We start from the raw sequence: 144179 nt of genomic DNA, 5'->3' as shown, positions 1-144179 counted from the left end.
TTCTTATATACATATATAAATCCGCATGTTCGTGTATCACAGAACTATCAAAATCCTCTACAGTGATCCCCAATTATCTTTAATTACTTATCTAACTTGTCGTAAATTACAGTGGCTGATGTGGCTTCTCAATAACTATATAACAGAAAAATCATCGCGTTTCAGATTTTTACTTCAAGTGGCAAATGTGAACACCATGAGCTTTAATTGACGATCGACACTAGTATTACGCAAAAAGGGGGTGTAACAGATGAGACTTCTGCAGTTTTGAGTGAAGCTTTATGCGCTGTTATGCGGCATCGCGTGCGTTCATTACCTTGTCGGTGTTCGTCAGGGGGCGGCGGGCAGCACAGCTCCGCTCACCTCGCTGTCTCGGAAGCAACTCTCCCCCAACTTCTCCTTACTACAATTTACCGAAGTTGGTTTAAAAAAAACTATCTGGCTGTTTTCATCTGACCAATCAGGGTCTCAATGTTAACCTTAAGCTCCGCCTACAAAAATTCTGTCTATCCAATGAGAAACGTTATACTTTTCGTGGCGGGGCAATGTTTTTAAAGTTTGCAACGTAACAGAATGGCTCTGAGCACTATGCGACTTAACTTCTGAGGTCATCAGTCGCCTAGAACTTAGAACTAATTAAACCTAAGGACATCACACACATCCATGCCCGAGGCAGGATTCGAACCTGCGACCGTAGCGGTCACGCGGTTCCAGACTGAAGCTCCGTTAACCGCACGGCCAAACCGGCCGGCTTTGCAACGTAACACAGATGCGAAAAAGTCTCACGCTAAAACTTTCAGCTGGTGCCGTCCTTTTAGCATTATCGTAAGATCTATACTGTTCATCTGGAGGGCTCTAGCTTTTAACATGGGCTGGGGGGGGGGGTGGTCCTGACGTAACAGAGACGCGAAAAAGTCTCACGCTAAAACTTGCAACTGGGGTGGCACTTTTTGTGTTATCGTAAGATCTATACTGTTCTTCTGGAGGGCTCTAGCTTTTAACATGGGCTGGGGGGTGGTCCTGTCATAACAGAGACGCGAAAAAGTCTCACACTAAAACTTGCGGGTGGTGTGGTCCTAGCGGTTAGCTGGCGACCTGGGTGTCCGTCCGTCCCTTATCATAGGGCCTTCCAGCTTAACACGGTTCTGCTCTCGGCTTCTGTTCTCGTTTCTCCCCTCGGAACTGCGTCTGCCGCACGGTGGGAAGGTATGACATGCATTTAGGCATTCTTGTGTTAGTCTGTGGTATTCCATTTGCTCACTCATTACTCGTATTACTTTGGTTAATTTCATGTCATGATTTATTCGGAGCTATGTGACATACTACTGGATTTGCTTATCATGTCAGGGTTTTCATGGAAGGTGTTGGACTTGCCTCACACCTCACATATCACCACCCTTCGAACTTAATTTTTGCACTGAATTTAGGCAATGACTGAATCGTTGTCTAAGTCAGTCAAAAATTATCCCTTTATCTAAATTTTGTTGCCTACTGTTCAGCCACGTTATTCTGGTTCTATGCTAGTTTGTATTACTAATTTATATTTTTATATTCTTCCACATTATTCTCAAAAATGACAAGAGAAGAATATTTTTATGCTATTATTAATTTTTAATTATTTTCTTTCTTTGTTTAAGTGTGAAGTTTGTTATCGAAAGTGAGGAGTCTTTCACATCGATTTTCTTAGAAATATTGTTTTTATAAATGTAGTAATTAAGTAAAATCTATTCCTAACACATTTTCTAAATGTCATGTACAAGTAAAATGTTTTTGTTTCTAGACACTCATTTCAACATTGTTACACTAACAAATAAGAATTATTTCCAAGAATTGCTTTGACAAAGAAATATACATACACAAGTATTGAGATATTATCCTAACAAATGGTACAAATGTTAAAAAAAGGGAAAACATTCAACAAGATAATTTTTTATTCTTTGTTTTTATAAGGAGAAAATAAGTAAAATATAGTTATTCTTTTATTTTTATGAGGAGAAAATAAGTGGCATATACTTTTAGTGTTTGTTATGCCTTACTTTTGTTCTTTATATACTGTCCATTTCAGAACTAATGACTTATTTTTATCGATAGTCTGTATTTTACTTAAGTCCATAGTCAATGACTGTTATTTTGTAGTTTATTAGCTGTCTGGTGTGCTTAACTTATTTGGTTTTTCACACGTTTCTTTTGCACAATTCCTACAACACATAATTTGATTTCACACATTCACACAATCCTATGAATGTTTAAGCATAAGGTTGGCGAATGTTTTTTGCACGAAGGTGATGGACTTGAACGAGATGGATGTGGGCAAGTATTTGATGTACAGCTTCGTTCGTTGGTCCTTGTTGGCTGTGAGTGCAGAATGTCGTGTTTACTGGCTTTGTATGCGTGAAAGTCATCGTTATGTGTCGCTGAAAGCGGTCGTTTTTCATTGTAATACTTCGCAGACGACTAGTTTACAATAGGATAGGGATTTGGGAAGGTATGTCGTCTATTCTTCACCCATCTTCTTTCTTGGTCTCAATCTTGTGAATCTTCAACTTCTGTTCTTCCTGCTTTTTCTCTGCTTCTTACTTGCTTCTTGGTTCTTCTCTGGGCAGGATATGGAAATATTTGTTGATAACTAGTCGCTTTGAAGTTTTCCTCTCAGTAACAGTTTGATAAATTGTGCGGTCTTCTCGTCGGGCCGTTTTTTGCTCGCTCCGCTGAGTGAGGGCGTTCCGAGACCCTTCTGGCGTTCGGTGTCCTGTCGTATCTCTGCAGTGTTCCGCTACCCTCTGTCGTTCCGTGCTCTGTCCCAGCAGGGTTCCACTTAGCGGGCAGATTTACGGCCCACTTCCGATACAAGGGCCTCCTGTTGGTCTCGCTGTCCTTTCTCTTCTCTCGACTCAGAGCTTCTGCCATGTAGGAATCGTGTCTTGCTAATTACGTCCTTTCCTTTCTTGATAGTTCTCGCGTTGCAACTAGTGGGTAGTTGCATCTTGTCCTTCTGGAGTTTTTACAATGGTTCTTACAAAAAGTTTTACTTATATTCATCTAACATATGTCTAGTACCTACACTGTTTTACGCCTTTTTAAAAAGCTTTACAAAATTCGGCGCCCTTCCATGTTACAATTCTAAGATATTTTGAGTCTTAACTTATACAAGAAACCTCAAATTCGTTTTTTACTTTTGTGTAGTGTCGTAGTGTATAGCATTTTAGTATTTCATGCTGTTAGACTATCTACGTTTTATCCCTTCACCTTAATCTATGGTACTATTGGTGTTATTTCTGTTTTTGTTTTTATTGAAACTACTTTCTTTTTCCCACCTTCCTCTCTCTTCATTCTTCTTTCTTCTGACGATCTTATCTGCAACATAATCTTGAAATATTGAGCTGATTATTTACCAGTAATAAAATCAAACTTGTACTGAAAGCGTTTAATACTGCCAGTCTTAGGTAAAAATATCTCTGCTTTATCTCGTAAAATACCCTGTAATTCTCTTTTACTGTGTTCCGAAATACCTTGAACTTCTTGCAATTTTTCGTCGATTTCTTTATGGACTTCTAACATGAGTTGAGGCGAGTCCCCCTTTTGTGCATACCATTCTAATTCTTCATCCTCTTTATCTCGCGTCATTCTTAATTGTTTGTTTATAAGTGGTATTTCTTCTAATTTTAGCTTTTGCTCAAAGAGAAGTGTGACATTCCCGAATGTTACGCTACCTTTCCCCATATCTATTATCGCTCGTCTCATTTAAAAAATCTGCACCCATAATCAAATCTACAGTTAGCTTAGGTATAATCGCGAAGTTGGCTTCGATCTTTTGACCTTGACACGAAAGAGTTAACCTTGTTTGTCTCGTAACTTCCGCAGCATTGTTTCTAATAGGACCTCTTACTTTAATCTTAAGTGTTTTCAGAACTGGCAATTCCTCATTGGCATTACACTGCATGAATAAATTTTCTGAGATCGCAGTCAGTTCACTTCCGCTATCAATTACAATATTGACTGGGATATGCTTTACCACGGCCTTCACAATTGGTTGAATTTGAAAGGGTTGGTTCTGTTTTTCTTCTTCTTGCATCAACGAATCCTCCACTGAATCATACATGAGTCTTTTCAGGAATTTCCCTTGTGAATTCGAACTTTCTGTAGGATAAGCTTCGACTGCTACTTCTCTCTCTTTTATTTCCTCTTCTCTATTTCTTCCTTCATTTACGCTTTCTTCAACATCCTCTACTTTTTTCTCATCCTCGTCTATCTTCTCATTCTTCGTCGCTACTTCCACATAATCGCATCCAAATGCTCTAATTATCACTGCATAACTTCCTTCATTATATACGTTGGGTTGTGTGCCCACTCGTAACTTATTTTCAACTTCTGTCGACTGCGCATTATCCTCATTGAATTCGCTTTCCCTGGTTTCCATCTCAAATAGCTCTGCAATACTGATTACTTCGTCCTTGCCTCCTACATTAGTTGTGCATGCCTCTGGTAATTCATCTTCCTCGTCAGTATTCTCCCAATTAATTTCGTCCCAACACGATATTGTTATTTTCTTGTCTTCGTTTTCATCTGGATTTGTTCCTTCCTTCTTCTCTTCTCGTGATAAAATGTTTACTTCTCTGTTCAAGGTGCTGCAGTTGTCCTGGGTCGGTGCGTCATTCTCTTTGGCATGGGCGCTTAGCTGTCAATTCGAACGTTTATCGGGGTTTGGTGGTCTTACCTCCACCTCTTCTATCTGTATTTTCTTTTCTTGTTCAGCTTGTTGATAGTGGTTTCTTTGTTGATACTTCCTGAAATTCGGAATTATAGATTTTCTTGTGCCATAAATTATAAGATCTATGCTAAACTGAGAAACTGTACTAAAAACTGTAAAATAAGAAAGAAACTAAATGTTTCAGAGTGCTGAGTTACTATGTCACGTTGTAAGACAGCTCATGACCAAAGCCATTATTGCGTGATGTCCACTGCAGTGGACACATACTTTTTGCTTCATAGTAATCGTAAAACTATGTTTAGGCGATCTATGATTATTTAGAAATGGTGCAGTATCTATCTAGATTCATTACAAATTTTCTTACCCTGCATCTTGAACGCCTTTCGCTGAAATACTACACGCTGGTCCACAGCCACGCTTCCTAGACGCCATCTTGATCATATAAGGCAGGCCATTCCGGCAATGTCCGCGAGCAATTTACCCACAGTTCGCGCTGTGACGTCACTGGGGAGAGAGCATTGAGTACGGCAGCAGTGTGTTTAGTATTGGCGCGTGTTGCGAGCAGGCCGAATTATGAATAGAAATACGAGTAATTGTGCCGTTGCAAACTGTAAAAATTATGGAACTAAGACTAGTGGAATAGTGTATCATCGTTTTCCTAAGAATTCCCTACAAAGGGAATGGATACCTCGGTGCCAGCGAGCTGACGAAATTAATGTTATTAATGCCCGTATCTGCTGCATTCATTTTCCTTCTGAGGATTACGAGCGGGATTTAAAGAACAAACTCCTGTGGTTGCCGCAGTTCCATCTCAACATTTACCCAACTGCACGGAGATTTACGTACAGCTAAAAACAGCACTGAACCTGACAATGAGGTAAGCAAGCTGTTGTGTTATACTGATCAATTAGATTAAGGTACTAATTCGTTAAGATTTATCTTCTAAAATGAGTTATTTTTTGGTGAAAAAGTATCATTTTAGTACTAAATTTTAATCATAAACGAAACAGTTAGCAGGCTTTTTTGTTCCTGTTGAATGTTCGTGAGCGAGCTCTACGTTATCAGAAGAGAGATGTGCGCAAGAGAGCAATCGATGCCTTGCAGTCTGCGTCCCCAAGGAAAAGGAAACTGGACCAGTACACAAATACAGTGCCTATTTGTGAACTCCCTGATTTGAAAGTGAAGGACGAAGAAACAAAAAGACTGAAATCATAAATAGAAGTTCCTTATAAGAGAAATGCCGTGCTTGAAAGTAGCCTTAAAAAGTGTGAAGCAGCCCTGAAGAATGCCAATGCTGTTAGACGCGTCTCATTAAAGAAGACAAAATTAAGTGCTACAGTGAAAGAAAGTTTCGTAAAGAGAAAAGTACAAAATATCTTATCTAAGTGTTTCTCTCCAGGATAGACTCGCTGTTTGTTGCCAGGCAGCAGACGTGTTAAATGCAGTGCTCAGGATATTGCCAATGCCAATGCTCTTTCTCAAAAAGCTTATACATATTTGAGGAAGCGAAATATTCCTTTGCCATGTTGAGCACCACTTCAAACATGGACTACGAATTTTAAGTGTAATCCAGGTATTTCAGAAGAAGTTTTGGCAATTTTGAAAGCAAAGAGTCGTACATTTACTCCCCTACAGAAGAGAACTGTGTTGTGTTTCGATGAAATGAACATTGATGGTAGAATCTGCAATTATGCTTCGGAAGACAGATTTTAGGACCCCACACAAATGTTCTAGTTGCAATGATTCGTGGCTTGTGTTCATCTTGGAAGCAGCCTATTTATTACAGTTTTGATGTGACAATGAACTGTGGCCCGCTACTAGATATAATATTAAAAACTGAAAATTCCGAACTACATGTTGTAGTTGTAATGTGTGATATGGGTGCAAAAAACTCTAAACTGTGGAATGAACTTTGTGTCAATATCTCAAAAAACTGTTTTTTTTTAATCCAGCGCACAATGAAAGGAAAATCTGGGTTTTTTACGATGTGCCACATTTATTGAAGCTCCTTAGGAACCACTTTTTAGAGGAAGGGTTATCTCTTCCTGATGGAACTTTGAAAACCAAGAATGTAATTGAGAGTTTGTTAGATAGCCAGAAAGGCGATCTTAATGTATTACATCATATTCCAAAAGCGCTCATCAGTGTTACAGGACGTGCTCAACAAAATGTTAGGATGGCAGCCCGCTTATTTTCACGTCGCACGGCTAAAGCTCTCCTACTGGCCATTAAAATTGCTACACCACGAAGATGACGTGCTACAGACGCGAAATTTAACCGACAGGAAGAAGATGTTGTGAGATGCAAATGATTAGCTTTTCAGAGCATTCACACAAGGCTGGCGGCGGTGGCGACACCTACAACGTGCTGACATGAGGAAAGTTTCCAACCGATCTCTCATACACAAATAGCAGTTGACCGGCGTTGCCTGGTGAAACGCTGTTGTGCTGCCTCGTGTAAGGAGGAGAAATGCGTACCATCACGTTTCCGACTTTGATAAAGGTCGGATTGTAGCCTATCACGATTGCGGTTTATCGTATCGCGACATTGCTGCTCGCGTTGGTCGAGATCCAATGACTGTTTGCAGAATATGCAATCGGTGGGTTCTGGAGGGTAATACGGAACGCCGTGCTGGATCTCAACGGCCTCGTATCACTAGCAGTCGAGATGACAGGCATCTTATCCGCATGGCTGTAACGGATCGTGCAGGTATGCCTCGATCCCTGAATCAACAGATGGGGACGTTTCCAAGGCAACAACCATCTGCACGAACAGTTCGACGACGTTTGCAATCGCATGGACTAACAGCTCGGAAACCATGGCTGCGGTTACCCTTGACGCTGCATCACAGACACGAGCGCCTGCGATGGTGTACTCAACGACGAACCTGGGTGCACGAATGATAAAACGTCATTTTTTCGGATGAATCCAAGTTCTGTTTACAGCATCATGATGGTCGCATCCGTGTTTGGCGACATCGCGGTGAACGTATATTGGAAGCGTGTATTCGTCATCGCCATACTGGCGTATCACCCTGCGTGATGGTATTTGGGGTGCCATTGGTTACACGTCTCGGTCACCTCTTGTTCGCATTGACGGCACTATGAACAGTGGACGTTACATTTCAGATGTGTTACGACCCGTGGCTCTACCCTTCATTCGATCCCTGCGAAACCCTATATTTCAGCAGGATAATGCACGACCGCATGTTGCAGGTCCTGTACGGGCCTTTCTGGATACAGAAAATGTTCGACTGCTGCCCTGGCCAGCACATTCTCCAGATCTCTCACCAACTAAAAACGTTTGGTCAATGGTGGCCGAGCAACTGGCTCGTTACAATACGCCAGTCACTACTCTCGATGAACTGTGGTATCGTGTTGAAGCTGCATGGGAAGCTGTACCTGTACACGCCATCCAAGCTCTGTTTGACTCAATGCCCAGGCGTATCAAGGCCGTTATTACGGCCAGAGGTGGTTGTTCTGGGTACTGATTTCTCAGGATCTATGCACCCAAATTGCGTGAAAATGTAATCACATGTCAGTTCGAGTATAATATATTTGTCCAATGAATACCCTCTGTATTTCCTCTTAGAGTAGCAATTTTAATGGTCAGTAGTGTATGTTTTGGGAAAAGAACGGGAAAGCATGTTCTATGATTTAGTAAACGATGTTTTCGACGTTTCAATTCTAGAACTGCCATTGATGATGTCATGCCTTTACATTGCGGATTTGGTCTGAATTTTAAAAGTCAAGACAGCACTTTAAAAAGGTTTCACGATGTTTGCCACGACATGCGCTGTGGAAACGGGAAGGGTTTGTTGCCATTTCAGAAGGGGTTTATAGTCTCAATCACATCCCTTCTAGGGTTACTCGAAGAGGTAAAGAAAGATAACGTGATGTTTATCTTAACATCACGCCTAAATCAGGACTGCTTGGAAAATGATTTTTCTAGAATTCGAGGACTTGGTGCTTTCTACAATAATCCCACACCTGTAGAGATCAAACACAAAATTCGGCTTCTTCTTTTAACTGGAAATGCACACAACATACCTTTATCAGGCAGTGCAGCAGTTGCTGAAGAAAGAGTCACTGCCGGTTCTGGAAGTACTGGTACTGAAACACACGATGACGACATCTTGAAGTTCATCACAAGTGAACTCTGTATTGAGATAACAGACGAACGACAAGTGAAACGTGCAGATAATTGTGACGTCTCAAGTATTGTCGAAGAGGAAGAAGAATTCCTGGAAACTGTCCACGAAATAGATCAAAATAGTGCTGATATAGAAGATGCTACTCCTGACTCTGTTGAATACTTGGCTGGCTATCTCACATTTAAAACTCATTCTATCGATAAAAACTTGGGATCACGCACTGAAATGTGCTCGATTCCTGGAACAAGTTCTCAGTCATGGGTAAATACTGTTTCTCATGGGGGTCTTCTAGCACCAACAACAGACTGGATGAATACCGTGAAACAGTTCGAAGTTATATTTTCAGGTTTCCATGGACAAACAATTTCGAAATGTAACAACGTGATTAAAAGTTTAACTTATATTATCAAAACAAGGTATCCTCATGTACACGAAAACATAAATAGTTTTTATGTTAGAACATGAACTTTTGTACGTATCAGGCGTTTAAATAAAGAAAGACTAGTAGAAGCAAGAAATAAGAGTGACACAAGGAAGAATCTCACGTGGACGGCATCTAAACCATGTAAGAAATGAAGAGCAGCTTGTCGTCAGTAACTGCAGCCGATCGATGTACTTGAAAATTACCGAATGGTGGTAAGGTTGTTTTACGCATTCTTTATTACCTCCTATGTCGAACTATGTTAGTTACGTATTTTCTAGGTTTAGTTTTGAGTGTATGTAAATGTGTCTTTAACGTGCCTGAAAAGTTGGTAATTGATTTACAAAACGACAGCATTGCTTTTGTAGTACGCGCTGTATGAGGCAGGCACGGCTTTTCCGTCGGGTGACGTCATGCGAGCGCAGCCAATAGCAATACGATTGTCGAAATAGCCCTCGCTGACTGGAGTGGACTGCATGCATTGAAGACTTAAAAACACTGTCACAGTGTAAGTAAAAGTGGCCAATAACAGACGTCCATCACAGTGCACACCATGCACCACAGGGTTAAATCTCCTCCGGCCGTGTTTACATGCGCGTGGGCGACGTAGCTGCCGGTCGGCGTGGCCGAGCGGTTCTAGGCGCTTCAGTCTGAAACCGCGCGACCGCTACGGTCGCAGGTTCGAATCCTGCCTTGGCCATAGCTGTGTGTCATGTCCTAAGGTTAGTTAGGTTTAAGTAGTTCTAAGTTCTAGGGGACTGATGACCTCAGATGTTAAGTCCCATAGTGCTCAGAGCCATTTGAACCTTTTTTTTTTTTTTTTTTTGTCAATCTCACTTAACCTGCTACTTTATATATCGAAATACAAGTAAAAATCTCTTATAGCTGAACAAGTTTCCTTAACACTAGAATTCAAAAGGAAACCGAATTAAATTACTATTGTGTACACTATGTACAACCATTTTCTCTCTCTCTCTCTCTCTCTCTCTCTCTCTCTCTCTCTCTCATCTGGAACAGATATGCCCCCAGACTCTGCGAGGAGGTGTCCGCGCACAGAGAGAAGTCCTTCTACACATCGGTGTTGACGAAGCATAGTTTCATTAACTAATGCCTCGTTTTTAGTCCGAGAAATGGGATATGATGAGACACAAAAAGTCTCTTGTGGATGAACATCCATTTTGTACTGACAATCCTTGATAACTTCAGGTTGTTTTCCAAATACATGTGCATACTTAAATAATAGATCTGTAAGTTTGTGTTGCTCCTGTTCACTTAAGGTGATGGACTCACTTACCTTTTGCTCTACCATTTCATACTTTTCGTCTGATTCTGGCACTTCTTCATTATAGTGAGTGTTTGCAAATAATACAGTAAGAAATACAATTCAATTGTCACATCAGATTCCTCCTGCTTGATCTTCTTGTCTGACGTTTTTATTAAATCTACAGAAAATACCTGTTCGTTTACACTGAAGTAGCGTCTACTACTTCCTATGTCAATTTGCGTCTTGTAAATCCTAAACGTGTCCATCTCAATCAGACAATTTGCTATTAATTTGTCAGTGAAGAGGACATTACATTTGAGAGTAAAGTGTTCTATTTTCAATTGTATAAGTGCTTGTAATTTCACTACTTTTGATTTGTTTCCAGTGGCCGTCTGTATGCTACAATTCTGCACTGGGAACGTGGGAATTTTACCTTTTTTTTTAACTCTTGGAAAAATACAGTTGACATTAAGGTAGTCGTTGCACCTGTGTCTAAAACTAAGTGTACTTCCATGTCAAATATCGTTATCTTTGTAACTGCCTGTACCTGCTCTTCGTACAAGTTTTCTTGAACTTTTTCCTCATGTCGCTACAATTCATATTTCACGTCACCTTCTCCATCGTGTCTCACGAAACATGTGTTTATAAGTTTATTGCCCCCACTCCCTAACTGGTCAGCAGTGTGGGACCTCACTGCGATCGTTTGCAATTCCCCCCCCCCCCCCCCCCCCCCCGGTGCAGGAGCATTGGCCTCGGTGAACGGAGTAATTTCAGCGAGATGTACAGTGTGTATTGTTTCACGCCAGTTCGTGTTATTGGCTGCGTGTGACCCATTTACGCCCGAGTTCAGTATTGGTACACTACTGGCCATAAAAATTGATACACCACGAAGATGACGTGCTACAGACGCGAAATTTAACCGACAGGAAGAATATGCTGTGATATGCAAATTATTAGCTTTTCAGAGCATTCACACAAGGCTAGCGCCGGTGGCGACACCTACAACGTGCTGACATGAGGAAAGTTTCCAACCGATTTCTCATACGCAAACAGCAGCTGACTGGCGTTGCCTGGTGAAACGTTGTTGTGATGCCTCGTGTAAGGAGGAAAAATGCGTACCATCACGTTTCCGACTTTGATAAAGGTCGGATTGTAGCCTATTGCGATTGCGGTTTATCGTATCGCGACATTGCTGCTCGCGTTGGTCGAGATCCAATGACTGTTAGCAGAATGTGCAATCGGTGGGTTCTGGAGGGTAATACGGAACGCCATGCTGAATCCCAAAGGCCTCGTATCACTAGCAGTCGAGATGACAGGCATCTTATCCGCATGGCTGTAACGGATCGTGCAGCCACGTCTCGATCCCTGAGTCGACAGATGGGGACGTTTCCAAGACAACAACCATCTGCACGAACAGTTCGACGACGTTTGCAGCAGCATGGACTATCAGCTCGGAGACCGTTTCTGCGGTTACCCTTGACGCTGCATCACAGACAGGAGCGTCTGCGATGGCGTACTCGACGACGAACCTGGGTGCACGAATGATAAAACGTCATTTTTTCGGATGAATCGAGGTTCTGTTTACAGTGTCATGATGGTCGCATCCGTGTTTGGCGACATCGCGGTGAACGTACATTGGAAGCATGTATTCGTCATCGCCATACTGGCGTATCACCCAGTGTGATGGTATGGGGTGCCATTGGTTACACGTCTCGGTCACCTCTTGTTCGCATTGATGGCACTTTGAACAGTTGACGTTACATTTCAGATGTGTTACGACCCGTGGCTCTACCCTTCATTCGATCCCTGCGAAACCCTATATTTCAGCAAGATAATGCACGACCGCATGTTGCAGGTCCTGTACGGGCCTTTCTGGATACAGAAAATGTTCAACTGTTGCCCTGACCAACTCATTCTCCAGATCTCTCACCAACTGAAAACGTCTGGTCAATGGTGGCCGAGCAACTGGCTCGTCACAATACGCCAGTCATTACTCTTGATGAACTGTGGTATCGTGTTGAAGCTGCATGGGCAGCTGTACCTGTACACGCCATCGAAGCTCTGTTTGACTCGATTCCCAGGCGTATCAAGGCCGTTATTACGGCCAGAGGTGGTTGTTCTGGGTACTGATTCTCAGGATCTATGGACCCAAATTGCGTGAAAATGTAATCACATGTCAGTTCTAGTATATTATATTTGTCAAATGAATACCTGTATATTATCTGCATTTCTTCTTGGTGTAGCAATTTTAATGGCCAGTAGTGTAGTTGCGGAATTATAGCTCGCGCTATTATGTTGTCCGAAGGTTGGCTGCGGCACAGCGCGCGGTATTTGATTGTTGCCGACCGCTTGCCACTGCAATGGCTGGCTGTACTTACGGGCAGCGGACAGCCTTGTACTGGCGCACCGTAAGTCGCTTGTCCGTTGTAATTGTTCCTGTTGTTCTGATAACTTGTTTAAATCTTTTTTTTTTTTTTTTTTGACCCACTACCATTACCACACCCATTCCCTTTTTTATATGCTATGTCGGATATGGTTGCTATGCTTGTTGTGCACTAACATTATTTACAGGTTGGTTTCAAAAGACGGGTTGAAGTGTTTGCTTATCTGCTGCTTCATGTTGCCATGGTGCCTCTTCATAATTCTAGGCAATGGAATCCAAAACTGACAAAATGTACTCAGTGTCGTGTTCTGCTCTAGTTATTAGTCCATATGTGTGATGGAAGTCGGCTCTATAATATCTTCAATACATCTACCTGTGATATGGGATTGGTCCAGTATCTAGTATTATTTTAATACTTTTCGAAATAACCCCTGAAGCTTCCATGTTTGCTGTTAAATGGAACCGGGTTAAAGACTTAACGTCTTAATCTTACTTGAACGGCTCCGGTGCAGTACTTGTCTAAGAAAGCACGTTCAAATTGCTCGTAACTGTGACAACGTTCTGCCATATCAGTGACCCACAAAAGAACGTCGCCTTCGGTGTAACCAACAACAAATCTTATCTTTTGAGCCTCTGTCCATTTCCGCGGAAATACGTTGCGGACCGCACTGATAAAAACTACCGGTTCATCCGCTTTCCATGTGTCGAATACGTGGGAAACCGCCTATGTCTAAGCAACCCTTCATCAGCGAAGATGGAGGTTAAACATGCGGCATTATCTGGCATCGGTGTGATGTTACAAGTGTGTGGAGCACTGTGTGGCATTTGCGCATAGATTGTAGGTACTGCTGAAGGTGAATCACGAATTATACTGTCTTCGCTTTCGGTCGCTATCGGGCTTGTGACAAGATGTGCAAACTAATACACGCATCTGTCTTGGGTACAGGTAGTTGAATATTAGCAGCCTGACCTACTTCGTTTGATGATTCGGTTTCCCTTTTCTTCATGGCATCTTCTACCGTGTCCACATGTTCTTTGCATTCAGATATTACTTTCTGCGCTAATATACTACTTTGATCTAAGATACCTGCCTCTGCTCTTTTGGTTATATCGTCTAAATTTTTCCTTACCTGTGCTCTTTCTCTTTTTGCACATTCAGATTCTAGTTCCATGCTTTCTAATCTTATTGTTAGCCCCTCTACTGCCAATGCTAAAGCTTCATCATTATTGTGTAGCTTGTTGACAGCAGTGGTCACTTTCTTTATAGTATTACACATTTGGTTTTGATTTGCTCTTGTATTATTATTCGTGCCCGTGATTTTCTTTTGATTCATTTTCTACATGTTCTTGAGTGTCAATAAGTGAACTAACCTTTTCGTTCAAAACATCAATACTTTCTGTAACGTCAGAAAACACCTCCTTTTTTAAATTGTTTTTTTCATTTCTTTTAAATTTCCTAATAGCTCTGTGGGTCGATCTTCTGACAGATCATTGAATTTTTGTGCGACACTGTTTTGAAAACCTTCCAAACCTGCTTTTGTTCTGTTTTGAAATATGAAAAACCTTGTAACAAATCGTTACATTTTGTGTTCAAGTTACTAAACTGTTGTGTAACTGTATTGAATTTCGTGTTCATATCATGGAATTTCGCGTTCACAGCTGTCAGTAATTGCCGTAACACCGCACTGGCCGTTGGTTACTACTATCGTCGTTATAACCTGTACTTTTAATGTTAATATTCGGATTACCGATAATCGGTGTCCGTCCTATGTTAGCGAAATACTCTGCTGTATCACGTTCCTCTATTTCGTTTAGCTGCGATATATCGCTTCGGGAGATGTGTGGAACAGTCTCATCGATAGTCATCATGGTATCGTCATCTGTGTATCTGTGCTGTCGTTTGTTACATCTGTGATACCTATCTCTGATGTATGTCGGCTTTCAGCTAGCTGCGCGGTTGACGCCTCGTTTTCATTTATTTGTTCGTGCAAATCACCGCCATCTTGGCCGATTGCACCTTCTGTATTACGATCAATAATGGGCAACTTTTGGTCAGCCGTTTGATCGTGCAAGCAATTACCAAAAAATTTAATAAAAATCAGTAGAAATTTTTTTTATGCAAATAAATCTTACACCTGAAACCTGCAAATTCCTATGAAATCGTGTTTCTATAAATTCCTGTCAATTTGTCGAAAAGTATTACAACACAAATGATTGAAATTTTCGTAATAATTTACACTATACTGATGAGTCAAAGTTTGGTATGATTTTTGAGTACTTTCGATTAATAAATTTTCTACTACGGAAATGGAGAATAAAAAGGAAGGAATGCTACCTACGACAAGAGTGGCGCTACTAAGCGTAATCATGCAAGCTACTGAGCAAAGTTCTTACTTCTTCGTAGTCAAGCAGCTCACTTATGTCTCCCGTTAGTAATAAATTGGTCTTTTTAATTCTCTGCTCCTCGTTTTTTATATTCGTTTTCATATCATATGGATTTTGTTGCGCTCGTATTCATGCAATAAGAAAATAGACAAAAATTAGTTTTTCATTTACACAATAATGGCAATTTTTTTTCGTACGTTCATTTAACATTCGCTAGAAAAAGCCTGTTCATGTTTAACTACGACTTGGTCCTGGAAAATCGATCGCTAGTTGTGTTGCTCTTGTTGGTTGATTTTGGAGCCCAACAGCTAACACAAAGTGTATAAATCGGCATGAAATTTACGTAACTAGAGATAATTAACATTTGCAGTACTGGAGTTAAAGCAAGAATTCTTGCTGAAACTAAAATCATTGCCATGAACAGTCTTCCTCGCAAGGTAAGAAAAATACAGTGTAACGTACCAAGGTCACACAAACGGTATTTTGCAGCAACTTGGTGCTTAACAAAAAGTCAATTATCCTGATTATTACAGTTTCTATATATTTAATAGTGGAAGTCACTATTAAGTTACGCTGACGTTACCTCTAATGTTCTGTGGTTGCCGATCACACAGTCCATCTATTAAATCTTGATTATCAGACGTTTTGCCAGATGGAAGAAATTACTGCCTCTTCATACAATAGCAGGTCAAAAAGTTGTTAAAAAATCGAAAATTCCCTTGACATTTCTCTTTAGTTACAAAGATTATTTTAAATTCCTGTCTTTGTCGTCTTCTGCGGTGATATACCAATTTCTTATTACTAATGAGGAAAAGAAAACATTCATATAAACTGACATTACGAGAAACATAAAACGGTATTACACAAACCGAATCAATACCTATTTTATAGCAATAACTTTTAAATATTTATTCTAAGTTATGGATGATTTGTTCGTGCAGATTACACTAGCTTATTTTAAAAGCTTACGTAAGTTGAGAGTCCTTACATTACTTTTGTTGAAAACAGCAGTAACCACCACTCAAACAATTTTATGGACTAACGGAAACAGGAACTAAACAAATTGTTCAAAATGTATTTCGATACAAGAAATACATGGAAATAATGTTATATACACTTTGAAAAATTGACAGTTATGTTATGTGAATTGTATCTAAACATGAATTCTACGTGATGTCCTTGTTAGACTATAACAAGTTTACTTTAAAAGATTACAAAAGCTTAATCCACATCCTTAGACTTATAAAAGCAAGTGCTAGTGATGGTGATAGAGCAACCATCATGGCAATTATTTTGCTGCAACAGAAACCGAAATGCAAACAGATTGCTTGACACATTTTGCAGCACATGAGTTAAGTAGAAATAAATCTACACACACTTTCAAAAATTGTCAGGTACATTATGCGAATGCTATTTCAAAGCATGCACTGCATGTATAATCATTTTTCTGTGGCATTTATTGATGTAAATTAACATTTATTAGGACAAATTATATTAATTATGAACAGTAGCATTTTAATCTTCAGTAGATTGACACACAGAACAAAAACAAAACTCATCTACTACTTCAAGTGTCTCATCTAATTCCATTAGCACCACCTGATTTAGTTTAACTACAGTCCGTTCAATATCCTCGTTTTGCTTTTGTTGCTGTTCATGTTACATCCTCCTTTCCGTTCAACTGTTCTTCCAAGTCCTTTGCTGTCTCTGACAGAATTACAATGTCATCGGAAAACCTCAAAGTTATTATTTCTACTTCCTGGACTTTAATTTCTACTCAAAATTTTTCCTTTGGTGCCTTTATTGCTTGTTCAATAAAGAGATTAAATAACATCGAGGATGGGCTACAACCTCGTCTCACTCCCATCTCAACCGCTGCTTCCCTTTGGTGCCTCTCGACTCTTATAATTCCCATCTGTTTTCTGTACAAATTGTAAACAGCCTTTCGCTCCCTGTATTTTACTCCTGCTACTTTTAGAATTTGAAAGAGAGTATTCCAGTCAACATTGTCAAAAGCTTTCTCTAAGTCTAAAAATGCTAGAAACGTAGGTTTGCCTTTCCTTAACCTATCTTCTATGTGAAGTGGTAGGGTCATTATTGCCTCGCGTGTTCCTACATTTCTGCGGAACCCAAACTAATCTTATCTGAGGTCGGGTTCTACCAGTTTTTCCATTCTTTTGTAAGGGATTCGTGTTAGTATTTTGCAGCCATGGCTTATTAAACTGATAGTTCGGTTATTTTTACACCTGTCAGCACCTGCTTTCTTTGGAATTGGAGTTATTATATTCTTCTTGAAGTTTGAGGATATTTCACCTGTCTCACACATCTTGCTCACCATATGGAAGAGTTCTGTCATAGCTGGCTCTCCTAAGGCTATCAGTTGCTCCAACGGAATGTTGTCTACTCCCGGGACCTTTTTTCGACGTAAGTCTTTCAGTGCTTTGTCAAATTCTTCACGCAGTGTCATATCTCCCTTCTCATCTTCCTCTACGTCCTCTTCGCCTTCCATAAAATTGTCCTCAAGTACATATCCCTTGTATAGACCCTCTACACACCCCTTCCACCTTCTTACATCAAGTGTTAGCGATGATTAAATTATGCTCCGTGCAAAATTCTACAAGGCAGCTTCCTCTTTCATTCCTTTCCCACAGTCCACATTCACCTACTACTTTTTCCTCTCTTCTTTTTCCTACTATCGAATTGCAGTTCACCATGACTATTAAATTTTCGTCTCCCTTAAGTACCTCATCATACATTTTTTCAATCTCCTCCTCATCTGCGGAGCTAGTTGGCATATAAACTTGTACTACTGTTGGTGGTCTATCTTGGCTACAATAATGCGTTCACCATGCTGTTCATTGTAGCTCATCGACGGTCCTATTTTTTACTCGTTATTAAACCTACTCCTGCATTACCCCTATTTGATTTTGTATTTGTAACCATGTATTCACCTGTTCCTTCTGCCACCGAACATCACTAATTCCCACTATATCTAACCTATCCATTTCCCTTTTTAAATTTTCTAACCTATCTACACGATTAAGGGATTTGACATTCCACGCTCCGATTACTAGTTGGGTTGAAAATTTCTATTAATCTAAGGTCATGCCACTGTCGTTTAAAACAAACCAGTCATTGTATTTTGTAATGGACTGATGAGTAGGTGACAAGTGTATAACAGTAACTGCGAATTTGTTCCACAGAATGGCTGTGAATACAATGACGCAAGCATTTGACATTTGCTGAGAAAGTACTGAAATTCTTTGTGTGTTGTTTTGGAAAGCTGTATACATATATTAGCCTAAGAGATGATTCAGATGCTGGGCTGTCTGTCAACTACACATTCCTGTGCACTCGGACCTGTGAGCAGAAAGACATATGTACATTGCAGTGGAAAAGAAAATTTTGGATGCCACATTTTGCTGTGGGATTGCGGACGTATTGTTTCTTACGGATGTCTTTGAATTGTTTTCCGATTATGTACAACTTGGTGAGTAAGGGGAGGAGAGCATCATCAAGATTTTTATTCTGGTTTTTGTTTAAGGCTGTCATAAGAGACGTGCAATGCTGACTGACCAGATGTGACACACGGCGTCGCCGAGTGATGCAGACTGGCTGGAAGGAATGCCATTGCTGGTATCTGAACTATTCGGTACTTATCTACAAGGTTCTAAGACTTCTGAGCAAGGCGTTGGGACGATTTGATGAGCGAAAGACACACTAAATGGTTTCAATGTAAGTGTAGTGAGGATCAGATCAGAGTAGAGTGCAAAAGGAAGCTCATCAATCACTCAATAGCAGCAGGACAAGGAGAAAAACCATGGTGAATCATGGAGGGTTATTTTAAGAAGCCACTATTGGCTTTTGGAACAGCAAAACATTATTTAATGATTCCCATTTTCTAAAACTGGACTGACGGCAGACGGTAAAAATTTGAACCAATATTTGTATCAAAGTTCATTACTGTTCTCTTATCTTGGTGATCCTTTGAACTACTGACTTACTTTTTTCTTCATCTGATAACTAACAAGGAATCTCTTGAGTGCGAGGTCGCAAAAGGCCAATGATGTTTACGGCATTCGACGCCCCACACATTCTCTACGATGCAACCACAGTATTGGCTACTAATGGTGACAAGGGATGGGACTGAAGGTATCCAATGATAAGCACAGCATGAGGCAACAGAGCGTAGTTGAAGTGGTTAGTCGACGAGTAACTGACAATAGTGCCACACTCCTACTGGTGTTGGCACAAAGCAGAGAAATGGCAATGATAAACAAAGCAGACATTGCATTATACGCTACTGGCCATTAAAATTGCTACACCACGAATATGACGTGCTACAGACGCGAAATTTAACCGACAGGAAGAAGATGCTGTGATATGCAAATGATTAACTTTTCAGAGCTTTCAAACAAGGTTGGCACCGGTGGCGACACCTACAACGTGCTGACATGAGGAAATTTTCCAACCCATTTCTCATACACAAACAGCAGTTGACCGACGTTGCGTGGTGAAACGCTGTTGTGATGCCTCGTGTAAGGAGGAGAAATGCGTACCATCACGTTTCCGTCTTTGATAAAAGTCGGATTGTAGTCTATCGCGATTGCGGTTTATCGTATCGCGACATTGCTGCTCGCGTTGGTCGAGATCCAATGACTGTTTGCAGAATATGGAATCGGTGGGTTCAGGAGGGTAATACGAAACGCCGTGCTGGATCTCAACAGCCTCGTATCACTAGCAGTCGAGATGACAGGCATCTTATCCGCATGACTGTAACGAATCGTGCAGCCACGTGTCGATCTCTGAGTCAACAGATGGGGACGTTTGCAAGACAACAACCATCTGCACGAACAGTTCGACGACGTTTGCAGCAGCACGGACTATCAGCTCGGAGACCGTGGCTGCGGTTACCCTTGACGCTGCATCACAGACAGGAGCGCCTGCGATGGTGTACTCAACGACGAACCTGGGTGCACGAATGGCAAAACGTCATTTTTTCGGATGAATATAGGTTCTGTTTAGAGCATCATGATGGTCGCATCCGTGTTTGGCGATATCGCTATGAACGCACATTGGAAGCGTGTATTCGTCATCGCCATACTGGCGTATCACCCGGCGTGATGTTATGGGGTGCCATTGGTTACACGTCTCGGTCACCTCTTGTTCACATTGACGGCACTTTGAACAGTGGACGTTACATTTCAGATGTGTTACGACCTGTGGCTCTACCCTTCATTCGATCCCTGCGAAACCCTACATTTCAGCAGGATAATGCAAGACCGCATGTTGCAGGTTCTGTACGGGCCTTTCTGGATACAGAAAATGTTCGACTGCTGCCCTGGCCAGCACATACTCCAGATCTCTCACCAACTAAAAATGTCTGGTCAATGGTGGCCGAGCAACTGGCTCGTCACAATACGCCAGTCACTACTCTCGATGAACTGTGGTATCGTGTTGAAGCTGCTTGGACAGATGTGTCTGTTCACGCCATCCAAGTTCTGTTTGACTCAATGCCCAGGCGTATCAAGGCCGTTATTACGGCCAGAGGTGGTTGTTCTGGGTACTGATTTCTCAGCATCCATGCACCCAAACTGCGTGAAAATGTAATCACATGTCAGTTCTAGTATCATATATTTGTCCAATGAATACACGTTTATCATCTGCATTTCTTCTTGGTGTAGCAATTTTAATGGCCAGAAGTGTATCTACAAAAATAGTTTCCGAAGTTGACGTTTAATAGGAAAGGAACTCTAGGATTTTCACAGAGTGAAAAAGAAGTGCAGATGACATATTAGCGTTTCCGCAAAAGAAGTCAGTGGTACGTGCGGTGTCGTATACGCTCGACTGTGTGGACAATGGACAATGTACATGAGGAGTACAATGACTGCCATACGTGCTTAACAAGTGAAAGTGATACTGGAGCAGGTTTCGAGCCATGCAATACATCGTCTTTGTCGTACAGGGTGATATATATCCCGTCTCCAGAGAAATGTAGTAAAGGACAATCATTGTCCAAGGATCGGGTACTAAACGCAATTACGTACATGGAACATCATAGCCAGCACAGTAAAAAAAAAAAAAAAAAAAAAAAAAAAAAAAAAAAAAAAATTATGAACAGATTTCGAATACGTCCGCAGCAATATGAGCGTTAGTGCATAAGAAAAACTACGGAAATGAGAGCAAGGCGCACCTGTTACAAAAATTGGTGTTTGCGCGTTTCGATACAATTTACAGGATGTGCATGATAATTACCTAATACGCTATGCATATCAAATTGAATCCGACATAGATTACAGTGATTTCAAGAAAAGCAGTGGATGGTTGCATAATTCCAACAGTGCCTTAGAACTGGAAGACGTAACGAAATTACAAACAAAGCGTCAACTTGACGATACATAGCAAACTGCCGAATCGGCCCAAAAAGTTGAAGCCGACGTAAACAAACTTATCGTTCAGTAAGGAATTTGTTTTCAGCTCCGACCAATCGGGATTTGAAAAGGACAAGCATATGAAAGGAATCCTGGAAATTAGAGGTACCAGGAATGCCGATTGTTAATCTGGATGGTAAATTGGCTGGAAAGTTATTTATTGTGCTGTGATAACTTGGAGGTACTGTGCCTCCTACGATTCTTTCGATTGTGCGTGATCTTGTAAGGACAGTAGGAAACATTTACATCACAGCAAGAAAGAGAGGGAAAATGGGCGTAAGAGAACTACGACTGTGGTATGAGCACTGCTTTCGGCCAATAGCCGGCAAAATAACTTGCTTTTGCTTGATTCCTGGTCTGCGTATAAAAATCATACTCCTTTTGAACAAACTATTCTTCCGGAAAAGCGTGTGACACTGTAATTCGTACCACGTGGAACCACTGGACAAATTCAGACTCTGGGTGTTTTATTTTCGTGCGCATAAAACCTATTATCGCTATATCTGCAGCTACGCCTTAAACTATAGCCAGTTTCAAGATAAGCTCCACGACAGACTGTTTCGCATTCGGTTGCACGCCTTCACATTCCATCAGTTCTCATCAGCCCTTCGAACCGATATGATTTTGTATCCGTTCCTTAAGAGTGGATACCTAGCTGAATGTCCTGCACGGTTTGTAACTTCCACGGAGTTCGCCTTCTATCTTGATGGTACGAACCTTAGTTGTCACTGTGGTGCGCCATTTTTCATTCGGTGTTCATGGTGCAAGTTTTGAACATTTCTTGAATGTCGACCATGTCCGTTTCGTCCCATAGAAGGTTGATCTCTGCACCTCCCGAAAACTCATTTTCTGTCGCCCTCCTGATGCACACGTTACGGCATTGGCAGCTAATATTTTTCCTGTGACAATTGTTAGCACAATAATTTCTAATGAGCCTTAATAAAGACTGAACTTGCGACCTCGCAAAAAACATTGAAACGCATGCCATTAAAATGTCATTTTATATATCTTAGTTTAAAAAATAAAATTTTATTTATATTTAAGTTTCCAGATCCCTGCATGTATGGTTAAATGGACAAGTTGAAGCATGCTGTTACGCAATTCCACCACAGATACACATGAAAAAAATTAACATCTAAGAACAGGTTGAAAAAACACAGTTTATGCAGAACTGCTGGAAACTAAAAAGAATAACGTAAGAAGGTGAGTGGTGCTAATTATTGTGTCATGTGTCTAAGAGATAACTGATCTCATTGTAGTTTCAACAAAATCGATGCAGTGAAAGAGACGAGCAAGAGCTCTTTCAAACAGACTGAGTGCAGAGCGACGACAGAAGTGGGGGAGTAGGAAAGCAAAGAGGTGCACCCGATCAGGTATAAAGCTGCGTTCCTGGTGTGACTGTATCCTGAGTGACAAGCAATTCTCTCTAAAGTTAACGTCGAGGCTCATGAAAAACAGAACTGAAAACACACACATAGCAGCCACAGGCGAACTCAAACAGAGATACATGTGCAGAGCTCCACAATATCAGCAGAATACAAACAAATAAGGAGTGGATCCTTACTGACAGTAGTAGAGAAATATCACGTGACTCCATCAATCATCTGCCAAAACCTTTCCTATGAGGTTCTTGACGAAGACCTGACGGTGTAGTTCTGTGCCGGTGCCATCGTGTTAAGTGTGAATCCACTTTTACTGTCTGAAAAGCGATATATAACGTATGAAATTAAGACTAGCTTGATTTCCAATGAGAAGGTGGAAATTTATTTATTTATAGTCAAATCATAGACCTATCACCTGATGTTTTAAAACAAGTCGTACATCTTACAGTTTTAGATTTTCATCGTTCTTAGAGTTCTCTTTTATTTTATTTTTATCTGCAGCATTTTACAGAGAATAACACTTTTTAAGATAACAATAAGGTTGAGATATAAATAAAATTTTGTTGTTTTTTTTTAGAAGAATATGAGAAGATGATAGGATAGAGGAGAGATTTGTTAGCGCCATCAACGATTGTGACTGGAGGTGAATACATCGGATTGACTTCTTGAACTGTCCACCGCCAGTCACAACAACAACAACAACAAATTTGTTTACTGGTAGAGAAATAGTATTTCTAATCCTATGTATTGGTAGTCCTATGTATTAACTTTAGGTGCTCATTCGCGTACAGCATTTAGTGCTTATTTACTGTCACATCTTGTCTTCCTCCACCTGTTCCTCTTCAGTGTCTCTGTTTCCGCTGTCTCTGTGAGTGTCGCTGTCTAACCTCTGGAGATCGTTGTTACGTTCCATATAGGCATGTCTGTTACGTCGTGTAAGCAGGTGCTCTTCATGTGTTGTTTTTGAAATACTGTTTGTCAATGCGTTTAGTTGTGCCCATTCTTCTTCGTCTCTTATTGCTGTGTATATACCAATGTCTGTTTCTGTGTAGTCTAAGTGTAGTGTATGTCTATTGTTCGCGTATTGCCCGCAGAAAAAGACAGTGTGTTCTGCGGAACCTCCTTCCCCGCATGTGTATGTATCTGTCTGCCTCAGACTCACGCTGTTTAAGTGTGTGGGACAAGGTCCGTGTCCGGTTAAGAAATGCGCCACACTGCGGCTGCGGTCGATATGTTTCATTCACAACCGCTCCCGTGTGTCAAGGAGGAAGTCGTACAGTCTACGTCCCTTATCAGTTACATACCCCTCATCTTGCAGTGTATCCAGACGCCAGCTTTTAAGGTGACGTATCGTTTGTATCGGTACACCAGTTACTGTGTGTATCTTGTCGAGTCTCCCCATCTTAATTCAGTACCTTGCAGCTCTGTATTTGATCCTGATGTGTATGGGGCATATTCCGAGTACTACATGCAGTGCTTCCGCTGAGGTGGTGCCGAAGGCTCCAGATAGCCTGAATACACGGTGATTATAATTAAATTTAAACTTTCAAACCGCCGTAGAAATAACAGGGGGGGGGGGGAAATAAATAGTTACAAAATGTAGCAAGAGATGGCGCTGTAAGCATCATAATTTAGTAGTGGTCGATTACAAATGACAAATGAATCATACAACAATGCCTAAAGTGTACGTTTGACGTTAAAAAAATGTACTACTCAGAATGAATGGGTGTACAGGAGTGATACTGTTAGTTATGTAAGTCCATCTACCACGGCAAGGTCATATCACATCGGATGGGAAAAATATGTTTTTAATTGTCCTGAGGCCAAAAACCGCATAAAAAGGACCAATCAAAGTCAAATCGGATTATTAATTTCCGTGTGACTGGCGCAAAAACCGTCCAATATGCTGTCCACCGTTTTCTGCAACAAGTTTAAATCGAGAAACAGCATGTTCCACAACTGACCGAAATGTTTCTGGGTTCAGTTCAGAATGTGTTGCGCAATGCGTGCCTTCAATGCAGCTAAGTTTTCAATCGGAACACTGGACACAACATCGTTCAGATAGCCCCACAGCCAGAAGTGACACGGATTAAGGTCAGGTAATCGGGACGGCCCGGCTGTAGGGAAATGGTGGTCGATAATGCTAGCATTTCCGAAATGGCGTTTCAGCAGTTGTTTAACTGGATTTGCAACGTGCGGAGGTGCGTCATCTTGCATAAAAATGACCCCATCCACACATCCATGCTGTTGGAGCGCTGGAATGACGTGGTTGCACAAAAGACTCATAGCACTTACCAGTGACGGTACGGGTAACAGGACCGGAAGCACCTATCTCTTCCAAAAAATATGGCGCTATTATAAATGATGCCGTAAACTCGCACCACACAGTGACTTTTCAGGATGAAATGGTACTGGTTGATTTGCGTGTGGATTTTCTGTTGCCCATATTCGACAGTTCTGTTTATTGACATATCCTGTCAGATGGAAGTGGGCTTTGTATGTCCACGGCCTATCATTGTCGACTTTCATGCGAGCAAGACATTCTTAAGCATAGGTCTCTCTTGCTGGCAGGTCAACAGGAAGCAACTCGTGCACATGGATAATTTTGAATGGATAGCAAAGAAGGATGTTTCGTAGGATTTTACCCACCGTGCACAGGGGTATGTCCAATGTTCGGGCAATTCTCTGTTCACTACACGTTTGCACACCACCATTCGTCTCCTTTTTCATTGCTGTGGCCACTGCTTCCACTGACGTCGAATCAATTTGTTTCCTCCATCTATCAGGTTGGATACAAAAAAAAAAAAAGTCTTATCGAATTTCCGAATCATTTTCTCCAGACCTACGGCAGTCATCTGACCAACGCATTTTTCCAAACCCTTCAGTGTCCATAACTTCTGCAGAGCGACATGTGCACAGTCATCATTCTTGTAGTACAGCCCTACAAGCAAAGCGCGATGCTGCATTGAGACACTCATGGCGAACGTCGTAGACGCGAAAGGAGGAAAATACGTTTTTTTTTTTTCCTTTATTGTATTTCAATTCCCCATCGGGGCGGGCTGGCAGCAGCATAGGCGCTGCTCTTCAGCCGAAAGACATAGAACAAAACAATAGAAGACATTTAAAAACAGCAAAGGAGAGAAATAAGGTGAACATAGATATAAAAAAGGGGAACATCATGGAAGGCAATAGACAAAAAACGGGGTGACTGTAAAATGGAGATAAAAAACTGTTTAAAAGTAGCACACACAAAAAGCCACACACTGCGACGGTTAAAAGAACACGAGGCACAGTATGACTGGAGCATAAAGGTAGCGACGTATGGCATAGCACATAACGTAACACTGATGGGCGAACCTCAAGGCAGGACACAATTAAAATCACACCTCTTGACGCACACGAGAAACAGCACTAAACAACACTGATGTGGCACACTGATGAAGAGCAACACAGAGGATCTGCCAGGCGCTAGGAGATGAGGGAGACCTGAAGAAGGGAGGGAGGAGAAGAGATGGGGGAGGTGACCGGGGGGCGCGTGGAGGAGGGCCAGGGAGGGAGGGATGTGGGAAGGAGAGAGGCAAGTATGGGGTGCAGGGTCTCAGGGGAGGGAAGGACAGAGGAAAATCCGCTCTGGGAGAAGGAGGAAAGAGGGAAAGGGGCCCTGGGGAGTGGGGGGGGGGGGAACAAGGCCAGGTTATAGTTGGAAGGAAGGGTAGATGTCACGGCGAAGTTCGTCATCCGGGAGGGGGAGGCGTTGGAAATTGCCCTGACGAAGGAGATGGAGGGTGTGGAGGTGGAGAGAGGGAGGGATACAGCGATAGAGGCGTGGCAACGGGCGGGGGGTGGAGAGGAAGGAGGAAACCAGAGGGTGGGGGGGATCAAGCCTGCGAACAATGTAAAGGATGCGGAGATGTTGGAGGAACAGGAGGAGGTGGGGGAAGGGGATCAGTTCATACAGGAGCCGTGTGGGGGAAGGAAGGCGGATACGGAAGGCAAGGCGGAGCGCATGGCGTTCAAGGATTTGGAGGGCCTTGTAAAAGCGGGTGGGGGCGGAGATCCAGGCAACGCTGGCATAACAGAGGATAGGACGGATGAGGGATTTGTAGGTGTGGAGGATGGTAGAAGGATGCAAGCCCCATGTCCGGCCAGACAGGAGTTTCAGAAGGCGGAGGCGGGAATGGGCTTTCTGCTGGATGGTCAGGAGATGAGGGGTCCAGGTGAGGTGGCGGTCAAGGGTGAGGCCAAGGTATTTCAGGGTGGGGGTGAGTTGGATAGGACGACCATAAAGGGTGAGGTAGAAATCATGGAGGCGGAAGGAGCGAGTGGTGCGGCCTATGATGATTGCCTGGGTTTTGGAGGGGTTGAGACGGAGGAACCACTGGTTACACCAAGTGGTGAACTGGTTAAGGTAGGTTTGGAGGGTACGTTGAGACCGTTGAAGGGTAGGATAGAGAGCCAGGAAGGCGGTGTCATCAGCATACTGGAGAAGGTGGACTGGTGGGGGTGGCTTGGGCATATCAGCTGTATACAAGAGATAAAGGAGAGGGGAGAGGACAGAACCCTGGGGGACGCCAGCCGTGGGATAAAAGATACGGGAGTTGGCGTTGTGGAGGGTGACATAGGAAGGACGGTGCGAGAGGAAGGAAGCGACCAGACGGACAAAATTGATAGGCAGGGCGTAGGTTTGGAGTTTAAAGAGGAGACCGGGATGCCATACACGGTCATAGGCATTTTGGAGGTCAAGGGAAACAAAAATGGCGGAGCGACGGGAGTTGAGCTGGAGGGACAGAAGGTGAACAAGGTTGAGGAGTTGGTCGTCAGCAGAGAAGGAGGGTCGGAAGCCACACTGGGTAAGGGGGAGGAGGTGGTGTTGAGCAAGGTGCTGATGGATACGGCGGGAGAGGATTGATTCAAAGACCTTACTGAAGACGGAGGTGAGGCAGATGGGACGATAGGAAGAGGCGGCAGAAGGGGGTTTGTTGGGTTTGAGGAATAAGAGGACGCGGGAGGTCTTCCACAGGTCAGGGTAGAAGCCAGTAGAGAGGACGACATTATAGAGATGGGCGAGGACAGTCAGGAAGGAATAGGGGCTTTCGCGAAGGTGACGGTAGGTGACACAGTCGTGACCAGGGGCCGTGTTGCGTTTGGACCGGAGGATAAGTTTAATGTCTTGTGCTGTGATGGGAGTGTTTATGCCGGAGGGGGGCAACTGCCCCAAGTACTGGAGACTAGGAGCAAGAGGAGCGACCGAGGTATCGGCACGTTCCATGACCGTGGGGAAAAGAGAATAATCAAAGTGGGGATCATCGGGGATGGAGAAGACCTCGGAAAGGTGGGAAGCGAAGTGGTTGGCCTTACTGAGGTTGTCAGGAAGTGGGCGATCGTTATGGAGAAGGGGGTAGTGGGGAGTGGAAAGGGAACCAGTAAGACGATGGAAGGCGGACCAGTACTTGGAGGAGTTGATAGGGTGGGTGGCGTTGAGTCGTGTGCAGGTCTGGCGCCAGTCTCGGCGTTTCGTGGCTGTAATAAGGTTCCGTACGTGTCGCTGTATTTGCCGGTGGCGTTGGAGTGTATCCCTGTCACGAGTGCGCAGGAAGGAGCGATAGAGGCGGCAGGATTCACGGAGGAGGAGGACAGCCCGTGGAGGGAGAGTGGGACGGTGTGGGTGGATGGTTTTAGTAGGAACATGGGCCTCCACGGCGTCAGTAAGTACCTGCTGAAGGAAGGACGAGGCGTGGTTGATGTCGTCAGGATGGTGATAGGTAAGAGGGTGGCTTTCGACCTGGGCGGAGATGGAGTCCCGGTAGGCATCCCAGTTGGCACGGCGATAGTCGTGGACGACCTTGGGAGGGGGTGCAGGGTGCGGAGCCGGAGGGAGGCGGTTTGCAGATGTGATGGTGAGAAGGACAGGGAGGTGATCGCTACCTGTGGGGTCAAGGACGGCGACAGTGATACGCCCAAGGAGGTTGGCGGAGGCAATGACAACATCAGGGGTGGTGTTACTTTCAGGTCGAGTGTGCTGGGGAAGAGGAACAAGGTCACCTTGAAGTGTGGAGAGGAACTGATGCCACCGCCGAAGGGCAGCAGGAGTGCGGCTATGGATGTTGAGGTCGGCGGCAATCACATAGGTGGAGAAGGTGTGGTCAATGTGTGAGATGAAGTCATAAGGAAGAGGAGCAGTGGGGCGGACATAGATGGTGGCACAGGTAATGGTGAGGGAGGGGAAGAAGACGCTAAGGATAAGGTGTTCAGTGGGGTCATTGAGGAGAGGTTGTGGCCGGACAGGGATATGCTTAAGGTGGCCAATCGCGACTCCACCCTGCGCACGAGGACCAGGAGCGTCAGTGCGGTGGAGGATATAGGGGGAGGTGCGGATAGAATGGTGGGGCTGGAGAAAGGTTTCGTTCAAGAGGAAGGTGTCGACCTGGTGGTGGGAGAGGGTGTGCATGAGGAGGTATTTGTTGGAGCGGAAGGAGCGAATGTTCTGGAAGAGGATGCGAGACTCGTGCCGCGCCATGGCGGGAAGGAGGGGGGAAGAGAGGGAAGGGAAGAGACTTAAACTAGGGTGTCGAGGCGGGTGAAGGTGAAGTGGGCTTGGTTGTGGGAGTAAGTGGCGAAGGCGTTCAGGTGGAAAACAGAGCGAGCAGCAAGGGATATTTGTTGGAAGGTGTGGGGGCGCTGAAAAGGGTGAATGTTTTGGAGGACAACGGTAATGAACCGGATGATGTCCTCGGCCGTGGGGGGTGGACGGAGGGAATTGTTGGGATGGACAGGGGGATCGACGGGACGAACTGGGACCGTAAGTTCAGGGGTGGCTGGAGGGGGTTTAGCTTTACATTTGTGGGAGTATGTGGGATGGGGGCCATTGCAGGTATTACAGGAAGGAGGAGCAGCGAGGTTGGGGCAGTTTTTAAGAAAGTGGGAGGCCTTGCAATGGGGACAGGTGGGGGGGTTTTTGCAGTTGGGAGTCAGGTGGTCATTGTACATCAGGCACCGCTGGCAACGGTAGGATTGGGGAGGGGATTTGGAGGATTCAACAGGGTGGCGACGGTGGTATATCAGGGCACCCTGGGTGAGGAGATGGTCTATGGATGGGGCGGATTCAGAGAATACCCGCATGAGGTAGGTGGGACCAGAGGCATTGTGGATACGGCGGGCAGAGCGGATTTCCAAGTCCGGGTGGGAGCTCAGTTCTACCAACACTTCATCCTCTGTGATCACCGGGCTGAGCTTGGTGATCACAGCGGTGTAGGTGGGGGGGCGACGGGGAGGCTGGGGCTGACGAGGAGTGGAAGCGGAAAGGAAGGGTGTCAGAGAGGCGTGGGGGCCAAACATAACTCGTGGGAGTTTTCGCAGGAGGTCGGTGTGAAAGGATGGGGACGGGGACTTGATAAGGACTGAGTCCCTGCGGGGAATGAGTTGGGAAATGGGAGTACCAGGTAAGTACTTTCGTATTTCCTTGGTGAGGGTACGAGCGTCGAGGAACTTAGGATCGGGAGTTGACAGGACGAAGGTGTGGAGGGTGGGGGCCAAGGTATGGGTGGCAGGAGGAGGGGTGGTGTCCATGGTGACGGCAGGGGGAGGGGGAGGGAGAGGTGGTGTTGATTTTTTGTGGGAAGTCTCGGGAGCAGAGTCGGTAAGGACGCGCTTTTGGGGTTTTTTAGAGACTGGAGGCTGGGAGGAGGGGAGAGGGACGGGGAGGAGAGGGAGGTGGCGGGTGGCAGATCCCTGTGGCGTAGCGGAGGCACCGGGAGAAGCAGCTGGTTCAGTGGTGGCGATGGTGGCTCGGCGCGACGTGATGCGTGCGGGAGATGCAGAAGACGAAGCGACGGGGTCGGTGAGAGAGGGGAAGCCAACGACCTGAGGGGCGGCAGCAGAGGCGGCAACAGAGGCGTACGTGAGGGCGGGGGTAGGAGTGGGAGCTGTTGAGGGCGTGGAAGCTGGAGGAAGGGTGTAGAGGTGTGGGTATACAGCAGGGGAGGAGATAGGGGGATGTGTGAGCGGGGGAAGGGAAGGGGAGGCGGAAGGAGGGAGGCCAGGGGCGGCACTCCAGGAAGTGACTGTGGGAGAAGGGGAGGGGGAGGTGTAGATGACGGTGGAGGTGGGAGTACTCATTGCAGACGAACGGCGACGGACAGACGGACGTGCAGCAGGCAGCGGCGGCGTCAGCGTCGGCGTCGGCGTCGGCGATGGTCGGCGGCGAACAGCAGGCGGCGGCGGCGGCGGCGGCGGCGGCGGCAGCGGTTACGACGACGGCGATGGACAGCGAGCAGGCAGGCAGGCAGGCGGACGGACGGACGAACGAACGAACAGCGACAGCAACAAGCGGCGGGCACACAGACAAACACACACAATCTTCGAAGACGGAGATTCCACCCTGAGAGTAGCCCAGGCTTTGCAATCTGACGCTTTCGAAGGAGGGGATCCAACCCTCTAGATAAGGAAAATACGTGTACCCAGCGTGTTTATACCAACTTCAATGGGTTGTGCGCATGACGGTTGTTTTCATTTACGTAGTCTGACACATACAGCGCCATCTATTGATCAATTTTCACACTATTTTTCTTCTTCTGCCATACGTTTTCCCTCTTCTCTGATAATATTCCGTTGCAATTTGACGTCATTTTGACCACTGGTGTTATTTCTACAGCGTTTTGAAAGTTTAATTATAATCACCCTGTACAGGAGGGGGCGGAGGGGGGGTTCGATTGTGATGTCCCAGAAGATGGGGGCCGCACATCGCCGCTTGAGGACAGTCTTCGGTAATTCTTTTAATTACTTTCCGGCTATCTATCTGCCATTCGACTACTCGGCTGTCACAGTAGCGTAGGAAAATGTTGTACACTGGTTGCGGTACCTCCAGATGTCTTCATCTTTGAAACCTTGCGGGCCATCAGAGGTTATCGAATGCCACAGCCACGTCAATCATTATTGTCATGGTGTATTTCTGTGTGTAGTATTAACTATTGGTAGGGCCTGGTTGACGGCATCATCTATTGAGTTGCCAGTTCTAAAGCCGAATTGGTGTTGGTTCACACCCCTGAGGGCGCTTGAAGTGCTTACACAGTAGCTTCTCTTGGATCTTTGCTAGGGACCGGCGGCTGTGGCCGAGCGGTTCTCGGCGCTTCAGTTCGGAACCACGCGGCTGCTACGGTCGCAGGTTCGAATCCTGCCTCGGGCATGGATGTGTGTGATGTCCTTAGGTTAGTTAGGTTTAAGTAGTTCCAAGTCTAGGGGACTGATGACCTCAGATGTTAAGTCCCATAGTGCTTAGAGCCATTTGAGCCTTTGCTAGGGTATTTATTAGGCCTGTAAGTCTTTGGATCTGATGGATCCCTGTCTGCTGACTTCTTAATAATAACTGAATTTGAGGTTTTCCATACTGTAGGTACCCTGCCCAGCCGTAAGGCATCGTTCGGTAACGTTGTTAGCAACGGGGTGATCTGCGGGGCTAGTTTTTTCAGTGTTTCCGAGTGGATACCATCTGGTCCAGGTGCTTTCTAGTTTTTGAGCTCTGATATTGCTAGAGCAACCTCTTCTTGCACCAAAGGACAGCTTACAGTTGGAGTGTTGTATCTTGTGTAGGTCATTGTTGGAAATGTCACCTGTGTCTCCCTCAAATTTGTCCTCATCTAATTTGTTTGCTTTTATGTCTGGGTTCGATAGTTCTGGTTTTTGTATTGGTTTGTGGCCTGATTGTTTCGGTATCTATTGATTCAAGCTCTACGTATCTGTACATACCTTGTCTTTTTCGTCCGGGATGGAGAGTGCCTCCCGAGACAAACTGAATGGTTTGATGTACTATCCACATTTAAGTATGTCGTAGGGTTTTCCGTGTGATGATGATTCGGTTTTGTGTACGTCTTATGTGCATGTGACGCGATGTACTTCGGTTGAGTGAAATTGTAAATGAGTATGGCGATTTTATTTGTACATTTTCTTGTGTGCAATATATGTAAGCTCATCTTCCAACTCATCTGTTTTCTGTTGATGTTATGTGGAAGTTTATCTGGTGGTGTAATTGTTTTTTGATTTGCTTTTCCACCTCGCAGTGGATGGACCCATCAGCTGTCGTGTCATCTATATATTCTATTAATACAGCTATCCTGTAACGTCGATGAGTGTGTTAGGGGCGGGATGAATTCATTGTCGTCGTAATTTTCCGGCAGAAGACTGGTTTGTCTTCTTCAGAAAATTGCTTTTTGGTAGCTTCTCTGTAATGTTGACGGTGATTTGTATTTGTGTGTTTTGGGTGATTGGCTTCGGATGTTCGCGTTTCTTGTGTGTGTGCTGATTTTAGCTGCCGGTCATGCAACTGTTTATAGGTTTGACAATCACCTCCTTTTGTTTTGATGCAGACGCGGCCTCTGTATTTACAGGGGATGCAGACGCAAGCCTCGGTGGACATGGATTCAGTGTGCTTTAGTCCTTGGTTGCCACACTAGGCACAAGTAACGTCGGCCTTTCTGCAGGTTTTAGTCGTTTGTCCTAGGTCACAACACTTAAAACGCTGCTTTACTACTGCATTGTCTTTCACAGACAGTGATTCGAAGTCTATATAAACTCTCGTTAGGGCTCTGTACACGTGGGTGCTGACCTGCAGTATCTGGAGACTGAAACTCTTCCCTTAGTCCCTGTTTTGAACCTTCTTTTGACTTCCCTGTCGAAGTCTTCTTTCGTTGTGTCACCACTTACATTGTGCTCATAAAGGCTTTCTTGAAACTGCCCGTCGGTAAGTGTATCGGCCACTTGGTATACTGCCACGAGTGGCTTGCGGTTTTTGGGCCCTTCACAGGCAGTGTTGTGCAGGTCTTTAGTTTTTTCTATTATTTTTCAACAATCCTCCTGTGTTGCCGTTTCTACTATAACTACAGTCCGGATAGTTCTGATCGACTTGGTATGTGGATTCTCTTTCCTACGATTTATGTTCTTGGTGACTGTCGTACAGCTTTGGCGTCTTGATTTGCTGTCGATTTGATATATAGTGTTGTGACCTGTTTTGTTTTAGCTTGTACTATTCTTCGAGCCTCTTTGATTTTGGGCTCTATTGTTAAAGCGGCAGCTTATGTCAATGTCGGTGCTTGTGTTTTTGCTTGTTCTTTGACTGCATCAGTTAATTCTATAATTTTTTTTTTCAAGTCTTGGTTTGCTATGCTTTCCCTATTTTCGTCCTCTCGTTCTCGTCCTTCTCTTGCAAAGTTTGTATTGATCAGATGCTCTCTGTAGTTCAAATTTTAAACCCTGTTTTCATCTTTTAGGCACGACAGTATAGCTTCAAGGAAATATGGAAAAACTATGAAGGTCAGTTTACAGACAATTTCAAGCAGATAGACATAAAAAGCTGAACACATAACATGTAATTTTCTTTAAAAGTAGTCATTAATATTGTTGATTGAATAACAAGCTATATAGGTAAGAACCTTCAACATCGCAGCGCGTCAGCAATCGTTAGTTAATATATTAAAAAACTAGAAACCCGCCTGGATTGCGTAAAAGGCACCTAGTGTTAACCTAGGTTTCGGCGTAGATAACAACACCTTCTACAGAACAATAAAACCCACAAGTGCCTAAGAAGACCTTTGTCAATAATTAAAACACCATAGCTATACATTTAGCTATGGTGTTGTCTTAATCATTGACAAAGGTCTTCTTAGGCACTTGTGGGTTTTATTGTTCTGTAGAAGGTGTAGTTATCTACGCCGAAACCTAGGTTAACACTAGGTGCTTTTTACGCAATCGAGGCGGGTTTCTAGTTTTTTAATACTATATAGGTAAAATTATCACTGTTCAACTGTAAGTGCAATACTAATGAGCAAGGTGTCCTTGAGAAGTGCTATCAACTAACGGAACAATAGTCTGGGTAAATATAATTATTAAACCACTGGCATTAACAAACCACGCCAGCGCAGTCGTAGCACTCGTAGCATTAACAAAAAATTACTAACACACTGCAGTATGCAGTGTCCTTTTCTTTTTATCCGTTTGTTACCATGTACAATATATTATGTAAATATGTGTAGTTATGTCTTTGTTAACTCTTACTGTCCCATTCCAGTGGTTGAATAGCAAACGTCGCAGAGTAACTTGAGTATCGTCGCTCGAGTTGCGCATCAGTACAGAGACAGGTGCACCAGCGTCGGCCGTCCACAGTTGTGTGGTTCATGATGTAGCGTTCATCTTTGGTACGTCAGTGTGCAAGGTTTCGCAAATTCAGCTAAGTGAAAATTATGTGCAATTTCCACATTTATTTATACGAAAAAGCCAACTTCCAAATTTCCCTTTATGTGAGACGCCATTTGCCAGAAAGTTCCGAGTCCAAATTATAAATTCTGATATTTTACTTTTCGTGTCTTCTTCGCACAATCATTGATTGTGTCAAACTTACGTGTATCGTTACATATTTTTGAACATTTGTGAGTGTCACGAAGAATTCGTACTGCAGTGTTCAGCCAGAACGTTATGAGCGCCGATTTACTAGCGATATAAACGCGTCCAGGCGATAGCAGCCTTACCTGGCGAGGAACGACTGCCAGTCAAACACACGGATGGTGCATGTAGTATCAGTGAGAGTGTGCTGTGCGTGTGTAAAATGGGGAAGTAGCGTGATCTATAGAAGTCTCACCAGCGGCAGACTGTGATGTCCCAGAGGCTCGGCAAGAGCATTTCGGATACTGCACGACTTGTCGGGTATTCGAGGAGTGCTGCGGTGAGTTTCTTCAACAACTGGCGAAACCACGGTGAAACCACGTCCAGGCGTGGTGGGGTTGGGTGGCCTTCCTCATTACAGATGTCGGACGCCGTAGGCTGGGCAGACTGGTAAAACAGCACAGGCGGCGAACTGTGGCGGAACTGACGTCGGACTTTAATGCTGGGCAGAGTAAAAGTGTGCACCGAACACTCCTAACGATGGGCATCCGCGGCCGACGACCCACGCATGTTCCAATGTTAACACCACGGCAACTTCTACCGAAATGGACACGTGGCGGTCGACATTGAACGTTGGTGCCGAGTCAGGGGGCTGCATGGTGTGATGAACCCGATACTTTCTTCATCATGCCGATGGGAGGGCGCCAATCCGTCTGTTTCCAGCAGAACAGCTCCTTAACACCGCTACTGTGGGGCGGAGACATGTTGGCGGCGGCTCCATTATGCTCTGGCGAACATTCATGTGGGAATCCATGCGTTCAGTGTAGCAATGCACCACGACGGGCAAGGATTATCGTACATTGGTTGCAGGCCACTTACATCAATTCATGACGATCATGTTTCCCTACTGCAGTGGCATTTTTCGACAAGTTAATGCGCCATGTTACAAGGCCAAGAGGGTGATGGAGTAGTTCGAGGAACACATTAGTGAGTTCCAATTGATGTGCTGCGTCCCCCCTCCCCCCCCCCCCCCAGCCCAGCTCGGTAGACATGAACCTGATCGAACACATCTGGGATGTGATTGAACGTAGCGACGTGTGTGCAGATGCCTACTCCCTCCAACGACTTACCAGGGCTTCACTGCCTCCATACCACGACGCGTCGCCGCTGTTATCCATGCCAAAGGTGGACATCCAGGCCATTAGGAAGGTGGTCATAATGTTCTGACTGATCAGTGTATATCGTAAATAGTAAACATTATTTCGGCTTTTTAGGCACTTTTAGCAACAATCCTCGTTCAGATACAATCGTTCCGTATATTGACGTGTAGCAAAGCTACATTTTTTAAAACTCCCGGACAATTACAGACGTATATTTTTCGGAATTTTTTGTGTTACGAGTGATATGCATAGCTTAATTCTCGGTAAATTAGCGTTTTCAGTTTACAGACACTGTGAATATCTAAGATTCAGTGTCACATTAGCTCTTTCTTTTAACAGTAGTGTATATTGGCTGCGTTTATCATAAGTTAAGGCTATTGTGAAACTTGTTAGTACTGGCAACCTCAGGAACGTTTCCGACAAACAATAATTTCTACAACCAAGTTTTTCTGTTGTCTCTATAGATATCTCGTTTAAACTATTAATCGCTTCTCACCTAAAAGGTTACAGGTAACACTTGTAGCGTATCAGACACATAAACCAAAAAGAGATTCAGCAAGCTTAGTTTAAAATTATTTATTTACTGTTCTGTAAAATACTGCACCGGCCTCAAGGCATCTCGGTTGTGTACGCTATTCTCCGTCACAGGAGAATTAGTTTCTGTTCGTAAACAGCTGGAAATCTCTCTGGCCGCTGTCGAGCGACTGGAAGTTGCTGCGAATGGGAAGGCTACCAGGATTTGTGTACCAGGGATTTCAAAGGTACCTCAAGTACCGTCCTGTCCTTTGGATTATGTCTCTTCTGCAGCTTGTACAGGATCTATCACTAGTCTTCCACTTCACTGCGCTTGGCAGTGCGTCAGTGGTACGGCTAGGCAAACTGGGAGAAGGAATAGGGAGACAGGGACCGGATGTTACATCCATTCCCCTAACCAACGAGTTCGAGGAGCTATCTTCAACTACAACTGAAACAGAGCCAGTGAGATTCACTTCATTTGTGAGGAAACGTCATATGTCCCTGTCAAGAGGACGCAGACACTAAATAGTAAGGGTCTATTACCCATCGAAAAATTGTACCCTTTAAGGAAATGGCAGAAAGGGATGGGAATGAAAACCATGTGTGCTCAGCAGAGATGGAAAAAATACCGCTTCATTTGTAACTTTTTTTTAATTTTTTAATGCATAGAAAAATTTGCCTCCTCCCATGAACCATGGACCTTCCCGCTGGTGGGGAGGCTTGCGTGTCTCAGCGATACAGATAGCCGTACCGTAGGTGCAACCACAACGGAGGGGTATCTGTTGAGAGGCCAGACAAACGTGTGGTTCCTGAAGAGGGGCAGCAGCCTTTTGAGTAGTTGCAGGGGCAACAGTCTGGATGATTGACTGATCTGGCCTTGTAACACTAACCAAAACGGCCTTGCTGTGCTGGTACTGCGAACGGCTGAAAGCAAGGGGAAACTACGGCCGTAATTTTTCCCGAGGGCATGCAGCTTTACTGTATGATTAAATGATGATGGCGTCCTCTTGGGTAAAATATTCCGGAGGTAAAATTGTCCCCCATTCGGATCTCCGGGCGGGGACTACTCAAGAGGATGTCGTTATCAGGAGAAAGAAAACTGGCGTTCTCCGGATCGGAGCGTGGAATGTCAGATCCCTTAATCGGGCAGGTAGGTTAGAAAATTTAAAAAGGGAAATGGATAGGTTAAAGTTAGATATAGTGGGAATTAGTGAAGTTCGGTGGCAGGAGGAACAAGACTTTTGGTCAGGTGACTGCAGGGTTATAAACACAAAATCAAATAGGAGTAATGCAGGAGTAGGTTTAATAATGAATAGGAAAATAGGAATGCGGGTAAGCTACTACAAACAGCATAGTGAATGCATTATTGTGGCCAAGATAGACACGAAGCCCACGCCTACTACAGTAGTACAAGTTTATATGCCAACTAGCTCTGCAGATGACGAAGAAATTGAAGAAATGTTTGATGAAATAAAAGAAATTATTCCGATAGTGAAGGGTGACGAAAATTTAATTGTCATGGGTGACTGGAATTCCGTAGTAGGAAAAGGGAGAGAAGGAAACGTAGTAGGTGAATATGGATTGGGGCTAAGAAATGAAGGAGGAAGCCGCCTGGTAGAATTTTGCACAGAGCACAACTTAATCATAGCTAACACTTGGTTCAAGAATCATAAAAGAAGGCTGTATACATGGAAGAAACCTGGAGATACAGACAGGTTTCAGATAGATTATATAATGGTAAGACAGAGATTTAGGAACCAGGTTTTAAATTCTAAGACATTTCCAGGGGCAGATGTGAAATCTGACCACAATCTATTGGTTATGACCTGTAGATTAAAACAGAAGAATCTGCAAAAAGGTGGGAATTTAAGGAGATGGGACCTTGATAAACTGACTAAACCAGAAGTTGTACAGAGTTTCAGAGAGAGCGTAGGGGAACAAATGGCAGGAACGGGGGAAAGAAATACAGTAGAAGAAGAATGGGTAGCTTTGAGGGATGAAGTAGTGAAGGCAGCAGAGAATCAAGTAGGTAAAAAGACGAGGGCTAGTAGAAATCCTTGGGTAAGAGAAGAAATATTGAATTTAATTGATGAAAGAAGAAAATATAAAAATGCAGTAAATGAAGCAGGCAAAAAGGAATACAAACGTCTCAAAACTGAGATCGACAGGAAGTGCAAAATGGCTAAGCAGGGATGGCTAGAGGACAAATGTAAGGATATAGAGGCTTATCTCACTAGGGGTAAGATAGATACTGCCTACAGGAAAATTAAAGAGACTTTTGGAGATAAGAGAACCACTTGCATAAACATCAAGTGCTCAGATGGTAGCCCAGTTCTAAGCAAAGAAGGGAAAGCAGAAAGGTGGAAGGAGTATATGGAGGGTCTATACAAGGGCGATGTACTTGAGGACAATATTATGGAAATGGAAGAGGATGTCGATGAAGATGAAATGGGAGATATGATACTGCGTGAAGAGTTTGACAGAGCACTGAAAGACCTGAGTCGAAACAAGTACCCCGGAGTAGACAACATTCCATTGGAACTACGGACGGCCTTGGGAGAGCCAGTCCTGACAAAACTCTACCATCTGTTGAGCAAGATCTATGAAACAGGCAAAATACTCTCAGACTTCAAGAAGAATATAATAATTCCAATACCAAAGAAAGCAGGTGTTGACAGATGTGAAAATTATCGAACTGTCAGTTTAATAAGTCACAGCTGCAAAATACTAACGCGAATTCTTTACAGACGAATGGAAAAACTAGTAGAAGCCGACCTCGGGGAAGATCAGTTTGGATTCCGTAGAAATGTTGGAACACTTGAGGCAATACTGACCTTACGACTTATCTTAGAAGAAAGATTAAGGAAAGGCAAACCTACGTTTCTAGCATTTGTAGACTTAGAGAAAGCTTTTGACAATGTTGACTGGAATACTCTCTTTCAAATTCTGAAGGTGGCAGGGGTAAAATACAGGGAGCGAATGGCTATTTACAATTTGTACAGAAACCAGATGGTAGTTATAAGAGTCGAGGGACACGAAAGGGAAGCAGTGGTTGGGAAGGGAGTGAGACAGGGTTGTAGCCTCTCCCCGATGTTACTCAATCTGTATATTGAGCAAGCAGTAAAACAAAAGAAAAATTCGGAGTAGGTATTAAAATCCATGGAGAAGAAATAAAAACTTTGAGGTTCGCCGATGACATTGTAAATCTGTCAGAGACAGCAAAGGACTTGGAAGAGCAGTTGAACGGAATGGATAGTGTCTTGAAAGGAGAATATAAGATGAACATCAACAAAAGCAAAACGAGGATAATGGAATGTAGTCGAATTAAGTCGGTTGATGCTGAGGGAATTACATTAGGAAATGAGACACTTAAAGTAGTAAAGGAGTTTTGCTATTTTGGGAGCAAAATAACAGATGATGGTCGAAGTAGAGAGGATACAATATGTAGACTGGCAATGGCAAGGAAAGGGTTTCTGGAGAAGAGAAATTTGTTAACATCGAGCATAGATTTAAGTGTCAGGAAATCGTTTCTGAAAGTATTTGTATGGAGTGTAGCCATGTATGGAAGTGAAACATGGACGATAAATAGTTTGGACAAGAAGAGAATAGAAGCTTTCGAAATGTGGTGCTACAGAAGAATGCTGAAGATAAGATGGGTAGATCACGTAACTAATGAGGAAGTATTGAATAGGATTGGGGAGAAGAGAAGTTTGTGGCACAACGTGACTAGAATAAGGGATCAGTTGGTAAGACATGTTCTGAGGCATCAAGGGATCACCAATTTAGTATTGGAGGGCAGCGTGGAGGGTAAAAGTCGTAGAGTGAGACCCAGAGATGAATACACTAAGCAGATTCAGAAGGATGTAGGTTTAAGTAGGTACTGGGAGATGAAGAAGCTCGCACAGGATAGAGTAGCATGGAGAGCTGCATCAAACCAGTCTCAGGACTGAAGACCACGACAACAACAACAGAAAAATTTGGAAATTTTCTGGTAAGGTCTTATGGGACCAAATTACTTAGGTCATCGGTCCCTAAGCCTAAACACTACGTAATCTAATGTAAACTAACTTACGCTATGGGCAACACACACACCCATGCCCGAGGGGTGACTCGAACCTCCGACGGGGGGAGCCGCACGGACCGTGACAAGGCGCCCTAGACCGCGCGGCTACCCCGCGGTGCTAATGCTTAGACCACTGCTGGTTTCGGGCTATTAGATGCCCATCATCAGGTGTGATATTGAAAATAATCAAGAGACTGACGCTAATAGTAATTTTTAGACGCAGTAGTACACATGCGAAACAAAAAAGACGTACCATTCAGTATTTTGGAAAACAGTGGTCGGGCTATGTGCGGTGAAACATAAGTCCATACCAGAGCGACACCAGACCATACAACAGACGACAACCTGGGTAAAGAAGCATGGAATGAGCTCTAGGACACTTGCACTTCGTGCTGCAACCCCGAGCGCCGCGTTGGGGAGAACAGGACGCGGTGTGCCACCAGCGAGAGCAGGGCACCAGAGTAGCGCACACGAAGGAGGAAGCAAACTGGTAAACCAAAGTGGCGAAAGTACTGCCATCTGTTGACGAGAAGGACAAGGCGTGACCAACTACCCCGGCCGTTCACAATCTGAATTACTGATTTACGTGCAAAAGGAAAGGAAGTTCTAGTGGACTGATGACCTCAGTAAAGTCCCATAGTGCTCAGAGCCATTTGAATTTTGAAGAACTTTACAAGAAAATTGCATGAAAAGCGTTAAGAGTACATTAAGAGCGGTAAAGAATCATATTGAAACAGGGCCATTACAGGACTGTAGTAAAACACCGAATTGGACGCCGGCGACTTACAGCTTTTTCATAAACCGTAAAACACAATGAATTTTTTTCGTTCTTTCATGTAACGGGGCTGATGTCCAGCTGCAACTTTTTCTACGAGATTTTAAGAAAATGCACCCCAGGATTCAGTGTACGACAGAATACCACTGTGGCTTTACGCTCTCTTTTTCGATTTGGAAATTACGTTACGGGACAATGAAGTTTACTTTTATATGTTTAGGAAACCAGCGATGACCACTTCTAATACTCATTGCTCTTCAGTTCATCCAGAACGGCATAAAATGGTTGCTCTTCGTGCAGTGCTTTACCGCGCAATCAGAGGTCCGCTGTCAAAACACAGATAAGAGCGTGAGTTGGATATCATTAAATTTACAGCAGTTCCTAGTGATTATCAGCCAAACATTGTTGCGTTTTCTCCAACAAATGCAATCGAGAGTCGCATCTAACAATCGGTACCAGATTACCCTATCATCTACTAGTAACCACAATTTAAAAAGAACTTACACTACGCAATATCTAGGTATTATATCCGATAGGATTGGTAAATACCTTAGAAAAGATGGGGTTACACCCGCCTTCCCTGTCGGCCGGAGTGGCCGAGCGGTTCTAGGCGCTACAGTCTGGAACCGCGCGACCCTACGGTCACAGGTTCGAATCCTGCCTCGGGCATGGATGTGTGTGATGTCCTTAGGTTAGTTCGGTTTAAGCAGTCCTAAGTTCTAGGGGACTGATTACCTCAGAAGTTAAGTCCCATAGTGCTCAGAAGCATTTGAACCATTTTGAACCGCCTTCCCTACTGCCAGTAAGATCGGACCCTAATGAAGCACCATGAAACTACAGAAGCCATTCGCTACGCGCAGTCTGGTATCTATCTCATCCACTGTAGTGATTATCCTTCCTTCTACATAGGCCAAACTGGCCGCTCATTTAGCATAGATTCAGTGAGCATCAGGACCATAGCAATTCTCAATCTGCCCTCACCAATCACCTGAAAGATCATAATCATTCCATATCAGATATGAACACAGATTGCAGTATTTTGCACATTCAGCATAAGGGTCCTGTTTCAAATACTTTAGAAGAAATCGAACCGTGAACCATTAACCATGAACCGTCGTGCATTTTGAACGAACAAACTTCGCTTAAACACACAGCCCTCTTGAATAACTTTTTCTTTTTTGAAGCAGTGTCCAGCCTCATTCCCTTCTCCTTCGGTTTCTGATTATTCTGCGGTACACAGGTATACTTCTTAACTGGGTCAGTCTTTTCGCCAGTGCTTTGATGGCGCTCAGTTAGGGTTAGCTACTAAACGCTATATTCGTGCCGACGTTAAATTTGCCTCACGTCTTATCTTACGTAGGCCTTGTTGAGTCATCAGCTTTTGGTTATATTACCTTGCTGTTTTGCTCCTGTTTTCTATGTGTCCGTTTATTCCATGTCGCCAAATGCGTCCCAGCTGCACTAAAATTTGAATGCCACTTACGGATAAAGGTCATTATGTTTTACGGTTTATGCATACGCTCCCAGTTCTGTACTGCTCCTGTTTCAAAATGTTCCTTTGCCGCTCATAATGACCCTTTAACGTTTTTCATACAATTTTTTGGAATGTTTTTTTTTCCCCTTTTTCATGTAAATCTCTAACTGAGATTGTGAACGGCCGGGCTAGTGGGCCACGCGTTGTTCTTCCCGCCAACAGTGGCAGTACTTTTGCCGTTCTGGTTTACCAGCTTGCTTCCTCCTCCGCGTGCGCTTCTCTGGTGCTCTGCGCTCGCTGCTGGTACGAGCTCGGTGTCGCAGCACAAAGTGTAAGTGTCCTGGTGTTCATTGCATACTTCTTTACCCAGGCTGTCGTCCGTTGTATCGTCTGGAGTCGCTCTGGCATTTACTTGAGTTTCACCGCACCTGTTTTCTAAAAATGTTTTCGAAAATTCTGTTTTCTAAAAAAGGTACTTCCATTTTGTTTTCTCATCTGTGTTCTTGCGTGCAAAAATTATTATTAGCTCCAGGTCTCTTGTTATTTTCAATGCCACACCTGATCATGAGCATATTATAGCCCGAAACCAGTCCTGGTCTAAGCAATGAAAAAAAAAAAAAAAACTTACAACTGAAGCGGCTTTTTTCAATCTCTACTATAATGCTCAGTTGAGGTTGTTCCTCTGGCAGGATTGTCTGCATGTGCACTCAGTAGGTATGTTTGGAGGGCTCATTCAACATGTTGAAGAGGCTATTCCAGCTGTCACTGAGAGAATGCGGTGCAACGAACTACATATTGAGGCACACGTTGAGACAAATGATGCCTGTCGGCTGGACTCTGAAGTCACACTTGGATCATTCCAGCGCCTGGTAGAGAAGGTTGAGAAGTTTCAACGGCACGGGTGGCCGAGCGGTTCTAGGCGCTACGGTCTCTGGTTCGAATCCTGCCTCGAGCATGGATGTGTGTGATGTCCTTAGGTTAGTTTAAGAATTTCTAAGTCTAGGGGACTGATGACCTCAGAAGTTAAGCCCCATAGTGCTCAGAGCCATTTGAACTTTTTTTTTTTAAGTTTCAAGGAAGCTGAAAATTTTCCCCAGATAAGATCGTGTTCCGCTGATTGTGAATCTAGGGAAAAGTTTGAAGTAGAGATTAAGCCAGTTCTTTGATAAGACAGACAGGTAGCTCTCCGTCCAGAACAGATAACAATAGCTACTGGAGACCCAAAAGTATGAATGTAACGTCGAACATATTTCCTTCACAGGTCAAAGTATTGAACTCTTAGCCTTTAACTGCCGAAGCAGTCGCAAAAATGTGCCAGTGTTTGAGGAACTCATAAAAAGAACACATAATACTACGTACAGAAAGCTGGTTGAAACTGCAAAGTCGACAATGAGATTTTTGAGGAAAATTTAAGCACGTATCGAACGGATAGGCTAATAGAAAATGGTGGCGTTGTCGTAGTAGACAAGAAACTCAAATCCATCAAGATAGAAATTGAAGCTGCGTGTGAAACTGTTTGCTCAAAACTCAGTATCAGGGGTGGGCATAGAATTGTAATTGGACCATTCTATCGACGACCACACTCACCTCCTGATCTGCCAGAAAACTTTAGAGAAAACCTCAGGTCACTAGTACGGAAATTCGTCAATCGTACTGTAGCCATTGGAGGAGACTTTAAACATCTACATACAGTCAACTGCGATGATTACAGCTTCGTTAGCAGTGACATGACAGGACATCCTGCTTTCTCTGAGAACTCTTCCTCTCTTTCCACTCGTGATGGAAATTCGTTGAATCTAATGGCGACAAATAGACCTGAGCTCTTTTAGAGCGTCCACAGGTACACTGGTAGCAGTCACCATGAGGCAGTTGTAGCAACAATGGCTACCAAAGTAGAAAGGGCAGCTAAAACAAGTAGAAAGACATACAAGGGCGGAAAATTTTAAACCATAATGAGGTATAATTGAGGATGGAGATGAGACACAGCAACACGTTTTAGATTAAAGTTGTAGCCTGCACGCATTGAACGTGGTTTTCAAAGTGATTTGGAGGTTAAAGTGATTCAATATTTGAAAAGAGCGGCAAATTTTACCCATAAAATGATACATTAATCAAGGTCATGGTTGGTACAATGAAGGTCAAATAACGAAATATGTTTTTAGTTCTAGTGGGATCAACTTAGAATAGAGGAGGGGTACAGCTAAATACAATGTTAAACAATGGGAACTCCAGGTAGGAACATCAACACTGTAGGAAGAGACAGATCGCTACTTACCGTTAAGAAGAGACAAGTTGCAGACAGGCACAATTAAAAGACACTTACATAAAGCTTTCGGCCACAGCCTTCGTCACTAGAAAGGACACAGAGCATTCACACACATAAGCAAGCACACCTCATGTACACACGACCCCCAACTCCAGCATCTCGCGCCGGAATGCCTTTTTAATTGTGCCTGTATGCAACTCGACTTGTCTTCTTTACGGCAAGTAGTCATCTGTCTCTTCCTACAGTGTTAAAATACAATGTTAGCTACCAATTGGAAGGGGCATCCTGAGGAATGAGAGGCGAGGGGACTCATTCAGTGACTTGTAAATCAATTATCCACGTTTTATTTATGTTTTTTCTGCCTTGCAAATTACACAATAATATTTATACGCTGTGATGTATTTATTTTTCCCAATAAACAGTTCCAATGTATGTTTGCTCTTTCCAAATTCGATAGGAGAAATAAGGGTTTCCAGGAAACAAAACTCAACCTTCGGAAGACCTTTAAAATTGCGTTTATTGGTGGTAATCATACGTGAGCGCTCATGTCCCTCTCAATCTGCATCTAACATTGTATTTTGATGTGTCCCTCTTCTATTTTGAGTTAATCCCTACTAGAACTAAAAACATATTTGCTTATTTCGCCTTGATTGAACCTTGCCATGACCTGAATATTGTGTCTTTTATACGTAAAATTTGCCGCTCTTTTCATATCTTAAATCAAATATTAGGGTTCCCATTTATAAAAAAAATCACTTTAGCCTCCAAATCACCTTGAAAATCACGTTCAAGGTCGCGGCCATTAGTAGCAATGCGTGACCGTTTCTGCCACTTACAGCTTTTATTTAAAACATTTTGCTGTATCTCATCTCCACCCCCAGTTATTCTCCATTATGAATTAAAATGGTTCACCCAGTGTATCCAGCAAACTAGATAAACAAGCAGTAGTATCGTATCCGCATGAGGAACCTGGAACTTTTAGCTCAGGACAGGGGCATGTAGGGGACCTACGGCTTAAGTTTATAAAGATAGTTTATCATACATTGGACAGACATTTAACTACCAGAACAACAGCTCGTGGTGGGTGGGATACTCTGTGGCATACAGTCACTGGAAAGAAAATTTCACTTCCAACAAAACAGACTACCGCCTAATAGGTGCAAAAAAAGATAGGACTAAAGATTCTGATTGTAACGCCTTTTGCTGTCAAGAAAGGAGTGACTACAATAGCAGCATACTATCGAAAGATGTTTCACAAAACCCCAAGAAATGAACCGCATTTAGCCATATCTGTACATAAGTTGTGGCCTTAATTCATATTCTGCAGCGAATTTTATAAATTTTATGGTGTATAACAACTACTTTGACCTATGTACGATCGCACCTAGACTAATAGACAGATGGACCAAAGACTTAACAAAAATTGATCATGCATTCGGTACCACACACTCAAGATCGCAAGAAAGGTAAAGTTTAGTTTAAAAACGGGGTGTCAGACCGCAATCTGCAGATGTCATAAAACTCCTCCTTTGACAATAAAATGAACTATTATTATTGCTGACAGTATACAAACACATATTTTTTGCTGAATTTCAATAAACATCTCGTATTGCACATTAACATGAAAGATTTATAAAAGAAATTACCATAACAAAAATGTTCAATGTCGATTAGCTTGCATCAGCGTCACACGTTGTATTCCAGTGTCACGCTTTCCGCCAAGTAGGTAAGATATAATTTCATCAAAAAATAAACTCTTGTGATAAATATGCTTTTTATATGCTTGTGTGAACGTTACCAGGCCTGGGCAGTGTACTTATGCGCAATAAATTAGAAATATTGATACTACGAAAATAATTACTTCAACCTGAATAGTCAACCCTGTCAATTTCTATTATTATTTAATTAATCGGTTAATTAATTATTAATTATTTTTTTGTGTCATAGGTCTTCGGTATGGGTTGATGTGGCTCGCCACAAATTGATTTCCTGTTACAACTTCTTCATCTCACAGTTGCAAAAAATGGTTCAAATGGCTCTGAGCACTATGGGACTTAACTTCTGAGGTCATCAGTCCCCTAGAACTTAGAACTACTTAAACCTAACTAACCTAAGGACATCACACACATCCATGCCCGAGGCAGGATTCGAACCTGCGACCGTAGCGGTCGCGCGGTGCCAGAGTGTAGCGCCTAGAACCGCTTGGCCACTCTGGCCGGATCACAGTTGCATTTGTACCCCTCTCTCTCTGTTTTTCCCCTGTAATTTTGGACCTCTACAGTTCCGTCAAGTATCGAGGAATTTACGTCAATACATCAAGGAATATGTCTCGTAATCGTGTACCTCCTTCTTGTCAATGTTTTGCACGTGTTCCTCCACATGCACGTTTTCCTCGGTGCACCTCTTCACTTGTGTCAGTCCACCTAATTTTCAACATCCTTCTATATCTCCACATCTCAAACGCTTCAATTGTCTGCCCCACACTCCAGTTCCTTACAATGTTGTGTTACATTCTCAGAAATTACTTCCTTAAATTAAGGCAGATATCTGATACTACAAAATTTTAGTTTGACACGAATACCCGCTTTGCTTGCGTTAGTCTGCTTTTTATGTCCTTGATTTGATCGTCATGTGTAATTTTGTTTCACAAGTAGCAACCCTCTTGACTTGTCCTATCTTATGGTTCCAATATTTGCAGTTAAAAAAGATCAAACAAGTAAAAACACAAGGCCCAGCCCAAATCCTTGGATGATACACGACATATTCAATTTAACTGATGAAAAGTGAAAATATATCAGTTAGGCAAAATGAAATAAAGAATTAAAGAGAACCTTTGGAGAAAAGAGAAGCATCTCGAAAACTCCCAGTTAACTCACCTCAGTTTCATATTTCTTGTTAGAAATACCTTGAGTACACCCCCGTTCCACGTGCCATTGTTAATCCATTGTGTCTTTGTGAGGTCAGAAACCACAAGGCCTGATGCAGAATCCGACTTCAGTCACTTAATCCGAAGAGTATTGCAGTCGACCTACTCTTCCCTTCGCTTTGGCTTATTAAATTCTTTGTATCGTGTATGAAACTTTGTTCAGATGATGATAATGCACTTGGATTTACGTGACATGCGCAGTTTGTGATCTCAGAGTGCACATATTATTCTGTTGTTTGGTTTAATAATTCAATTATATGCTGTCGTACATAAACATTCTCTCTTTGTTTTGTTTTCCATGGTCATTTATTTTTTTCTTAACTGCATTAACTAGACTCATGCTTTATAGCCATTGTACGATCGCACGAAGCAACACAAACTGAAGCACCAAAGAAATTGGTTTAGGCGTGCGTATTCAAATACAGAGATATGTAAACAGGCAGAATGCGGCGCTGCGGTCGGCAACGGATATATAAACCAACAAGCGTATGGCGCAGTTGATAGATCGGTAATTGCTGCTACAGTGGCATGTTATCCAGATTTAAGTGAGTTTGAACGTGGTGCTACAGTCGGGGCACGAGCGATGGGGAACAGGATTTCCGAGATAGCGAAGAAATGGGGATTTTCCGTTACGACCATTTCACGAATGTACCGTGAATATCAGGACCCGGTAAAAGTCAAATCTCCGTCATCGCTGCGCCCTGAAAAAGATCCTGCAAGAACGGGACCGACAACGACTGAAGAGAAACGTTCAACGTGACAGAAGTGCAACCCTTCCGCAAATTGCTGCAGATTTCAAAGCCGGGCCATCAACAAGTGTGAGCGTGCGAACTGTTCAACGAAACATCATCGATATGAGCTTTCGGAGCCGAAGGCCCATTCGTGTACCCTTGATGACTGCACGACACAAACCTTTACGCCTCACCTGGGCCCGTCAAGACCGACATTGGACTGTTGATGACTGGAAATATGTTGCCTGGTTGGGCGAGTCGTTTCAAATGACCTTATGAATCCATGGAACCTGTATGTCAGCAGGGGACTGTTCAAGATGGTGCAGGCGCTGTAATGGTGTGGGGCGTGTGCAGTTGGAGTGATATAGGACTCCCTGAAACGTCTAGATACGACTCTGAAAGGTCACACGAATGTAAGCGTCCTGTCAGATCACTTGTATCCATTCATGTCCATTGTGCATTCCGACGGACTTGGGCAATTCCAGCAGGACAATGCGACATCCCACACGCCCAGAATTGCTACAGAGCTGCTCCACGAACATTCTTCTGAGTTTAAACACTTCCGCTGGCCACCAAACTCCCCAGACATGAACATTACTGAGCATAAATGGGATGCCTTTCAACGTGCTGTTCAGAAGAGATCTCCACCCCTCGTACTCTTACGGATTTATGGACAGGATTCATGGTGTCAATTCCGTCGAACACTGCTTCAGACATTAGTCGTGTACATGCCACGTCGTGTTGCGGCACTTCTTCGTGCTTGCGGGGGCCGTACACGATATTAGGCAGGTGTACCAGTTTCTTTGGCTCTTCAGTGTATGGTATAGCCTTTGGCTGTACTAACTGATTCATTCTACGTTTATCACATGCCATTGTCTCATCAAAGACAGCATCCCATACTCTGAACATCACGTATGCCGTTTTACGCATGTACTTACAGAAAATAAGATGACGCTGATAAAACCTGTAGAGACGCTGTACGTGATTCAACGGAAGTGTATTATTCACTGTTTAATATCTGAAAGTGAAGTTATTTGGTCGCTTATAACAGATGTAGGTGAAACCAAGTTAATTGTTGGATGCTACGAGATTCCGCTGTGGCAGTTCTAGAGTCATTCAAAGAAAGTCTACGGTCAGCAGCGCGTAAATACTCAGATCATGCAGTACTACTTGGAGGCGACTTTAACCTACCAAGTAAAGACTGGGATGTCTATGGATTCATTGCAGCGGGCTACAAACATACAGTCGTGAGAAATACTTTCAGACACGTTTTCTGAAGACTGTCTTGAGCAGGTAGCTAAGCAGACAACACGCAGTGGAAATATCTCAGACCTTGTAGTTACAAATATGCCAGATCTTACCGACAACGTAAGTATAGAAAAGGGATCATTATCTCATTATAACAACTATGGTTACGACAGTCAAATAATCGGTTAAAAAGGCTAGGAGAGTGTTTTTGCTAGACCGAGCAGGTAAGCAGTTTTTTTCTCACAGAGTGAACTGACCTCATTAGTTCCAGTAAGATGGACGTAGGATTGTCGGCAAAGTTCAAGAAGATTGTAAATCATAGTCTAGAGAGTTATGTGCCTTGTAAGTGGATGAAGGATAGAAAAGACCTATCATGTTCACAAACATGTGAGTGGCTTGAAGACTTCTTAAGTAATCGAATCCAGTATGTTTTCGCGTCGGTGAGTGTTCATCACAGACAAGGGTATCGTAAGGAGTGTCCCAGGGAAGAGTGATAGGAGCGCTGTTTCTCTCTATACACACATTCGGCGGACGGGGTGGGCAGCAGTCTGCAGTTGTTCGCTGTTGATGCTGTGGTATACGGTAAGGCATCGAAGTTGAGTGACTGTAGGAGGTTACAAGATGGCCTAGACAGACTGACTATTTGGCATGATGAATGGCAGCTAGGTCTCCACGTAGAAAAAAGTTAATGCGAATGTATAGAAAGAAATTCGTTACGTTCGGATACAGCATTAATAATCTTCTGCTTGACACAGTCACATCGTTTAAATATCTGGGCGCAACGTTTTAAAGCGATGTGTGTTGGAACGGGTATGTGAGGATTGTGGACTTCGGTGTATTGGGAGAATCTTAGGAAAGTGTGGTTCATCTGTAAAGGAGACCACATATAGGACACTGGTGCGACCTATACTTGAATAATGCTCAGATTAAAGGTGCAGGGTTGTAAGGGGTTCACCAACCTGCTGGAGCAAATGTAATCTCGATGTATTGCTCAGTTGCTAGAACGACAATTCACAGGCGCTGCCTGAGACATAAAATATCTTCGCCCCTGTTAAAAGAGAGCTGCAGTACAGTCGCAGGTGACAGCAGTCTCTGCCGCAGTTGGAGTCGCTCGTTGCTTCAATGTAGTTGCAGCCTGTCGCTGGCACAGCGCAGTGTATAGTTATTAGTTCACAGAGCACCCAGCGCCCTCTGGGCATAAATACTGGACAATATCCTCTAACACGGCAGTCTCAGGTAGCACCTGAAGAAGGCAACGAGTTACGTGGCCGAAATATTGTGCCAGAGTGACACAAACATCCGGCAGTAGACCAGGTTATTCCACATGTTATCCTGTGATGTCTTGTTTCTTTTATGACGTAATGCAAGATCTTTTAATGTTTTACACGTACGCGCATACGGGCTTCCTGCGTCATCGTAGCTGCGCAAGCGCGGTGACGCCTGTTATTTGGCGCTCTCTCGCAACTGCTCAAACGAACCAATTTCTAACAGATCACGCGAAAATATTGCGAATGGTGGTTTGAACTATGTGCGAGAATGTACGATGAATTTCTTAAATCACAGAGCGTTTGACTTTCATTTAAAAATCAGCTCTTTGAGGATGACCATCTAGAAGAATTTCAAGCCCAGAAATCAGACACTTACGTCATTATTAAAAATTTTACTGGCACATTTGTGCGATGTATCTTAACACGCGCAAAGAAGATCAACATTATATGTGGAAGCTTAGCTATTCTTGCAGCTTATTAATCTTAGATACCAATATTATATGTGAAAATTTTTTTTGTCTTGTAGCAACATTATGTATACTAATTTAAACCATCAACTTTTCTTATTTGTGTGTTCGCGCTACTTAAGAGTGATCTTGCTATTTGCTGACTACACCACGTGTCCTATGCTGTCATCAGCTGGCGAGATCACGTGATATGAGCTGTGACTGGCTTACAAAAGCGCGTCACAATCTCGATTTCAATGCTTCCGAAAGTAACATGCGATGTTTGGTGGAATTCGAATTTATACTTTCATAACACAAAAATATGCAGAGTACATGATGCTGCACATGAAAGATCTTTCCAAAACGTGTCTTTTCCCCTGGACTTTCGTTTTCCAAAGTGCCGGGAAATTCTACGTCGGTGTAAAAAACCATAAACGTCCAAAGGATTGAGAAGTTTTACAGTGCTCAGGAAAAGTATACTGTCACTTAAAAAAGTGTATTTTCAGCCAGAAGAAAGTGCATTTTCAACCGGGAAATCCTGGAAAAATCCGGGAATTTTTTTCCGTGTCCATGTATACATCCTGAAGGAAGACATCGAATCAGTTCAAAGGTGGGCTCCTAGATTTATTACCAGTGGGTTCGAACAACGTGCAAGTATTACGGATATGCTTTGGGAACTCAAATGAGAATCCCTGTAGGGAAGGCGCCGTTCTTTTCGAGGAACACTATACAGAAAATTTGGAGAACCGACATTTGAAGCTGACTGCAGAACGATTCTACTGCTGCCGCTAAAATACATTGCGCGTGAGGACTACGGAGATAAGATACGAGAAATTATGGCTCATACGGAGGCATTCAGATAGTCGTTTCTCCGTCGCTCTATTTGAGAGTGGAACAGGAAAAAAAGGACTACTAGTGGTACAGTGTACACTCAGCCACACACCGTACGATGGCTTGCGGAGTATCTATTGTAGATTCAGATGTAGATGAATAATCGCAAAACGGGGTTTACACCCCCAGTGCATGTTAACCGACTATGAATCGAGTTGATGAAAAACATTCACTATTGTCGAAATATTAGAGATAATTTTTCGTGAGCCCTTGTGTTGAACGTTCTATTGCTATCCCTGCTAATTACCATTGCACTATTGATGTAAACTAACAGACTGCGTTTGTTAATTAATTACATGAATCATAATTTTATCTATGGTAGGGAGTGGCTTTTACAAAACAGGGTATGTTAGGGGTTACTTTCTAAAGTAATCTAATTCTAAACAGAACAGTGTCCTAACAATCTGTACCAATGTCAAGAGCTTAGATGGTAAGCTAGCAAAAATCAAATAAGGGAAGGATAAAAGATGGAAGGAAGATGTAAAATGTCTAAACAATGAAAACGAACTTGAAGCCAGTATCACAGAAAGCAGAAGTTGACGAAGCGAGATATGACACTGCAAGAGTGCGGAATCGCGCTGCTGCTACGGTCGCAGGTTCGAATCCTGCCTCGGGCATGGATGTGTGTGATGTCCTTAGGTTAGTTGGGTTTAAGTAGTTCTAAGTTCTAGGGGACTGATGACCTCAGATGTTAAGTCCCATAGTGCTTGGAGCCATTTGAATTTTGATACTGCAAGAAGAATCTGACAGACCACAGAAAGTCCTAAGTCGAGTGAAACCTCTGGATCGTGAGCACGATATATGAGAGAGACGGAATACCCCCATAGTTCAGGAAGAATGTAATAATTCATTACTGTCTTCTTCGTAATTGGAATATTACCAAACCATCAGTTAATAAGTCATGGTTGCAAAATACTGTTACGAATTGTTTACGTATGAATGATAAGACTAGTAGAAATCGACCTCGAGTAGGTGAGTTTGCCGTTGTAAGAGTGGAGGTATATGAAAGAGGAGCAGCAGTTGAGAAAGGAGTGAGTTGAGATCGTAACGTGTCCACAACGTTATTTAATCGGTGCATTGAAGTAACAGCCTGTGAAGGACACCAAGGAGAAATTTGGAAAGGGATCGAATTCAGCTATGAAATTTTGGAAATTTGTGGTAAGGTCTTTTGGGACTAAACTGCTGAGGTCATCCGTCCCTAAGCCTACATACTACTTAATCTAACTTACGCTACGGACAACACACGCACCCATGCCCGAGGGAGGACTCGAACCTCCGACGTTGGGAGCGGCACGGACCGCGCGGCTACCCCGCGCGGCTCTGAGATTTGCCGACGACATTGCAGTTCTGTGAAACACATGGAACAACAGTCGAAAGGGACGGATATGGTCTTCAAAAGAGATTATATGATGAACATTCCGAAAGTAAAACAAAGATAATGGGGTGAAGTCGGATTAAATCGGGCAATGATGAGTGGAATTACATTAACAAGTAGGACAGAAGACTACTACATGAGTTTTCTAAGGGGTACACGATGTGCAAAGTAAGTAGGATATAATATGTAGACCGCGAATAGCAAGAAAAGCGTTTCGGAAAAAGAGGAAACTGTTAACATCGAATGTAAATTTAAGTGTTAGGAAGTCTTTTCCGAAGAGTGAAAAAGAAATAGAAGCTTTTGAAATGAGATTTTACTGGAGAATGCTGAAGAGTTGATGGGTGGATCGGATAACTGAAAATGATATATTGAAGAGAACTGGGTAGAAATGAGAGATGCATGGGACAACTCGACTAAAAGAAGTCATCGCCTGATAGGAAACATCCTTATGCCTCAAGGAAAAGTAGTTTGCTAATGGAGGGGAGTGCTGGGGTGAGAGGGGGGAGGGGTGGAGTGGGGAAGACCAATGATTTACTAAAGTAAGCAGGTTAAAGTGGACGTAGGTCACAATAGTTATGCAGAGATGAAGAGGGTGATATGACGCAGCCCTTCATGACAGGATATTGTGTGTCGTTCTTCGGAGTGAAGACTACAACATCAGGACACTTGTTTAAAGAATCTTTGCAGAATTCAGTGTGGAAGTGCTGATATTGCTTGTCGGTACTGTTAATTGATGTATATGTTTATGGAGTTATTAGGGAATTGGGAGATTTTCGAAACAGTAAATTAAGTGCAAGGAACGTGAATTAGAATGCGAATGTTTGCTAGGAAGTGAATAGTAACTTTTTGTGAATGCTAGAGTGTCACAGGTGAAGAAATTCTGTATGTAATGAAATTAAACTACAGAATAAAGAGGAAGCAACGGAGGCACCGGACATCAATTGGAAGAGGCGAAGGAAAATTTCAGAGACAAGTGTCTGCTTCTATCAAATATTGGCGTAACTTTTACGAAAAGGATGTTGATAGAGTTTTTATCGATTGTACTTCCTTAATACGTGAGCAATTTGAAAGTCCTCATAACTCCAGTCAACAGTATTAATGCCACTCTGGACCAGAGAACATATACGTTGAGGTGCGTACGTTGTTATGGTCAGCTCTGGAACAGAAAAATGAATATCACTCTCATTCATCAGCTATGGAGGAATATATGAACACCGTTCTGAGGATTACTGTAGCAACTGAGTTGTGTGTACCATTTTCTTGACGCAGTATGACGGCTCTAAGATCTTCTTACGCCGCATTAATTATACACATTGTGGAGTCAGTTATTTCAATATACACATCTGCGTGACAGTGTAACAATGACTGAAGTGTCTCTAATGACAAGGATAGAAATAAAGCATTTATATTTATTCTAATTACTTTATTTATGCTGTTTTTATATAAAAAATTACCCCAGTCTTTGAACAGAATCTACAGTCAAATTTCGGTTACAACTCATTTCACTCTTTCACCAATCCATGGGCACTTTCTACCAAATGTACTGTTCTGGAAGCTGCCCACTTCCGTAGACTTCTGCTATAAAGGCGGCCGAATCCTTGGGGGTTCTCGTTCTGTTTGGACTGCTGAAATCCACCTCGTACACTCCGAGCTTTGACCTGTGTAAAAATATTACAGTATTATGCAGCATGCGCTTTTAATACGTGATACACATACAGACACACACAGAAATAAACCATATGTACAGTAAGATTGTCAACACACGTCTATCATTAGCCTTATATTATCTTCATAAAATAAACTCTTTAGCCAAGCGTTGTAGCCGTGAGGCCTAGGCACCTTGCACCGATCGCGCTGCTCCCCCCCTCCCTCGGGTATGGGTGTGTGTGTGTGTGTGTTGTCCTTAGCGTAAGTTAGATTAAGTAGTGAGTAAGCCTAGGGACCGATGACCTCGGCAGTTTGGTCCCATAGAACTTACCACAGATTTCCAATTTTTTACAAACTCCGAAACTATGACAGTAGCTGAAAAGTTTGTGGGACAAATGTTGCATGGTACAACTGCGGCCATAATACGACGTTGGTTTTTTGGTTAATAGGTGGGGTCGCGTCAGAGGTATGAAGGTCAACTTTGTTTTTTAAGTGGAATGCTATAGTTTGGTACTAATTTTCTGACAGCGGCTATCGAGACTAATCCTGTGATGTGTAACAGTGAGGTCTTTGAAGGGCAACGAACGTCTTAAAGGTGACATGAACGTCCATTTGCAGAAGGACTATTGGTATCAGTGCAGTGCTACTGTCTTCTTATCATAGATTGAGTGATATTCCTTTCACTTCGGCACTTATCGAAGTACATGCTCTGACAATTCTCTGTCGTATATCGTGCAAATAGTAAATATTCGCCGAATACGGCGTATCCATCTAACGTGCCACTGGCATGTAAACACCATTCGCCGGTTTCGCAATACAACACTAATAGGAACGGTGAGACTAGTATCGGCGAATCAAGCGAATGTGAATGATGTATTCGATCAAAGAACAAGCCGATATGCTTCTCATTTACGGAGAATGCCAACGAAATTTAGTGAGAGCTAGAGAGATATCATGAAAGATATCCTCAACGTACTCACCCTATACGTCATACATTTAAATATGTGTATGATGAATTGAGAACAACTGGAGCTTTAACGCATCGGAAACATATCCGGCAAAGGAATATTACCAACTAGAAAATGAAAATTGGTTCTCTTGCCACTGTGGTTGGAGATGCATGTGTTAGTTCGCATTAAATCGCAAGGGAATGTGGCACGAGCCAGAGTAGTGTTGTTCGTGTTCTGCATCGCCATAAATATCATCCTTACCATATCAGGCTCCACCATGAATTAAATGGTACAGATTGTATTTGTCGCATTGATTTCGGCCGATGGTCTCAACTTCAGATTCAGAGGGATGATACATTTATTAATTTCATTTTATTAACTGAAGGGGCTACATTCACGAACCATGGAAATGTTAATTTGCATAACATGCATTATTCGGCAACTGAAAATCCATGACTGCTGCGGCAAGTTGCACACCAAAAACCGTGGTCGGTGAATGTATGGTGTGGGATTCTGGAAGACAGAATTATAGCCCCCTATTTCATCGAAGGAAATCTTACTGGTAGGCAGTACACCACGTTCCTGCAAGAAACGTTAGGTCTGTTATTGGAAGAAATACCTTTAGGAAGAAAGAACAGAATGTGATATCAACACGATGGGTGTCCGGCACATTTCTCGCTGATGGCTAGAAATGAGTTACAGAGACAATTCCCAAATCGTTGGATTGGACGTGGCCGGCTCGTTCGCCAGACTTGACGCCTCTGGATTTTTTCTTGTGGGGATTCGTATTAGACATTGTGGCTCTGAGCACTATGGGACTTAACATCTGTGGTCATCAGTCCCCTAGAACGGAGAACTACTTAAACCTAACTAACCTAAGGACATCACACACATCCATGCCCGAGGCAGGATTCGAACCTGCGACCGTAGCGGTCACGCGGTTCCAGACTGAAGCGCCTAGAACCGCTCGGCCACTACGGCCGGCACGTTCCAACTACACCTGAAGATAAGCGAGAGAGAATTGACAGAGCGTGTGCTTCGATAAGTGCCGATGTGATTAGGAATACCACCTCAACCTATGATAAGAAGATTGCAGTACTGCACTGATACCAGTGGTCATCACTTCGAACACCTTCTGTAAATGGACGTTCATGCCACATTTGTGACCTCCGTTGACCTTCAAAGGCCTTACTGTTACACATCATTGGATTCGTCTCGATAGCCGCTATCAGAAAATAAATCCCGAACTGTAGCATCCCTTTTAAAAAAACGAAGTTGACCTTCATATCTCTGAAGTGACCCCACCTAGCATATTATGGCCCCCGTTTTATCATACAACTTTTGTCCCACAAACTTTTCAGCTCCTATCATACTTTCGGAGTTATTCTTGGTGGCAATATTCAGCGACTAATCCTGTATGTATATATACGAGTGAGATTTTTTTGCCACCTGTCTCCATTTCTGTTTGACTCACCTAGGCAAACGTTTATGTACCATTCCTACTGCCATTCTTTATACACGCTCTGATATATGTACCCGATATGAATCCCGCTCTCCTGAGCAGTATGCAGGGTTATTCACGAGTGCCTCTGGGGTTTCAGAAGCCGACTGTGCGAAAACTGCAAGACGTACAGAAAATAAACACATATCAGCGCACCCCTCTCAGTTTTGAACTCACATTACAGTTGCTCGATATGGGCACCGGTTGCGCTGTGGGGAAAGTCAATACGTGAGTACAGTTCATTGACGTCGCTGACACGGATAGCCCGAGAAGGCACAACAGCAGTCTGCATTTGAAATCTGCAGGCGTGAACTAAGTCGCTGCGACAGTACGCGACGTAAACTCCGTCCACAGGCCGCACCCAAGGGCCGATCTGTACCGAGCGATCGCCGTCTGATCCTCCCTCCGCCAATGGCGTCGCTGGATGTGGTGCGGAGGCCCGTGGGCTCAGCTCCTCGGTTTCCGGACGTTGTCAGTTTCCGTAAGCTGGAGCCGCCACTACTCGACCAAGCAGCTCCTCGACTGGCGTCACAAGCCGCATTATTCCGTTCCAGCCTCCCCCATCTAGGAAAAATCCACGGTAGTTCCACGAGTCGAAGCCGGGTCCTCCACATGGCGGTAAGCTGCACTTAAACCAAGTTAAATAAAATTGGGATTACATTTTATTTCAATTTTTCCTTTCAAATTATCGTTTTGTATTTGCTTACTTTTACTTTGTGCTAAGAGTTCGTTTTGCTTGTATTCTGGATGCTTAAGGTTTTGTCTTGTATTTTATCATCCTCTGAGTTTTATTACTAGAGTCCTCTAAACCTGTTTGGTTGGGTCCTTAGTTTGCTACAATCAGCGTCAGTAGGAGGAGGCGGGGGTGGCTGCTGCCTTAGCCGGGGACTGGCCGCGGCTGCAGGCTGGCCGCCGCCTCCCCTCAGCTGCGCATCGCGAGGGGGGGGGGATGGCTTTTCTGTGGGCCGTCTCCAGGGATATCCGTGGGGCTCTCTAGATCCTCCCTGTAACGTCTGGAAAACGTGGCCTTTCTACGCTCCTCCCATAGGTACGAGAGGTACTCTATTTTACCTGTGTGTGTCAGCTCCATTACCGACTGTGCAGTTTGCTGCGGAAAAGGTGTTCTATCTCACTGTTTGTGTTCTCTGGTACAGTTCTGTTTACCACTGCTACTATTCTCTGCATGTTTTCCACGTCGTCGCCGCGTCTCCGCCCTGGAATCTGTGCTCTGTTGTGTCGGCTGTGTCTCGGGTGTGACATTTTTTCGAACGGCCTCAGTTTTTTGGATGCAAGTTTGGCGTTTGGTTGGCAGTATGTTGTTGATGACGTTGTAGCATGTCGATTCCACGTGTTTAGTGAGGGTGCATTCCTTCAACATCTGCCACGCTTGCTTCCGTTCTCCATCTGGTTTCTTCGCTTCTATTACAGTGTGACCCGCTCCTCTTCTTAATTCTGTGTAGAGCATCTTCGTCGCCCTTGTACGCCGGTTGGTGGCTGTCTCTAAGACGTAGCCTTTTTTAAGGAAATAGTCCGTTAGATTCCTCAATTTGTACAAGATATTCGCTACGTTTACAGGCGCTACTTGGGATTCTGGTGCGTACACGTTTAGGTTGCCGTCTGTGATGATATTGGGATTCCCCTCCGCCGTGGCACTCAGACGGCGAATCAACAGCGCAGCACATTTCCGCTATTCTCTCGAAGAGTTCCGCTACTCCTTCGTGTACGCCCTTTGAAAATTTTCATGCCGCCTCTCCTATGGCTCTCGAAATTTCTTTGGGCGAGCTACATATTTGTACTAGAAACTACACTTTTGACTGCAACCGTTCATTTATTAACTTTGCCTTATGGAACAAATCCAATTCCCAGTTCGCTTCTTCTACCCTGTTTAGGTCTGCTTTTTCTCGTATAAAGAAGCCCATGTCGTCTGCAGTTTTGCCCAGCAGCTTGATTCCGCTGCTGTTGCAGTGGATGTGATGCAGAATTGGGTCCAGTGCTATGGTGTACAGTGACATAGAAAGCGGGCAGTCTTGTGTCACTGATCTCTGGATCGGTATCGACTTTGTACTTTCGCCATTTATCATCGCCTTGGACGTGGCGCTTGTTCGGATATTCTTTATAAGTCGCAAGAAACGGTCCCCCGAGTCCGAAGTTTTTTCCAGAGCTTTGTACATGAAGTTGTGGTTTACACGGTCGCCCGGTTCCTGGAAGTACATCGACACGGGTGCCGCTTCACTCTTGTTTACTGCTGTAAGACAGGTCACCTCTCTGTACTCGGCTATGGCCTCGAAGATGATCCTGGTGGGTAGGCGCAGATTTGGTGTGGACTTATTATCTTCTCCATCATCAGTTTAAATTTGCCGGCAACGCATGCCGCTGCTATTTTATAATCAATGGTTAATAGCGTGACCGCTTTGTAGTGTTATACTTTGCGCAGGGTGCCTTTCTTCCTTGGGATGAGAAATATATCCCTCTGTGGGTGCTCTGTAGCGCCGATTACATCATTGACGACATCCTTGACAGTGTCGCCGATGATATCGCAATATGTGTAGTGAAATTCGGAGTCCGCAGCTCGTGGTCTCGCGGTAGCGTTCTCGCTTCCCGAGCACGGGGTCCTGGGTTCGATTCCCGGCGGGGTCAGGGATTTTCTCTGCCTCGTGATGGCTGGGTGTTGTGTGACGTCCTTAGGTTAGTTAGGTTTAAGTAGTTCTAGGGGACTGATGACCATAGATGTTAAGTCCCATAGTGCTCAGAGCCATTTGAACCATTTTTTTTTTTTTAAATTCGGAGGGGAGACCATCTGTTCTGGCAAGTTTCCAGTTGCGCTGGATTCGACGATGTTGCAGGCATTAATTATCATTCTCCGTTTTCAGCTACGGATTCTATTCATACCACTTCCATCTGTTGAGACTCAATCATTTTGGCAAAAGGATGGGTCGTGCTTTGCTTTTCGTGAAGTCCAGAATTTAATGTCAAGCGTTAGCTGCTACTTTTTGCACCTCAGAGTAGTAACGTCCAACTACATTTAACAAAATATGTAATTTTTTGTTAGCACTTTCTCATAGGCAACAATCTCCAAAATATCACAGCTTGCAATTTAATGTTTGTACTAAGACAAAGTTACACATATCCTGTCACATACGAGAAAATACTCCTGTGCCTTCGGATAAGCGCACAGTAAACTTACTATGTTCTGTCTGTCCATTAACAGCAAATCTTCCTAGAGATCAGGGACAGTTGAAGGTACAAGCATCGGCTTGGAGCGCCGAGCTGAGAGGGACGGCAGCCTGCCAGGAGCAGCAAGAGCCGACCAAGGGCAAAATTCGTGTAGACGGTAGGTCATAGTCAGTAGCGAAGCCTCGGATTATACGATAACAGAAGTAAAAACTTTCCCCAAACATTTCTTGTGAATAACTAATAAAAATGGTTGAACGTATCATGTTGTAAACATTCGTGGCAAAATACAGATGTCCTAACGGACTTTGAACTGTGAAAAAGTAGCCTTCCAAAGCTTTTTGCTCCATTTTCAAAATTTTCTGTTTACAGAATACCTCGGACGTCATTAACGAGAATGTACTAATGTCGTCATATGTGCCACCTTTTCCGTTACTGCCATCAAGCAGCTATTTTAAAGGTAGGGTCTTGTGTTCTTGATAGATATAATAATAATCATAGATAGATAATAGATAATAGATAACAATAATAGTTGATAACAATAAAAGTTGATAATAATAATAGTTGAACATCGTGAAATAAATGTAACTGTTATTTCCCAAATAAGCGAACGACACACTTGACAAAAATATACAACTATTTTTACGAGAGACTTTCTTTCGGTTCAGACAATAGGCCAAGGGAAGATTGTTAGATCAGATGGAACAGACAGTGTCCAATGGTCAAAATTATTCGGTGCATTCAAGTATAAGGATTACTTACGTGAATCCTAAATTCCATTCCAGGTTGTCCATGAGAGACCACGTCGTGTACCCGATCACTGGAACTCCGTCCGTGTTCACAGCTTCCAGGAGAGCTCCCAAGAAACCCTGTAAAGAGAAAAAAGCAATTAATATGAGTTCGTGGATGGTAAAATCTAACAATAAGTTGGTCTACGGCTCAGGGCAGTGAGTGTTACGTACGATGTAGTAATCGATCCTCTCATTATCATTGCGTCCTCCTTTATCCTTCCATCCATTCTCAGTTATAATTATCGGGTATCCAGGGTATTCGTTAGCAATCCAGTTCAATAAACTTCGGAATGCCGAGGGCGATGCCTGAAAGAACAAGATGTTTTATTTATCAGTTCTCAATATACAAGTCACATTATCTGCTAATTTTGTCCTATGGATCAGAGAGTTGGACAAAGAAAGATTTAGGCAGAGTACAAGCAACAGAGATGCGCTTTCTACGACGGATCCTGGGTAAGACGAGAACGGACAGAATAAGGAATGAAACAATACGAAACATCCTGAAGATCAAGCCCCTGAAAGAAACTATGGAGAGAATCGGCTTATTGGGGGGAGGGGGGGGGGGGTGGAAGGGGTAGGACGTCAAGCGGGCTGACTTGGAGCAGGAGAAGGACCACTGTCTATACGTTTACAAATAAATACATAAAACTTTGTCAGCATGACCAGGAAGGATTCAGGGTTCACACTCATAGCAGTGTAAGTTCAAAAACACAACAAAATAATTTTTTAATCTGAAATTTCATCATTTTGTTCACTTACTACTGAGTGCATTTGTTATCATAGTTACACTTTTTCTCATAAGTAAGAGAGATTCTTCGATGAATTTTGCACAGCATACAAACCATAATTACAGGCGTACGAAACTCTAAAGCTTATTTTATTTATGAAAACATGAATGAGCAGTTACATTTTAAACTTCATGTTTAGAAAAAACTCAGATTTTTTAGTTAATTATCTCAATTTTACCATAGTTTTTAATAGCTTTGGAAAATTCTAGAGTTACATATCTCGGTTGATCCACGGTTCAGAGCATTATCATTGAAAACTATTACGTGTCCCCCATCATACCGTCACTTGCGGAAAACCTCGGTTCGATATCTGGAAACTTTCTGGAAATATACACAGGATGATTCTTATTAACGTTTAAAAGACCCCGAAGCGACGTAGATGACGCTGAGACAAGTAATTTAATGTAATGGGGGCGCAAATGTCGGGAAATACCAGAAAAGTGGATGACAAATGTTGAACATGTGACTTCACCATTTGACGTACTTCGTACGGTTGGTTTTTGTTGTACTGTACTTTGAAACAAACCATCGGAGGCCGTGAGACTGGTAAATAAAATATTACCTCAGAGTAAACACACAATTGTCTATGCAATGCAAAGAAAAAAAATGGTGCCTGCCAGACGCAAGAATCGAACGCTGAGCCCCACGCGATGAAGTCGCACACGTTGGCCTAGAGCCACAGCGATGTGGTCACTTGAGTTGCGTTGGGAGGACCAGGTGAGAGAGACCAATAGGCTCAACCGCTGCACGTGCGCCGAAGTACGTCATCTGGTGACGTCACATGTTCAGCATCCACGTCCGAGGTATTTCCCGACACCTGTGGCCCAATTTGTCTTGTGTTAAATTACTTGCCTCGGCGACACCTAGGTGGCTTCAGGGGTTTTTAAACTTTAATAAGATTCGTCGTATACAAGCCCTTGACTATCAGTCCATTCTGTGAAAATCGCACATCAACAAATATTGCGGAAATGGGAAAGTACTATTGATGTGTTATTTTCACATAATGGACTGACAGCCAGTGGCTCGTATTGTTAACCAATCAACAGATTGTGACAATACTTAGAAAATGTATTTTTTGTGCAAACATACACTTTTAAACGGAACTACGCCTGTTGACATTAACAGAATAAAAGTAGAGTAAATCAGAGTGTCAGTGGAGCGCGTTGCCGGATTCGTTTACGAAATATCGCATTTTGAAAAGTTTCCACTCCGGCACTTGTTTGTGCCATTGAACCTGCCTGCCTGCTAGGTACGATGTTGTTATGTTTGTCTACAGTATGCTTGTGTGTAACTCCAGTACAGTGCGACTTGCTAGTCAGTTAGCGTGTGACAGTCCAGGCGGTAGGTCGCGTGTGGACGATGGGACTTACGAATGCAGAAAAAGCCGTCAAGCGTATCGTGTATGGAGAGTGTAGAAAGAATCAAGTTGGTTCTTGTACGATGTATGCGGATAGGTATTCCAAAAGGCGTCTACCGTCTCGGCAATTATTTATCAACCTCTTCAGCTTGTTACGTGAAAGTGGTAATGTAACACCCATCAGCGTAATACAAGCAAAGATGTGACGACAGAAGAGGCAGAAATAAATGTTCTTGCTACTGATGCAGTTGATCCGCACGTTAGCTCCCTCACAATCGCACGAGGAAGTGGCACGAGTCAGGCAAGAATCCTACGCATTCTCCATCGACGTAGGTTATATTCCTATCATATCTCTCTCCAACAGCAGCTGCGACGAAACGATTAGGATAATCCTGTTAACTTCTGTACATGGCCATTAAGACAGGATTCTCTAGATGTATCATGTATCTTGTTTGGCGATGAGACCACATTTACCAGTCACAGCAAAGTAAACTGCCGAAACATGCAATATTGGTCTGTTGACAATCCCCGTTTGCTTTGTCAGGTGTAACGTCAGCGTCCATGGAGTGTAAACGTGTGGTGTGGCGGAGTGAACCATCAGCTGATAGGCCCATGTTTCGTAGACAGGACACTGAACATGCACAAGTATCGCACGGATGGTACAAAACGTTCCTCTTCAGACTAGAAGAAGCCTGTGGTATCAACATGATTGCTTCCAAATCGTTAATTTGATGCAGAGGACATGTACCTTGACCGCCCAGTTCCCAGGATTTGGCGACTGTAGAGTTATTTCTGTGGGTAAAGCTGAAAGACGTGTCTACAGCTACACCCGATGATGTGCAACGACGTACTACTGCAGCCTGCTCGGACATCTCCTCTGAAATGCGTGTATTGCCACTGCCGGTCGTCATTTTGAACACAACCTCTGATGGTCGTCTCGTTACCGGTCACACTCCACACATAACTAGTGTGTGGACTTGTGTTGTTCTTTATGTGTACTACAACAGGCATTGTACAAGCGTCGGTGTAGGAACTTTTCAAAATATATCTCGTAAACGACTCGCACTAGAATCCTACAACAAACACCATTGACATTCTAATACACCCTACTTTTAGTTTCTTAATGTCAATAGGCAATGTTCCATTTAAAAAAGTATGTTTTCACAAAAAAATATGCTTTCTAAGTACTATTTGAATTCGTTGATTGGCTAGCAGTACAGGCCACTGACTACCCATCCACTCTGTGAAAACCGCATATCAATATCACCTTCCATTTCCGCAATATCTGCAGTGCAAGTTCTCTCTCTATATGTAAAATTTTTGGTGTATGAGACACTGCTAGGCATTCCAGAAGAGCTGACTGCGAATTTGGCCGAAGCTACAGCCATTATTCGCGAAACACCCGATTATTTTGAGCGTGTTCGAGAAATAATTAGCACACAGATGCCAGTTATGCAATAATGTAAATAGGCAACATACATAAAACAAAAGTTAAAGTCTTCTGTGGTATTAAGCCGCGTCATATTTGCTCCAAAATAATCGACGTTTCGACCACTCTGCTGGGATCTTCTTCAGGATGTTCCGGTGTCCACTATTGCTAGAACACTGTCAGAGACCCGTGGCGCGTTCTCTTATAAAGAGGAGTTTTCCCGCGTTTGTGCTGAAGACGTAGCAGTATTAGTTAAAATTCTTGTGGCTACCATACTCTCGCACTGATGCAGAAGAAGGGGCGTGATTGGCTAAACATGTGGATACTATTGGTGGCCCATCGTCGTTGGATACAATGGAACTATTCCACACTTACGATGAACAAGGGTTATTGGTTGAAATTCCTCCTACTGCTATTGTTTGGCCGTCATCATTGGCTAGATTCGAAACGGACAGACCAAGAGAGGGGGAATGTTTACCAAAATATCATTGTCCGCTGAGGTGACTTGCAGCGCGTTGTTTGTGTTTCTCGCACACCGCGGCCGCATATTCACTTCCTTGATGGCGAGGAGCCACGATGTCGGAAGCCTATAGCCGTCCTCTCTATTGAAATTACTTGCAATCTTGGAAATTTCAACCGCTTCTCGGACCTTTTTTCTATAAATGTCGGTTTCCTCAGCCAGCACACGTAGCTTATTGAAATCGATGGCAGAGCCACAGTGCTCATGATGACCCACTGATCCCGATTTTACACTTTCTTTTAACCGCGTGTGCCGTTTGTGTTCCTTAAAGCGTTCTTTAACATTGCTTCCCATTTCGCCTATATACAATTTGCAGCAGCCACAGGTCACTTGATAGACGCCTGCAGTATAGAGGCAATCAGGTGCATCCGTTTTTCCTCTGTCTCCTAACGTCTCAAGCTTCAGCTGCTCCATGGAACCATATCGCGGAAATTGTGCTCCTGTGACATTATTGTCACGTAAAAAAGGTTTTTTTATCTTCTCCGAGTACTTTCAAAAATTTTATACATTTTTTTTTGAACGGTGTATGCACACAGTACTCCCTTTATCTTGACTACCCCAAATAACTTTTTAACCAGTATCAAGCAAATGTTGGTTAGCTAGAAGGGGACATTAAGCAGCATAATTGCCTTTCTTGTAACTTAATTGACTACAAACGTTTAAATAGCTGTATGTCTATTTTAAATAGTATCGCATGTTTTTTTTGTGGTGTCACCGCTAGACACCACACTTGCTAGGTGGTAGATTAAATCGGCCGCGGTCCTGTAGTACATGTCGGACCCGCGTGTCGCCACTGTGTAATCGCAATCCTAGCGCCACCACATGGCAGGTCACAAGACACGGACTAGACACAACATTATTTGGCGACGAGTAAAAGAGTTTGTATTAATTCGTTTGTGTCATGGCTTCGCCACAATCTCCAGATGTACTGTCCGAATTTTTTCGCTTGCAGAATCAGCAGACGCAGGCGTTATTGGAAGCCCTTGGACAGCTCGTCCAGGGTCAACGTGCGCTACAAACCGATGCGGCAGCCGCCGCTTCTTCGCTACCGCTGCCTCAAAACGCTGTTGCACCTCCTTTTCGGCCATACGTGGCGGCCGACGAGACCTGGCACGAATGGTCTCGCCAGTTCAACTTTCACCTAGCAGCATACAGAATTCAAGGTAAAGAGCGGCAGCCGTTTTTGCTTTCTTGTGTCGGTGTGTCTACCTACCGTGTGATAGTGAAATTGTTTCCCCGACGCGACGTAGCAACTCTGTCCTACGAAGAAATTTTGTCTGCTTTAGATGCCTATTTCAAAGAAACAGTAAATGTAGTTGCAAAACGGTATACGTTCTTTCGTACAAAACGTACGGCCGGTCAGACTAATAGGGAGTGGGTAGCAACTTTGCAAGGACTTACTAGGGAGTGTGCCTTTGAATGTGACTGTGGACTTCCTTATTCAGATACAATGGTGCGTGATGCAATAGCACAGAACGTTTCTGATGTTCGCATAAGGGAACAGATTTTGAAACTAGTAAATCCCTCCCTTCAACAAGTGATAGACATATTGGATAGGCAAGACACACTTGACTTTGCTCAGGACTCATTTGAAACTTCGCCAGCAGTGTGTCACATTAATCGGCCCGCCGGGCCCGCTGCACGGGACGCTAAACGGCCCTCGCGCCCGTCCGCACAGCAGCGGCAGCCTACCTTGCAAACACGTGCGCCGCGTAAGCAAGCAACTGCAGTGAAATCATGCCCGCGGTGTGCAACTAGACATTCGCGTGAAAATTGCCCGTTACGCCAAGCTATTTGCTTTTACTGTCAAAAGAAAGGACATGTTCAAAGTGTTTGCCGGAAAAAGCTTAGATCAGACAATCACAATAATTCCAGGCCCTTTGCTTCGCGCCGGAATCGAACCCAGGACAATCAGGCTCGTGGACCTTCACCCATGGACATTAATGTAGTTCATTCCCACCCGTCCAGTGACACTTTAGCTAACAGTGACTGTGTTCGTCCCACCCAAAGTGTGTGTCGACGTCGCAGGAAATCCCGTAAAGTCGCAAGTGCTTCTGTACCTGTATCAGTTCAATTTGCACGTGACAGTCGCTCTTGTCGTCAGCAGGACAATAAACTTTTTGTGGACTTGGACTTTGACGACAAAGTGATCCCATTCCAGCTCGATACCGGAGCTGCAGTTTCATTGCTCAATCACGACACGTACAAACAACTGGGCCAACCGCCATTGCGTGCCGCAAATGTTAAGTTACATAGTTACTCAGGACAGCATATACCTGTGTTAGGACAGTGCAGCCTTATTGCAACATACAAGGGACAAACAAAACTTGTATCATTTTACGTTCTTCGTTCTTCTACTGCAGTGAACTTGTTTGGTTTAGATTTGTTTCAATTGTTTAATTTGTCTATAGTAAATCAGGTCCTATCCGTGAATCAGACTGTGCCTTCCGCCAGTGTTTCTAGTCTTTGTGAAGAATTTTCAGACATTTTTGCACCGGGCCTTGGTTGCGCTAAGAACTAAGCAGCACATTTGGAACTGAAAGACAACGCGCAACCGAAATTTTTCAGAGCGCGCAATGTTCCCCACGCATTGCGTGATGAGGTCCCCAGAACATTGCACGATTTAGAATCTCAAGGTGTAATTGAACGTGAGCAGGCTTCTCTCTGGGCCTCACCCTTCGTGATTTTGCCGAAACCTTCCGGACAACTGAGACTTTGTGTGGACTTCAAGGCAACTGTGAATCCACAACTTGTGACTGCTACTTTTCCTTTGCCCCACCCGGAAGATCTTTTTGACAAACTGTGCCCGGGACAATATTTTTCAAAATTGGACCTAGCAGATGCGTACTTGCAGATACCTGTGGACGAAGAATCCCAGCGCGTCTTAGTGGTAAACACGCATCTTGGCTTGTATCGCTTCAAACGACTGCCATTCGGGTGTGCATCCGCCCCTGCTTTGTTTCAGCAATATTTACACACTGTGTGTGCGTCGGTCCCTACTGCTGCGAACTATCTGGCGGTCCCTACTGCTGCGAACTATCTGGACGATATTGTGATCTCAGGAAAGACAGAAGCCGAACATTTGCAAAATCTCCGAACATTATTTCAGGTCTTGCGTCAAAATGGTCTACGCTTGAGGAAGGACAAATGTGTCTTTTTTGCTCGGGACTTACCCTACCTGGGGCATGTCATAAATGCCCAAGGTATACATCCGAGTCCAGAGCACCTCCGTGCCATACAGGACTTACCTGCTCCGCAGAATTTGAAACAGCTACAGAGTGTGCTGGGTAAAATTAATTATTATAATAAATTTTTGCGCAATGCTTCTTCCATTTCAGCTCCGCTTCATCGTTTACGCCGTAAAGGTGTTCCGTTCGTCTGGACGACGGACTGCGAACGCGCCTTTCGCCGGTTGAAATCGGCGTTACTTTCAAATACTTGCCTTACGCCATTCGATCCCCGAAAACCCCTTTTGTTGATGGTAGATGCATCGGATTTCGGGATCGGTGCTGTGCTTGCGCACAAAGATGGCTCGCATGATCGCCCTATTGCCTTTGCGTCCAAATTGCTCTCATCTGCGCAAAGAAATTATTCACAAATAGAGAAAGAAGCTTTAGCTTTCGTGTTTGGTGTTACCAAGTTCCATGACTTCTTGTATGGTCGTCACTTTACAATCATCACGGACCACAAACCTTTGACATCGCTTTTTCATCCGAACAAGCCTGTACCTCCACGTACAGCGCAGAAATTCATTCGCTGGTCACTTTTTCTCTCGCAGTACCGCTACGATATCTTGTATCGGTCCACTGCTCAGCACGGAAACGCTGATGCGTTGTCCCGTTTGCCTGTTGCTGAGGATAAAGCATTCGATTCTTCCGAACTTGCTTGCATGTTCATTGATTCGGAAGCCGATGACGTGGTCGCATCGTTTCCGATTGATTTTCGTCGTGTAGCTACAGCCACAGCTGCTGACCCTGTCCTTGCTACTGTTTTGCGTTTTCTTGCTACGCACTGGCCCTTGTCAAAGTCACGGATCGAAGATCCTTTGGTTCGCCGTTTTTTTTGCTCACAGGGAGAGACTTTTTGTACGGCGTGGTGTTTTGTTATTGCGTTCCGATAATGATCAATCCCGTGTCGTGGTCCCACGTTCGTTACAGTCCTCTGTCTTAAAGCTTCTTCACCAAGGACATTGGGGTATAGTGCGTACGAAACAACTTGCTCGTCAGCACTGTACTTGGTTCGGAATCGATGCTGCGATTACGAATATGTGCTCCTCTTGCGTGGCGTGTGCCGAACAACAATCCGCACCGCCGCGGAAATTCTTTGCATGGCCGAAAGCCACTTCCCCTTGGCAACGATTGCATATCGATTTTGCTGGTCCATTCTGGAATGCTCGATGGTTGGTTGTGGTCGATGCTTTCAGTAATTTTCCTTTTGTTGTCCGGATGTCTTCCACGACGTCTTCTGCCACAATCCAAGCCTTGTCTGCTATCTTTTGCATAGAGGGTCTTCCGCAGACTATTGTTTCCGCCAATGGCCCGCAATTCATGTCCGCAGAATTTCAGTCATTCTGCAGGGCCAATGGTATTCAACATCTGACGTCCGCGCCGTTTTCGCCTCAGTCAAACGGTGCCGCTGAACGATTGGTCCGGACTTTCAAGTCCCAGATGTTGAAATTGAACGAATCGCATTCTCGGGAGGACGCTTTGTTACCCTTTTTGTCATCGTATCGCTCTCAGCCCCGCGATGGTCGATCGCCGGCTGAGTTGCTCCATGGTCGTCCTCATCGCACCCTGATGTCTTTGCTGCATCCGCCGCATCAGGTTCCTGTGCAGCGGCAGACTCCGGTTTTTGCTCCTGGCGACGTTGTCTATTATCGCAACTGTAGCGGTTCACGGCGTTGGCTCGCAGGGCGCATTCTTCGCTGCCTCGGCCGCGCGATGTATTTGGTATTGGGGGCCTCTGGTGAGGTGCGTCGGCATCTCAATCAGCTGCGCCTCTGTCGTCGCCTGGGTTCTGCCGCTCCCCGTCTGCTTTCAGCGACGGAGCCGTCAGGTCAGCGCCTTGGGGACCCATCTACTGGCTCGCCTCATCCCCAGGTGTTACCGACGCTGCCTTCCATTTTGCCTCATGGCGTCGCGCCGCCGCCGCAGCCGCCGCCGGCGCCGCACGCAGTGGACGCTTCGCTTCAACCGCCTGGCGCCTCCCTGGGTCACGCGCCGCCGCTCGCTTCCCGTGACCAGCCGTCCTCCACCATGGACCTCTTGCCCGCTCCGGACCAGATGTCGTCTTCGCCCGTCGGGTGCTCCGACCACATGGAGGTCGACCCTTCGGCCCCTCTTGTCTCATTACGTGCGCATACACCTCATGTTGACGTGCACCCTGGACTAGGTTTGCAGGCGTTTCCTAGCTCCCCTCGGACCGAATGGCCGGGTGCGGGTGGCACGGCCTCGCCTGTTGTTAGGCTCCCCACCTCATCGCATACGTCAACATGGGGTCCTCCCCACGGCGGGCGGAAGCCTTATCTCACGACCGTTCGCCGATTTGCGGGGGAGGAATGTGGTGTCACCGCTAGACACCACACTTGCTAGGTGGTAGATTAAATCGGCCGCGGTCCTGTAGTACATGTCGGACCCGCGTGTCGCCACTGTGTAATCGCAATCCTAGCGCCACCACATGGCAGGTCACAAGACACGGACTAGACACAACATTTTTGATGACCCATTTCCACTCCTCAAGATCTCTACATAAACGTATTACACTGTACCAATCATGTAAAAATGATGTTATTAAAAACGAAATACAAAACGCCGAACCACATATTGGCAAGGTTGTTTCCATTGCATTGCAGAAGATTCATTGGGGAGCCCTTTCACATCTTCCGTATAGTCCCGATAGTTTATCAAAATGGTTCAAATGGCTCTGAGCACTATGGGACTCAACTGCTGTGGTCATAAGTCCCCTAGAACTTAGAACTACTTAAACCTAACTAACCTAAGGACAACACACACATCCATGCCCGAGGTAGGATTCGAACCTGCGACCGAAGCGCTCGCGCGGTTCCAGACTGTAGCGCCTAGAAACATTTCCTAGCAATGTTGGCAGATAATTTTGTAGAAACTCGATGTAATTTTCAGCTGTTTGGGTGCCGTCAATGAAGTGAGGACCAATGAGATGGCCGCCAATTACTCCACAACATACATTTACATTCAACGGTCGCTGTCGCTGTCGCTCTACCTGTCGAAGCCAGCGAGGATTGTCCACGGATCAGTAATGCGTTTCTCGAAAATTCACTGCACCGTGGTTTGTGAAACCTGATTCATCAGTAAACAAGTAGAACTGCAACGCATTCTCTTCAAATGGTTCATATGGCTCTAAGCGCTATGGGATTTAACATCTGAGGTCATTAGTCCCCTAGACTTAGAACTACTTAAACCTAACTAAGCGCCTAGAACCGCTCGGCTACAGCTGCCGGCCAGAAGAAGGAAGTAACCTTTCGACGAATGCGAGATCCATAGGGACTTTAGAAAATCTTTCACTACGGAAGTAAATATACATGAACTTATTTCTAATGATACAGATGAGGCCAGTATACGGAATTATGTAGCGGCATTACAGAAGAGAAACGCTCGAATAAAAAACATGTGCGTCAAATTACAATTAAAGATCTTTGAAGTCAGCTGTCATAAACGGTACGACGTTCTCACAATGAAGAAATTAATCGAATACTGGGCAAAATATTTTCAGCCAATCAAATCAGAAGTTTGTTACAGGAGTCAATACGGGTTCTGTGGATAATAAAGGATATTATTTTGGAAGTCAGATTTCTTTGCGCCGTACTGCACAGAAAAATTACCTCTTCACGGGGAAAAATTCGGATATCCTCTACCTGCAGTGTCAGCCTTGCGTTCTTGGATAAAAGGCAGTTTCTGTTGCCACCAGATATTCTGAGGGATGTTCTCTAGCCAGATTACCTTATTCAGATGCTTTCTACAAATAACGCACTTGTATAATTTCTTGAGTGAAAACGACAATGTCTACCTGTTAGTCAGACGTCCTTTAAACTTGCGATACATACAAAATGAAATTATGAGCGTCACGTAGATATCGTTAAAACTGTTCTCATACCCAACTGAGAAAACAGCAAACGACAGACCGCACTTTGCGCTGCTTTTGATTCGATGGATGCTTGACCTTTTTTAAAATCAGCAGTGTCTGTTTAAATCTGGTTATGTTACTGGATGTAGAGGTAACATTCTATCAATGTCAGAATTTCAGTATACATTTCATTAGTTCGGTAGAAACTAAAATGTTGCACAAATACATCGCATAAGTACGTGGCGCACGTGTTATAGCGCTGTTCCTTAGCCACGTGACAGCGTCAGCGAATAGCAACAAAGAACTCCTGCTGCCCAATCTTACTTTTCTGAGGGCCCTGGTTCCGTGGCAGCCAGTCAGCGAACGCCTTCTGTCTACGGACGCAGCACCGCTTCGAATTGCACACAGCCTTCGCCTTTAGCGCACACCGCTGTGAGACTATTACGGAGAACTCGAAGGGACTTTGCAATTATACCGGTTTGTGGGGACCTTAAGTTTCATTCTGTTCAGACTTACGTCTCCTAGAGGCAGAGCGGACTTTGAGATTTCCGAGTGTTCAGTCAAGTGGGAGGACAGTATCATATCACGAAGAATATTTTTTTGGTGTTCCAGTTACATAAGGATTACATTATCACGCATTAAGTGGGCTTACCATTTAGTCTAAATTTTTTCGGGTTGTTGATATCTTTCTCTGTTCAGTTTCAGTGTAGATCAATGGAAACGATTTGTGTTTGGTTGAGGAAAAATATTTTGTTAACAAATGGAGACAGAACTTTATTCTTATGTTTTCTTGTGGGACTGCTCAGAGCCTGGAACACTAAAAAGACCTTCTTGTCCACTTCTTCCATCTTCCAATCCAGCGTTGTGGGCCGATGTTGTTAAGATAACGCCACACCTCAAGATGAAACTGAGGAGGGGCAACCTCATGCATAAAAATGAAATCATTGGAATCTTCGTGAAGTTGAGGAGACAACCGTTTTTGCAGCATATTCAGGTATGACATTCCCGTCACATTTTCTTCCTCAAAAAGCAAAAGTCCGTAAACTATGTGAACGGAAATGGCACAAAACACGTCCGGTTTCAATGAGTCTCTTTTATGTTCGACGACGACGCCAGGGTTTTGAGACTCCCAAATTCTTACATTATCTCGGTTTACTTTACCCGATAGATGAAGCGTCGATTCTCCGAAAAGACGAGTCGTTCGAAAAAAGTGTCTTCTGCCCGTATCCCAGAGGACTGAAATGCGAAATTGGTAACTTTCGCTCTGGTCACGGGGACGCAGTTGCTGCAGTACTGCGACTTTTTAGGCTTCATGATCAAATCTCGTTTCAGAACACGAAACATCGTTGTTTGAGGCCGTTGGCCTGCCCGTCTTGTGGACTTCCGGTGCATTTCGGGTACGCTCGACATTTTCATCAGACGTGCGTGCCCTGCCAGCGCTCTTTCCTTTGCATATGAACCAACTTCCGAGAATTTTGCGTGCCATGCATACAGGGTGACAATCATTGAACTAAATGAAAGGAAACGTAAGCTAGTTACAAACTACGGCGTGCACACACTTTATTTAACATGTAAATGTCAGTACAGATATTCGGATTTAGATTATGGCATGTTGGATATGCCTGCCATCATTAGCGATGATATGGCGCAGACGAATAGACGAATTATGCATGACCCGCTGAAGCGTCGGAACATTGATGCTGTCGATGACCTCCCGAATGACTGTTTTCAACTCAGTAATTCTTTTGGGGTTATTGCTGTACACCTTATCTTTAATATAACCCCACAAAAACGAATCGCATGTACTTAGATCCGGAGAATATGGCGCTCAATCGAGGCCCATGCCCGTGGCGGGTACCCCAGAGCCAGAATGCGGTCCCCAAAGCGCCCCTCCAGGACATCAGACACTGTCCTGCTTCGATGGGGTCGAGCTTCGTCTTGCGTCAACAACTGCTTGTCGAAATCATGGTCACTTTGGGTAACAGGGATAGAATCATCTTCCAAAGATTGCACGTACCATTCGGAAGTCACCGTGCCATCAAGAAATATCGCACCGATTATTCCGTGACTGCCGGCCGAAGTGGCCGTGCGGTTAAAGGCGCTGCAGTCTGGAACCGCAAGACCGCTACGGTCGCAGGTTCGAATCCTGCCTCGGGCATGGATGTTTGTGATGTCCTTAGGTTAGTTAGGTTTAACTAGTTCTAAGTTCTAGGGGACTAATGACCTCAGCAGTTGAGTCCCATAGTGCTCAGAGCCATTTGAAAAAAAATTCCGTGACTGGACATTGCACACCACACAGTCGACCGTGAAGTGCGAATTCGCATTTCCCAAATGCACCAATATTGCTCATTGACGTACCCATTTCAGGTCCAAATTGCCGACAGCAAAATGGTTCAAATGGCTCTTCGCACTATGAGATGAACATCGGAGGTCATCAGTCCCCTAGAATTTAGAACTACTTAAACCTAACTAACCTAAGGACATCACACACATCCAGGCTGCCATCTTAGCAGTCGCGCGGTTCCAGACTCAAGCGCCTAGAACCTCTCGGCCACAGCGGCCGGCTGCCGACAGCAACAAGGCTCGTGCGCATGCGCATACTAATTCCTATTACGCCTCGCGGCCAACAATGCAATTCGAACGTCCTAGCGCAAAACTTTCAGAAGTTATGACGCTTTTATTTTATGTAGTTCAATAGTTGTCACCCTGTAAATCTGCTTGTGCAGGGGCGGCTTTTTGCAGAATCGACGGCAGAATGCACGTTACACGTAAATAATGAATTGACTTCGCCCAAATTTTAACACACAAAATGATTTCTCTTGTGTTGTAGTTATCTTGTTGCTACAAACAAAACAACAGCGGAGCTGTGTCAAAACATTGAACCTTCCTCTATTCAGTGTTTCTATCTTTTATAGTTTGTCTCTAATGGAGAACAGTAATTTGTTCTTTCTTTTTGAATCATCCTGTTGATATGTTCTTTCCTAATGTAATTTATCTGTAACAAACGAAAGAAAATAACTAACGTACTTTTGTTCTTGCAAACTTATATCTTCAGACCTGTTGTTAACTATGTCATTTAACGATTTAAGTATTTTTCCTTGTGATACTGCACTGTGCAATTGAGCGTGGTGTCACAACACAAGTTTACAGGTGCTAAATTTCGCTGCATCTCTGTTAAATTCTGTCACACAAAACAAACGCTAACGACTGTTTTAAATTCAGAATGATGTTCCAATGATAGTAGAATTAATCTTTAGGTTATTTGTTCTGCTTAAGTGCACTTCTCCAAAACAGTTCTATAAATCTGTTGAAGGAAGACTGCTTGACGCTTTTCGTCGCAGTCGACATGGAAGACTTCAGGCAGCATCAGCTTGGGTAGTCAAGTGTGGCGAAAGAACGGTCCTTGGCGTTGCTGAAGGCGGCACCCCCATACTTGTGGAGCCAAATGATGCTCGCCTGATTCTGAACAATACTTATTTTTTCTGGTTGTGTGTCACATTTGATGAACTGTCTTGGTTTGGAGGTGTCAAGTAACTCGACTACCGGCGACTGCAGCAGCTTACCTCGTTACGGGAGGTGCCGACGCCGGTGTCGCGGCTTTTAGACGGCGATGTGCCTTTCTCACCCGACGTCACGAAGTCTGTGCTGTAGTGGTTCAGTCCGATAAAGTCTGCCGAGCCTGCAACACAGTCGTTCGCCGCAGCTCCTTCATATACATATAAACTACTTTATAATACAGCATGAAGAGTTTACAATACGATGTACAATTACTTCAGGTTACCTAACCAACGATCTTCCCTAACGCCAAAAAGATATTTTTGACAAATATTCGTACAGTAACTTTTTCTCTGAACAGAATAATAAAATTATCCTGTGCCAACTACTATAATTTATTTGCGGAAGTGGACGTGATTGTTGGTTTCGTCACTACTTTCTTGCACTTGAATCCGATACGTAACAGGGAAAGCTATCCAGATGAAAATATAAACATGATAAGGATTGTATACCGCAAAAAAGAATGAGATTTCCTGTGAACAGACTTGCATAAGAGGAAAGTGGTAGGAAATTGAAGGTAACTAAAAGAGAGGTATTAATAAAGGAAAAAAATGTGACTGCCAGTTTTTTAATAACAATGCTGAGCGACAATACCGGAAATACAAAGAACAAAGAAAATGCTGGATATTTGTTGTTTCTGTCGTGTTACATAGATCAAAACTAGATCACTAGAATGTTGGTGATTGATACAGACAAATACATTTATATCTCTGATTTGAAATAGTGCTGACATCTGTAATCTGACTTCCTGTAAACTCATAATCTGTCTGTTGGCTGCTGTCTCGGGTTCGTCGGCCGATGTTTGTTTGATGATTTTTCTGAAGTTTCGCCAGCCCGAGTGGCTGCCATTGTGAAAGCTTCACATTCCATTGCTGCATTGCTGGTGGTGTACTAGAGTCGAGCTCACGACCGCAGATACACACTCCAAGAGAAGTTTTGCATCATCCCAGTTCCCAGAACTCCTGAAAACAAGACGTTGACTGTGTGACTGTGGATATTGTATCACAGACACAGTCCCTTTGACTGTTCATACATGTCACTAAACCCGCCCAAAGATGTAAACAACCATGCATGAGCAGCGCCTATTACACGGAGGTGGTCCGACAGCCGATCAGTTCCAGTCATTCCACCAGGAACGAAGTACACGGCTCGTGTTGTCTGTAGTTCAACCATGCCTAGACGGTCAATACCGCGGTTCGATCGCGTCCACATTGCTACTTTGTGCGAGGAAGGGCTCTTAACAGGTGAAGTGTCCAGGCATCTCGGAGTGAACCAAAGCGATGTTGTTCGGGCATGGAGGAGATACATAGAGACAGGAACTGTCGATGAAATGCCTCGCTCAGGCCGCCTAAGGGCTATTACTGCAGTGGACGACCGCCACCTACGGATTATGGCTCGGAGGAAACCTGACAGCAACGCCACCATGTTGAATAATGCTTTTCGTGCAACCACAAGACGTCGTGTTTCGACTCAAACTGTGCGCAATATGCTGCGTGATGCGCTACTTCACTCATGACGTCCATGGCGTGGTCCATCTTTGCAACCACGGCACCATGCAGCGCAGTACACATGGGCGCAACAACACGCACAATGGACCGCTCAGGATTGGCATCACGTTGTCTTCACCGATGAGTGTCGTATTTGTCTTCAACCAGACAATCGTCAGAGACGTGTTTTCAGGCAACCCGGTCGGGCTGAACGCCTCAGACACACCGTTCAGCGAGTGGAGCAAGGTGGAGGTTCCCTGTTGGGGTGGCATAGTGTAGAGTCGACGTACTACGCTGGTAGTCATGGAAGGCGCCATAACGGCTGTACGATACGTGAATGCCATCCTCCAACCGTTAGTGCAACCAAATCGGCAGCATATTGGCGAGGCATTTGTCTTCATGGACGACAATTCGCGCCCCCATCGTGTACATCTTCTGAGTGACTTCCTTCAGGGCAACGACATCGCTCGACTAGAGTGGCCAGCATGTTTTCCAGAACCCTGTCGAACATGCCTCCTTCGATAGATTGAAAAGAGCTGTTTGTGGACGACGTGAGCACCTACCACTCTGAGGGATCTACGCCGAATCGCCGTTGAGGAGTGGGACAATCTGGACCAATAGTGCCTTGATGAACTTGTGGATAGTATGCCACGACGAATACAGGCATGCATCAATGCAAGAGGACGTGTTACTGGGTATTGGAGGTACCGATGTGTACAGCAATCTGGACCACCACCTCTGGTCCCGCTGTGTGGTGGTACAACACGCAATGTGTGGTTTTCATGAGCAATAAAAAGGGCGGAAATGATGTTTATGTTGATCTCTATTCCAATTTCCTGTACAGGTTCCGGAACCCTCGAAACCGGGGTGATGCAAAGCTGTTTTGGATGTTGTGTAGTATCTACCTGGCACTCCAGCGCCCAAGTGCTTTCCCGAAGTCATTTCTGTTGCGGTTCTCCCCTTGCTACCTGCAACGGTCGTTCGCAGCAACACGGGAATTGATGATCCGTCCATCTTGAACCTTTCTTCTTTCTTGTTAAGCTACTGTCATTTTCGTGCATTTCTATACCTTCTCTGAACAAACGGGTGTGATAGTTCTTCTTTACAGCAAGAACTGAGGTGTCGGCGAATTCTGCTATGTGATCGGTCCCACACAGCGCGTGCTACGCTACGGCCGATTTCTCTACTTGCGCCAACCTGCAATGCCGCTTACGTTCATTGAGCCTGGTGTTGACTGCTCGTCCTATCATTCCATCATATACTTTTTTGCATGTATGTGGTATGCAGTATATTCATGACATTGCAGGTGGGTCCCGTTTCTCCTTTGCCGATCTGAGACACTCTTTGATTTTCTTTGTCGTTTTATAAATAGTCTTTAGGCCGTGTTTGCGCAATATACGGCCAGTTCTGTGCGTTACTCTGGAAATGTATTGCCGAAAGCTCGTGCCCGACGTGTCGCTTTGCCAAGTGTTTTGTTCTGTGGCACTTCTTATGTAACTGAATAGTGCAGTCTTGCCATGCACGATGTACTGTAATCGCAGCGGTACACGAACAGTTTACAGACGTAGCCGTATAGGAAATGCTTCCGCCCTTGACCCGAAAGCCAGTGATCATACCTTTTGAACGTCAAATATATCTCTGTCTATCCACATTACGGCAACCACTGCAGTGTTTTCCTCGACTTCCCCGACCCCCTTTGTGTTGTCCACCTGCCGTCTGTGAGTGGATGTTGCACGTTGCCGCCGAAAGCATTCGACGGTATCGTTAATGTGACTGGACCTTGTCAGTTCACACAGACCACAGATCTGCTTCTTCTGAGGATCTGAGACAATATGGTGGGAGTCAGAACAATGGATTTAGAAACACAGATTGGTATACTATCGGTGACAATTTTTCAATAACGTTCATTAAAAATTAAAAGCTTGTTGGGCATGTATTTGTAGGAATCTGTAAATGGATCAGTTACCTGCAGTTTGCAGACGTGTGCCATATTCTTAATATCTTGTGGAATTCTGGGCTGCGACGTGCAGCAGTGGTCATTTCATACGCATTGATGGAAGTCGTAGATTTAGTCCACACTCCTATAATTTCGAAATTGACAAGGCTGCACCGTTGCGAGGAGCTGGTATGAAATTCGAACGTGCAAACACTATGTTGCCGGTTAGAGGGATGCAGTTTCAAATCTTCAATAATGAAGAATGGCTTCCGTTGTCTAGCACATAGGGAGTATGTTTATTTAGTTCCGTTGTTCCTACGACGCGCGGGTGAGCTGTTTGTAAGAAAGTGAAGCTTGTCATAGTTTCGTCTATTTCACTAACGGAAGTAACTTTCTTCTGCGCTCCGGAGATCTTACATGTCGTAATTTCGATGCATATCGAATTTTAAACGGTTTTTTGTATTTAGCACAAAACGTCCTGCCCACATTGCCGCAATATTATATATTATGTTCTCCATTTGGGCATTTCGGGTTCGTTGGCGCTAACCATCTCTGATTAATACTGTTGAGTCAGACAGCTATATGAAGCGTCAGACGCTGAAATAATATTGGAAGTGGATGAGTTGTGTTTAACGAACTTTAAATACCCTAACTCTGAGTAGCGCTAAGCCCTTCCGCAGCAGCCGTTATGAGCCAAAACATTATGGCCAGTGCCCACCACGAAGTTGAATGCCTACTGGTGGTGTTGCGGGCACGTGGCGCAGTAAACAAAGAATGTAGGCGGAAGACGAATCGGCAGTCATTACAGCGAAGATATGCGGAAGTGCACAGATATAACCGGCTTTCACTAAGGTCACTTCGTCGTGGCGCTGCGGCAGGAAACGAGAATCTGGTCGCCTGTTGGCCATCTGCTGTCGTGAAGGGCTGTGGAAAGGGACTGAAGGATGGTGATGGACGACCTCGTCTCATCACAAAACGTACAAGTCGAAGGATCCCCCAGTGTGCAATCCAGGATAGGTAGCGGTCTGTGGCAGGTCTGAGGACAGAGCACATTGCTGGTGCAGGCACGAGTGTTTCGCAGCAAACCGTTCAGAGGCCATTGTTGAACATGGAGCTCCAGATCACACGACCGCTACGTGTTCCTGTTTTGGCCCAACGTCATCGTCAGTTATGATTGCAGTTGGCACAGCATCACCGAGTTTTCACCGTGATTCAATATAATGGTGTCGCCTGTCGAATGAATAGCATTTATCGTTACACCAGAACGACAGTTGGGTCGTTACACGCCGTAATTCACGCGAATGGATGCCAGAAACATACACTGCGCCATACATGCAGGCCAGTGAGGGCAGAATTACGCTATGGGGTGCACTGAGTTCAGCTTCCATGGGAGCTGTCGTGGTAATCGAAGGCAACATGACATCAGAGAAGTACGTGAGCGTTACTGCGGACCTACTGCATCGCTTCGCTTTTGAAGTCTCCTCCTACGCCGATGACATCTTCCAGCAGGATAACTGCCCGTTTTTCAAGGTCAGAATCGTGCTACAGTGGTTTGAGGGGCGTTACACTGAACTCACATTGATGTCTTGGCCAACAAAAGTGTCTGATATGTACTCACTGGACCACATATCCAGATGTCCGTAAACTAACATCTCCTAATTTGTGGAAGCTGCTCGGCCTGGTGTCCTGGAATCCTGTCGAGAACTCGTAGGAACCTTACCAAGCAGAGTCGATGCTGCATTGTTCGCATAGTGGATCAACACGCTATTAAACGGGGTCGTACTGTTTTGGCTCATCGGTGTAAATCTGTCAGCCGTTACATGCTGGTGATGTGCTTAGACGCTCACCCCTGATGTACTGGACCTCTTCCTGTGTGAAGGACGGCAGCCTGGACCTGGGTCTCCCCTCTGCTGCGCTGTTGGCGTCCACCCTCTCCCTCACCACAGCCGGGTAGTCCCCGTCTGCACTGAAGATAGGGTGAGCGAAGATGCCCATCTGAAATTTAAAAAGAGGGAGGAGAGGCAGGTGCATTGAGTCAGTAAGTCTGTTGTGGTCAGACGTGGGCAGTCTACGTTAAACCCGTGCACGTTGTTTTGTGTTAGTCGGCGCAGGGCTGTTTTTAGTGTGGAGTGCCTGTTGTTGTGAGTTTGCGCCGGCATGTAGCGCTTAGCCGGAAGAGGACATTCGAAAGTTGTTTGTCCCAGACAAGTTCTACAGTTCTACCATGTTGCCCGTACTACAGTTTGGTAGTATTGTACTTGTCTACACCAACAGGAATACATTTCTTTGTGCCGTTGGACGCGATTACAACTTCAGCAGCATAACTAGTGCATTTCAGAGCCTATTGTACTCACCTGGAACTGGCGGGCTCTGTCGCTAGCTTCTGCATCCTCTGTTGAATTAGTAGCCGGCTCGAGACCATTAATATTAAGTGTGATTCCCACGCTACCTGCAACAGATTCGCGAACAAAAGTCTTACTTCCTATTTCATTAAAATTACACGTATTTACTGAAACGTAAAGCATCTAACAAAATGAGGCAAGAGGTGCTGACTCAATAGTAATGTCATTCTAAATCCACTCGAGAGACGTATTACAAAAAAAAGTGTAGATTTCAATTATACTGACACGGTGGCATTATGTATCCTCTACTGTGATAAAATAGACTGTCTGTTACATATAATTCCTGACCACGTTTGAGACGAGAGTTCAGAGGAATAAATTTGTAATTCGGATATTATCTGCGGGCAGTTGTTTTATTTGCTTTTGACTTTGACTGATAATTGGCTCTACTATGGATTCATGATTCGCGCTGTTTGAGGGTGAATACGGCGGAATTTACGAAGATTAGTCAGAAAGTACATAAAAAAAAAAGGTTCAGATGGCTCTGAGCACTATGGGACTCAACTGCTGTGGTCATAAGTCCCCTAGAACTTAGAACTACTTAAACCTAACTAACCTAAGGACAGCACACAACACCCAGCCATCACGAGGCAGAGAAAATCCCTGACCTCGCCGGGAATCGAACCCGGGAACCCGGGCGTGGGAAGCGAGAACGCTACCGCACGACCACGAGATGCGGGCCAGAAAGTACATCAAGGAATCATTATGTTACTATTTTAGGGAATAGTGGGGATGAAAAATCGTAGGGGGAGACCAAGAGATGAGCACAGCAAGGAAGTTCAAGTGGATTTAGTCGCAGTAATTATTCGGAGATGAAGAGACTTGAGTGGGCAGCCCCGCCAGTGAATGGTTAACACGTGGTCAGGCCACGTGAGAAGGTAAAATTTAAGAAGAGGGAGAAGAGGCAGGTGCATTGAGTCAGTAAGTCTGTTGTGGTCAGACGTGGGCATCCGACGCCAATCCCGTGCACGTTATTTTGTGTTAGTCGGCGCAGGGCTGTTTTTAGTGTGGAGTGCCTGTTGTTGTGAGTTTGTGCCGGCATGCAGCGCTTAGCCGGAAGAGGAAATTCCAAAGCTGTTTGTCCCAGACAAGCCATTTTAAGGCAACTTTTTGTAGTACTAGTACGGAGAACCTCAGACGTTCCATTGGTCAGCGTCAGTTGCACTTCTCGAACCTGGCTGCCAGTTACGTAGCATTTCTCGTTACAGGAACTTGCAGCCATGCGTTTAACGTACAGTGCGGCAGGGTGCAGTTCCCGAAAAGCTGAGTACATGACCAGGTGAAGTTTCGTAGCATGTAACTGGGAGAAATTTACCGACGTGCATAGAAACTTGAGAGCAAACTGGGCCGTTTCAAACAGAGACCTAACTGACCAAAAGTCTCGAGGAAGAATCATTCACACAGTAGAATATAAACGAAGATTCAGCAATTACCTCCAGTGAAATCGCACACTGCCGTAGTGAGGTGTGCAAGGAATGGAGCCAATAGATTATGCTGTGGTGCTTGATTTGGTGCTGGGAGTCCTCATTTTGAACGATTCTTACGTGTTTGGTGCCGGAACGTGTTATTAATTTACGTCGATAAATCAATAATATTCATTTCGTAACATTAGCTCCTTATCTTCAAGTACCGTCATCTGTCATCTGCCAGATGTGTAATTTTGCCCCTAAAGAATTGGAACACTGTGATAGACTTGAGAAGATTAAGACTATAGTGCGATTTAAATTAGTAGGCATCCGTGAGATTAAAAGTCCAAAGTTGCAACGTTGTTTCGACAACTAATATCTGCCAGCAGCCACCACAGCTCTCTGCGGAGGCAGAGAATTAAAAAGGTTGCCTATCTTCTACAGGATCACGTAAAAAGTGCACAGATAGTCGAGGGATCAGGACTTGGGAGGGGCGTTCACGTTGATATTAAATGAGAACAGGAAATCAGGTCAGGTGAAGAGCACGTATTTCAATATACGGAAAATATGGGGTGCTCCTACGCGGAACTTACGAGGTGTAGGCGAGTCTAGGAGATCGAACAAACAAAAGAAGTGGACAGCATCAAAGGGGGCAGTTCATGTGAAATTCTACTGGAGGCCGGTCATGGAGAGCAGAGCTAGACTCTGTCCCCCAGGAAACACATCTGCTCTAGTTGAGGCCTGGACCACAAGAACGTGAAGCTACCGTGTCCTGCTCTCCAGAACGCTCCAGTGTCCACACACGGGACCCGCCTCCATCGCTCGCTATTGGCTAAAGCAGTAGTGTGAATTCGCCAGCAACTTCACTGGTGGGCTGGAGGCGTCTCTTGTCAGCAGCTTTAATCGACAGAACTCCGTCATTTCTGAAAGGCAGGCAGCCTCAATCACTTAGCGCGGCCGAAGTCACTCTGAGAGAAAAATTGTAAAGACTTGACTAGAGCCTTTGAAATAAATTTTCTTAAATCAATTCCGTGAAATATTTCTTGAGTGGCTGCCCCCTTGTACGAAGATCTGAAATTCACGTGCAGTGTAGATCTATACACTGATCAGCCAGAACATTATGACCACCTATCTGATAGGCGGCATGTCCACCTTTGGCGCAGATAACAACGGCGACGCGTCATGGCATGGAAGCGAGGAGGCCTTGGTAGGCCTCTGGAGAGAGTTGGAGCCACACCTGCATACACAAGTCATCTAATTCCTCTAAATTCCGGGGAGCGGGGCGCTGATCTCTGACGCCACGTTCTATCACATCCCAGATGTGTTTGATTGGCTTCAGATCTGGCGAGTTGAGGGCCAGAACGTTAATTAAAACTCGCCACTGTGTTCCTCGAATCATTCCCTCACACTCCTGGCTTTGCGACATGGCGCATTATCTTGTTGAAACATGCCACTGCCACCCGAAAACACGATCGTCATGAGAGGGTGTACGTGGTCTGCAACCATTGTAAGATACCCCTTCGCCGTCACGGTGCCTTGCACGAGCCCCACTGGACCAATGGATGTTCCCCGGAGCATAGTGGAGCCGCCGCCAGCTTGTCTCCGTACTGCACTACAAGTGTCAAGTAGCTGTTCCCCTGGAAGACGGGAGATTCACGCCCTCCCTTCGGTATGACAAAGAAGGTATTGGTGTTCATCAGACCGTGCAACGCTCTGCCACTGCGCCAACGTCCAGTGCCGATGGTCACGAGCCCTTTTTCGTTGTAGTTGCCGATGTCATGGTGTTAACCTTGGCACATGCGTAGGTCGTCGGCTGCGGAGGCCCATCATTAGGAGTATTCGGTGTACTGTGTGTTCAGACACACCTTTACAATATGATGTTAGTTATGTCACAGTTCGCCGCCCTTCCTGTTTTACCAGTCTGTCCAGCCTACGACGTCAGACATATGTAATGAGGGGTAACCGCCCAACCCCACGACGTCTGGACACGGTTTCACCTTGTTTTCGTCGATTGTACACCACTCCTCGAACATCCGACGAGTCGTGCAGTTTCCAAACTGCTCGTGCTGAGCCTTCGGCTCATCACCATCTGGCCTCGGCCAAACTCGGTAGATAGCGCGCCTTCCCCATTCTACGCACCGACAGCACGCTCAGTGCTACTATGTGCACCGTGCGTGTGTCTGACTGGCAGTCATTCCTCGCCAGGTGACGCTGTTATCGCCTCAACGGGTTTATATCGATAGTTGGTTGGTGGTCACACTGTGCTGGCTGATCAGTATATACTGCCTCCAAGCACGTCAAAAATATATTCTGGATTTCAATTAGGGCCAGAGTTGTCTTTTTTTTTTTTTTTTTTTTTTAATGAGTAAAATTTTGACGTCCGGGAAACAGCTTCAGGCTTATCACGTGATATCTCGGAAACTTTAAAACTCACTGAAATACTTGTTTGTTATTTGATTTCCAAAATACCTCGTCCGGTAACTGATCTTTGCAAAGTTTTGTAACGCTTTGCGTTTTATATGCATAAATTTTCGAAAACGGCTTTTTTTTGCAATTTTGTCAACATTTAATTCATACCAATTATGAACTTTAAAGGAAACAAAAGAAAAATTCGGAGTAGGTATTAAATTCCATGGAGAAGAAATAAAAACTTTCAGTTTCGCCGATGACATTATAATTCTGTCAGAGACAGCAAAGGACTTGCAAGAGCAGTTGAACGGAATGGACAGTGTCATGAAAGGAGGATATAAGATGAACATCAACAAAAGCAAAACGAGGATAATGGAATGTAGTCGAATTCAGTCGAGTGATGCTGAGGCAATTAGATTAGGAAATGAGACACTTAAAGTAGTAAAGGAGTTTTGCTATTTTGGGAGCAAAATAACTGATGATGATCGAAGTAGAGAGGATATAAAATGTAGACTGGCAATGGCAAGGAAAGCGTTTCTGAAAAAGAGAAATTTGTTAACATTGAGTATACATTTAAGTGACAAGAAGTCGTTTCTGAAAGTATTTGTATGGAGTGTAGCCACGTATGGAAGTGAAACATGGACGATAAATAGTATGGACAAGAAGAGAATAGAAGCTTTCGAAATGTGGTGCTACAGAAGAATGCTGAAGATTAGATGCGTAGATCACATAACTAATGAGGAGGTATTGAAAAGAATTGGGGAGAAGAGGAGTTTGTGGCACATCTTGACAGAAGAAGGGACAGGTTGGTAGGACATGTTGTGAGGCATCAAGGGATCACCAATTTAGCATTGGAGGGCAGCATGGAGGGTAAAAGTCGTAGAGGGAGACAAAGAGATGAATACACTAAGCAGATTCAAAAAGATGTAGGTTGCAGTAGGTACTGGGAGATGAAGAAGCTTGCGCAGGATAGAGTAGCATGGAGAGCTGCATCAAACCAGTCTCAGGACTAAAGACAAGAACAACAACAAAGATTCCTTAGCCATGCCACTGAAAGAACGTCCTTGACACTTCACACACGTGAAAACATATTGTATGGAGGGGACAGAATACCGAGACATGGAATTCGTAAACGTTGTTATAATGATGGCGTAGCGTGGCCACACTTGCAACTCGAGGTCACACGTGTTACTCTACTGTGTATGTGGCTGCAAAGCGTTTGTCGTGTCCTGGTCGTTTGTCACGGGTCACGGACTACTGATTCAGTTGGCGTTAACGGTGCAGTGAAAAGTGTTGTATCCTTAATTTCAGATATATCTCTGAAAGTACTGTCTCTTCCTCAAGCCACAGGAAAAGAGGTAGTGGCCCCACCTTAAAAAGTGAATCTCGTGAGATCGTGTATAATGTGCGAGGGTGTATTGAAAAGCAATGCAACCAATTTTTTGTGAAAACTCTAAGAAATTTTTAAATGGAACAAATGTTATTAACATTCTACATCTTTATTCTTCATATCGACATATCTGTAGCCCTCTGCCGCTAGAGGGCTCCTAATTGTAGCGTGTAACACGGCGGTGTGTAACGTAACTATGTCGGTGCGTGCTGTTATCGTATGTCGAAGAGTTGGTCGGCGCACGGAGCACGCTCCACTCCAACGCGACACACTCGAGCCCCGCGACATCTGGAGCCATCAGACGCCCTGGAGTCACTGTCACCGGTCATCCTCCGTACAGTCCCGACTTGGCACCGTTCCGATTTTCAACTGTATCCAAAACTTAAAAAACACTTTCGAGGACTTCACTTTGATAGTGTTCATGCGACGTAAGCAGAGGTGACGCTCTGGCTCCGTCAACAAAGTCAAAGATTCTACAGTGACGGTATCAACAAACTGGTCTCTCGTTGGGAGAATTGTGTTCGTCGCCAGGGTGACTCTGTTGAGAAATAAACACGTAGACATGAAGAATAAAGATGCTGAACGTTAATAAAATTCGTTTTATATAAAAATCTTCAAGAATTTTGGCATAAAAAATTTGGGGCATTACTTTCCAGCATGCCCTCGTACGATGCTACTTTGAGGAGGGAAGGGGTAACGGCGTCTCACTCATACCTCTGTGGAATGTCGACGAACGAGTAGCTGCAGCTCTGAAAACTGGTACGACCTCTGTGAAGAAAATAGCGAGGGAGAAGCGTGCTGGACGTCTACAGGAACAAGCTGCTGCTCTTTCGACTCCAGGAAAAACCAAACTGCGTGCTGTAACGACGGATCTCAATTATTTCCAATTGGATGCAATTGAGCGACATATATACACTGCTGGCCACCGTAAATGCAACACCCTGAAGGAAGCATCCGAATCAAGTGAAATTTACACCATGGGTTTGCAGCGATCAGATGTGCAACTGATTAGAATTTCAGCGCAGACGCACATCACGCGCGCCTGTGGCGCCACCTCATAGCGCCATTTAAGGCTTGGCGATTTCGACGAGTGTACGTTCGGCACGTGTGTTTACCTTGTGGTTGTTTCACAAGACGATCAGTTATGCCTCGTAGACAACAGCGAACATCTTTTGATCAAGTATCCGAGTTCGACAGAGGAAGGATAGTGGCTTACCGAGATTGTGGATTATCATACAGAGAAATCGCTAGTCGTGTTGGACGAAACCAAACAACTGTAATGCGGATATGTGACCGTTGGATGCAGGAGGGTACGACGGACCGACGTGGTCGATCGCATTCACCTCGGTGCACCACTGCACGTGCTGATAGGCAAATTGTGCGCATGGCGGTGACAGATCGCTCAGTGACATCCCGAACCATAGCACAGCACATTGCGTCTGTAACGCATCATCCAGTGTCTGCGCGTACCATTCGACGCCGTTTGCAGCAGAGTGGTCTGTCCGCAAGACGTCCATTGCTTCGTCTACCATTGACGCAGAACCACAGACGTCTCCGTCGCCAATGGTGTGATGACAGACGGATGTGGACGGCAGAATGGAATGACGTTGTCTTTACTGACGAGGCACGCTTCTGTCTGCAGCACCACGATGGTCGCATTCGAGTGTGGAGACACCGTGGAGAGAGGATGCTGGACAACTGCATTATGCACCGCCACACTGGTCTTGCACCGGGTATTATGGTATGGGGCGGCATTGGATATTACTCTCGCACGCCTCTAGTACGCATTGCCGGTACTTTAAATAGCCGGCGCTACATATCCGAGGTGCTGGAGCCAGTTGTCCTTCCTTACCTTCAGGGCTCGGCCACAGCCATATTTCAACAGGATAATGCGCGACCACACGTTGCACGCATTGTCCAAGGGTTCTTCGTCAATAACTACATTGAATTGCTTCCCTGGCCGGCTCGCTCTCCGGATCTTTCGCCGATAGAAAACATGTGGTCCATGGTTGCTCAACGAGTGACCCAGATTACATCCCCAGCTGCCACACCAGATGATCTTTGGCAACGTGTGGAAGCTGCTTGGGCTGCTGTACCCCAGGAACACATCCAACGTCTATTGACTCAATGCCGAGACGTGTGGTAGCGGTGATCTCCAACAATGGCGGCTACTCTGGCTACTGATTCTGGCAGGAACCACATGTCACAGACGTCTGTAAACGTAATCATTTGATACTTGGTCAACATGTTATCTACAAAACAAATCTTGTTGTGCTACCTCTTGTCTTTCTTGGTGTTGCATTTACGGTGGCCAGCAGTGTATTACTATTACGCACGGAAAGGATATCCCACCTTGAACAAGCTGCTTCTCTCATTCCGAGGTAGTGAGTTGTTTTCGGAGGGAAAAGAGCCTTTCAGTAATACCATAGAAGATATGACTGCGATGGAAGACTGGTTCTGGATGAAGAGTTCCGCTTAAACGGCGTGGAGTCGTGCCTAGAAATGAGGTTTTCTGAGGAAATACGTAAGTGCAAAACTCACGAAATCGTTTGGTTGGACAAAACTTCTTTGAATACTCGTTATTCCAGACTGCCTGCCTGCAATGATCCCACTGCACGAGGAACAATAAACCTCTAGTAGGGGAAAGCTGTCGGCCCACGCTTGTAGGTGCCGGAAGAGTCTGGGTGGGGGGTTGTTCCAAATGCTTTGTTGTTGTTTACAACGAGGAAACCTGGTGACAGCAACGAAATCTAAAGAGCTGTTCGTACGCCCCTTGCTTCCAAACACAGAAAATAACTCTACTAAAACAATCGATAACGCACCATCTCACTCCGTTCAGTGAAGCAAAGTCCCTACACGCAGCAGCAGCAAAACTGTCATAGTGCAAGCCCTACAGAAAAGCGACATAGATTCGTTTGACAGGGAAATGAAAAAGTCAGAACTGATGAACATACTAAAACAGCAATAATCATGAAATACCATTCACGACGTAGGCCAAATTGCAGGAGAAGACTGTCAGTGTGTTGTGCCTTCCATACAATTCAATGTCATTTCCATACAATACGACTACTACGGAATCGAGAGAAATCATATGTTGCAGACAGAAATAAAATTTTTAAGTTGAAACACATCCACTTTGGAGTGCATGACACACTGGGCAATATCACTCCCACAAAATGGAACAATATTGCCCAACAAATGTGGCACATCTTGGTACTGACATAGCATCGAGAAGCTGCACTGGAACAAAGTGTGGAAGAGTCAATAATTAGATTAGAGGATGAGAGCAGCAGCAGTGGACATAGTGACAAGTGAAATAGGAAATGTAGATGTAGATGATGATGACATTATCTTTGAAGACAATGAAGTCTACGCTCATCCATAAGATGCAGGTAAGAGACGCATCTATGAATTAAAATACCTGTTAGAGTAGTGAAATATCTTAATCTCTGGGCTGTCGTCGCCACCTTCGTCGACTACAGCCAGCGCAACGCTACGTGACAGAAACACGGCACCTTTGTATCTCGTGCCGGCACCAAGCGCGCTCCCATCTTCCCCTTTGTCCATGTAGACACACCTCCAGAGGACGCAAATCCACTTGACTTGTGAACAGTAGTATGGAAGATTGCAGTGAGGAACATTACATCCAAGTAGCAAAATACTACTAAGTACCATTAATATTCAGAGACTTTTATACAGACTTAAATCAACATTTAAGACTATTTGTTACAATCAAGAACATTACTATCATTTGTATATAACACAGCTTCACTGAAGTGCCTACGGCGTACAGAGCTGTGTGTAACTCAAGTACTTAAGGGCGCATAGTGTAAATAATCGCGTTGATCTGTAACCCTCTGGAGATGTCTATTTGTATTTACTGGCCAATTTGGCCAATACTACAATCTTTACTTTATCTCGACATGTATTTCCAACCGTTTTCTTCTTAATTACGAAGAGAGTGTGATTCGATCCCGCGAGTTTATTAGCACTTTCTCACACTTTCAGTTTTCTGGTGAGATATTCGTTGCCGGGCGACTGGAATCGCGTAACAACAAAGAGCCATGTAGTGATATTGGCAACATAGCCACCAACTGTCACAGGCTTTCTTTTAGCTCCATGGCTATAATGTACAAAAATAACGTAAAATTTCTTAAATTCATGAACGGTAATTATCTACACTCCTGGAAATTGAAATAAGAACACCATGAATTCATTGTCCCAGGAAGGGGAAACTTTATTGACACATTCCTGGGATCAGATACATCACATGATCACACTGACAGAACCACAGGCACATAGACACAGGCAACAGAGCATGCACAATGTCGGCACTAGTACAGTGTATATCCACCTTTCGCAGCAATGCAGGCTGCTATTCTCCCATGAAGACGATCGTAGAGATGCTGGATGTAGTCCTGTGGAACGGCTTGCCATGCCATTTCCACCTGGCGCCTCAGTTGGACCAGCGTTCGTGCTGGACGTGCAGACCGCGTGAGACGACGCTTCATCCAGTCCCAAACATGCTCAATGGGGGACAGATCCGGAGATCTTGCTGGCCAGGGTAGTTGACTTACACCTTCTAGAGCACGTTGGGTGGCACGGGATACATGCGGACGTGCATTGTCCTGTTGGAACAGCAAGTTCCCTTGCCGGTCTAGGAATGGTAGAACGATGGGTTCGATGACGGTTTGGATGTACCGTGCACTATTCAGTGTCCCCTCGACGATCACCAGTGGTGTACGGCCAGTGTAGGAGATCGCTCCCCACACCATGATGCCGGGTGTTGGCCCTGTGTGCCTCGGTCGTATGCAGTCCTGATTGTGGCGCTCACCTGCACGGCGCCAAACACGCATACGACCATCATTGGCACCAAGGCAGAAGCGACTCTCATCGCTGAAGACGACACGTCTCCATTCGTCCCTCCATTCACGCCTGTCGCGACACCACTGGAGGCGGGCTGCACGATGTTGGGGCGTGAGCGGAAGACGGCCTAACGGTGTGCGGGACCGTAGCCCAGCTTCATGGAGACGGTTGCGAATGGTCCTCGCCGATACCCCAGGAGCAACAGTGTCCCTAATTTGCTGGGAAGTGGCGGTGCGGTCCCCTACGGCAATGCGTAGGATCCTACGGTCTTGGCGTGCATCCGTGCGTCGCTGCGGTCCGGTCCCAGGTCGACGGGCACGTGCACCTTCCGCCGACCACTGACGACAACATCGATGTACTGTGGAGACCTCACGCCCCACGTGTTGAGCAATTCGGCGGTACGTTCACCCGGCCTCCCGCATGCCCACTATACGCCCTCGCTCAAAGTCCGTCAACTGCACATACGGTTCACGTCCACGCTGTCGCGGCATGCTACCAGTGTTAAAGACTGCGATGGAGCTCCGTATGCCACGGCAAACTGGCTGACACTGACGGCGGCGGTGCACAAATGCTGCGCAGCTAGCGCCATTCGACGGCCAACACCGCGGTTCCTGGTGTGTCCGCTGTGCCGTGCGTGTGATCATTGCTTGTACAGCCCTCTCGCAGTGTCCGGAGCAAGTATGGTGGGTCTGACACACCGGTGTCAATGTGTTCTTTTTTCCATTTCCAGGAGTGTATATCGTGTGTCGCTAATGCCATTACTTCGACCACTGCCATCGCTCATGGTGAGGCAGGCGAAACTAAAGGCTACATCCGTCCTCTGCTGCCTCGGCTCACTGAGAAGACACAGGTACGACGCTTTGCACAGTGGAAGAGGCTACACAGGGGGACCCATCTGTGCCGGCGCGGCTCCCACTGGTGTACAGGTGGAGCGAGCAGACCAGCTCGCTGGCTGACGAATGACAGCTTGTTCGAATCGGACTATGCATACAGCGAACCACTTAGGATCGATTGACCCTAGGCTGTACCTTGAACAAACCCTTCCACAGAATACTTACTGACAATGAATCCACAGAAATTATTTTTTGAGCAAGATTTGAATTAGCAGCAGATAACAGCATTTAACGTTTATTATTTAATCATATAAAATACTACTATAAATTTTCCGATTTAATGAATTGATGACGTTAAAAGCTGTTCTCCTTTTTGTCGATATTAACTTGTATTTTGTTGTGATCCATAATATTTACCATACCTTTAAATACATATAAAAAAACTCTTATTACAGTAACAGCTACTTTGCTTCTACGTTGTCGCATTTCACCTACAACAACCACCACGGCAGTTCTGTATACAATATTCCGGTATGATAGCATGTACAAACGACGCGTTGGAGTTGTCTTACATTGGTAGCGGCATAGTTAATATGACAAAAAGCTATTTTTAGAAAAATACATATTTACGTTCCTAAATACATCTGTTTATTTAACTTTTGAATTTATGGTATGGCTTCATGAGTCATTAATCTTTAGGTCGGATGATACGAGTCTTAAGACATTGTAGTGTCAATTGCTCAACTACCCTAACAGTACATTTTTAATATTTTCTTACCCAATTCCTACTAAGAAAATACAAATCGATCTTTTATCTGTGTTAATCCAGAGTGTCTTCTCTACACTAATGAACCTTTCGCATCTTTCAACTTTTCTCATCAGCGTCTGTTTGTTTTTAACTTCAGCTAGACAATAGTCTATAATCTCTCTCTCTCTCTGTCTTGGTAGCGTTGCTTGAAGTTAGATTTATGGTCGAAATGATTTGCTCTCATTGTTGTAATATTTACATTAATAGAGTAAAGCAGTGCTATTTGTCACCGTTGTTACTGCAGAATCGATACGATGTGAAATTATTGTTATTGTATATAAGTCAATTTATGTTTGGATAAAATTAGGTTAACTGCCGACTTCCTGTTTTCATTTGGAATCATAGAACCGCCATTGATCACACTACTAATGTGTTTAAATAAAATAAATTCTGGCATCCCATGCAAATGGGGAGCACTTGCAGCGAGTAAGTCTGATATGGTACACCAACAGTAAGAAAAAATACAACAGTCATACAATTAAATCCTAATTGATATATTTAAAAATTTATATCTTTTCCATTTATTTTGAATAAAAAATGCTTTTAATTACGAAATATTAGAGTGGCGACCAATGTTCATGACACTGTTGTAGTTACAAATGAATTAGGCACAAACAGCGATATAAAAATGTTTTTCTACAAGTATCGTATTTTTTTATTTCAAGTAAATGTAGAAACGAGTGTTATACAAATACTAGCTTTCAATGGAAACGGCAAGCCAAGAGTAATGTTAAAATTAAGAGATGCTGAATGTGAGCAGAAATGACGTATCTCGCTGGACACTAAAACAAGTCGGAGATTTTCTCTTTTCCCTCAGTACGTTGGTTTCTGCACGGAGCTGATTACTTTCAGTTAATTCCTTTCCAAATTTATCCACATTCAGTAACTAGTTACATTTATGAGGCAAAATTTCAATTAAGCAGCAATGATTTTATTAAAGCATCTAATGACGGACGAAATGCGTATCAAGCTCTTCAAAGCAGAGTACTGTTAAACAGTTTTTATTCAAGCAAGCAGCCATCACAGTTAAAGCCAAAATGGCTGTGTTCTTGAAATTAACTGTTTAACCTATTCCAGTATTTTAATTATTTTTGTGTGAATTTTTGACGTAGTAACTGAACGTAACTGACACTCACCAGTCAGAATTTACTGCTGTTGATCATGTCAAAGAAATATTTTCCAAATTAGAGACTTTAATTTTTGCTATGTCGATGGTATCGAACTGCATAAATCATATTTCGAATGTGCGATAACGATTAACAACTTCTCAAGCCTATGCTGATGCTGAGCTTGCAACTAAAATGGAAAATATTGCCAGAGACGAGGAAAGAACAACTCAACACCATAAAAAACTAGATGATGAAATGGCATAGTAGTCTGAACAAATTATCAACATCATGAAGGGAAAATTTACGTAGTTCAGGGAGGAGACTGACAAATGTCTTCGTAAAATAATTAACAGAAGATAAACCAACATTGAAAAGGACCAGGATGCCAAAATGGGCAACCAGAATGAAAAGATAGTTGAAGTCAAAAATTCCGTCACGTCAGAAACCAAAGAGGGGTGGGATTTAACAGACTGAGAGATTACGATGGTAACGTAACACATAACCAAAATTATGCAGGAAACCGAAACAGAGAGCTCATATGCAAGCTGAAAATTAAATAATTTCAAATGGCTCTGAGCACTATGGGACTTAACATCTATGGTCATCAGTCCCCTAGAACTTAGAACTACTTAAACCTAACTAACCTAAGGACATCACACAACACCCAGTCATCACGAGGCAGAGAAAATCCCTGACCCCGCCGGGAATCGAACCCGGGACCCCGTGCTCGGGAAGCGAGAACGCTACCGCGAGACCACGAGCTGCGGACTTAAATAATTTGTACTACAACCAGGATCTAGCTCACAGTCAAGCCCCAGCCTTGTGTGCTGTGGCCGCTGTTCCTGTGCTGGCCAACACATTCATGGAGGAAAACTTTATCGTACATAGACAATTTGGTCTATTTATATTTGATAAGAAAACTGCCCACCCTCTCACGTTTATCTGCTCCTACACTGGAATACTGTTTCACTCTTGGAGCAACGTGCAAAAACATTGGATTTGTCAGCAGATTTATGCAAGGTGGGCCATAAAGGCAGCTGAACTATGTGCAACATATGAAGAATTTGAATAGTCTTTCCCCACAAATACTGGTTGCAGAATTCCTCCGCAAAGAGGTATTTGATGGAAGACACTACAATGCAGACATGTCCGAAGGAACAGACTTCATACGTATAAAAAATATATGCGCCTCTACAGCAAACAATGATACCTTTAGTGTTTGACCTCTTGCGAGATTCAGGTGAGGCCGCGGGCAATGAGGATAATGGACAGGGCACACTATGTATGTAGTGTGTGACATACGGGAATTAGGGTTGGATAGGAAGTGTTCTCGGGTTTTCTAAGTGGTTAAGGCAACCGCTCACGATAACAGGGGAATCCAGGTTCTAGTCCCGGTCCGACACAAATTTCCACTTGTCACCACTGGATTTATTTCAGCCCCTGATTGCAGCTGATGGAATTCGTCGAGTGGCAGGGAAGTCTAAGAAAATACTTTTACAATACGTGAGAAACCAAGTATTGGGGTGAATCAGTAACAAACTGAGACATAATTCACTCACTGAAAGCTAAATTGCGTATGTATGTGCCAAATAAATTGATAAACACAACAGAGAATGACCCTGATGGACTCATGTTAGTATTAGATAATATTGATTTAATACTTCAATATGCGCATGCTTAAAAAACACGCCCAATGGCACTGGTCCAAGAGGTGTCAAAGATACTCTGACGCAAAGCTTTTATATTAGCCTGACATGGGTGACGGTTTTTATTCTTCAGTTGATGGGTAAAGCACTGGCTTAGGATTATGTCTGTTTCAAATCCAGAAGATAGATGAAAGACTGTTTGTATTTTTGGCTTTGCAAGCAGGTTTTTCATAAAATCTGAACGATCTTTACTGCAGAGCTTGAAGCCCTGACTGTTGTGCATATATTTATACACTTTCATTGTTACTTGTTCGAAAACCACATGAATGTTTACCAGACATCTAGCTCTTGGTGAACTGCAACAATTTGTTACATGCCGGGGTAGCGAGATGGTAGTTAGTATTGCAAACCTATGGCTTCAAAATAATGTTGTGGCCAATGCCTTGTCACACCTACCAGAAGGCTTAGATTTGATTTCTATGTATCATGACCAATAAGGCGACACCATTGTAGGTTTAATGAAAAACGACTTAAATCGTATATACTTCTTGAACTTATGTAGGAACATAGGTACAATGCAATAAACTGATGTATGGTGACAAGAAATCAAAGAAGAGCTAGTAGAGAGACAAGAAATCAAAGAAGAGCTAGTAGAGACTCCCACCAAACAGTTAACAAAGCACTATAAGATACATAATGAATACAATGGAGTATTGTTTTATTGAAGACGCCCAGAATTAAATGCAGACGAAGTCCAATACACGTTAATTTGGTGCACAAATCATATATTGGTGAGGTAGGATGTACCAAAAATCTTGGAAAGTAGGTACTGCAATTTTATAGAAATGTACAAGAAACTACAAAAACTACCAGAGACTCGTTTGGTTCGCCACGCGTACAACCCACCAGAGAACGCAAATATGTAGGCATAACGCCCCAAAGTGATATGGAAAGGAACGAACACATAGGACTGTAGTAGGAAAGGCGAGTGGTCGACTTAGGTTTATTGGCAGAATTTTAGGAAAATGTGGTTCACACATAAAGGAGCACGCGTATAGAACAACAGCGCTACCCATCGTTGTGTACCGCTCGGGATCTCCATCATGTCAGGTTAAAGGAGGACGTTGAAGAAATTCCGAGGTGGACTGCTAGATTTGTTACCGGTAGGCTCAACCAACAAGAAAGTATTACGGAGATGTTTCGGTAACTCAAATGGAAATCCCTGGAAGGAAGGTCACGTTGTTTTCGAGAAATGCTGTTGAGAGAATTTAGGGAACTGGCATTTGAAGCTGACTGCAGAACGCTTCTACTGCCTCCAACGTACATTTCGCGTGAGTATGACAATGATAACATATGAGAAGTTGGGGCTAATAGGAAGGCATAGCGAACTCGTTTTTCACTCGCTCTATGAGGGAGTGGAACAGGAAAGGAAATGACTAGCAGTGATGCAGGGTACCGTCCGCCAGCACCAGACGGTGACGTGCCAAGTACGTAGATGCAGATGTAGATGTAGATTTAGAACAAAGGTACTAAGCCGATAAAAATGAATAAAGCGTTCAAAGAAGAAAAAAATCATGTGCAAAGAGAAAACAAATAACTTAAATCCAAATAGCGAGGATACATACCAATGCAATCAATGAAGAACCTGAACACGTAATAAATCCTATTTCAAATATTGTTTTGTTGATTCCGAGAGCGATGTAACGGTGGCTAGTAGCGGAATTACAAAACAACTCATTTACAGTAAATCTGATGCGTTTTTCAAATGTTCTCTTCAATCTATATTTGAAAATTATCACACCAATGAAATTTGCACGAACTAGTTAGGTATTTGTAAGTATAAGTATACATGTTTATAGTATAAGTGCGTTAAGTAGCTATCCGAAGACTCAAATGGTTCAAATGGCTCTGAGCACTATGGGACTTAACATCTGAGGTCACCAGTCCCCTAGAACTTAGAACTGCTTAAACCTAACTAACATAAGGACATCACACACATCCATGCCCGAGGCAGGATTCGAGCCTGCGACCGTACAGTCGCGCGGTTCCCGGGCTGAAGCGCCTAGAACCGCTCGGCCACCGCGGCCGGCTCCGAAGAGTCGACAGGAGGATTGCAGATGTTTGAAATTTCATATGACGCAGAATGTCAACAGAGAGTCCAGTTTGCTTCCCATTACAAACAAAAGTTTTTAAATCGGAATTTTGCGTGGCCATTCAATAGAGTGCTCGCAAATTATATTTAGATATCTTTATATTATGTATAGAACATAAAGCGCTACCCGTTAAACTGTATCAGAGTTAAGTATCACGTTATAACATGCTTTTAATAAAAGTCGTTGTTTATTTCTTACTGTGTTGCTCCTTTTGTGTTAGAGTGTCACCCCGTCAAACAAGTGTTTAATTAGCAAGCAAGCAGTCGCCCACCTTTGAGGAATTATAGCAAGGAAACACTTTTCTGCTACCGTGGATGTTTGGGCTGATAATTCAGCAGCATTCAGTTACTACATTGACAGCACTTATATCAACAGATGAAAGCAGCACCACTATCAGCCGACTTGTGGAACCGATATGATGTGAAACTATCATTACTGCACGCAAGTTAATTCACATATAAACAAAATATGGCAAATTACTGATTTCCTGTTCGTATTTTTAGTCATTGAACCAGCTATTTGTGACATTACATCGATGTTAATAAAAGATATTCTAGTATGCCATGCAAACTGAGGGGGATTGCAGAGAGTAATATGTCTGATACGGTCCACCAGCAGTAAGCAAAAAGCACAAAAGTTATAGCATTACATCATCTAATTGATAGCGAGAAACGTATAAGATGTTCTAATATTCCATAATAACACCTTTTGTAAAAATGAATGGATAGATGTATATACACTCCTGGAAATGGAAAAAAGAACACATTGACACCGGTGTGTCAGACCCACCATACTTGCTCCGGACACTGCGAGAGGGCTGTACAAGCAATGATCACACGCACGGCACAGCGGACACACCAGGAACCGCGGTGTTGGCCGTCGAATGGCGCTAGCTGCGCAGTATTTGTGCACCGCCGCCGTCAGTGTCAGCCAGTTTGCCGTGGCATACGGAGCTCCATCGCAGTCTTTAACACTGGTAGCATGCCGCGACAGCGTGGACGTGAACCGTATGTGCAGTTGACGGACTTTGAGCGAGGGCGTATAGTGGGCATGCGGGAGGCCGGGTGGACGTACCACCGAATTGCTCAACACGTGGGGCGTGAGGTCTCCACAGTACATCGATGTTGTCGCCAGCGGTCGGCGGAAGGTGCACGTGCCCGTCGACCTGGGACCGGACCGCAGCGACGCACGGATGCACGCCAAGACCGTAGGATCCTACGCATTGCCGTAGGGGACCGCACCGCCACTTCCCAGCAAATTAGGGGCACTGTTGCTCCTGGGGTATCGGCGAGGACCATTCGCAACCGTCTCCATGAAGCTGGGCTACGGTCCCGCACACCGTTAGGCCGTCTTCCGCTCACGCCCCAACATCGTGCAGCCCGCCTCCAGTGGTGTCGCGACAGGCGTGAATGGAGGGACGAATGGAGACGTGTCGTCTTCAGCGATGAGAGTCGCTTCTGCCTTGGTGCCAATGATGGTCGTATGCGTGTTTGGCGCCGTGCAGGTGAGCGCCACAATCAGGACTGCATACGACCGAGGCACACAGGGCCAACACCCGGCATCATGGTGTGGGGAGCGATCTCCTACACTGGCCGTACACCACTGGTGATCGTCGAGGGGACACTGAATAGTGCACGGTACATCCAAACCGTCATCGAACCCATCGTTCTACCATTCCTAGACCGGCAAGGGAACTTGCTGTTCCAACAGGACAATGCATGTCCGCATGTATCCCGTGCCACCCAACGTGCTCTAGAAGGTGTAAGTCAACTACCCTGGCCAGCAAGATCTCCGGATCTGTCCCCCATTGAGCATGTTTGGGACTGGATGAAGCGTCGTCTCACGCGGTCTGCACGTCCAGCACGAACGCTGGTCCAACTGAGGCGCCAGGTGGAAATGGCATGGCAAGCCGTTCCACAGGACTACATCCAGCATCTCTACGATCGTCTCCATGGGAGAATAGCAGCCTGCATTGCTGCGAAAGGTGGATATACACTGTACTAGTGCCGACATTGTGCATGCTCTGTTGCCTGTGTCTATGTGCCTGTGGTTCTGTCAGTGTGATCATGTGATGTATCTGACCCCAGGAATGTGTCAATAAAGTTTCCCCTTCCTGGGACAATGAATTCACGGTGTTCTTATTTCAATTTCCAGGAGTGTATTTTTAAATACGAGGGGTCGATGTTTAATAGTGGCAACTATTTATTTGCGGCTCGTACAAAATAGATACGTGTTTCAAAGTTTTACTGACCTTCAAAGTAGTCACCAGCACTGTGTATAACCCGTTGCCAGCGATACTCTAGGCAGTGCCAGTTCTGTTGACAGTTCGAGCGGCGCGGTCTATTGCCCGACGAATTTGTAGCAGCTCTGAAGCGAATGCTGTGAAGTGTTTCCTTCAGTTTAGAAATCGAGTTGAACTCACGAGGGCTTAAGTCAGGGGAGAGCAGTGGGTGGTATAGCACTTAGCAGCCCCGTCAGTCAAACAAATCAGTAACGTGCTTGAGCATTGTCCTGCAAAATGATGGAATCATCACTTCTGTCTCTATACCGTTCATTTTTGGAATACAACCTACGACCAGCCGGACAATAGACCGCACCGCTCCAACTGTCAACACGACTGGCACTGCCTAGAGTATCCTACGACATCTTCATTGCCGGCGCCGCGCAGAGTGGCCGTGAGGTTTAGGGCGTCATGTCACGGACTGCGCGGCCCCTCCCACCGCAGGTTCGAGTCCTCCCTCGGGCATGGGTGTGTGTGTGTTGTTCTTAGCATAAGTTAGTTTAAGTAGTGTGTAAGTCTAGGGACCGATGAACTAAGCAGTTTGGTCCCTTAAGAATTCACACACATTTGAACATTTCCACATCGCTGGCAACAGGTTATACACAATGCTGGTGACTATTTCGAAGATGAGTAAAACGTTGAAAAACGTATCTATTTTGTACGAGCTGCAAATAAACAGTTGCCACTATTAAACTTCGAACCCTGGTATTTAAAAATACACTCATGGAAATTGAAATAAGAACACCGTGAATTCATTGTCCCAGGAAGGGGAAACTTTATTGACACATTCCTGGGGTCAGATACATCACATGATCACACTGACAGAACCACAGGCACATAGACACAGGCAACAGAGCATGCACAATGTCGGCACTAGTACAGTGTATATCCACCTTTCGCAGCAATGCAGGTTGCTATTCTCCCATGGAGACGATCGTAGAGATGCTGGATGTAGTCCTGTGGAACGGCTTGCCATGCCATTTCCACCTGGCGCCTCAGTTGGACCAGCGTTCGTGCTGGACGTGCAGACCGCGTGAGACGACGCTTCATCCAGTCCCAAACATGCTCAATGGGAGACAGATCCGGAGATCTTGCTGGCCAGGGTAATTGACTTACACCTTCTAGAGCACGTTGGGTGGCACGGGATACATGCGGACGTGCATTGTCCTGTTGGAACAGCAAGTTCCCTTGCCGGTCTAGGAATGGTAGAACGATGGGTTCGATGACGGTTTGGATGTACCGTGCACTATTCAGTGTCCCCTCGACGATCACCAGTGGTGTACGGCCAGTGTAGGAGATCGCTCCCCACACCATGATGCCGGGTGTTGGCCCTGTGTGCCTCGGTCGTATGCAGTCCTGATTGTGGCGCTCACCTGCACGGCGCCAAACACGCATACGACCATCATTGGCACCAAGGCAGAAGCGACTCTCATCGCTGAAGACGACACGTCTCCATTCGTCCCTCCATTCACGCCTGTCGCGACACCACTGGAGGCGGGCTGCACGATGTTGGGGCGTGAGCGGAAGACGGCCTAACGGTGTGCGGGACCGTAGCCCAGCTTCATGGAGACGGTTGCGAATGGTCCTCGCCGATACCCCAGGAGCAACAGTGCCCCTAATTTGCTGGGAAGTGGCGGTGCGGTCCCCTACGGCACTGCGTAGGATCCTACGGTCTTGGCGTGCATCCGTGCGTCGCTGCGGTCCGGTCCCAGGTCGACGGGCACGTGCACCTTCCGCCGACCACTGGCGACAACATCGATGTACTGTGGAGACCTCACGCCCCACGTGTTGAGCAATTCGGCGGTACGTCCACCCGGCCTCCCGCATGCCCACTATACCCCCTCGCTCAAAGTCCGTCAACTGCACATACGGTTCACGTCCACGCTGTCGCGGCATGCTACCAGTGTTAAAGACTGCGACGGATCTCCGTATGCCACGGCAAACTGGCTGATACTGACGGCGGCGGTGCACAAATGCTGCGTAGCTAGCGCCATTCGACGGCCAACACCGCGGTTCCTGGTGTGTCCGCTGTGCCGTGCGTGTGATCATTGCTTGTACAGCCCTCTCGCAGTGTCCGGAGCAAGTATGGTGGGTCTGACACACCGGTGTCAATGTGTTCTTTTTTCCATTTCCAGGAGTGTATATACATCTATCCATTCATTTTTACAAAAGGTGTTATTATGGAATATTAGAACATCTTATACGTTTCTCGCAGAATTTCAGCTACTGAAGTTATCAGAAAATGGTAGTCCACAGCTTCAGGATCTCAAGAATCCGTGTCTGACAACAGAAAATAAATAATTTTATGAGTCCTGGTTGGGATGAAGAGAACTATGGAATAAATTTGTCGGCACGGAAATGAAACTTAGTTCCAACTCACGAAGTTCAGATGGTTCAAATGGCTCTGAGCACTATGGGACTTAACTTCTGAGGTCATCAGTCCCCTAGAACTAATGAAACCTAACTAACCTAAGGACATCACACACATCCATGCCCAAGGCACAATTCGAACCTGCGACCGTAGCAGCAGCGCGGTTCTCGACTGAAGTGCCTAGAACCGCTCGGCCACTCCGGCCGGCAGCTCACGATGTCCTGTTAACTCCATTTTTTGGGACTATTAGTGATTTTGCTAACCTGGGTGTTACGTGTTTGTTCAGGTTCGACATACGGGTTTCAGAGTTGACTTGAAATGAGTGGTCCACTAAAAAATTCCAGAATGCTCCCTCAGAAAATAAATACGTCTATGCCTTTTACGATTGTAAGAGGTCGGGTGTTACAGTGTTAAAAGTAAGACTTTTTTAATTGAAATATTTGTTGTGCGGACCGCTCTGTGGTGGACCCTAGACAGCCCGCAGTGTGGAGACGGCCCTGTACTGTAAATCAAAATAGAGGACGCGTAGAGGAGTGCGGTAGAGTGACGGCTGGAAGGATGCGACGGCGCGCTGGCCACTCACCGTTCTGTGTCGCTCTGTACTGCTCGTGGTACAGGTGCCAGACGCGTGCGTGCGCCTTGATCACCGTGTGGGTGGACAGGTAGTCGCCGATGCCGGAGGCGTTCTGCGACGGCGCGAAGCCGACGCTCGCGTACCCATTCGCAAAGACGGCCGGTTCGTTGAACGTGATCCACCACTTCACCTGCACAGACAGACGCTGCGAATAAAGTCTGAAAATTACCGTCTCGCCGAGGATGCTCAGTGGAACCGAGACTCACCCTGTCTCCGAAGTTTTCAAACAGTATCCTGGCGTACTCCACAAAGTAGTCGGCCATCAGCTCGTTGGGCCAGCCTCCGAGTTACTGCAGCGCTTGAGGCAAGTCCCAGTGGTACATCGTCACCTGCACAATGCGACACACCACACAATCAGATCTCTCTGTATCCTGGTAACAACTGTGCTGTATATACATACAGGATGTAATGTACGGATCAAAATAACAGTAAAATGTTAATTAAAAGTTTTGTCTGAAACTGCTTTATTTCCTTGTTACGACGCATACTGTCATTTGTGGTAGGCATTACATCATGGGACAATACAGGCTTTTGGCGTGTGGTGTTCACCTCTCAGAGAGCTCGTGTATGGTGTAGCAATTGAGAATGTAACACAACTATAGTAGCGAACTGAAAACAGCTGTGCAACCGTGCAGACTGAGATTAATGGAGCCTCTAGCATATCAAGAGCGGCAATAAGTCGAGCACTTCACTGTCTTCGTCTACATGGACATCATTTTGTTTATGTACTCGGGTAAATGTACAGTACCTACTTGTGTTGAATTTCAGGTTCCTTCATGCCCTTGCTTTCGAATTAATTTTCTTTTGCTTTCGTGATCCCTACTCTATTGCGTGACTCTGAAATGAAGCAATTTCAGACAAAATTTTATTAAACGTTTCACTCTTATTTTGATGCATATGTTACACCCACACTCTGTGTCTACAATTACTTTTGCGTCGCCCTATATATGTCTATATTCAACGTGTCCCATTTATCTTGACCACCCTAAATAACTGTTTGTCAAGATGCAAATTACAAAAAGTTTCAAGCAAATGTTCTTTAGCCGTCAGGGGGACATCAATCAGCATGATTGCCTTCGTCGAAATTTTGTTTTTTACAAAGATATGAACAGCGGCATGACTTTTTTAAATGGCAGCCTGTATTTTTTATTCGGTAATTCATTTCCTCTCCTAAAGACCTCTTCAAAAATGTATCACAGTGTACCATTCACTCAAACACAACGTTATTAATTACATAACACAACAATGACTTTGGAAACCGAGATCAGAAACTCGTCCACTTGCTGGAATTGTCAGGAAACCAATGAAAATCAAGTAAAAACGTAAGACAAAATTGACTTTGACTCTCCTGTACCACTGTCCAGGAGTAGAACATTCAAAGGTGCTCAAAGTGGAGACCAATGCACTGGTGCACTCGTTGAATGAAAGAATTATTTACTGCTTCCAGTGTTGCCTGCTGAAGAGAATTACAAGCAAGCGCGATACGTTCCTACATGGAATATCGCGGCAGAGAACGTCTTTAATGCATCCCCAAAGAAAAAAGTCCAGTGGATTTAAATGAGGCGACCTAGCAGGCCACCTAACTGTTCCTCCTCTACCAATCCGTCTGCCAGGATACCTTCGGTTCAGAACACGACGTGCACGCGAGGCATTATGTGCTGGACATCCATCATGTTGATACAACATAAGCATTCTGGTTCTTAGCGGCACTTCTTCCAAAAGAGGAGGAAGAATTCGTCTGAGGAAGTTGGCATACGCTGAGCCGTTTAGACTACCATTGATGAAACAAGGGCCAATAATTGTATTATCAAGCATCCAACACCAGGCGTTAACTCTCCATTGACGCTGATGTTCCACCTGTCTAAGTCATCGTGGGTTGTCGCTGGACCAATAATGCATGTTCCTTGTATATTTACCTGTACTTTGTTTCAGAAGGTTCATCGGCAAATAGAACACTGGAGAAGAAGTTCGGGTTGGCGAGGATTTGCTGCTGTGCCCACTGACAGAACTGTACACGATTCTGGAAGTCATTCCCGTGCAATTCTTGGTGTAGGTGTACATGGTAAGGATGGAACCGGTGACGTATAAGAATGCGGTGGACACTGGTTTTAGGAATGCCAATCTTCTGTTCAAGCTGTCGTGTGCTCACATGTGGATTCATAGCAACGGAAGCGAGAACAGTAACTTCGGCATCTTCGTCTGTGCGAATGCTACGAACATTGCGTTGTCGAGGGTTGAAACTTCCCGTTTCCTAAAGCGTCGCAACAAGACGAGAAAACGTCCGTCGGTAAGGTAGGTTCTTGTCAGGATATCGCTCTCTGTACAGTTCCGCTGCATGCGTAGCATTTCGCTACCTTCAACAACAACAACAATAAAAGAAACGTTATGTTGATGCAGTTTGTAGGAAGGACAGACTTTATTGTATGCCTACTCTACACAACAGTATTTAAAAGGACTAAACTACTGTACTAAATGTGCCCTACACGTACATAAGGAAACAGTATTGCAGTTACTGTTCTGCTAACTTACATTCCCCATATATGAGTAGCATTTCTACCTTGTCTTCGTTGGTGTACATTCCACTCACACAACTCTTCAACTGACGATGGTTGACAGAATGACGGGTGTGCATTCTAATTATGTTTACATTTGTCCTCTGTCAACGTCAGCATGTGGATGTGTTCCATTGCCCCGAGAAACCGGTCTTTACTACATTTATTCTTACAGTTGTCTTAATGCATGTTTATAAAATTATCTTTTTTGTAATTACTACCCAAACTAATCATCACTGACGACATAATAGATAGCACGTTTAAATTCCATTCGATGTACTGGAATATCCGTTTGAGATGAGAGAGTTCAACACCGGCTGTAAGACTGGCGCTAACGATTCTCTAACCACTTGTCCTATTTGGCTCTTTATTTTCTTAACTCGCTATATGAAATTAAATTCAACCCGTTGGAAGACTTTAATTATGAAAGACTGGCAGCCGTATTGACTCAGTTGTAGTGTGTAAATTTACACGTGAGCAGTAGACATAATAACATACAAATTCGGTTAACGAAAAACAAAAAAAATCTGTGCGAACCACACAGCGTACGCGAGCGAAGCAGTTGTTTTTGGTATTAGGTCCGGATCTAGGGCGGGCAGGAGGGGGTTCAAATTCATATTCTTGAAGGAAATAAGACTTGTTTCACAAAGCGCCTAGCATCCAGTGCACGTTGGTCATCAACTGTTCAGCCGGCCGAAGTGGCCGTGCGGTTAAAGGCGCTGCAGTCTGGAACCGCAAGACCGCTACGGTCGCAGGTTCGAATCCTGCCTCGGGCATGGATGTTTGTGATGTCCTTAGGTTAGTTAGGTTTAACTAGTTCTAAGTTCTAGGGGACTAATGACCTCAGCAGTTGAGTCCCATAGTGCTCAGAGCCATTTGAACCATTTTCATCAACTGTTCATATGATTTTGAAAAGCATCCCTGTTCGTTTTTGAAAATTTTTACACATTCAAAGTTGATTTCTGAACGGATCATAAATTAATTTTTAAATGCGTGCATAGTGTACGTGACATCTGTGCCAGGGGAATCCTTCTCGCATCTAGAAATAAAAAAAAACTTTACCGCAGACAAAAGGGAACGGGGCTATACGAGCTTCGCCGAATAAATTCTACGGGTGAAAGCCAACCGCTGTTTGTTTATGTGGTTGATTCGGTGCCTCAATGATAAGCGTTCTCACAATAACTAGCGAAATCCCTAGATTCAGACTACCGGAGTGGAAATAAATGACTAACAGGAATAACAGGTAAGTAAGATTGCATACTATCTTCTCGGTGTATCTAACAAAATGAAATTTTTACAGAAAATTTTTCCCTGAACGCTATGCTACTAATGGTCAGTTGTACCGTCCCCGGTTAGCAGCCGCTTATAAAGTTCTATTCTCGGAATAGCGTAGAAAACGCGTTGTACGAACACGTAATAACGCGTAGACGGAGACTAAACGAGGGATAACTGAACCGATGATTCTGGCAGGCTTAAGATTGTTTGTTAGAACGCGGAAGGAGAAGAAATAGGGACATCACACAAAATATATTGAAGGGTTTGACAATTCCAAATTTATATTAAAATTTATTACTACTACTACATTTCGATCTGATGCTTGAGAAACTGGAGCATATGAATGAAATGTGAAACTATTTCCTAACACAACTTTTTGTTGTAGTAGACCTGATGGGTATTTGATATTGGAACTTCGTGAATTATATTCTGTCGTGTTATGTATGTAAATGAAGTAGATAAAAATGATCATTTGTGCCAAAACATTCTCGCTTATTTGGCGTGAGTTACAATTGCTGCAATATTAGAAAGGCCTATTCCGTTTCATCTAGCAGACAGTGACAAAACAGACGTAATCAAATCGAGAAACCACACCAGTCTTGATTTCTATTCGCATTAACAGTTGTTGTTGTTGTGGTCTGCAGTCCTGAGACTGGTTTGATGCAGCTCTCCATGCTACTCTATCCTGTGCAAGCTTCTTCATCTCCCAGTAACTACTGCAACCTACATCCTTCTGAATCTGCTTAGTGTATGCATCTCTTGGTCTCCCTCTACGATTTTTACCCTCCACGCTGCCCTCCAATACTAAATTGGTGATCCCTTGATGCCTCAGAACATGTCCTACCAACCGATCCCTTCTTCTAGTCAAGTTGTGTCACAAATTTCTCTTCTCCCCAATCCTATTCAATACCTCCTCATTAGTTATGTGATCTACCCATCTAATCTTCAGCATTCTTCTGTAGCACCACATTTCAAAGGCTTCTATTCTCTTCTTGTCCAAACTATTTATCGTCCATGTTTCACTTCCATACATGGCTACACTCCATACAAATACTTTCAGAAACGATTTCCTGACACTTAAATCTATGCTCGATGTTAACAAATTTCTCTTCTTCAGAAACGCTTTCCTTGCCATTGCCAGTCTACATTTTGTATCCTCTTTACTTCGACCATCATCTGTTATTTTGCTCCCAAAATAGCGAAACTCCTTTACTACTTTAAGTGTCTCATTTCCTAATCTAATTCCCTCTGCATCAACCGACTTAATTCGACTACATTCCATTATCCTCGTTTTGCTTTTGTTGATGTTCATCTTCTATCCTCCTTTCAAGACACTATCCATTCCGTTCAACTGCTCTTCCAAGTCCTTTGCTGTCTCTGACAGAATTACAATGTCATCGGCGAACCTCGAAGTTTTTATTTCTTCTCCATGGATTCTAATACCTACTCCGAATTTTTCTTTTGTTTCATTTACTGATTGCTCAATATACAGATTGAGTAACATCGGGGAGAGGCTACAACCCTGTCTCACTCCCTTCCCAACCACTGCTTCCCTTTCGTGTCCCTCGACTCTTATAACTGCCATCTGGTTTCTGTACAAATTGTAAATAGCCATTCGCTCCCTGTATTTTACCCCTGCCACCTTTAGAATTTGAAAGAGAGTATTCCAGTCAACATTGTCAAAAGCTTTCTCTAGGTCTACAAATGCTAGAAACGTAGGTTTGCCTATCCTTAATCTAGCTTCTAAGATAAGTCGTAAGGTTAGTATTGCCTCACGTGTTCCAACATTTCTACGGAATCGAAACTGATCTTCCCCGAGGTCGACTTCTACGAGTTTTTCCATTCGTCTGTAAAGAATTCGCGTTAGTATTTTGCAGCCGTGACTTACTAAACTGATAGTTCGGTAATTTTCACATCTACTAAACATTTTATGCCAACGAAAAACTTGAGCTCTTGACATAACCTCCTCTCTAAAAGCCTTTTGAAGCTTACCGTAAGCTTGGGATTGGAATTATTATATTCTTCTTGAAGTCTGAGGTTATTTCACCTGTCTCATATATCTTGCTCACCAGATGATAGAGTTTTGTCAGGACTGGCTCTCCCAAGGCTATCAGTAGATGTAATGGAATGTTGTCTACTCCCGGGGCCTTGTTTCGACTCAGGTCTTTCAGTGCTCTGTCAAACTCTTCACGCAGTATCATATCTCCCATTTCATCTTCATCGACATCCTCTTCCATTTCCATAATATTTTCCTCAAGTACATCGCCCTTGTATAGACCTTCTATATACTCCTCCCACCTTTCTCCTTTCCCTTCTTTGCTTAGAACTTGGTTTCCATCTGAGCTCTTGATATTCATACAAGTGGTTCTTTTCTCTCCAAAGGTCTCTTTAATTTTCCTGTAGGCAGTATCTATCTTACCCCTGGTGAGACAAGCCTCTACATCCTTACATTTGTCCTCTAGCCATCCCTGCTTGGCCATTTTGCACTTCCTGTCGATCTCATTTTTGAGACGTTTGTATTCCTTTTTGCCTGCTTCATTTACTGCATTTTTATATTTTCTCCTTTCATCAATTAAATTCAATATTTCTTCTGTTACCCAAGGATTTCTACTAGCCCTCGTCTTTTTACCTACTTGATCCTCTGCTGCCTTCACTACTTCATCCCTCAGAGCTACCCATTCTTCTTCTACTGTATTTCTTTCCCCCATTCCTGTCAATTGTTCCCTTATGCTCTCCTTGAAACTGTGTACAATCTCTGGTTCTTTCAGTTTATCCAGGTCCCATCCACTTAAATTCCCACCTTTTTGCAGTTTCTTCAGTTTTAATCTACTAAAGCTGCATGCCCTCGGGAAAAATTACGGCCGTAGTTTCCCCTTGCTTTCAGCCGTTCGCAGTACCAGCACAGCAAGGCCGTTTTGGTTATGTTACAAGACCAGATCAGTCAATCATCCAGACTGTTGCCCCTGCAACTACTGAAAAGGCTGCTGCCCCTCTTCAGGAACCCCTCTTCAACAGATACCCCTCCGTTGTGGTTGCACCTACGGTAGGTCTATCTGTATCGCTGAGGCACGCAAGCCTCCACACCAACGGCAAGGTACATGGTACATGTGTGGGGGGGGGGACAGCTTTTTCAGTATTAGACAACATTTTGATTTTTCATGTAACAAAACGTTTGACGAGCTTTGGCGAGGTAATAGATTCTTTCGGAGAAAGAGAAGCACGTCATGAAAAACTGTAGCAAGTCTAGAGAGAAAGAATTCTGGGACCTTAGGATGAAAGAAATCTGTTCTTGTCTCTTGCCTTTCTGCTTTTATATCACACAAAAGAAAAAGTTATTAGCTAATAGCCAATAAAGAGTGTAATTTTCTGAAGAGTTCTTATTCTTCCGGTCACAAATAATCCCACCCATTATTAACTGTGAGGTTTTTTTTTTGGGGGGGGGGGGGGCTAGGATGTCAAACTGGCCGACTGAGAGTAGGAGAGGCACCACAGAATGTTTTAATTTCCACTGAATAGAGGTTTGATGTGTTCCATTGTAAAACACACACGTTAGAATTGGACAGAATGAAATGTAGTCATATGTGATAGAGGAGTGCTGTATGAAGAGATGTGCCACTGCACTTTGGAACACTTAAGGCCAAATAACATCTCTTACATTTCCTCGAACGACATATTTTGTGTGTCTAACTCTTCAGAAAGCTATGCGCAACAAAATGAAAATATTTCTGAAAAATCGTTTTTTTTTTTTAATTTTTGACATCCTGTCTAAAAAGCTCGAGGAGTAAGGTGGGGGACACCACTATCAAGTTTTTGCACAGGTTCGGAAATATCGTAGATCCGGAGCTGTTTGGTATCAACTGTACATTCAATTGAAAAAAAAAATTATCACACAGAACGATAGCACAGAAGTTAAGAAGCGTAAACAAATGTCGCCACATCCATGTCGCGTAAGAGGTGAAAGTTAAGAGGAACCGACATATTATTAACATGATTGCATAAGTTATGCTATTTTATTACCTAGGTCGCATCTCTTTCAGCGACTCACATTCCGCTTGAGTGCAAAATTCCAGCTTTCACTTTAATAAGAAACATTAAATGCGCAAATTATACCTTCTTTCAGTACAATGGCAACTTGTTCGCTTCCCTGCTATGTCTGAACGATTCGTCTTCGCAGTTACGTGCAATATGGAACGTAGCAACCACAATTATTGCCTCTTAAATAAAAAATACCAACATATGCAACTCCTATACAGCAACACATATTATTTGGAATTACTGCTACTTTGCTATAATTTCAATTAATTATCGAAATGGAATCACGTCTTGCCATATATTTATCTGAAAATAGCATTGCGCTGCTCACAACACTTGTCGAATGTTTATTTTCCACTTTTTACGTTGCTTTTCATCATCAAGTATAGAGTTCACTCCCTGCATTACACATAGCAAGTTAATCGCTAAACACATACAAGTAAATATGAAGAAATATCTGAAATTATGGCAGTTCAAAGAATTGTCTGCCCTGTCAGACAACATACGAGGAGGGACTGAAAAGTAACTGGGATTACTTTCCTGTGTGTAGGTGCGAGGTAACTGAAGTGCATTTGTTACACATTGTTTTCAATTAGTTGAGCATCCACCCATCAGTTTATAAGCGTTAGTTATGTCGCAACGCTAGTTTTCTCAGAAACCGTTTCACGCTTCTAGCGAGTTTTCGGCTGTGTAAATGACAAATAATTGTGGTAACATCCGCTATTGTCACTCATCCAATTATAGATTTTGCGGTGAGCACAAATAAGTCAGCGTATTTCTAAGATATATGCTCAGCGTCTCCATAGGACTCAAAATATGAAATTTGTATCACAGTATAAACCAGTAGCCACCCAATTGGATTTTTGCATGATATACATGGAAAAATTTTAGCACTCACACTTGTTTGATAATTTTTCTGAGTTGTGATGGTGTCTCAGCTAGAACTTTTCGAAATTATACACTATCTGATCGTGTTTGAGTGATGTAAATAAGTGAAACGATAGATGTTGCATTGAAATAAACCCCCGCAGGGGTGTCCACGGTCTTAAGTTCCCGTCTCGCTGCAGAGTCATTACAAACATTTCTATCCCTCTCTCTTCTCCCACTCCTTTTCAGTTCCTATCGCAGACCTGGCAGAAATTTAGCATTTAACACCGAACTCGGCTCGTAACTTAGTGGCCAAGAAAACACACCCCAACTGACGAAAAAATGAGCCACGTGCATGGGAGTGGGTCTCCGAATCGGCTAAGTGCCAATAGGGACCGACATAAACATGGTGCGCAAGGCTTTGGGACGAAAGTAACTTCCGCAAAATGTGTCACTGCCAAATAATAGAGCTCGATGAAGCTTGGACCAAAAGAACTGCTACAGATTAGTAGAGAAGATGTAACTGAAAGTTGGGGTCTCAAGAGGGGGCATTTTCCCCCTCCTGAAGTCTGTGGTAGATTTTCTATTAGTTTCAAAATTGCGACGTGCTTCTAGAAGCGATTGTCTCAGATGCTACTCAGCCGGATGCACAGAACAACACAGTGGCTTTAATAAAGGCTACGTTCCTTGGTTGTAAAGTAGGTCACAGAAAATTATATTGTTTTCTTGTCACGGAAGCGGTTTCGGCGTTGTTTCGCAATCTTCGGGAATGTCAATCGTTAGAGAAAATTGCCGGATTAGAGTACCTACTCATTTCCCTGTCGTTTCCTTTTACAGCTCCTAAAGAGCTACAGAAAGGGGCAATTCCGACGCCTAGAACAGTATAAACATTGCTATCTTATACCCCTCCCCAATTTCCACAAGAACGGCTGCATGGCTTGTACACATCTTAATCTCAGCAATAAGTCTGTATTTGACCCCTCAAAGCTAACTGAGATTTTATTCAGTTTTAGATGATAGAGCCATTAAATTAGTGTGTAAAGAACACGGTCATGCTATACTGAAGGTGTATTCACCCATACTTCAAATGCATAAAATATACTAATTTTTGCGTTGATGAGAGGAGAAAATGGTCAAAAAGGTGCTCGGATCTTCTTAAACCATATGGCTCTTTAACTATATGGCGTGCAACTCTGCGTGACAACCAGAGATAGAGTTATCAGTTCTATAATCCATATGTAGATAATAACATACCGAATCAGGAAGACTACGATTATTTTGGTTGAGTCTTAAGCTGTTAAGAGTTGGTTCTACTGATCAATTTGAAAATTGTTTTCGAAGGTTTCCTATATCCAGTTTACATTAATAATATGAAAAGATGAATGTATGTTCAAAGAAATATTGACTGAATAACTGCGAAACGTTGACGATACGAGCTTTGTGTACTTCCTGTCAGATTTGTTTGTTGGGACACGGCGCTCTCTCAGACTCACTTAATTGGCTGTATCAAGAATGGAACATCAGCGGCCTTGCTCCCTCTTGCATGAATTTCTGCGGACGCCCATGATTATTGACAGTGCGTGTGATCACCAGGCTGTTCTTGTAGCAGTATGTTCCGTCCCTCCACCAGCGCAGCTGACAACTGCTGGGTGGACCTGCAGCAGGACGTCTCCCCAGAGCATCCGACACGTGCTCGATGTGATTTAAGTCAGGGAAAAACAGGAAAGCCAGACGTTCGCCGACTCCTCTCGTACCAACAGCTCCTCCACGTGCGCTGTTCGATGCGGTCGCTCATTTTCATCCGTAAAAATCAAGCTGTCGTGAATGCACCCCTGAAAAGACGCACATGGGATAGGAGTACAGTGTCAACAGAAGGCACCATATCACTTGGGCCACCAAAACAGTCATGTTCGACAACGTTCCTGTTCCCAGCTCTCCTCATATGGGGGCACGCCTAGAATTGCTGCCCAGACTAAATCTGCTCTCATTCAAGAAGAGCGAGCGACTCCACTCCTCGTTGGCCCAGTCCCTAAGCTTTTGGCACAATCGTGGAAGGTGCCACCGTTTGCGAGTGTCAACAGAAGGCAACACGACGAACTGGTCGACGGCAATACAAGAACCCCCCCCCCTCCCCCCCCGCCCCCGCTTTCCCGTCTCATGCAGTCACCGTGCCACTGCGGAGAGTGAGATTTGCAGTCCTGTTAAAAGTGGTTACAATTGCACCTGCTGTTTGATGCGCGTCCCTTCTTGCTTGTTGCACATTGTAGCGATAATCAGCTGCTGTAGTTGGCCGTGGTCGGCCGCGTCGTCTCCTTCGCATGACTGTGGTCAGAACCCAACCTAGGCACGAGAAGCAAGGTTACGATTAATAACAAACTTTTGTGCTGCGCTCGTCACGCTACAAGCTTCTCCCACATTCTCGGTGATTCTTCTCCGTGTTAAGTCACCCATATTTTGTCTCGGGGCCATGTTGCAACGAAGAGTACCACCTCAGTGCACCGAAACTGCTCACTAATTGATGCAAATAGTCTCTTGCCGTTTCTTCAACAGCCTGTGTGTTGCAGGGCCAGTCCCATTTAGCGCTACAATCACGCTGACTTTACGCCATGTGACGTCGAGTTTTCTGTGCACGATTGAGAAACCTCTGTCAACATGCTACTGCACTTTCATTCATTATATGCCAACGGCCTTGCCGCAGTGGTAACACCGGTTCCAGTCAGATTACCGAATTTAAGCGCTGTCGGGCTGGGCTAGCACTTGGATGGTCGACCATCCGGTCTGCCGAGCGCTGTTGGCAAGAGGGGTGCACTCGGCCCTTGTGAGGCAAAACTGAGGAGCTGCTTGGTTGAGAAGTAGCGTCTCCGGTCTCGGAAACTGACATACGGCCGGGAGAGCGGTGTGCTGACCACATTCCCCTCCATTTCCGCATCCAGTGTCGCCTATGGTCTGAGGATGACACGGCGGCCGGTCGGGCTGGGCCTTCATGGCCTAGAGGTTTTTATATATATGAGAGTGATTTTTTCTATGATGTACAAACTCTAGGGATTGACTGATGAGAGGATACGGAACGCAAAAAAATCTCATGAAGCTATGTCTGCAAACGCTTGGTTTCCCTGCTAGAGAACATTTGTTCAGTAACTCCTTGTTACAGAGATGTGGTCCAATACGCGCTACACCACTCAGCCGCAGTTACAGTATGCATGGTTTCCTCCTCAAGGCTGCTACTGTTCCTCATACGTAATGCCCTAGCGCCCTCTCCTGCCATAGTAACTGCTAATGTTGTGTCCGATTCACTTCTCTTGCTGACTCAGCTTCTAGTGAATGTGATACATCGTCGTACACAAAGGTTCCGAATACAGAGCTTGCCGAGATCGTGTTTACTTACAGAAAGGCAAATGGCAACGGGCGGCGGGTAGCAAGGGTTATCAGGAGACTAGTTTCATGTGTGTTCGCTGTTCTTCAATACTGGATGAGGCTGTTAAAATGTCATCGAGGTAAGGAAACACAAAATCTAGCCCAAACACCATTAATGAATCGCTGGAATGTTGAAGGTGCATTCCGCAGGCCAAAGCTCATGTCATTAAATTCATACAGTCCAAATGGTGTGATTACAGCTGTTTTGTGCTTATCTTCTTCAGCAATAGGTATTTGATAATAGGCCTTAAAGAGATCGATTTTAGAAAATATGTTTTTGCCTTGAAGAATACAATGGAAAACTTCTATTCTAGATACAGGACAACGGCCTGGAATTGTTCTTTCATTTAACCGTCTATAATCTCCACACGGACGTATTGAGCCATCCTTCTTAGGTACAATATGGAGAGGACTCGCCCATGCAGATTTAGATGCTCTAATGATGCCATTGTCTAACATGAATTTAAATTCTTGTTTTGCCATCGCCATGCGCTTTGGGTCTAATTGTCTTGCCCTAGAAAACAAAGGCGGGGTTGTATTTATTTCGAGACTTACTACGACTTCTTTTACATTGACGCTCACAGCTTCTGTTACGAGACCTGCCTCGATGACCAGTTGACAGCGCGGCCATTTGTTGCTCTAGCCCCGAAATTCTTGTCATCAAGTCACTCGTTGTTATCGAAACATCCTGTTGGCTACAAGCACCACGTTTTGTGACGAACAGTTCGTTACGGGGATTTATTTCTGTTATTCTATCAGCCATTATAGCCACCTTTTCGAGTCCCTCGTCACTGACAATTAGAGTGTTCCTTATAGAATCCGGAAGTTTTTCTAGCCAAAGTGTCTTTAGGACTTTTTCTGACACATCTACACATGCCAAAGCTTGAATTTTGCGTAATAACTGACTAGGTGTTTGGTGTCCCAAATCAATTCCAGTAACTAATCTCTTAATACGCTTATCTTCACTTTCTTTGAAAATATTCGGTAGACGTTCCTTAGCCAACGAATATTTATTCGCATCTGTGCCGCAAATAATGTCCCAAATATTCTCGATGTATTTTGGTTCTCATTGTGACACTAGGTGGTTAAATTTAGCTTCTTCTGTGACAATTTTGCAAATGCTGAACTGTGCTTCTACTTGATAGAACCAAATTTCGGGTTTTTCACTCCAAAAAGGCGGAATTTTGATGCTAACCTTGTTTGCTTCTAGGCGATCTTCGGAAACGCTCCCGTTTGTCGTTATATCTTCTTATTATCACGTCGGGGTCACCAAATATAACTGCCGTAACGTAATATTTGCGGCAGTTCCCAAAAGATGTTGCTTGAGGATATTTAGTCTAATTTTAAATCACCAAGAACACACGCCACTTTGCCTGCGTAAGACTTCTTTATTGACTCGTGCATAGCAGCCATCTCAGAATAATCACATCTTTGCTACCAGAAAATAAACAAAAAATAAATAAAATTTTAAAGATATTACATCATGTTATCAGTAATGAACTATAACTATTAACGGTCTTGGCAACTTCATAAAATATAAAAATTCCATTTAGATTCATCACTGTTGCCTTTACAAGACCTATCCCCAACGACAACAACCACAGCCTTCAATGTTTGCAACAGTGTTTCGCCGTTTGTCTGAGACAAGGTCGTTTCAGAAAGCAGGAAATCATGAAGGACGTGCCCGAAATGTTCGGATGCAGACTAGGAGGAAAATATGATTAACTCTGTGGAAGGTGATCGCCATGTCAGTAGGAGGCAGTTGGCCCGCCAGTACAGGGTAAGACAGACGGCCGTGTGGAACATTCTCCATCACAATTGTTACTACCCGTAGCGTTCACAGCGTGTGCAGGGCTTACTACAGACAGACTTTCCACGTCGTGTGCAGTTGTGTCACTGGTTTCCTCACCAGACAACTACGATTCCTGGATTTGTGTCATCCACCCTACTCACAGATGAGGCCGTCTTTACGCGGAGTGGTATCTTCAACCTTCATAACGGTCGTCTATGGAATAGTATGCAGAACCCCCATGGTATGGTGACAGCGAATCATCACCATCAGCGCAGCCGGAATGAGTGCGACGGGATAATGGCGACCACGTCGCCTAACAGTCCTCTATCGGCGTTTCTTGCGGGTGACTTTGCCTCCTCTACTGGAAGAAGTGCCATTGATGATTCGAGGGGTTGTGTGGTTGCTACATGACGGTGCTCCAGCCCACTTCGCCGTTAACGTCCGGACGCTTCTCAGTCGTACTTTCCCTGGTCGATGGATCGGGGGAGGGAGTCTAGTTGCGTGACCTGCTCGTTCGCCAGATCTCAACCCGTGCGATTTCTGGTTATGGAGCTACCTGGAAAGTACCGTGTATGCCGAGCCCATTGCAGATGTGGAGACTCCGGAGCAGTGTATTCATGCTGCCTTTGACACTATTCGGAAGCAGCCTGGCCGATGTGAACGTGTGAGAGAAAACATGCTACGGCGCGTATATACGTGAGCTGAGTCACATGGAAACCATTATCAACACATACCGTAAATGTGGCTGCATGGTACAGTGTGCATTAGACCGCAGTCTCTGTAACAAAGTATGATTGAATAAATGATCTCTAGCATGGAAACGATGCATTTCCGCAAATAATTTCATTACACCTTTGTTGTTCCGTTTCCTCTCATCTATCAGGCAGGTCATAGGGTTTGTACACGGTGGAAAAAATCACCATGTATATGTACGGCCACTATTCGCATATTCATGCGCACATTGCTACAATAAATTTTTGGCTCAAATTTAAAAACAATATGGTTTAGCTTACATTATTATCAAACACGGTACCATTTAAGTATTACACTCTTGTTCAATTATTTATTTATTATACGCTTTATTAATTTTCGCTAAATTGTGTCTCTGTTATTAAAAGGTTTCATGATCAAATTTCTTAGGGTGTGGACACCTGATGTCCACGATCCATACTTCAGTCTTCAGAAGCGCATTTCCGACGTCATACAGACTGTCCAGTCGCAATGGAGATGTGAAGTTTTAAGACAATGGCAAGTTACTGTACACATGAATGAGAATGTCTGTTTTATCATTCCCGGTGGTCATCTAGTGACTCTTATGCGACATCCATGCCCACGTTTACTACATTTTTTGTTGTTTTGATGCACAGAATAGGAAGAAGAGGTTAGAGAGTAGGTGGGATCACAAGTCAGACATCGACTGACGCGCCAGATGGCCTCTTAGCGTGAGAACGGCCGGGCAAGCAAGTACATTTCTGTACTGGAGCAGAGAAAGACGACGTTGGGCACCAAGCAGTCAACTTTGTATTATTTATATTCGCTGTTAAAATATTAATGTGCAGCTCCAACCGTGCTAACGGCGTTACTCGCACTGACAAATTGTTAATAAGAAATTCTCTATCACTCAGATCATCGGGGAATGCTAATTACAGATTTTATTTACTGGCATTGGTTACTGATGAGGAGAAGGGAGCCGACGCAACAGACTTTTATCTGTAAACCACACATAGCATCATTGTGCGTGCGCCCCCGTGTGCATGATGAGCATGCAGCTTCCACGATAACAGCAGTCGCATTCACACGGCTTCATCCATACATTCCTGGTGTGACGAACATGTGGGTTCCGTATCCCAACGCCACATAGAAAATGACAGGGACTATTTTGGACAGTGTGTGATACTTAGCTGTCAATATCCTAGCAACGTGGTAGATCTAGGGGATCTAAGCATCAATGACTGGCTTCATCTAGACATCGCGTACCTACAGAAATTTGACGCTCTTCTTCGCCCAGCTGAGGGCTTGTGTTACACAGTATTGCTCAGAGTGATAAATTTTTGGTCTGTTGCGCTCATCAACAGCTCTGATACCGCATGGATTTTATACATTATGACTGAAAACATACACAACACTTGTGTAATATTCTACAATATTTATTATTTATTTCACTAACCGGTTTTCAGCGTTACGCCATCATCAGGGACAAAGATATTTAGGAAATGAATCACTAGATGTAACCAGAAAACTTAAACCCATGAACTTAAAAACATCATTTTATGTGGTAAACAATGTTGGACGCTTTTTGCCCAATGGTAAAGACAGAGCTCCAACTTTGGAAAACTCTGAAATACATAAACGTAATTATAATGGTAGCAAATGCTGTATAGGTCAGCCTGACAAGGCAATATACACCCGCTTGAAGGAATACGGCAGAAGTTGGAAACCTAGGAAAGGAGACTGTACTTTTGCAGACTACCTGCTTAGATAAAGCCATGGATGAGGTGCAACATGAAGTGTTATATCACGCCCATAGGGGAAAGAAGATGAACTATCTCCAAAGAATAAACAAACACCGTCCGAACAGGTCACGAAGCCTAACGGTGCCGATACGGAGGGACACGTGGTCAGCACACCGTTCTCCCGGCCGTTGTCAGTTTTCGTGACCGGAGCCGCTACTTCTCAGTCAAGTAGCTCCTCAGTTGGCCTCTCAAGGGCTGAGTGCACCCCGCTTGCCAACAGCGCTCGGCAGACTCAGACGGTGTCCCAACCAAGGGCTAGCAAAGCCCGACAGTGCTTAACTTCGGTGATCTGACCCGAACCGGTATTAGCATTGCAGCAAGGCCTTTGACATCTTGAAATAATGGAAATTAATAAAGATATGTCCATCTGTTCAAACTTAATACTTACCTTTCACCTCTAACTGCAGATACTTCTCATAATCCCATCCAGGCAATGTTGTAAATTGACCCTATCACTCATGTGCCTCATTTTTCCTTTCTTTCAGTTACTATAATTTCTCTTGCCATGTTGAAAAATACGACTTCGTAGAAGGGGTTAAGCTCGCAGGTTGGATACCGGCAAAAATGCGAGCTCTAAGTGATTAGGGGACGCGAAGCCATGTTAAAACAGTGCGTCGAAGAAATAAAGCAGTAGCCTTGTCCCGAACATCAACGAGGTTCAAATCTCACATCAGCCCGGCGTCTCGTCTTAGCCTCATAGCGCTTCCGAAAAGTAGAGTTTCACCAAATAAACTTGTCCAATAATCGCTGTAGCTTTCTGGACATCGTCGCAAGAAGGAGAAAAATTTGAGCAACAAAATAGGATTTACTCAAGGTAAAGGTGCGAATCTTATGAAGTAACGAGAGGGAACGACGCTCATGGTCAAGGCCTGCTTCTTACATCCCGTCACTGACACACTTAAATTTAACGCAGCCATCTTCATCGGACAGCGATCAATTACAACGCCCAACGATCTATGGTGGGCGACTGCAACACCATGCAATCTCATTCTCCTCAAATCCCCGCAAATTGAGTAACCGACACTTCGGCCCGTTAATTTGTGTTCCCATAAGACGACAAAATGCATACAAAACATCCTTGAGCACGGGTACGTCGTCATGAGGCCGAAGAAGTACCATAACCTCATCGGCATATGCGGGAACGATGAAATTTTCCGCCAATTACGACCAGCCACCCAATCGAGCAGCTACGGATCGCAGTAAGGGTTCCAGAAATATTTCTGTGACACTCTCTCCCATATTTCGCGATAATACAAAAAGTGCTGCCCTTCTTTGAACTTTTTCGGTGTACTCCGTTAGTCCTATATGGTAAGGACCCCACACCGCTCAGCAGTATTCTAAAAGAGGAGGGACAAGCGTAGTGTAGGCAGTCTCCTTAGTACATCTGTTACATTTTCTAAGTGTCCTGCAAATGAAACGCAGTCTTTGGTTAGCATTCCCCACAACATTTTCTATGTGTTCCCTCCAATTTCAGTTGTTCGTAATAGTTATACCTAGGTATTTAGTTGAATTTACGGCTTTTTGATTAGACTGGTTTTAGTTATTTACGGTCAACTGCCAATTTTCGCACCATTCAGATATCTTTTCTAAATCGTTTTGCAGTTTGTTTTAATCTTATGAAGACTTTATTAGTCGATAAACGACAGCGTCATCTGCAAACAACCGAAGACAGCTGCTCAGATTGTCTCCCAAATCGTTTATATAGATAAGCAAAAGCAAAAGGTCTATAACACGACCTTGGTGAACGCCAGAAATCACTTCTGTTTTACTCGATGACTTTCAGTCAATTGCTACGAACTGTGACCTCTCTGACAGGAAATCACAAATCCAGTCACGTAACTGAGACGATATTCCATAAGCACGCAATTTCACTACGAGCGGCTTGTGTGGTACAGTGTCAAAAGCCTTCCGGAAATCCAGAAATACGGAATCGATCTGAAATCCCTTGTCAATAGCACTCAACACTTCATGTGAATAAAGAGCTAGTTGTGTTTCACAGGAACGATGTTACCTAAGCCCAAATTGACTGTGTGTCAATAGACAGTTTTCTACTAGGTAATTCATAATGTTCGAACACAATATATGTTCTAAAATCCTGCTGCATATCGACGTTAACGATATGGGCCTGTAATTTAGTGGATTACTCCTACTACCTTTCTTGAATATTGGTGTGACCTGTGCAACTTTCCAGTCTTTGGGTACGGATCTTTCGTCGAGGGAACGGTTGTATATGATTGATAAATATGGAGCCAATGCATCAGCATACTCCGAAAGGAACATAATTGGTATACAGTCTGGATCAGAAGACTTGCTTTTATTAAGTGGTTTAATTTGCTTCAGTACTTCGAGAATATTTACTTCTACGTTACTCATGTTGGCAGCTAATCTCGATTCGAATTCTGGAATATTTATTTCGTCTTCTTTTGTGAAGGCATTTCGAAGGGCTGTGTGCTGCTTTGGCGGCGCTGTCTTCGATAACATCTCCATTGCTATCACGCAGCGAGGGCATTGATTGTTTCTTGCCACTAACATACTTCACATACGACCAGAATCTCTTTGGATTTTCTGCCAGGTTTCGAGAGAAAGTTTCGCTGTGGAAATTGTTATAAGCATCTCGCATTGAAGTCCGCTCTAAATTTCGAGCTTATGTAAAAGATCACCAATCTTCGGGATTTTGCGGTTGTTTAAATTTGGCATGATTGTTTCGTTGTTTTTGCAACAGTGTTCTAACTCGTTTTGTGTACCAAGGAGGATCATCTCCGTCGTTTGTTAATTTATTTGGTAGAAATCTCTCAACTACTGCCGATACTATTTCTTTGAATTCAAGCCACATCTAGTCTACACTTATATTATTTGAGCATTAGGCTCCTGTAACTGCTGCTCGTTTCATACACGTCATAGTAATCAATCTTACAAGGAATTGATCGCAGAACTCAAGCACATGCTCTTGTGCAGCCTTATTTCAAGACGAAATGCCTTCTGATTCGATAATCCAAAATCTTGCTGATCACAGAAAACGGATGCGATTCTAAACCATCCCAACCCTGGTCTCAGAGACGTGTTTAAAATAATCGAGATCAGGAAGTACAACACTTCGCAAAACTTGACTTTAATGTGCGTATTATTGCGAGGCTGACCGCGGATCGCTCGAAGCGGTCCCCATTTCGGGGAGCTCTCACAAACCACTGTCACAGGCAACCACATAAACACTGTGCAGGACATTTCGATGTCTTGCGTGACGTGCTATGTCATGCAGGATCGCTAAAACTGCTGTCTCCGTCGCGCAGAATGCCAGCCAGCACTGCCGTAAACCGGGACACACACAGCAAGTGAGTCGTGTGAAGTTAGCACCCCTTTTTCGAGAAATATACATTTTTTTCACAGTTCTTGTTAGATGTGCCATAGTTCTAGAGTTCTTTGCACAAAATTTCAATAGTTCTGCAAAATGTAACGAAGAAAACAACAATACTCGAAAAAATTTTCGTATCGGAAACATTCTTTGGCAATTTCCGCATAATGTAAGTAAGTACAACGGTTCTGAGCACCAACTCCAAGAGTTCTATCGAAAACCCAAGTAACATTTTTTTGTGCAGCTAATATAGTTTACGAGATAATTGCAATTTAAGAAGAAAATCTTTTCACTTACTGTGAAGTTGGCACCCTTTTTTTCAGAAACGTATATTTTTTAGAGTTCTTGGTAGATAAGTCATAGTTCTAGAGTTCTCTGTACAAAATTTCAATAGTTCTGCAGAATTTAGCGAAGAAAACAACAATGTATAACATAGCTGATTCAGGAACCCTTTCCGTTGATACAATTCTTACTGTTGCCACAATGAATCACTTGTGCATAGATTCCAACTGTACTGATCATTACAAAAATATAACCATTGACCAGCGGCGCACATTTCTTGCAGCGTTGTACAAAGCATTCGGCTTATCCGCTGTGAAAATACCACACTTAACGCTATTGTAAAATTTACGATGGATAGCTTCCGTTTATCTACAGTGTCAGCATGTATCGAATTATCTTCATGCAAAGGTGATGCCTGGATCACACACTTCCCCTTTTTAGGTACGGAGGAAACTAGAGTTCAGTCTTGTGGAAGCCAAAAAAGGAAATGTGGGCAGCCCTTCTTTTACTGATAGCAAACTCTAGAGAAATCTCACGCTTGGTTTTCTTCATCATGCCAACAAAAGAAAAATTCTCCCTTCATAGCTCTATTATCATTCCAGTACTAGTAAACCAGTTATCCGCTTTCACATTTTGACCTGACTGATGTATAGGTTTACACAGTCACAGAACAACATCAAAATGTTTATTGCTCAGTTGGTAAATCCTTCTGGTTGCAACACAGCGTATATTTCCAAATTGTACAGGTAAAATACTTAAGAATCCACACTTAAGAATCCATACTCGTTTCTTTTGATAGGTACATATTGGCGAATACTGTACCTTCCACAGAATCCTTCCAGCTTCTTGTCTACTGTAACATTTTCTGCAAGGGTGTAAGATTTGTGGTAGTTGCGTACAAACACAGTAAATATTTCCCGAATAGCTGTTAGCTTGTCTAATTGTCTTCTTTCATCACGAATAGCGCGACTGTAAAATCTAAGGCACTCCACAATAAATTTGAAATGTTTTATGTTCATTTGCGAGGTGAAATTTTTCAATGCCATTACCATCAGTTCCACACAGATCTTCCAGGCTTTACTGTTACTTCACAACAATTAAAAACAAGAGACTGATGAAGGCTTTCAATTCAATAACATCTATTGATTTTACCCCTCTCTCACGCTGAAATGAAGCTTTGATGCTCTCAAAATTCTGATTGGAATACAAAACTACAATAGACAAATATTGTCACCTATGAGGTAATTACAGCATCACAAAGGCTGCTTTGGCTGCACCTATTGTTCCAGGTAAATTTCGAATAATATTATCCTCTTCGAACAATACGCTTTGGATTTCTTCAACATGATCTAGTTCAAAAATGGTTCAAATGGCTCTGAGCACTATGGGACTTAATATCTTAGGTCATCAGTCCCCTAGAACTTAGAACAACTTAAACCTAACTAACCTAAGGACATCACACACATCCATGCCCGAGGCAGGATTCGAACCTGCGACCGTAGCAGTCCCGCGGTTCCGAACTCCAGCGCCTAGAAGCGCACGGCCACCGCGGCCGGCAACAACATGATCTAGTACTTCCCACGTAAAATAATAAAATTCCCATAAAATAACGCAACCAGGCGCAGTGTATTAATCTGATATTTGACGTTCAGACAGCGGACACTGACGATTAAACAGTTCAAACAGAATTTAAGTGCAGTTTACATTCTGGATTAGCTTTGTACTACTTACTACGTTGATAAACAAATAAATTAATTGCTGACATGAAATACGAAAGGGCACAGTTGATAAAAACGAGCAATCGGCTCATATCCCATCAAGAGAGCATTAGCGTCGATACTGAATCATACAACAATGAAAGGCATACAATGAAAGGAAGCTATAACGAGAAGGCGCCAGTGCTGCCAATTGTTGACAAGTAATTTACAGCATCACACAACAATGAGAAGCTTACGGAGAAGGGAAGCTGTGAACGAAGCAGCGCCAATACTGCAAATTGTTGAAAAGTAATTTACAGAAAATTTCGACATGTGTCAATCTGAACAGCTGCGCCCGATGGAAGGATAATGAAAACTATGATACGTCCCTGAGACCTCTCAAGACCAAAAAATAATAAACAAAGCACAGCAACAATGCAAAAGTCGTGGCACTACATCAGGAAACAATGAACACGTGAACTGCGTCTTTTAAACACTCGGCAAATGGCGTCAGTGTAGTAGTTACAATAGAGGTAGTATCAAAGCTTCTCGCGGTAGCATCAAAGCTAATGACAACAACAGCTGCACTTTTTGGGTGGCGCGCGCCGCGTCGTGTGAAGCCGCCCGCCAGCGCTGCATTTCGCTCCTTGATCTCTCCCTAATGACTAAACGTAATACTGCTCACTCTCATGCGAATAATCATTATGCTCGTTCAGTCAGAGCTCTTGTGCAGTCGGTGCCTGTTGTGCAGTCGGTGCTGTTGTGTAAGTGATATTTATGAACCGTAATACCCATAAAAATGTACAATCTATCAGAATTGAATCGTCTTCTCAGCATGGAAGAAATTAAAGTAATCGATGATAGAGGCATTCAATTCAATCCGTCTCATCCGGTCTTCCATAAACTGTCCGATGCCATGGTCGACATCGGCTCGAAAAGTCTTCAAAACATATTTACACAACAATTAAAGAAGATCGCCATGATCTGCTTACTTTTGTTAGAAACACTTTCAGGCTGGAATGTTTCATTGAAGAAAAAGACGACGACAGCAAAGATGAGTCGTGGAATGTTTTTGGTTCTTCGTGCAACAAGGACATGACAAAGCAATTCGACTTACTACCGTCAGCAGAAAAATGGTCTACCATAAAACCAACAAAGAGGAAACTTGGAAAGCCTTCAAGACTGGAAATAGGGAAATGGACCGATTTGATGGCCGATAAAATTTATGAACATCACAAAATTCCATGTGCCTTTTCTTTCAAATACGCGAAAGTGTGTGAAAGTTCAAGTTCAAAGTATTTCTTGAAGATCAAAGGAAGATGTACAGAATGCGGAGCCACTTTCGAAGGGATTGCTCTGAAGAAGCCAAAAAAGGACAACGATATTATTCTAAACTACAGACTTTCAAACTTTTCAGACGATAGTATTCACCTGAAAAGAAGACAACTTCGTGGCACGAGAAGACAACAGGTAGCTGCTAAGTTGGTTGATAAGAGGATGCCTGCAGCTCTTTGGCGAAATTATGAAGCGAAAAATATGTCTTTCGGAGACATGATTCCTCCAAATTTGCCAAATGCTGATGTCTTGAGAGAGGCTAAAGAAGAGGAAAGGGACAAACGATTTGGTATAACAACCAGTAAGCCTGTTGAAAACCCGCAAATTGCAAAACATACAACCCGTCGGGACGAAATTCACGCAATCGGATTGGACCCATTCTTCTGTATATATTGCCTGAAAGATCAAAGTCAGTTGTACAAATATTGTCATCAGATCAATAGCAGTGTATACGATTCAGTAGATGCTACAGGTGGCGTTGCATTTTGAGTTATTTCACGATTTGGGGCTCTGTCAAACAGGGCTGAATGTGTGGAAATTAAGTCAAAGTGCATATACCTGTATCAGTACATGTGCATCCGCGAAGTAAACGTCACTAGTAAAGATCCAAATATCGTCAATCGATCATCAGTCAGTTGTCCAACTTATCAGATGATATCCTCTTGGCATGACGCATCATTTTTGTCATTTTTCTTTATGGAAATCGTCAGATCTGGAGCTTCCAGACCAAAAATCATGGTAACTGATTTTGGTAAGGCTTTGTTGGTTCCCATTTCTAGAGCAATAGCCAATTGCTCGGACTTAACAGATTATTTGAAAAGGTGTTGTAGCCATATTGTTTTGCATGAAAAATTCTACCCTCGTGTTGTTTGAGAATAGATTTATACCATTTTATGGTCATGATTTCGAGGTGGAAATGCTTCTCGAGAGGTAAATCACAAGTCAAACAACTTTATCTTCGAGTGCTTTGCGCTCACTTTTGGTTGTTGCGTTGAGTGAACATCTTGGTATTGATGAGTGCGGTCAAGAATATGCATCAATGGAACATCAGCGCCACCTTGATAACATTGTCAGAGGTATTCCACGTCATTCATATATTGACGAAAAGAAAGATGATGACAAGAAAACTGATGATGTTGAAAACAATGATGACTGTCTTTTGGAATCAATTTTGAACTCTAAGGAATCTACTGCGAACGCGTGGATTGACAGAGCAAAACGTATCTACAATGAAGCTGAAGTCATCGCGAATCAGAGTAAGGATGACAATCTCTTTGATGTGAATCCGTACAACATTCCTAATGCTGCAGAGATGCTGAAAGAGTTGATGTACTATATACCACTGTGGACAGCTGTGATGTATCCTTCTTTCCATATTCTTTTATCTATTCGTTCGTCAGCAGCGACTGAAGGACAATTTTCAAAATTAAAGGCAATGGGCTTTGACAAGCTGCCTTTATGGGTAGACAAATTCATTTTTCAACATTTGAAGTGGCTGCGTGAGGAAGCAAAACTGTTAGCGCCACTTATGATGGAAAAACAAGATTCAAAGCAAGCTGCGAAGCACAAACCAACTGAAGCATCGTTGACTTACCATGAAGAAGAAAACTAGAGAGGAAAAAATAAGAAGCTGAAGATAACAAACCCCAAAAGCAATCATATCCTTGATAATTCTGAGAGCACACTGAACAATACCTCACGAAGTGAGACCCAACTCGATGATGCCAATAAGACAGAGTTAAACAAAATGTTTACTAGTTTTGAATACAGATTTTCTCCTACTTCGAGCGCACTTGTTATGAATGCGGAGAACAACAGTCTCTCAGTCAAAAGTGATAGTGTGTGTTTTCAGCGCTCTTCAGATAATAATTTACTGCCGAATTTGGGCTCTAAAGAGATATGTCATTCCACAAAAGACTATCGAGAATCATGCTTCACCAGGGATGTCAATGAAATTTCATCCTGTGGTTCGAAAACAGAAGAAAACCGAGAGACCTGTAACAATAAAATGGAGGAGAGTGAAATGCTGAAAAAGCTTCAAAATGAAATCATTGTCATATCGACCATGCAAACTAAGAGCAAGACAAACTACTTAGATGATTGCCCAAACTGGAATTCGACTAAGAAATTCATAGACATAATTTGCCACTTTTCCCAAATGGGTCCTCAAGCAAATTCAAATCTACTTGAAGGGAACGTGCGGTTTCGATTCTTTGATAACCTTATTCATGCAAGCAATATCACTCAGTGATGATTTCAAAAGTACCATTCAGATGGTGAGCCATCCATTTTTGGATCTGGCTTTGGATGTTTTGGACAAAAAAATTATAAACTCCCAGCATTTTAAGCAGAGATTTGATATTTTATATGTTATACCGTTCCTAAAAAAAGGAGTAATCTCTCGAAAAATATTGTCTCTGAATGCAGAGTCGAATGTTGGGGAATTATACGAGACAATATTAAAAGATAACCCGATTTGTGCAACAAAAAGATATCGTGTCTGACATGCCTAAATTCACGCTATGTTAAACTACATTATATTTCCGTTGATACGTAAGTGCTTTTCAGACTTGGTTGTAATTTCATGCAAGAGGCTGTAGATGCAACAAATGGAGGTCTAAAGACTATCATAAAATGCAAGAAATGTAAGGAAGAAGCAGTCGAAGAAAAGAAATTCGGATGCTACTTGATGATGGATACTAGTATAACAACTTGTCCATTAACTGAAGATCAGTTTCCTCCGAATCAAAAGAAGAAATGTGTGTTGCAAACGATCACGAAAGAAATCGTAGTCGACAATCAAGAGTACACTCTCGTTGGTGCCATTCATTATAATAACTCCATCAAACACTACACAGCGTATGTCTTTGATGGAACCTACTGGAAGCAGTACGATAACCTGTACAAAGATGTACAGAGAGTTTCAAAAGAAACGATAATTTCTCCACACCTGTTCATGTATGTCAAGACAGAAAAATTTTCAAATGGCAGCTACAAGACCGACGAGACGAAACAAGTAGTTCCTACATAGGAACTTTACTTTATAAGGTAAGCAATTGCTAAAAGTTGATATCTAAATATTACAAATACAGCTCTTATGTTAGTTCTTCTTATCTTTGTTTCTGGAACCACAGCCCTCCTGTTTTAGTTACTAGAATAAGAGCATTTTATGCCCTAAATTTCACGTATATATTTTTTGTACTTATTTTTCATAGTTGTTTCACACCTCATAAATTCTATTCTTATTTATTACTGAATTCCCTACATATGTATTTCCTTCTGGGTTTTAGTGTATATCCTGAAGAAGAGCTGTTAAGGGGACCTGTACATCACGGCCTGTAGTTTTTCCTGGTACTTTGAAATTTAATACTACAAGACTGTCAATAGATTCAGGAATGAAACTTTTATCAAAGAATTGGTATATTGTGAGCTCTAGGTGAAATACATTGTAAATCTGTGAAATACATTTTGCAGTGAATATTGATGTTTTTCTTACATACAGAATTACACGTAATTGTTATTTTAGGTTCAATGTACTTACACGCTATTCCAAATAAAAGATAAAAAAACAAATTTTATTCTTTGAATTATTACCTTGTTGAAACAGCAAACCAGTAATATTTTTCAGTTTCATGTTTTGATTATTTTAAAAACAATATATTTTAAGAGAAAATTTTTTCTCCTAATAATTTAAGAACACAATATGACATACTGCAGCTTAAAATATTTAATCTATTGTTGAATAATGTGGTTCAGTGTGTAGGCAAGCACTATATTATTATTCATCCATAGCTTTGTTTAGATAGCTTTAATAGTGTACGAGATACCGGTAACAGTATCTCTGTATGCAAACACATTGATTGCAGAAAATTGAAACTAAAGATCTGTATGTCATTTTCTTCTCAATGACGACATTGCAAACCATTCCTGCTCCATAATCCTGTTGATACCTTTCATGTCCTTTTCATTTTCTTTAGTTTTGCTTCTTTTCTTTGTTATTCTGGCCTCCTTTTTCATGCTTTTAGCAGCTTTTTCAGTTTATGTGACATGTTGTCTGTCCGCCCATACCAGCACAGTTTTCATGTTGTTCCTAGTTTTGATGCCTGTTCTGCTCATTGTTCTTAATCTTTACTCCATCAGGCTGGCCGGAGTGGCCGAGCGGTTCTAGGCGCTACAGTCTGGAACAGCGCGACCGCTCCGGCCGCAGGTTCGAATCCTGCCTCGGACATGGATGAGTGTGAGTGATGTCCTTAGGTTAGTTAGGTTTAAGTAGTTCTAAGTTCTAGTGGACTGATGACCTCAGACGTTAAGTGCCATAGTGCTCAGAGCCATTTGAACCATATTTACTCCACCATTAAAACGTATTGCAACTGTTGTAACGCATTCTGATTTTGTTTTATGCCATGTAAACATTTTTCCTGCACATACGACAGTCGACAGGTTCTTCAAACGTATTTCATAAACGAGGTTCTACGGAAACTGCGGCGCCCAAATTATATGTTCAAATGTGTGTGAAATCTTATGGGACTTAACTGCTAAGGTCATCAGTCCCTAAGCTTACACACTGCTTAACATAAATTATCCTAAGAACAAACACACACACCCATGCCCAGGGGAGGACTCGAACCTCTGCCAGGACCAGCCACACAGTCCATGGCTGCAGCGCCTCAGACCGCTCGGTTAATCTGGCGCGGCACGCCAAATTAAACAAAATGACATTTAAGCACGAGAATTACGAGGTACTGTGCATGAAGCGTATATTTTTAGAATGAGGAAGAACCAAATGAATTTTATTACGTAAAATAGTAATTGTTTTGAGCTCTCATGACAGCCAGGACCCACTAACAGCTAAAAATAAGCCCAGGACCTTCATGGATGAAAGTTATGAGGCAATATCACCAGACGCTAGGATACATAAAAATATGTGCCGTGTATAACGAATAAATTTGAAATTGCTGTCGTTAATATTGTTGCAAACATTTGTTCTAGTTAGAAAGGAAGTGTGGAAGTTGACTATGACTACAGCGAGAGTCAAAAGTCTTTACGATGTATAGAAATGTATGTATATTTAAATGAATATATTGTACAAACGAACTAAGTAGTATATTTAAATCCTAATTCAATACATGACTGATAGAGGTGTTATTATGTTGAGGGGATACAGTATTAACGTTAATAAGAAGTTCGAAATTTGTAAACAGGAACCTCGTTTATTTGGTCCTCAGTAATCCGGATTTCCGGTTTATCCGGATTCATATTTTGGGTCCCTTGGTATTTTTCTCTTTTTTTCTTATAACACGAAGATGTGTAGTCGGTGAGGTACATAGGCTGGTTATCACAAGGCCGGTAATTCAGTCTAGTACTGAGTGATAAGGAACTCAGAGTGTGTGAATGACATTGTTTCTCAAGTATTGTACATTAATATAACGTTGTATTGGTGCCCATCATGTAGGCTGCATTATAACGACGCCAACAGCACTCCACCACAGCTCATTGTACCTCTGGTGCGATTCTCGACAGGTGTGACACCATCTGGTTAGTGGCGCGTGTGAATGTATCTGCTGTCTCAGGCATCTGTTTGTTTTGCACTGACGAGCCTTCTCTGCTTGAATCATTTAAGCGAGTGCATCCCACGCTTCTACCTACAGTTACTACAGTCATTTGTATAGTGCTGAACATTTAGACTTTTTGTATTTAGTAGAATATAAATCCGGGTTTTCGGTTTTCGGTTTTCCAAAATAAAAGTGAGAATTTACGATCCTCCTCATAGCTGTACCCCATCTCCTGCGTTCTCAATTTCGTAGAAGTTGTCCTACGAAAATTGCAGAAGTAGCACTTCTGGACGAAAGGATATTGTGACGATATTCCTTCGTCATAGCCTGGGGTTAGAGACCCGGTCCGGCACACAGTTTTTATCTGCCAGTAAGTTTCATATCGGCGCACACCCACTGCAGAGTGAACACACAATCTATTTCATAATCTACTGGCACCATAAAAATGTTGTGAGGGTTTTTAAAAGAACTCTTTCGGTGCAACCAGAATTGTCAGCAAAAGGGTTGTGCCAATTTATTATAATGTAGACCAAATGGGTCTCTCGAAAATGCTATTATCTCATTAACTGTTATTCCCACAAAAAATGTTATTACAGTTTTCGGTAGAACTCTTAGGGCCCTATTAAGAAATGCCATCAGACCTTTTGTACGAATTTATTACTTTTACACGACAAAAGTGAGTCCCACATTAATTATCTCATATAGTGTCATCGTCACAAATAATGTTATTATAGAATTTGGTAGAACTCTGTGGGTGCTATTCAGAATCGTCATCAGAACTATTCTACGAATTTTGCTATCGTAGAGAAAGTGAGTATCAGATTAAAACAATTATCGTATAAACTATTATCGCCACAAAAATGTTCTTATCATTTTCGATACAACTCTTCAGGTGCTTTCCAGAACTGTCAACAGAACTGTTATACAAATTAATTTTTTTCCAAACTGACATAATTTTTTGCCATATCAAAATTTTGCCGAGTTATTGTTTTCTTCCCGAAATTCTGCAGAACTATTCGTGTTTTGTGCAGGGAAATCTAGAACTATTGCATATATATCAAGAACTATGAAAAAAAAAGTATATTTCTGGTAAAAGGGGTTCAAACTTCACGGGAAATGCTCATAAGCATTCCTTATTAAATGCAGTTACTACGTAAACAATTACCTGCACAGAATATGTTACTAGTATTATCGATAGAACTCTTACAATGCTATCCAGAGCTATCATCACAACATACGAATAGACATAAGTTTTTTGTAGAGTAAGTGAGCCCCACAATTAATCAATTACCTTACAAACTATTATAACCACAGAAAATGTTATTATGATTATCGATAGAAGTCTTGGGGTGTTAACCAGAACTGTTCATCAAAACTATTGTACGAATTTACTTTTTTCTATGGAGACAGTGGGTCTAACATCAAAGCAGTTACCGTATAAACTATCATCGCCACAAAAAGATATTATTAGGATTTTCGATAGAGCTCTTGGTGTTCTGTTCAGAACTGTTGTACGAATTTACTTTTTGCGAAAATTGACAAAGAATGTATTCGATACGAAAATTTTTTCGAGTATTGTTGTTTTCTTCGATAAAGTCTGCAGAACTATTCAAATTTTGTACAAAGAACTCTAGAACTATGCTATATCTATCAAGAACTCTGAAAAAATATACATTTCTGAAAAAAAGGGTGCCAACTTCACAGTAAGTGAAAAGATTTTCTCATTAAAATGCAATTATCTCGTAAAATATTAGCTGCAGTAAAAAATGTTACTTGGAGTTTCGAAAGAACTCTTGGAGCTCTGTTCAGAACTGTGCTCAGAACTCTTGTACCTATTTACATTTTGCGGAAATTGACAAAGAATGTTTTCGATACGAAAATTTTTTCGAGTGTTGTTGTTTTCTTCGTTACATTCTGCAGAACTATTGAAATTTTGTACAGAGAACTCTAGAACTATGACTTATCTATCAAGAACTCTGAAGCAAATATATATTTCTGAAAAAAAGGGTGCTAGCTCCACAGTAGGAGCTCTTATGGAATTCTTAATTAAGTTGCAATTACCTCTTAAACTATTACCTGCACAAAAAATGCCACTAGGAGTTTCGATAGAACTCTTCACGTGATGTCCAGAACTGTCATCAGAACTGTTGTGCGAATATATTTATATTTTCTGTAGAGAAAGTGTGTCCCACATTAAATCAATATATCTCATAAACTATTATCGCCATAAACAAATGTTGTTGTGATTTTCGATAGAGCTTTTGGGGTTCTGTTCAGAACTGTCCTCAGAACTGTTGTACAAGTGTAATTTTTGCGAAAATTGACAAAAAATGTTTTCGATACGAACATTTTTTCGAATATTGTTGTTTTCTTCGCCAAATTCTGTAGAACTATTGAAATTTTGTACAAAGAACTCTAGAACTATGCCATATCTATCAAGAACTCTGAAAAAATATATATTTCTGAAAGAAAGGGTGCCAACTTAACAGTAAGTGAAACGATTTTCTCATTAAAATGTAATTATCTCGTAAACTATTAGCTGCACAAAAAATTTTACTTGGATTTTCGAAAGAACTCTTGGAGCTCTGTTCAGAACTGTGCTCATAACTCTTGTACTTATTTACATTATGCGGAAATTGACAAAGAATGTTTTCGATACGAAACTTTTTCGAGTATTGTTGTTTTCATCGCTAAATTCAGCAGAACTATTGAAATTTTGTACAGAGAACTCTAGAACTATGGTACATCTATTGAGAACTGTGAAAAAAATTTATATTTCTCGAAAAAGGGGTACTAACGTCACACGACTCAGCAAGTGTGCGTGCAAAGGAAACGAAAGGTAAATTCTGTTGCACAGATATCTCGACAAGAGAAAATGGAAAGAAGTATGATCCCTGAATCTGAATCTGTGTCCATTTCTCCTGGCAGTCCATCCAGGAAGCGTGGACGAAAGCGACGTAATGGCACAGCTAAACGCTCAGTAAAATCTTGGCTCATTCTAATCAGCCTTCCAGTAATAGATGCACTGCTAAGCGCTTCATCAGTCACAATTCAGACAAAGATAATCTTCCGCTAGTCAGAGTGGATAGTTACTTCAAAGGACTAATCACAAGCTTTTCATTTCTCTGCAGATTTGCAAACAGTTTCTAGCATATCAGTTAGGTGTTGGTGCTTCAGACAAGCTGACTAATCAACATATTTATGAGCAATTGGGACGCCCTCAACTCCAAAGTCATAACCGCTCCTCACGGCCTACAACGGCAAAAGTGTCTCTGTTCTTGGAACGTGCAACTCACGAGCAAAATACAGAAATACACTACGAGAAAGAGGGAGGAAAGAAAAAAAACTAAAACAAAGCGACAAAGCACGAAGGAATGATCCTAATAGGACGGAAAGCAAGGATTACAATTTCAGAAAAATTGACTAATTTATTCAAGAGAAAGCGCTTCACAAACTAAGCATGTCAATAATGCATTAGTCCACCTCTCGTCATTGTGCAAACAGCTATTCGGTTTAGAATTGATTGATAAAGTTGTTGGTTGTTCTCTTGTCGGATATCGTGCCAAATTCTATCCAATTGGCGCATCAAATTGTAGAAATTCCTAGCTGGTTGGGGGGGGGGGGGTCCTGCTCATAATGCCATAATCATTCTCAATTGAGGAGAGATCTGGCCCCCTTGCTGGCCAAGGTATGATTAGGAAAGCAGCAACACTGGCAGTAGAAACTCTAGCACGTGAGGACGGGCATTATCTTGCTGAAATGTAAAGCCAGGAGGCGTGCCGTGAAGGGCAGCAAAACAGTCCCTGGGATAATGTCGACGTGCCTCTGGGCTGTAAAGGTGCCGCAGATGACAACCGAAGGAGTCCTGCTATGAAAAAAAAAAATGGCATCCCAGACCATCAGTCCCGGTTGTCGGGCCGTATGGCGGGCGACAGCCAGGTTATTACCCCACCGCTGTCTGGGCCATCTCCAGACACGTCATCGGCCTGGAATCTCATTGACTATAGTAGTTTTCAGTGATGAGTCTCGCTTCGAACTGAGTCCCGGTCACCAGTCAATACATTCGTGGAGACGCCCAAGTAGCGGTAGGATACCAGCTTGACAGTTGCTCGCAGCCGGCCGGAGTGACCGAGCGGCTCTAGGCGCTGCAGTCTGGAACCGCGCGATCGCTACGGTCGCAGGTTCGAATCCTGCCTCGGGCATGGATGTGTGTGATGTCCTTAGGTTAGTTAGGTTTAAGTAGTTCTACGTTATAGGGGACTGATGACCTCAGAAGTTAAGTCCCATAGTGCTCAGAGCCATTTGAACCATTTGAACCAGTTGCTCGCCGTACTGCCCGACAACCAGGAGTGGTTATCTGGGGTGCTATTTATTTCCATAGAACAACTCCTTTAGTTGTCATGCGTGGCACCCTTACAGCACAGCGATACGTCGACTATATTCTACGCCTCGTTTTGTTGCACTTCACGGCAAACCCTCCTGGGCTCACTTATCAGGAAGATAATGCCTGCCTGCACACGACAAAAGTTTCTGCTGCTTGTCTTTGTGATTGCCAGACCCTACCTTGGCCAGCAAGGTCACCGGATCTCTCCCTATTGGAGAACGCATGCAGCATTATGGGCAGGGCCTCCAGCAAGCTCAGGATTTTGACAAGCTAAGGCGCCAATTGGACAGAATTTGGCAGGACACCCCTCAGGAAGACATCTCAATCGGTGAAAAACCGAATAACTGCTTGCGTAAGGGTCAGAGGTGTAGCAACACGGTATTGACTTGATAAGTTTCTGAAGCCCTTTCTCTTGAATAAATTATCAAATTTTTCTGAAGCTGTAATCATTTCTTTGTATATTAACATTTCATCTATCGATTTCCGGCCCGTTCGGATAATTCCTCGTGGGTACGCTAGATTCCAACCTAATCTAACTTCCTTGATTCCGCCCAAAGCCGACGAAGGACGTGGGAAGCGCTGCGGCCTCGCTGTCGGTCGATGTAACGGGGCGACATCTGGCGACGACATCTGCCGACCGATGTCGGTGCCCAGTCCATACCTACATCTGCATCCATACTCCGCAAGCCACCTGACGTTGTGTGGCGGAGGGTACCTTTAGTACCTCTATCTGTTCTCCCTTCTATTCCAGTCTCGTATTGTTCGTGGAAAGAAGGATTGTCGGTATGCTTCTGTGTGGGCTCTCTCTGATTTTATCCTCATGGTATCTTCGCGAGATATACGTAGGAGGGAGCAATATACTGCTTGACTCTTCGGTGAAGGTATGTTCTTGAAACTTCAACAAAAGCCCGTACCGAGCTACTGAGCGTCTCTCCTGCGGGGTCTTCCACTGGAGTTTATCTATCATCTCCGTAACGCTTTAGCGATTACTAAATGATCCTGTAACGAAGCGCGCTGCTCTCCGTTGGATCTTCTCTATCTCTTCTATCAATCCTATCTGGTACGGATCCCACACTGCTGAGCAGTATTCAAGCAGTGGGCGAACAAGCGTACTGTAACCTACTTCCTTTGTTTTCGGATTGCATTTCCTTAGGATTTTTCCAATGAATCTCAGTCTGGCATCTGCTTTACCGACGATCAACTTTATATGGTCATTCCATTTTAAATCACTCCTAATGCGTACTCCCAGATAATTTATGGAATTAACTGCTTCCAGTTGCTGACCTGCTATATTGTAGCTAAATGATAAGGGATCTATCTTTCTTTGTATTCGCAGCACATTACACTTGTCTACATTGAGATTCAATTGCCATGCCCTGCACCATGCGTTAATTCGCTGCAGATCCTCCAGCATTTCAGTACAATTTTCCATTGTTACAACCTCTCGATACACCACAGCATCATCCGCAAAAAGCCTCAGTGAACTTCCGATGTCATCCACAAGGTCATTTATGTATACTGTGAATAGCCCACAGTGTGAACGCAGCCTCTGCCGCTTCCGCTAGCGCGCTATTCAACGCCTGGCGCTCTCCCACGATTACTCAACAAGCTCACAGAACGGTGAGTCTTGATTTCTCAAAAACGCTCGAGGAGCGCAGCATACGGAAGCGCCGTTTGTTACCTCTAAATACTGTACCTGTGCTAAAGACGAGCGAAAGCGATGACCCGTTAAAGGGGGGGGGGGGGGGGTATTATTCCCTAATGAGAAGACAAAAGAGCGTTAAAACCGATGCAAATTAATATTTATTTCTGCGGTGTAAGGCTGTAGAGGATGTCTACTGCAGCATTAATGCTGAAATGAAGACAAAGACACGTAGAAGAAGAAGAAGCAAATCACCCGCAAAAATTCATATCCAAAATAGCAGGAGAACCTAAACGGAAGTGATGTGTGATGCACGAACAATTTTCAAACCATTTGCCTTCGAGATTATCCCGTTTGAAATAAAAAGAAAGAAAACTGTTTACCGCAACTCACCAGAGGCTGAATTCCGTTGGCGAGCAACTCGTTGATGAGGTTGTTGTAGTAGTCGATACGCGGCTGGTTGATGACGTCAGGGTCCCCAGTTGGAAGGAGGCGTGGCCAGGAAATCGAGAAGCGGTACACGTTCGCCTGTTTGTTGCAAAACGATGTGTAAATAACGAGTGCGAGTAACATCACAAAATCCACTTATTTTTTATTTAGCTGATATTCTTAAAATTTTATCACTGATAGATACAATTTCCTGCTCATTATTGTAAAGCCAAGAAAAAGAGCCTCGTCACTTAATCGGTATAGTGATCAGCAGGTAGAAGAAAATTGCAACTTCTTCTGAAGACATATTCACTTGATACTGTTTCCAGAATCATTGTTATTATTATTACTATTATTATTATTGTTATTATCGTATGCCATTAAAGATTATACACATGTAAATACACAATATATTTACAAGTTCGTGTTCAACTCTGGCAACCACTGTGTCACTTCATCAGCTTCTTTCATACTTCCTTCAATAATACGGACACTGCTCCTCCGTCTTTCCCTCCACACCCGAGTCACATGCAATACTTCCACAATGACACCGCTTCTTCAAGATATGGCCGCGTGTCTCTTATCACATTCGAATGCTGTCGAATCCGGATCATTACCCACGGGGAAGGCGAAGTACTCCTGTGCAGTGTGGGATTCTCACCAGATTGACGGAGTACATCGATAAAGTTCAGAGAGCAACAGCACATTCTGTATTATCGAAAAATAGGGGAGAGCGTGTCACTGACATGATACAGTATTTAGGGTGGACATCATTGAAACAAAGGCGTTTTCCGTTGCGGCAAAATCTTCTGACGAATTTCAATCAGCAACTTTCTCCTCCAAATGCGAAAACATTTTGTTGACGCCGACCTACATAGAGAGAAACGATCATCTTAGTAAAATAAGGGAAATCACAGGTAGCACGGAAAGATATGGGTGTTCGTTTTTTTCTCGCGCTTTTCGAGAGGGGAATAACAGATGTGTGAAGGTAGTTCGACGAACCCTCTGCCAGGCACTTAAGTGTGTTTTGTAGAGTAGCCATGTAGATGTAGGTGAAGGTGGCTTGCTTGAGTTCAAGCGTGTAGCTGGTGTGTTCTGAAAGGCACTAGTCAGAACTCTCTTGATCACACTCTGTCTGCTTAAAAAATTGTTTTTTATCATTTGAGACAAAGAGGAGCGTTATTAGACAGAACAGGCAACCATCTGACGTTTAGATGTGGCAGGTGGCAGAAACATTTGTTCTCCTGAGTGCTCACCAATATCTTGCAATGAAAGGTTTGCACAACTATCACAGTCATCAGGCCTACAACAAAGTCCAGTAATCATCCAGTACGATACGAAATTTCTATTTGCTATTACAGTCCCGTAACCTCGACGGAAATTTCAACGCGCCGACTGGGACAGGTTTAAGAAAAAATGTTCAGATGTGTGTGAAATCATAGGGGAGTTAACTGCTAAGGTCATCAGTCCCTAAGCTTAGATACTACTTAACCTAAATTATCCTAAGGACAAACACACACGCCCATGCCCGAGGGAGGAGTGGAACCTCCGCCGGGACCAGTCGCACAGTCCATGACTGCAGCGCCTGAGACCGCTCGGCTAATCCCGCGCGGCCCAGTTTAAGAAGATAGTTGAAGACACTGTCCCTTGCGCTTTCAGAAACCCCAGCCATTCATGATAGATTTATGGGTGCTATAAAACCTAATCCCAGAAAATTCATACTATATGGATTTCGACTTCTGTATGAACCTGCAGGACGCGAGAATGCGGCGAATTGCACACGCACTATCAGCAACAACACAGTGACATAATAGCTGAAGATCTATTGAAGGCTCTCGTTTAAAACAGAAGACAGAAATAGCAAAAGACCATAGCTGGATTGAATTTCATGCATTTCAGCGGTAAAGGCATGAAAGCCTTAAAAGAAAACTTGATATACACTTACGGAAAAAGAATCTTAACACCAAGAAGGAGTTGTGCGACATAAACGAAAATTGGTAGCCGCATTTCTACATGTGAAAGATGATATCCGTTCATATTTCGCTCCAGTCGAGTAGGAGTAGTGTTAGTATCGTCACTATGAGGATGCAAATCAGATTTGCTTTAAATACGCGCTGTAATGATCGTGAGTGCCATTTACCTTTGAGTTGATGTTGGTCAAGAATACCTTTAAGACCACGAAGACGCCATTAGCAAAACCTCACTGAGTTTGAACCAGGTCGTGTAGTAAGGATAGAAGGATGTTCCTTCTGCGATATTGCAGGAAGACATGGCTGGAATATAGCCACTGTATATGTCTGCTGGCAGCGGCGGTCACGAGAAAGTATGGTCGCAAGAACATCTACATTTATCGCAAGCCACCCAACGGTGCGTGGCGGAGAGCACTTTACGTACCACTGTCAGTACCTCCTTTTCCTGTTCCAGTCGCGTATGGTTCGCGGGAAGAACGACTGCCGGAAAGCCTCCGTGCGCGCTCGAATCTCTCTAATTTTACGCTTGTGATCTCTTCGGGAGGTTTAAGTAGGGGGAAGCAATATATACGATACCTCATCCAGAAACGCACCCTCTCGAAACCTGGACAGCAAGCTACAACGCGATGCAGAGCGCCTCTCCTGCAGAGTCTGCCACTTTGCTAAACATCTCCGTAACGCTGTCACGCTTACCAAATAACCCTGTGACGAAACGCGCCGCTCTTCTTTGGATCTTCTCTATCTCCTCTGTCAACCTGACCTGGTAAGGATCCCACACTGATGAGCAATGCTCAAGTATTAGTCGGACGTGGCCTCCGGACGGCCACGTGGCACTACCCAGAGGAAAGACCACCGTGTTCGGCTTATGGCTCTGGCATCATAACTGCATCTGTAGCAGTAATTTGATGAGCATTTGGCACCACACTGACACAACTAACTGTCACAAATCGGTTAACTCAAGGGGAGCTCCGAGTCAGACGCCCTGTAGCGTGCGTTCCTCTGACTCCAAACCACAGCCAATTGCGACTTCAATGGTGTCCAGCGAGAGCTCATTGGAGGGCAGCGTGGAGGTCTGTTGTGTTTTATGGTGAAAGCTGGTTCTGCCTCAGTGCTGTTGATGGTCGTGTGTTGGTTAGAAGGAGGCTAGTTGAGAGCCAGCAACTATCCTGCTAGACACACAGGACCTACACCTGGAGCTATGGTCCGGGTTGCGATTTCGTGTGACAGCAGGGTCATCACGCGCACCCTGACTGCAAATTCGTGTGCCAGTCTTGTGATCCGACTTGTTGTGCTGACAGTCAAGGGATAACGTCTCCCACATACCGCTGTTGTAACCCATCATGTTCTGCAGAATACTGAAATGTTGCCTTCGCCTGCTCGACCACTAGATCCGTCTCCAGTCGAGCACGTATGAGACATCATCGGACGACAACTCCAGCGACTGCTTTAACCTTACTTATACTGACCGACCAAGTACAACAACCATGGAACTCCATCCCACAAGCTGACATCCGTGTAAAACGTAATGCTTGCCCATATACATGCTTGCACCCAACATTCTGGCGGTTACATAGTTTATTAATGTAGCAGCATTTCACATTTGCAATGGCATACTCGCACTTACATTAACCTGTGATCTTGCAATGTTAAACACTTAGATATTTTACCTAGACAGATGTATTCCGAAAATTTCGTTACACGACATTAATTTTTTTTTTTTTTTTTGGCTTTGCAATTTTTTCCATCCGTGTAGATTCACATATGCCAAGAAGCTAAACTGGATAAGACACGTTAAGAAACTGTTTCCCAAAACAAAACGAACTATTGAATTCTGTATGTACGTCACCAATTGTTGCTGAAGCTATCGTAAGGTATAATATATTTTAGATTGTCTCAGTACGTATTTTGTAATACCATGTAAACT

General features: G+C 43.8%; 1 protein-coding gene across 1 annotated transcript; it reads right to left on the bottom strand.

Annotated features, from left to right (window-relative positions):
• Positions 1–56120: 56120 nt before the first annotated feature.
• Positions 56121–140383, bottom strand: LOC126198951 (myrosinase 1-like). Its single transcript, XM_049935596.1, has 9 exons — positions 140250–140383; positions 105377–105499; positions 105120–105300; positions 83217–83311; positions 82710–82857; positions 77448–77563; positions 62864–62998; positions 62664–62770; positions 56121–56290 (listed from the first exon to the last, which is right to left on the bottom strand). Exons 2-9 carry the CDS (start codon positions 105431–105433, stop codon positions 56164–56166), a joined length of 966 nt encoding a protein of 321 aa, XP_049791553.1. The 5' UTR covers positions 105434–105499; positions 140250–140383; the 3' UTR covers positions 56121–56163.
• Between the last annotated feature and the right edge of the window lie 3796 nt (positions 140384–144179).

Source organism: Schistocerca nitens, chromosome 8 (genome assembly GCF_023898315.1).
Source record: "Schistocerca nitens isolate TAMUIC-IGC-003100 chromosome 8, iqSchNite1.1, whole genome shotgun sequence".
Classification (NCBI taxonomy): Eukaryota; Metazoa; Arthropoda; class Insecta; order Orthoptera; family Acrididae; genus Schistocerca; species Schistocerca nitens.
This window is presented reverse-complemented; position numbering and strand designations above follow the sequence as displayed.

Excerpts from the sequence above, each read along its gene's own strand:
- LOC126198951 (XM_049935596.1), bottom strand. The coding sequence starts at position 105,433 with ATGGCCGACTACTTTGTGGAGTACGCCAGGATACTGTTTGAAAACTTC. Across the intron at positions 77,564-82,709 it reads AGAGGTCCAGTACATCAGGG|GCTCGGCAGACTTTATCGGA; the intron begins GTGAGCGTCTAA and ends ACTGTGTTGCAG. Across the intron at positions 56,291-62,663 it reads GAATGGAATTTAGGATTCAC|GTCAAAGCTCGGAGTGTACG; the intron begins GTAAGTAATCCT and ends ATTTTTACACAG.